Here is a 144,179-nt window from a genome sequence, read left to right as displayed (position 1 = left end):
TCTGAATTACCCCCATTATGGCAGCTGCTAGACCAGTGTCTTCGTAGTTGGTGTTGCCAAGGTATCGCCTGATCCAGCAGCTGTGGAGAGAAAAAGTAACTTAAATATTTATTGACAAACTATAAAAATTATCTTCACGGTAAATGCTGTTGCATTAGAGATAAATACATGAAAGAAAATGAATAGACCCCAATAAAACTGCAGTTAACTTTTCATTTAAAATAAACAGCATAAAAAATGTTAGCGATAGGACTAATGATGAGGGGGCATATTTATACATTTTTTCCAGAGCGTAACACATCAAGCCACATTGCTGCGCTGCGTTTAAGGGCACAAATACACTTTATTTCACATAATACAGTACATTCTTGTCCTTTCCAAGCCCTGGTGCACTTTTGGCTGCCTAGCTCCTATGCTGGCACCCTTGTGCCATGTTCCAAGGGAGTTTGCGATGTAGGCAGGATTGTTTTTGCGCGGGGAGGGGCACCTTCCTGCTCAGAAACAATATTGAGAGGCATTTTCCTACATCTATTTAGGGGTCAGGGAAGCAAGCGGAGTCTACAGCGTTTCATTACCACAATGTAATGAATCTCAGCCACTGATAGATGTAATAAATGTACAGACTAGATGTTGCCTGGCCGCTGCCGGATATGTCACAACCACGCGCTCCTGCTGGCGGACAGACAGGGCAGAATAAAAGTAAGGGGTGTGCCCACTCGGGGGCCGTCCGCACCCATACAGTAATACTGGCATGAGTCCCCATTATTGATTAGCGCACACCCTAGCAAGTGCGTGTACGCCCAACCACTGCACGGCTACACTGGCGATGACGGAGCGTTGCCGGATCCACGCTCCCACATCTCACTGAGGATCGGCAGCCAGCATGATGCAGGCCATGCAGTGGCCCTAATCGTGCAATGAGTATCACATGGTCACTGACAGCCACAGTTCAGACCCAGGCAAGAGGCAGACACACTGTCCGGGCAGAGGTCAGAGTATCCACAATGCAGCCTTCAACTGCCGGTAAGACGCGACCTCTGCCCCCGCAGCAAAGCTCACACAGTGGCTTCCACATGCCTGCACTGCCCAGGTGGCCTACAAGGAACTTCTGCGGCTGACCCCAGAGTGAGATGGCCCTTCGTGCATGGTACCTCACGTGCAAAGAAAAGGAAGAAGGAAAATAAGGAGCAGAGACAAGTTCTTCAAAGACCACTGTGGGACCACCCACACTTTTGCCTAGGAAGCATCGAGCCCCCAGGAACGCGGGCACAGTAGGAACGACTCCCCGCCAGAAGAGAGGGCGAAAACCTGGCAACGTCGCCCATAAGGAGAAGAAAACGGGGGACAATCCTGATGGCCAACCAGCACCGGTCTGCATCGACACTCAGCACGCACCTACAGGCATACTGCCCCCGTTCAGTGAGGCAGCTGACTCCACGCAAGCATTCCCATGGTGGAAAACGTGGCTGGGTTGTCTAGAAAATTAGTTCATGGCCACCAGGGAGACAGATGGGGCAGTTAAGCATTCACTTTTGCTTCACTATACTGGGGAGGAAGCCTATTGGCTATTCAAGCACCATCCAGGCACTGGGGGACCAACTGACTATGACTCAGTGGTGGCAACGCTCAATGCGCATTTCAACCCCCACCTGAACCTGGAATTTGAGAGATTCAAGTTGTGCCAAGCCAGACAATGGTAAGGGAGGTCCATTGATACCTTCCAAACAAGACTGAGGGAGCTAGCAAGCATGTACCTAGTCGATGAAAGAGCTGAGGAGGAGATTCGAGCTCAGCTCATCTAGTCCGCAGAAAGGTACTATGAGTGCTCATACTAAGGCAGCCGAACATGCCCCTAAACGACAAACTAGTAAAGGCCAGGTCACACGACCTATCAGCAGCATGATCGTATGAAATGGACCTGGCATTGACGCGCACAACCCAGAAGAGCACAGCCATTAAAAAGGAGAAGACTTACACCATCATGACACAGGACAGGAGGAACAGGGCACGGGATGGCCCGCCCCAAACTCCGAGGCCAGTACAGAGACTGTGGTCATGAGAAACATCCACCACATGCGTGCCCTGCCCAAGGAAAGACGTGCACCAACTGCAGAATTCCAAAAGATTTTATGTCCGTGTGCCAGCGAAAAGGCCCGCGTGAAGAGAAAAGAGGGGCTGGGCCCATGCGCAAACTCGTAAGACAACTGTCAAGTGTGTCCCTGAGCGGGAAGGAAGAATGAGAGAGCCACTTACCAATTTGAGGATTCGTCCACCAAGGTCCACGAAGAAGAAATGTACCTCGTGTCATTCATGCAGGCACTAAAGAAATGAAGAAGGCCACAGCCCACATGTACATTAAAGATCGCTGGGTCAGATGTAAGCGTGGTGATCAACACCGGCGCGTCAGTAAAGGTCAAGGGGATCCAACAATATAACCAGCTGAGGCCCAAACCAGAGCTCAAACCATCCAAAATGAAAATATTTGCGTATGGGAGTAATTCCCCCCTGCCACTCCGGAGCAAGATGACAGTACCAGTACGATCGAAGGACAACAAGATCGAAACCGACATTCATGTCTTCAACCAAGAGGCCGACACTCTAGTGAGCAGCCATGCAGCTGAAGATCTAGGACTAGTAATGTTTACAAGGAGTGTGCAGGCAAACCAGACCAAAGAACTACTAGACCAGTTTACAAGCCTGTTCCAAGGTCTAGGTTGGATTAGAAGAGCACCAGTCAAGCTACACATTGACCTGTCGATCACACCAACGGCACTACGACACAAGGAGTCCTTTCCCCCTCAGGCCCCTAGTGGCAGAAGAACTGCAAAAACTAGAAGACCAAGGTGTCATCAAAAAAGTCTCTGGACCCACTCCGTGGGTGTCCCCATGGAGATATCTGAGAGGCCCAGACAGCCAGGGAAAACCCGGCTGTGCATAGACGTGCACCTCCACAACAAACCATCAAGCGCGAACAAAACATTACACCAATGGTGGACGACATAGTGGCTAACGTCAATAGGTCTTGTTGGTTTTTAAAATCAGACATGAACACAGGTTATAATCAGCTGGTCCTAGACAAAGAGAGTCACTACATAACCACATTCAGTACCCACCTTGGACTAAGGAGATATAAACGCCTCAACTTTGAGATATTGTCTGCGGCAGAGGTGTTCCAGGACGCACTGAGGGAGCTCCAAACTGGCCTGCCGGGGGTGCTGAATGTGAGTGATGATATCCTCAACCACTCGGAAACCACTGACGAACACTACCACCATCTGAGGGCCACAGAGAAGCGGCTTCAAGAGCTTGGCGTCACCCTTCACAGGGAAAAGTGCTTCTTCTTTCAAAAACAAATAGAATTCTTCAGCTACTAATTTAATCAGGAAGGCATTCAAGTGGACCTGTGGAAGTCCCAAGCAATCAAGGATGCCCCTGCCCCAGTGACATTGTCTGAAGTACGAAGCTTCTTGGGGATGGCCAAATACTGTGGCCGATTGTTCCCCCAGCTGGCCACTATCGCAGAGCCACTACAAAACCTCACCTGGGCCGACGCAATGTGGAAGGGGGAAGGCTTGGATGAAACAGCATTTTAGAGGATCAAGACTGCCCTCCTTGACCGCACCACCCTAGTGTACTTTGACTCTGCCAAGCAGCCGGAAATCTCAGTTGACGCCAGCCCCATAAGCCTCATGGAAGTACTAACCCAGGAACAAGAACCCGGAAGAGGGACAGCCCTGGCATATGCCAGCAAGGCACTATCACCCACTGAGAGGCGCTACGCACAAATTGGAAGGGAAGCCCTGGCCATCCGTGGGCGTGCTGTCACTTCCACTTATACATCTGTGGGCAGCCATTCAGGGTCAATACGGACCACCAACCATTAGTGCCGTTGTTCAGAGGATCTGCATTACACCCTCCCGAAGTTTGAGCGGTAGGCCATTGGACTCCAGCAGTACGAAATTGAAGTGGCCTACTGCCCAGGTGCCAAAACCCCCCCTAACTTCCTCTCAAGGAACCCAGTACCCCAGGACAAACAAGAGGAGGAGTCGGTCATCAATGCACTGGAACATGATCTCAACGATCATGTGGCCAAAAGCCCTGACATTGGAAGAGATTGCCACTGCCGCAGAATGGGATCCAGTGCTGTCTAAAGTGCGGGTAGCCAGCAACTGGTCCAGGCCTGAGAGGGAGTGCCTCCTGAAGATGTGGAGGATCAGGAATGAGATGAACATAACTCAAGGAGAGATTCTGTTAAGAGGGTCCCTGGTAGTCAAACCGGCGTCTCTCCGCACCAGGAAACCTAGTTGGCCCACGGGGGACACCAAGGAGTCGAGAAAATGAAGGCCCAAATGTGAAAAGAAATGTGGTTTCAAGGACTTGAAACTCAAGTGGAAGAAACCTTGAGAAGATGCCCGGCCTGCCAGTTCTCCAGCGCCTCGGAGAAATCAGCACCTGTCCCGACAGAAGAGCAGGGCAAAACCCCATGGTAGAAAGTGAGCATCGATTTACGGAGTTTCCCCAATGGTCGAACGACCATGGTGATGAACGACAGCTACTCCTAGTACCCCCTGGTAGAGGTGGTCAGCTCCACTGTGTTCTCCCATGTGGCCCCAGTGCTTGAGAAGACCTTCGCAATGTTCGGGTGCCCAGCGGAGATTAAGAGTTACAACGGGCCTCCCTTTCAAGGGAATGAGTTCCATGACTTCATGAAGCAACACGGCGTACAGCATCGTCACATCACCCCACAATGGCCACAAGACAATGGGGAGGTTGAGAGGTTCATGAGGACCCTCAACAAGGCCTTGTGGACAATACAGACACTGAGCCACTCTTACAACTATTCCTCCGGGAGTATGGGGGCACCCCCCACAGCACCACCCGATGCACCCTGTGTGCGCTAATGTTCAATGGGGTCCGCCGAGATACAATCCCTGTCTGCCCAGAATGGACCCCGTCGCCATACCACGAGGGGGAAGCTCTTGATCAGAGGAAGAAGCAGAATCTTCCCGCCAGCAAGACCCGGGGGCAACGCCCAGAGAAGTACAAAGAGGGGACTCCTTGAGCAAGAAAGACAGGAGGCTTGGAGAGAAATTCCGAACCAGGTACGAACTGGGCCACTGGACGGTGGTCAATGTGAAAGGGACCATGGTTACTATGGCGAAGAGAGGAGAGAAAGTAACATGGAACATCACTTTGTTCAAAAAGGGTGCCTGAGCCCTACTCCACCTTGGAGGCTGACAGTACCCAAGACACAGGGGAAAACAATGAAATAGAGTAGGAAGAAACCCCTGTGTGTGCCGTGTTATGTTATGTTATGTTCTGTTCTGTTATGTTATGTTATGTTATGTTATGTTATGTTATTTTATTCGGAATTTGTCAAGCGCACGGTCACCCAGGGGTTTCATGGCGCTAAAATGAGACAGATGGTATGCAATACTCTAACCGTGCGCTTGCTTGAATAACCAGGTCTTCAGAGCTCCCCTGAACTCCGCCAGCTTAGTACAATTCCGGATTGACAGGGGGAAGGAGTTCCATGTTTTTGGGGCAAGGTAAGCGAATCGGGATCCACCAAGTCGTTTCTTTTTTAACGTAGGCAGCGTGAGGAGGGACACCACCAACAGCAGTGGCATGCAGCGAGGTGGACCAGGGACATGAACCACCGACCCCTGGGACCTGTGTGATGGCGACAATGAGCCCCGAGCAACCAGAATCCCATGTTGTAACTTGGGTTAGTCACCACAGGTACAGACTGAGAGAGAACCCCAGACCAAGCTCCTGCCTGAAAGGCTGTGCCTGCCAAGTGGTGGAGCGACCAACTTCCCGCAGAAGAAAAAGAGGCTGAGTTGCGATGAGATGTAATAAGTGTGCAGTCTGGATGTTGCCCGGCTGCGGCCGGATATCTCACACCCACGCGCTCCTGCCAGCAGGCAGAGCACGCAGAGTAAAAGGAAAGGGCGTGGCTGCTCGGAGTGAATCCGCACCCATAGAGTAGTACTGGTGTGTGTCCCCATTATTGATTAGCGCGCACCCTAGTCAGTGCGTGTAGGCTCAACCACGGCACGGCTACAGTATTTACTTGCTACCATTGGAATAAAATCAAGACTGATTTGCATATAGCTGGGTCCCATTGTTCAATGGTTGCATTTTTCAGCATTTTCTGCAAATATAACATTTTTGCTCGCTTAGTCACTGTCCCTCTCCAAGTGGTTTTATATGACTTGTTTCACTTGCGATTTTTCGCTTTATTCATAACCCTGGTTCTATTCAACATGCTCTCTTCCACAAACCTTCGATTTTCCTCTCATTTTATCTCTTTCTTCTCTCACTTTTTCAGCACCTTCCTCTCTTTTAACATCAAATATTTCTGTTCCTCGTTCTTTCTCTCACCCTCTCTTTGTTAGTTTCCTGCCTTCTCAGTGTGCTGTTCTCTTTCTCAGGCGTAGACCCTGCATGTTTCATTGGATAGCACGAGGGGTTTTTGAGCTTGTTTATTCTCTTACATTTTTCTATTTGTATTCAGATAGTTGTGATAAGGCAGGTCTATGTTTTAGCTTATGTATTCAGTTACGTGATTGCATCATCATAAATGTATTATAGCATGTGAAAACATTGAGGCAACCAAGCGTTGTATCAGACCCAGAGCAGACATAAATGTATCTACTTAACCAGATCTTTTTAAAGTGGCTTTCTAAATAACCCCCATCTTTGCTGCTGATGTCAGGGCTGCTAGATACCACAGGCTGTACTTTCTATATTCCATCTCATGCCTTTTTCATCCACCACTATACATTCCATACCTTTTTTATATTACTCTCTTAGTCACTATTTTCCTCTTTCTCTTCCACTTTCTTTCCCCCATTTCTGCAATCCCATATGATTGTGACATTGTTATCATCTGTCTCGAACAAGGGGATTTGTTATTTTTTTATTTTTGAGAAAAGCCAGTGAGGACCTGGGACACAATCATTTGTAGCCGATTTGAACTCAAATGACTGTGACAATTAAATCCTTTTAGGGACCTACTCTGCTTTTCCCTGTTTCCTTATAGCTACCTCAGAGAGGCCCTTATTTATGAGGCCTTGCGTCAGTTTTGCGCCGCCGGTGCGTCACTTTTTGTGGCGCACCAGCGGCGTACAAAATTGCACCTTGTTGCGCCATATTTAAAAGGTGACGCATCTAGGTAGATGCGTCACTTTTTAAACCCCTGCGCCACATTATACCTGCGTCAGGTATAATGTATGCAGAGGGGGCGTTCCCACGCAAAAAGCCACGTAATAGTGACGCAGTGAAATCTATGAGATTTCACTGCGTCACTTTTAGGATGCTGTTGCGTCAAAATCTTGCTCCTGCCTCACAGCAGGCGTAAGACTGACACCAGCCCTTTCACATGGGGCTTTCCCCATGTGAAAGGAAGCATTGCTGGAGTTGCGTCACTTTTGTGACACACTCCAGCAATGCGTCACTTTTGCGCTTACAGATGCGTCAGAAATACAGACGTATCTGCAAGTCCTTGCGATATGACGCATCATTGGTGTCGCAAGGAGTGCGCAGTGAAAAGTGACGCATCGCTGTTTTCACGCAGCGATGCGTCACTTTTCATAAATGAGGCCCATAGGGTTTGCATTCGTATATCATTGCTCAGTACAATAAGTATAGGCATTCTATGACATAGTAGTTGCCACTTTTATTCAATAAATGCGAGGTTCTAATTTAACAACACAGATGGTACATAACAGAGACATACATTTGTTCACGGCTACTGTTGGTTGCAGATCATACGTTTTTACTTTTGTAGGCAGCACAAATTGGCTTTATTTGGCATTTTACAGGGATAGATTACATTTTAGGGCTGTATAGATGTCTGCGGGGCTTGTCAGAGAGTACGTAATGGAGACAAACATGACCCTGTCTCGAGCAGAGACCCAGCAGAAAAGGAAAACAGGAGTCTCCTGGGACACTGCAGCAAGGAGATAATGGACACATCATAGAAACGATTTTAGCAGTCCGAGACCTACTTCTGCTCTCTACTGAATATAGTGCAAGTCCTGCCTTGGCCTTGACTGGCCCTTGAGGAAGTCTCTGCTGTTCACTTCCTGTTCATGTCTGAGTTTTTGAGAGGTCTTACCAAATGAATACAGATGCACTCATGCACGGATTCTATCGTATTTTATGAATACGAGTTCCTTATGTTTGATAACATTATTATTCATCATTTTGTACAAGTTTAATAAAAAAAAACAGAAGTTACAGTGATGCGATACATAATATAAGTGTAATATATATATTATTGTGATAAACCATTATATGTGTGGTGCTGCATTTATGAAACTTTAATATGGTAGATATAACACGTACGCACATAACCTTGGGGCCTCATTTACGAGAAGTGTCACACCGCTGTTTTTAAAGTACAGCGCATCATGTCGCAAGGATTAGCAGAAACCTCAGTATTGCTGGTGTATCTGTATGCGCAAAAGTGGAGCAGTACTGGGGTGTGTCTGAAAACAGAGGCAACTCCAGCAATGTGTCCCATATGAAAAGGTATGCGTCACCCTTATGCCTGTGGCAGGCATAAGGTTTTCACGCAATGGGGACCTAGAAGTGGCGCACAGAAATCTTATAGATTTCAATGAGCCACTACTACAAGGGTTTGATGCGGGGGAACACCCAACCTGCATACATTATACCTGACAAAGGTAGAATGTAGCGCAGGGGTTTACAAAGTGAAGCATCTGCCTATATGCGTCACTTTGTAAGTAGGGCGCAACATGGCACATTTTTGACTCTGCCAGTGCGCCAGAAAAAGTGATGCACCGGTGGTGCAAATAGGTTGCAAGGGCACATAAATAAGGCCCTAAGTGTGCAAAGTTACAATTACTGATTCCATGAGAGTACAGCTGTGATATCTCCGTTCTCCTGCAATGGGAAATGTACATCTCTACTACGTTGTAATAATGTCCTTCACTAGGCATGAGTCATGATTCCTGCATCCACTGTTGAACAGTGTAAAAGTAAAAGACTTAGCAAATCACTAGCGAGAGCCAATAAATCAGTCATATACTATAAGGAATCATCTAATATAGTCTATTTATTTATCCATGGTGGTATTGGATCTTGGATCTGAGAGTTCTACAGCTTTTCTAGCTCTTTGTCAAGTTTCTGGAGAAACTAGGAGTGAACATGACACATACAGATTGTTTGGCAAACAGAGCTTCACTGGCTGAAAATGTTTTTTCCTGTCAAAGGGGCTTCCCCGGTTGAGGCTCGTCTGGTGAAGAACATAAAATCTCAAAAGTTGCATTCCGTGAAATATTGAGTTGGTTAACAGGGGTGTGAACCCTGGTCAAACAACAGCCATTATCTCTTGTAGGTTGAACTACAAAAAAAGCACTAAATTAACCTGTGCTTAATCCTAGATAGCTTGACACATAAAGCAGTCAGGTTTAACTTGGAGGCAATGTTAAAAGTATTAATGTGGCACACAAACAGTAATAAAGTGAGTACAGAACACAAGAAAAGTACCACACCAATTTAGAAAAACATAATTAATTTGAATACATAATTTCACACCAAAATGATAAAAATCCAATCAGTGAACCAGAGCTATACATTTTTAAAGATGTTAGTGAAAATAGCTCCAAGAAGCACAAAGTGCCAACAATGGAATCGGGTCATGCTCGACCAGGTCAAGGTAACGAGATCAGGTCGACGGCAATTGAGAGCAGGTTGGCTTGATTCCACAGATTTGTCCTGCTGAAAGTTTACTTTATAAGATCGGTGCCAAGAGTCTTGTTCGCTTTGGAAGGGGCCAAGAGTAGCAGGGAGAGGGTTGTGGGAGGTCTGCTGGAGTAGCGCAAAGAGCAGACCAGGCATCCTGGTCCAGTGTTGTTAGAGCTTTGCCTTTGCATCCTTGTGAGTGGTTGAAGCTGTAGTGCGAAGAGGCAGTTGCCAGAGCTTTGGAATAAATTACGGCATGGGCGAAGAAATCTTGGCATGAACAGATCAGTTCACAAATGCAAAGAGCCCAAAAACCTCCAACAGCTCCCTGAGGTCACTCCAAGGGTCCATGGCCTAAGAGGCACCACTTGGGAGTCGTGATCTCGCTTCATTTGGGTCCAGGTGCTTGTGAAGGATGTTGGGGAGCCTTTTATGACCCTGAGGCTCGGATGAGGAGGACGGCAGACGGGCCCTTGGAGTCACACTGGTGGCCTTGAGTTCAAGATAAAGTTGCAGGTCCAGTTCTTATTTTCCAGGCAAGAAGGCGACAGGGCAGAAAGGCAGCAGTCCAGAAAGTCTGTAATCCAGCAAGGACAAGGCAGCAGAAGGTTAGCAATCCAGCAGAATGACAGTTCTGTAAGCAGTACTGCAATCCTCCTTTCTGGTAGAGTATCCACAGGTCGAGAAGTGTGCTCTAAAAGAAACATATAAGTACATTAAATCTGCCTAATATGTGTAAACTAATTCTACCATGTTAAAATGAGAGAGCACAAGCACTTTAGCACTGGTTAGCAGTAGTAAAGTGCAAAGTCCTAAATCCAACAAAAACAAATTCAGCAAAACGTGGAGGGCAAAAGGCAAAATGTTTTGAAGTTGCCCTCAGAGAGGGCCAGGTCCAACACCTTCAATAAATGAATGAATGGTGACTTTTGTAGGCACTGCTGTGTTCTCAAAAGGCACCCTAGCATGAGAGAAAGACTAGCTTAGAAAGAGGAACACATTAAGTTGTAATAGAGGCTGAGAACAGTAGAATCTTCAGGAGATCATTAGGTTTGGTGTGAAGAATTGGCAGTATCAATCAATCAGAAATTTATATAGCACAGCTACTCAACCGTAAGGTTCTCTAGGCATTGTCTGGTGTTCCACAGTATTTATGAGAGGAACAAAGCACACTGTCTGGATGAGACATAAAAGACTGGAGAAGTTCAAATAAAACTGGAATGTAGGAAGATAGCGACCATCCACAGGTTAGAACGCGGGCAATTGCATAGCTGTTTAAAAGTAATTCTCTAAGCCACTAATAGCAAATAGAGTTGAGGACCACCTGTCCATGAAGACGGCCAACAAAGATCCTGGCAGACACGTTTTGGATCACTTTCAGATTGGTTAGTAGCTGTTTTAGCAAACGCAGGCAAACAGAGTTAATATACTCACGAGGGAAAGTGGCGAACAGAGGTCAGATCGTACTCAGGGCTTAACAGCATAAAACATGTGAAGTTCATTTGAGGATTAAAAGACAGATTAGGCCTACAAATAATGCCAAGGTTGTGGACAGCTGAAGATGGGAATTGCAGGTTTCCAGAGAAAACCAGAAGGAGCACTCACAACAAGCACTTTAGTTTTCCCACTGTTGATATCAAAAGTGTTCAGGATCATTGATTTAGTTATTGAAGTCCACATTCACAGTAGCAGTCTTAGGTAGAAGGCAAGTCTGTGTTTAGTCAGATCATAAACTGAGAATCATCAGCTTGGCAAATAAAGGAAAACGTAAATCTTGGATAAGAGGTGTCAGAGGTGAAGAATATGTATTATTGAGAGGAGTATTTAGAGAAGATCTCTGAGGAATCTCTGAGAAAAGAGGCTTCCAGGCAGACTTATAAAGAGGAGCAAAGATGACCTACAAGCAATCCAGAAGAAAGTAGGCTAGCCAAGCTAGAGCATAGTATTTCTATCATCTTCCTATTACATGCATTGCATATAAGTGGAGTGGGAGATTGTGTTGAAAGCCATGGAAATATGAAGCTAAATAAAAGCTAAACTTCATCTTGCATCTAAAGTCATTTGCACTGTTCATGTAGTGCCATTTGTATTTATTTCATACCTGGCCCAGGCAGACTCCAACTTGATAGAAGTCTAACAATCGGGCTTGGTAAGGCAATTGCATGATCATGAATTATACAAAAGCTACAAAAAAATTATCTTTGACATGTTGCCACTCCATAACGAATTATAGTATTTACTTGAGCCCGTATAAACAAATGTTCAACCTCAAAATATCATTAAATCGAGCATTTGCCTACATTAATGGCATCGTCAAGATGAATAACTTCAAAAGAAAGACAATCAGGGTTGCTCTGACCTCTACATCAGAAAGAAAAAGTTAAATGCTTAAATACGGTGACAGAAAAAAAAGAAAGTTATATAGCTAGACTGGTGTGCAGATTTTGAGTCAGATTAACTAGAGCAATTTAATTAAATAAATGGGGGAAATGATCCACACAGGGCCATGCAAAGTGATAATCTGTCTCTTCATAAGTCCCATGTAAGGTTTGCGTTGCTCTTGCACAACATTACTTGGTGCAAGAGTGATACAAACAGGCTCATAAATAGTGTCATGCTAAGAAATACATTTGTAAAGCACATATATTTGGAAAGATCACAGGATCATATATGATGTCTGTAGGAAGCTGGCTCTTTACATAGAGGACCAAAAAGAGGTATACTGTGTAAATAGTCCAAGCAAATCCCAAAGGAATTACAGAGGCATAAATGACACCCCAAATGCTCTCTTTTGTGGAAGTCTGGGCGAGCAGGTTGTGATACCAGAGGGTAATATTAAGCATGAATTGTACACACAAAGACAGTAAATGAGACACACACTCAATAAAGAAATCTGACACCAATTTATAAAAATAACATGTACTTTTATATGAATTTACATACCAGTTTTCAAATGTCAAGAGTGCAATGTTCGGGACCAGTAATGTCTTCCTATAGGGGGCGGGGGAGTACTGCATTGGTGACTTAAGAGCTACGTACAGGGATGTTCTTCTGGACTTAAGTTGAGTATGGGGCAAGGTCCAAGGCCACCCAACAGGTCATCTTGGGAGGTTCTGGGGCATCCGGGTGTAGAGGCATGTCATGGCATTGGGTGTCTCATTTACTTTATTGGAGAACGATCCAGTTGCAAAGAGGCTGTGGGACCATTCATTCATTCAGTCCATGGGAAACCACAGGGGGGGCTCGACCCTTGAGATGCTTGGGCACACAGGGATACCTTTTGTCCACTTCTCCCCAGTCTTTGTGGCTCAGGTGCAGTGGTGTCTTTTGCCTTCTGATACTGTGCTTGTGTCTCAGTCGGTTGGAGGCAGCTTGCCGAAGGAGGCTGCAGGCGATGACTGGAAGTCCAGTCCGGGCAAGTCCAAGGGTGGGCTTACCTCTTGTGAGTCTGGGGACCTCGTAGGCACCATCACCTCCCTTGTACATGGGCTCAGAACGGCGGGTGCATAGGTGTTTTGAGTCATTGTGTGGCTGTTGTCACAGACTCTTTCTTTGTCTTTTGATCTGTTGAGGAGGGGCAAACCGGACAGCTGCGCCACTACTGATGTCGGTCTTACCATCCCTGAAGTCCCCTGATGTGCAGGTCAGTCTTCCTTGGCATTGGCATCCAGACTGGGCACAACAAGCTTTGATTACTGCAATGGATTCGGTACCCAAGGTATTGGTGTTGTTGAGCTCCAGGAGGTCCTGACATCGCCACAATTAGAGGGAGGATTGATCTGACCTCTAGCAGCACTGCTGTGTCGGTAGTCCCCAAAGACAGAAGGCCAGTGTAACAGGTCTTGCTTCTTTAGCACCTGCTACTGCAGGGGGGAAGCTCCTATACTCCAAATGAGTTCCTTTGCCAATTGGAAAAGAACTGGCAGCCATCCAGATTTCTTGAGGTCTACACAGTGGCAGGGCAAATCAGTCTCTCTACAAGGGTAGGGTGCAGCAGGCAGGCTGTCAGGTTTGGTGACAAGTCAGCCGTGATCTTCAAATCTTGGGTCAGCAGTCTTGTTCTTTTTTTTCTCTTCTTTTGGTCCATAGAAATCTACACCACTGCTATCAGGGGGTCTCCTAAAAAATACTGCATTTTGGGTGTTAAGAGGAGTGAGGGGTAGTAGCCAAAGGGCTACTTACCCATTGGGTCACTACACCCCATGGATGACCACTTCCTTTGTGGCATTGGCATCATCCTGTCCAAGAATTGCTAATTTTACCACACTCAAGATGGTGGAATTCCTGATTTTGTCTTCACCTCAAACTGGTCACCCTAGAGATGGGTGAGTTTATGAATATGAGGTGTTTGCTACCAAACACAATTGGTTTCAGTGAAGCCATTATGTAGCTGGACAACTCGTTTTGACCAGTGCCCACTACATACCTTAAGATTGCTTCCCTGTTTTTTGTACAGCCAATAATTGAACTGACAAGCACATGGGCATATCTGCTCATGCACAAATGTCCTTACATGTATTATACTGCACCCTGCCTTAGGGTTGTGAGGCCTGCTGTACGGGTGACTTATAAATATTACACGCAATGTTATGGAACATGGCAAACAAGTGTGTATGATGATGTATTTTCATTTTTCAGAGCACCTTGTCAAACAGTCTACAGTGAAGTATTGTTAGAATGGGGTCTCTACCTGGCAATAGGTGCACCTTTCTCCTAATAGGGACCATTCCTTCTAGCCTTCTAGTCAGGATAAGGAGGATACACAACTGAAATAACCCCTGCTCACCCTCTTGGTAGCTTGGCATGAGCAGTCAGGCTTATCTCAGAGGCAGTGTGTAAAGCATGTGCAGATAACCAACAGAGTAACACAGTAAGAACACTACACCAGGTTAGAAAAATATCCAATACTTTATATATTTACCCGCTTCCACGCTGATGACGGAACCGCTCCATCATCAGCCGCGGTAGCGCTGTGCTGATGACTGAGCGGTTCCGTCATGAACCACTCGACGAGCCTGCGCTGTGCTGATTTCACGCCTGCACGGCACGTTCTATTGAGCAGGCGGGGCCATGACGGAACCGCTCCGTCATGAGCACGGCTCAACCAAGGCTGGTGATGGAGCGGTTCCGTCACCAGCATGGGTGCGCCGCGCGCCCCCGACCCCTTAGCAATGTGGCGGAATAGCTGCCGCAGCGAAGGGGTTAAAACAAGAATAAACAAAACAAAAAGATCCAACATGCAGTACTTGAAAAAATGCACTTTACAAGAATACCCTTAAGAAGGCAGTTCCTTGAAGTCAGTAGCTCCATCTGGTGCTACCCCTGTGTTAGAACAATAGACTCCAACAGTTCCGTCCGACTGTATCGGTCGTGGTATCGGCAGACTCATACACAGTACCTTTTCATTGCGGCCACTCACGTTTATGCAAGCCGGTCTTGGCAACCATTGTGTTTGCTGTGTGAAGCGGAGTGGTGCAGCATGTAGTGCTCTCAAGTTGCCTTGCAGGCAGCAGCCAGTGATGGTTGTCCAGAGGCATCGGTGACACCAGGTCTGCGAAGTGAAGGTGTTGCTTGTTGCGGTAATGACAGACTACGTGAAGGCAACAGTGCCGGTTGCGGAGAGCTGGCATCCATCAGTCCGGACTGCGGTGTGGGGCAGGATGGCGCATCGTGAGACTTACAATAGTTGCCCCAAAGCCATAGTGTGGTCACTGGTGTTGTAGTCAGTGGGCAGAGACAGTGTCAGTGAGACCACGGCGGCGCAGTGAAATGAGGTGGTGTGGAATGCGTTGCCCACAGTAGCATGCAAGCAGCAGCTCAGTGGTGGAGGTCAACATCGGTGAGACCAGGGTTGCAGTGCAAGATATGGCGGTGCCCTCAGGACACAGAGCCAGGGATGGAGTCAGTGATGAAGCCGGTGACGGAGTCAGTTGCTTTTCCCCATCTATGGCAACTGAAACCGCAGTTCCAGAGGCAGTATCCAGAGCTTGGTAATGTCTTTGCAGTCCCTGAGACTTCAGAACTGGAGGCAAGCCCTTGGAGATACTCAGCAACAAGTTGGAAAGTTAAGTCCACTCCCTTCACTGCACAAGGCAGAAGCAGCACCTGCAGGACAACCCAGCAAAGCAACAACACAGAAAAGGGGCAATACTCCTCCTGGCATTTCTTCCAGCTCTTCTTCTTTGTAGGTTCCATGATTTTGGTGAGTTGTCTGATATCTTTTATCTCCCTGATACTTCCAACAGGAGGCAAGTTCTATGTCAAGCCCTTGCAGAAAGCTCTAACAGCAGGATGATGAAAGTACAATCCAGTCCTTTCCTTGCCTAAAACAGAAATAGCAAGTAGCAGTCTAACACAGCAGAGCACGAAGCAAAGTGGCAGCTTTTCCAGCTCTTTTTCTTGGCAGATTCCCTAGTTTAGCCGTAATCTCAAGTTCTGTGGTCTGGGCCCCAATATTCATACTCAGTTTCTCTTTGTTTGTTTGGGAAGAGAGTGCTCAGCCAAAACCAGTGCTGGACTCTCTGGTCAAGCTTCCCGGCAGGAGGTGGACAAAACATTATTTATATAAGTCAGATCATGCCTTTTCAGGTGCAAGGAATTCTCTGCCCCCTACTCTAAATGCAGCCAGGTCCATTCAGCCTAGCCTTGACTCATTCAGGAAAGGCAGGAAACACATCAACTCCCCAGTGGCTGTCTGTGAGAATGCACATCCACAGCCCCTGTCACTCAAAAGCCAGACAGTCAATTCACAATCCAGAAGAGGCACACAGGGTGGCTAAGCAAGAAAATAGAAATAAATATCACAAAATGTCCCTCATTGACCAACAACTCTTGTTTTAAAGATATACCAGTGACAAAAGATAATTCTCAAAAGTTTTTAATTTTTTAACATACCATCATTTTTTTGATTTATAAAAAATCCATTTTTTTCCATTTTATGGATTTATTTTTTTACATAACAAATTACATCACAAATACATATAATATTTCTTTTATAACCATGATTATTGTAAAAAATACTAAAAATGAATAAATACAAAACAGGAGGCCAAAAAGCAAAATGTCTGGGGGTAAACCGACTGAAAAAGCCAAGTCTAACACGTTTGGTGCCTAGCTCCCTTATAATGGCACAAGATATGCTACAGTTCTTAGGGACCCTCTTTACTACTTAACCCCTAGGTACCAGAGGTGCCACTTACTAGTGGCTTACAGAGGTGCTGAAGGCCTGGTCACTCAAGGATCAAGTGACCAGTTGTCTTGTTTTGGGGAAAGAGCAGTGGCACTGGGGACCTGATAAGAAGAAACCCAGTGCACTTCTGTCAATGTTGCATCAAATAGCAGGGAAACAGTGTGGGGTGGGACTACTGCAACAAAACACAGTTTCCCACAATTTCTTCCATGATTTTCTGCATTCAATGAGAGGACATTCTCTAAACTCAGTGAACTTCCGTTAACTACCACAACAAAGGTGATCAGAGAGTGGTCAGAGAAGGATTGTGGTTGAATAGCCATTTTGATGTGACAAGGTCATGGATGAAAACCAGTTAGGAATATCATCATCTCTGCATGCTACTTCTAGTTGAATTCTAAAAGGCTTAAAGGTTCTTCTTGGCTAATTAAAAAGACCATTCAATCAGAGATAAAACTCACCCATCTTCACAATCTTTTACATCATGGCTAGGTTTGATAATGTCAGACTTCTGATTTCCTTGAGGAAGTCAGAGCTTTTGACCAGTTCTGAATGGGGAGAGATTTCGGGCACATTCATTTGTTTGAATAATCACAATATTTTCTGTTAGACACAAGGGTCATATTTTTCATGGTTTTAAAATATGTCTCTCAGCGAATTATTTGTATTTTTCCTGTCATGCTACATTCAGAACCCATTGCTGGCCTTCATATAATCCTTGATCAATTAGGTCTGTGAAGAATATAAAACCACTTTAAACATAGACACTCTCTTTTGTGGCAGAATATAAAATATTTTGAGCAGCATGGTTTTTGGTTGGTTTTGCACCAACACGCTTGCACTAAAAGTACATTTTGTCTAGTTTGTCTTCTGACTCATATTGTCTCACTGAGAAGAAACTCATTTGAAATGGTAATATGAAAGCACTGTGTTTTATGACAAGTACAGCCTTGCGCGGTTTGTCACCCATTTCCTTTGAAATGTGAAAAATAAGAAAAGTTGATCGTTCAAATCATTCATTTGAAATTATTAACTCAAGGTTATGAAACCTGTGAATTCTGGGGCCAGTATCATTTTACATTTTGTTAGGAAATGACAATCTATTCCTATTGCATAATGCTTTCTAAGATATCATTTGTAGTTCATTCATAGCTTTTTTTCTGATCCGTTGATACATTTGTAGCTTTTATATGATTGGGACTTGAGCTCTGAAATGAAAAGTGAGGGTACAGTGCCATAAAAAGAGAGAAACAAACTGAGAGAAAGAGTGGCTTTCCTTTTATGAAAGGGTATTTCATGAAGGTGTACCAGCGAAAACAGAACATAAGCCACAGAATAATGGATATAAATTAAATAGAAGGGCTGCGGAAAAACAGAGTAAAATATAAAATCATTTGATTAATAATAGTCAGAAACTGCGCAAAACAAAAATTGTGGACTTTGCAAATAGAAATTACAGCAATTACCAATCCATGGTAATTAAAGGCTTTTTACCAACCTTTGCTGTGCTTAGTTGGCTAAGCCCAGCAAAGGTTGGTAAAACGCCTTTAAAAATGTCCAACATACATCTCTGTGATACCAATAGCGTACAAAAAATGTGTTGCTTATCATAGTCATCACTCAAACCTACCGTCTATGTTGTGCACATTCATAGCAGGCACAACACAGTACACCGTAGACTTCTGATCTGAATTAGTAAAAGACCTCCCACATCACTCCTTTTCTGTCTTACAATACTTTACTCCAATTGGACTATTTTGCTTTTTGGAATGTGGGACAGGCTGTCACCTCTCTTAGGGGTCGATTAGGATGGCGGTCTGAAAACCATTCCGACCGCCGTGGTAGCAGAAATTAACCGCCCGCATGTACTGCTGGAAAACCGGCACTCAGATTAGGATGAACAGCCAGAGTAATCTGACTTACGCAGGCGGATTCCACGAAAGACCAGGGGAGCCCGTGGATCAGGTGAAGATCCGTCCGCGGCAGTTGGATTTGCTGTGGAAAGACCCAAAACCGCTGCACGGCCAGCTGATTGACCGTACATCAAATTAGGATACGAATGCGGTGACAACAGAACAATCAGCTGTTTCCGATCGGCACAATCGCAACTATTGATGAATGGGAGAGCCGGGGAAAGGGCTGTTGTATTCCGACCCCCAGGGTTGCTCCGGAAGACTAATGGCGGTCAAATAAAAAACACACAACAAGGCTACCAAGTGGGGCCATTAATCTGGCTCAGCCTAAAAAAACACCTATCACACCCCAATGACACATCCCCATGAAAATTAAAAAATACAAATCCCAGATCAACTCACACAACACACCTGACAGGAATACTCCATTTTGACCCACCCACATAGTTGAGTATAAAACCAGCTCCTTCCCTGAGCAGAATCCTTTGCACCACTCCACAACTGAAGGGCCCAAACCCATAGCACACATGAGAGGCAAATCTGTACACATCACACCATCACTACCACACAGACACCACTCACATCACCACCACCACCTTCACACCTGCACCGTTAACCCATTTGCACATCACACACCATGTCACTGAAGAAAATGCCCAAATTCACTGACAATTAGTTATCAGTAATGGTAGATGAGGTAATCAGAGTAGAACCTCATATGTTTGGAAGCCTGGTCCAACAGACACCACAAGCCACTAAAAATCTAATGTGGGCAAGGAGAGTCAACCAGGTCAATGCAGTAGTGACCAACCCGGGCTTCCAGAAGGAGATCAGGAAGAGGGGGAATGACCTCATGAGAAAGGTGAAAGAGCGGAACAACAAGTACCTTAAGCTGACTCAGATGACTGGCAGTGGCCCTCCCATTCCACTACGAACATTCACCGACTGGAAGGAGAAGGTGCTTGCCACACTGCATCCAGGGAGTCTCACAGGAATGATCGGGGGAGTGGAGGCTGGTAAGTACCAACAAATGTCTCCCATTACACTGCTATGTACTGTCTTACACAACTACAAAGCGACACCTCCTAAGCCCAAATGCATTCATATGCACCACACTCTCCCGAACACATGTCTCACAGTTCCAACATGCACTCCCTCTGATTCACTCCAAAGGCAGCTAGCAATAACTCCCACCAGGTACCCTAGTCCCAAAGCTGAGCAGGATGTAACACTCCATCCCACACCCACAATCATATGTCAACCATTGCATTCCTCCCTTCAAACTCACAGGTAGGTAGCCATCTCAACAGGGAGGGGTGTTTGTGGGTGGGAAGCCAGCACTACAACTCCCACCAGGCCCACTTGTCACAAAGCCCAGCAGGATAGAGCACCGACCACACCCAGAACCATGTGGCAGCAATTCTCCTCAACTGTGTCACAGAACAGGTAGGTAGACTGTGCATGCACCCTGCCATTTCTCTCAATAGGCATGGAGCCATATGACCACATCAGCCCTCACATGTCATCCAACTAGACATAGATACAATAGCCACTTCCAATGTGCAGACACCAAAGAATATGATACTGTCACAGAAATTAACGTTTGACTCACCAAATCACATGTTGAAAAAATTCAGGGCACAATCATGCACAGCACTGAATCCTACGTGTAAGTGCCATGGTGGCAGAGCATCAAGGTCCATATGAACACAAAAGACTGCATGGTCAGTTGGAAACAGAAAGTAAAGTACATGATATGACAAAGGTATGCATAAGATTACAATAGAAAGTTCATGCTCAGATGTCATGTCCTCCATGCAGAGTAAACAAAAACAACACTTCACCTAAAGTTGTTGTGCTGCTAGTCGTCAGATGACGACATGTCCTAGTAATCACAAAATGTGTACGTGGAACATGTTATCTATTGACATGTCACACCATGGACAAGTAATGTATGTACCTTTAGATCATGTCATGATGCTCAGTACCTTGTAGCCATACAAAGTGATATCAATGTAAACTGTGTGGTATATAACATGTAACATCCAAACGTCTAACACCAAGCTTGTGGGTTGCACTTCAATCACCATTTCACCTCTGTGCAACAGGCGATCAGCAATTGATCGCTGCAAAAGACAACACAGACCTGGAGAGCCAGTGTCCCCCGAGAGCAAGGACTCTCGGATGCAGACTCCCTAAGTTTCTTGGATGCGGAGCCCGAACCTGGCCCATCAGGACAGCCAAGGTGCACCATGTCCCAGGACCCCACTGTCCCCATCACCTCAGCAACAACAACTGCACTGACCCCTGCTGCAACAACCTGTGCGGCCTCAACCACCACCAGTGCTGTCTGTAACTCTCTCCCTGCCTTAGTGGATTTCAACATCATCACACAATCAGAGGAGGGCAGGGAGAGTCTACGGGTGCCTCGAGTGGCAAAGCCTCAAGTCCGGGACAGCAAGGACGTTGAGAGGGCAACTGAGGAACAAAATTGAGAGGACGCTCTGACCGAATCCCTGGCCAACATCACCAGAGTCTTTGGGGCATACTAACAATCCCAGGGACACATTGGCCAGGTTCTGGAAGAAGTGCAAGAGCGCCACCTGCTGCTGAGGTCCATGGACACGCGTATGGGCCAAATTGTGGACCTCATGGACCAGTTTGAGGGTGCTCTGAGGGACAGTCATGCGACCCAAAGGACAGCTCAACCTCCCTCCAGTGGCCCGCAGGATGATACTCCCACCACCTCAGCTGCGGCCACAGAGAGGAGTGAGGTGCAACAGGATGACTCCTCAGACCCCGCTGTGCGCTGCAGAGGCCCTCCTGATAAACGCAAAAGGGGCATTCTGAGACACACCACTGAAGGATTACGTGGCAAAGCAAAAGCCAACAGCAAGTCAAAGAGCCAGCCATGAGAGCACCTCTGTTCACCTTGACATTGACTTTGTTGACTATCCTTACCCACACTGCCATGTTGATGGCAAGTGTCTGTTGGACTATGTCACCACATCAATGAGGTGTCTACTCTAGTGTCTTGTTTACCATCACTGTTAACTCATTTATTTAGATTGAACCATTTTTGTAAACATCACCTGTCTGTCACCAACACTATTTGTAAATAAACACACTTTACACACCTATGATTTTGTGTCAGCTTCATGTTTATCACAGGATGTACAATGTTGATTCTGATTCTAATGTACCAGAAACTCTGATTGTTTCAAGGCATTGAGAGGCTGAAGGGACCTAGAAAGACACAAGAGAACAACATTTACTTGTCAGGTGATGGCATCACAGCCAGTACACAACACTAGTCATCAAGGTACACAAACCAGCACACATTAAAGTGAGAAAAAATATCAACATAGGCCTCATGTGGCTGGTCATGACTACATTGTGCCATACACATCAGCCATCAGCACAGAGCCAACAACAGGCAGCAGTCAAAAAGCTCCTCTAGGCCTTTTCACTACCATCAAAGATAGCAGACAATAGCACTGTTGTAAAATGTCACTCACACTCAAGGGAAGTAGTGGTTGATGAGCTGTTGACTCAGGACGACACCTTCCTCCTCTCCACTCTCTTTGTCACTGGACATATGTGGGTTTGCAGGTGGAGGCATCTGCTGCTCATCATCTTCCAGGAGCAGGGGGATCTCTTTGCGCAAGGCCAGGTTGTGGAGTATGTAGCATGCAACTATGATCTGACATACCTTTTGGGGAGAGTAGTGTAGTGCATGTCCGCTCTTATCCAGACACCGGAATCTAGACTTCAGAAGACCAAAAGTATGCTCCACCAACCAACGTATCCTCCCATGGGCATCATTGTAGCAGACTTCACCCGGGGGCTTGGATTCCTCAGTGGGCTCAGCATCCAAGGCCTGTTGGGATATACAGAGTCACCTAGGTTTGTGAAACACAGACCAATTTTGTAATATAACTGTAGCTGAGGACCACATGTCACACATACAGCACACTACTTGACTCTGCGTACTCACCCACAATCCACACAGGCTCCAAATCCAGATTTGCATCAGCTGTAGTACAATGCTGTTACACACTATGTAGGAGTCATGTGCTGATCCTGGAAATCTGGCACAGACATGGGAGATTATCCAAACTGCTTGGCATACCACTTGCATATCAATGGAAGGGAAATGTTTCCTGTTCCAGTATATGTGCCCACGTGCCTGTGGTTGAGCTAGGCCAACATGTGTGCAGTCAATGGCACCCACAACATTAGGGATATGGGCAAAGTCATAAAAATCACCCTTCACAGCTGCCAATTCATGTCTCCTGGGTACATGGATGTAGCTGTCATTGAATGTCATCATAGAGGACAGGACATCACATAGCCCCATGCTGAACATTGGTTGAGACAACCCATGTGCGCTGGCCACCGTGTCCTGGAGCGAACCAGTTGCAAAGAAATGCAGGGCTGCCATCAGCTTACATGTTGGTGTCAAAGCAGTTGGATAGGTTCTGTGGGGCCTCAGATGGGGCTCCAACTGACCACATAGATCATGAAGGGTAGGTCGATACAAACAAAGTTTAGGATGATATACTCATCCTCCATGTCTGCAAGCAATGTGAATGGATGATGCACATTTGGTCGCCTCCTACAAAAGACAAAAGGGGACACATGTCAATTCAATTCCCCTATGAGATGTGTCCAACATCTTACGTTTTGACTGACACAGCGCCAACAATGGCTGGCCTGAAACAACAGCTTACAGCACAAGTCACATGCAGAGACACCTTGATCTAAAGTAGTTTTACATAGTGAGTACCCCCAAAACAGATTCAGACTATATGAATTAAAAATGGTACATTACAACATCTTGTGTGACCAGCCCTGAGAGGAGTTGGCACAGCACATGTCTGAAACAGAAACGCTGCGGGCTTCTACATAGCTGCTGTACCTGCCACACTTTCTTGGTGGAGTCGGACAGGGCACACATTATCAACACAATGAGCACAGTGTGTGCATAAAGATGTAGTATCAATATGAGTCCAGCAATCTACACAGTGAAACAGGCACAATATGTAGTCAGTCCATCATTACTGTGTGTTGCTTAGCAATCTCACATATTGACATGTTGACATATTTGAGAGTTCATCACACAACATATCTGTTTACATACACAACAACATCATAAGTGACATGTGAGGGAGTGCATGCCAATGCATGTAATCCTGTGCACTGACATGGCATGTGTAGTCATCAGTGATTTGAATGTCACACAAGCATTGACATTAACTATCTGGTGGCATGATTCATAGTAAGTGTCTACTGTTTAATGATGAGAACTGGCCATTGCCATTGCTACAGCATGATGTGTCAATAGGTGCCGTAAGCGTGCACTGCCACAGCAATCACCGCCATTGGCATCAATTGAAAAATAAATGATTGCGCTAGCAACCGCCTGGGCTCCGTGGTGTGACAGCACCAATGTCCATGCCCCTTCAGCCAATAAGAACCGCAATCGCTGTAGTGAAATACACATTTGAATCCAGCGGCAGACATGTTCCGCCACAGCAATCACAGTAATTGGCACCAATGTAAAAATGCCAATTCGCGGTAGCAACCACCAAGGCCCCGCGGTGTGGCACCGCCAACGCCCATGCCCTTTCAGCCAATGGGAACCCCAATTGCTGTATTGAAATACATATTTGAAAAACACAGTGCACGTGCTTCGCTACCACGGGGACGGTCATTGGGTACAATTGAAAAAAGATGATCTAGAACACCAATTGCAGCATCTGAGTACCACTGAAACAACCCCAGGGAGCTATATGTGTCTGGGAGAGAGGCTCACATTTCCACTGCGTTCAGACACTCCTGCCTGCCATTATTCACCAACAACTGCTGCTGTTCCTGTCTCCTGGACCCAGTATTGGCAAGAACTGAGAACATCAAGGCCCGTCCCTTCACCACAGAGGAGCTGGAGGTCCTGGTGGAAGAGGTGCTTTCACAATTTGGCAGGCTATATGGTGCTCCTGATGTAATGGTAAGTGTTTCAGTGTGAAAGTCTGGGAGTGCAAAGAGTGCTCACATGGTGTTGCTTTGCTGTAGTACATGCCTGTGAGTGCATGTTTGTGTGATACACTGCCTAACATGCTGACTTCATATCAATGGGTGTGTAGCCATATTTCCACAGATCAATGGCTGCATTTAAGGATGGGAGGGACATACAGTGTTTTTGCAGCCATACAGTAACACTGCTGGTTTGGACAGTGGAAGGCAGAACAAATATTGCCTGATAAATAGTTCATGTTGTTTTCACATGCTCATTTGTGACATTACAAATGTGTTTTGTCCAGAGGGTACTGAAAGATGTGTGTACACTTTTCATATTGCTACCATGGAAAAGTATGCATTATGTACAAGATTGAAATAACTGAGGGTGACACTCTTGGTGGAAATGTACCTATTACACATGAGATTTATGAACTTAAGAAACATCATCTTTCCATTGTTTTGATTATGTGTACTGACTGGCATGTGCAGGCACTGTTTGCCCTCTCATATTGTACATGGCTGTGAATGTTCTGATTGCCCACATTTAACCTCAGTGTGAGTCCCCCTGGCCTGCACAGATGCTGCCCAATTCGAAAAAGGACCCATCAGTAAATGGACAGAGTGAAACATATGTTTTGTCTGCATCCCTATTTCTCAATGAGCTATTTTAGACCTGAGGATTGCACAAGACAGACCTTGTGAGAAGGATGTGAGAATGTAAGATCATGTCCCAAAAAGTGACCTCCATGACACAGTGAGCCATTCACAGGCCAAGGACATTGAGGGGTGTGTAGTGTTGGACACAGTGAGTCTGCCCCGACACATCATTTCCAATGATTTGTATGTCTTCCTCACTCACATACTGCATTACAGATGAGGGCCTTCTTCACATTGCTTTCTGTGCTGGCATTCTGCTTGTGTATGAGATGGCCATGTACTGTGTCCATCCTCATACCTGTATACATTTCTATGCGATTATCTGATGCTAATGTACTAAGTGTCATGCTGTTTGGCCTTTGCTCAACATTTCTCTATTTGTGTGCTATGTTTTTGAATGCTCCTTCAAAAGCAAGGATCCATTATTGACTTAAATGAGAATGCACTGCACCGTTCAAGGTTGTGAGAGGGGTTAGGCAGGTATGTGTCCTGGCACTGTTTTTATTCACTCTTTATACCAATGGTCTTGAACAAGCACTGGTAGCAGGGTGTCAGGACCTGCCACAAATAAATAGATGCCCTATATCCGCCCTCTTGTATGCGAATGACGCAGTGCTGATGGCCCGTACTCCATTGGGACTCCAAAGGGTTCTTACTAGGTACACTGAGTACATGGAGAATCTTGCACTGCGTGTTAATATCTCCAAAAATTTTGTAATGAAGTGCGGCAAAAACAGCACCAGTTACAGGGAGATTTTTATTGGCAATAGAAAGGTTTACCATACCACAACATTTCCTTATTTAGGTATTTTAATCGACAACAAGGGGACATGATATCAGGCCATAAAAAACAGGAGTCTGTTCTATATGAAAGCTACTGTGGCCCTGGCTAACTTTGCAAAGAAGCTGTGAATAAAACCGCCAGCCGAACTCCTGGAAATGTATAAAGCAAAGTGCACCAACATAGCAAAGTACGGGGCAGGTGTATGAGGTTACTGTGATACAAAACCTATCCAACAAGTGGGAAATGATTTTCTAAAATACCTCCTGACGGTTCCCGACAGTACCTCTATTTATGTATGCCACACAAAATTAGATTTGCCTTATATTTCAGATCAATTTAAGATCCAACCGGTCCTGTTGTGGCACAGGATTTAGACCTCCACTACAACTTTTTTTAACCAAGATGATTTAAAAGATAGCCTCATGTTAGACTGGCTTCTGGAGATCCCCTGGCTGAATTATTTTAAAAAAAATCGGAGATCTGGTCACGAAGAGTATTTTAACAATCCTGATACTTTGCATACGGATACAATTCTTTAAAAATCCTGTAGGACCCTCATGGAGGCAAACATATTTGCAGGTGAGGCAGCTAAGTTGTCGGTACAATCTAATCAACTTATACTCACTACATTTGGTACACAGCCGTACCTAAACTTTGCATTAAGTGGATATGATGGATTTGTTTTTACCCGTTTTAGATTTGGATTTTTTCAGGGTGCAGTAAGCTTTCCTAAACTAAACGACTGGTCTCCAACACTAATTAGCTGCTCCTGCAATAACTAATCAGCAATCAACCATGCATGTGGTTTTATTTTGTAAATGTTATGCAACGCAAAGGAAAAGATGGATTTTACCTGTTTTAAGACTCTGGTGACTGAGACAATGCAGGCCTGTGTACCTAGCTTGGCAATTTCTGAATAACGAACGTTTCACAAAGTCGGTTGCTTCCGTCTTGAAAAGCATTATTAAACACAGGAAAGGCATGATTATATGAAAATGCATGAGATATCAAAAGGATTTTCGAAAAACATAGTGGGTACTAATCAATGTATTCCTTAGTAATCAGTTTTGTTTATAATGTATTGGGTATTCTTTTAACTATACAATCTTGGATATTTTAACAGTTTTGCTTTCATGATTTTCTGTACAAAAGTCAAATAAAGCTTGTTTGATTTGATTTGATTTGAACCACTTCAGAGAATCAATGAATGAATGCTCCTCTACTGAGACACAGTGGTACATAACACAGTGTCACTGAAACTTCCTCTTCTTGTCTCCCATGCCTGCAGCTTGAAGTCCGCCAGCGTAAGGCCTTATGGAGGTTCATTGCACGCAAGATGCGGGCTCTGGGTGTCTCCAACCAACGGCACACACACTGTCATAAGAGGCGGGATTACTTCTGCTAGCTGAGCAAAAACATGGCAGAGATGATGCTTGGGCTGCTCCCTCTGACTGGATGGTTGGAACACAGGAGCATGACACCATTAATGGCCCACATCTTGTCAGTGACACAGCCATAAAATGGCCCTTGACATTGCACTATGAGATGCGGCCTTATGACATCTGCTGCATTATGGGTGTCATAGACATCACCGGGCAGTGAACAGCAGCGTACATCATCTTAGTGTGCATTCATCGATGTGTACAGTGGCTGACTTGGAAATTGTGAGAACTACACATCTGACACCAATGTGAAATTGTTGTTGAGCTTTAAAGCACAACATGGTGGACATCAGTAGCTCATGGCCATTGTAAAGGGACATTTTAGAGTCAGTATCTGTGTTGTCCCCTTAAAGTGACTCCATATGTGGCTGAGACAACATGTTGAGATGTATATCTATCTCACCTACAGGCACATAGGTATGCTTACAGAGAACAGTATGTTAGGTTACAAGGAGGCACGGACCAGCTATTTGGCTGTGTGAAAGTCACATGGGTCATTAATGTCAACTATGCATGTTTCCATGCATCTTCTGAGTTTTGCATGAAGGTTGCACATGCAGACTGCACAGGGTGGGGTTCAACCTGGGGGTATCATATTCTAATGTAGTGCTTTGCTTGAAAATGATGTTTGTGAGTATGTCACTTTACTGAACCAATGTCTCTGTCTATTGCAGCATCTACAATGGCACCGAGGGACAGGGGACGGACACCAGTGGTGAAGCTTCTGGCAAGACTGCTACACATGAGCACACTGACCCTGATGTGACCAGCTCCTCGGAGGGGGACAGCAGTGACCTGGAAGAATCACACCCAGAAACACCAATGTCAACATCATCTGACTCCAGTGGTAACTCCTTGATGTTGGCGAGCACAGGGAGTGCGATATCTGCCTTTTCATCCACCACACATCATCCAATGCCCACATTCCCGCTACTACCAATAGTGTTGTCTGTGCCCTCAGAACTAGGGTGGGTGGAGTGGTCTTCCCCCAAGGCACCGCTGACCCTGCCCCTGTCTCTCCTGCTACCCTCAGTGTGGAGGCGGTGGACCTTTTGTGCCAGCTGTGTGTGGGTCAGACTACTCTCATGAATGCCTTCCAGGATCATGACAAGAAGCTAGCAGTGGTGAAGCTTCTGGCAAAACTGCTACACATGAGCACACTGACCCTGATGTGACCAGCTCCTCGGAGGGGGACAGGAGTGACCTGGAAGAATCACACCCAGAAACACCAATCTCAAAATCATCTGACTCCAGTGGTGACTCTTTGATGTTGGCGAGCACAGGGAGTACGATATCTGCCTTTTCATCCACCACACATCATCCAATGCCCACATTCCCGCTAATACCAATAGTGCTGTCTGTGCCCTCAGAACTAGGGTGGGTGGAGTGGTCTTCCCCCCAGGCACCGCTGACCCTGCCCCTGTCTCTCCTGCTGCCCTCAGTGTGGAGGCGGTGGACCTTTTGTGCCAGCTGTGTGTGGGTGAGACTACTCTCATGAATGCCTTCCAGGATCATGACAAGAAGCTAGCACAGCTAGTAGCCTTCATGGAGGGTATTCATTCTTATGTGGGTAGGCTACACAGAACTGTCCAGTCTTTGTCCTCCACAGTGACGGCAGCCATTCAGCTGTCACAGGCTCAAAGTCTAGCTCCAATCCCTTCACCAACCACCCTGCTAGTGGCACCACGTGACCACACACCACAGCCCTCAGGCACCAAGTACTCCACGCACAGCATACAACAGCAGCATTCCAAGTCGCCCAGAGCGCAGACATCATCCCTAAAACAAAAAAAATAAGTACAGAGGAGCTCAAAGGCAAAAGCCTTTCACGTGATAATCATGGGCATCAGGCCAAGAAGCAGGCCTCAGGCTCTCATTCATCCATGTCACCACGATACAAAGACACTCCCATGCCCACACCTACTCCCGAAGACTAACATACAGTTGCCCTGCCTGCTGTGAAGCTGGTGCCTGCAAAGAGTCAGCCCAAACAGCTCTCTAAGGCAGAGTCACCCACAATCTCAAGTCCCACCCACGCCCCGGTGAAGCTGGGACAAGAGAGCAATGCAGTGGGCTCACCTGGACAGCAGGGGATGGAGGGAAAAGGCAAGGCCACCCAAGCGTACCACAGTTCCAGCAAATCCCCACAGGGAGAGACATCTGCACCCGATACACCTTTGGTGGAGAGTGAGGCTGTTGTGCCTGCCCCACTTCCCACTCCTACCAAGATAATTCTTAGCTATTGAATCCCAAAGAAGTGGAGACTCAGCCCTCCACATTCATCAACACACACTGTGTCTCATGGCAGCATGTCTCCGTCTCCCTGTGCTTCCTTGTAACCCGGTCCAAGCAGCCCTATGGATACCACAGCCACGGATACCTCTAACTCAGCTGGTCCTCTCTCTCCCAGGTCCAGTCCTCCAGCTGGCCCAATCAATCAGCCACCTCCCTGTTCAACTGACAGCCAAGACTGAGGCAAAGTCCCCCGTCCAAACCCATCTCTCCCACAGCGGTGCCTCGACTGCCCATTTGTATCCCCGGAGCTGTGGTGATCCCCATGGCAGTAGGCAGTATTGCAAATTCCCTGTACAGGTTCTCATGCACACATGTACATACTTTGATTTTGTACTGGCCAATGGCCATGCTGTTTGTCACTTTGGATGCCCATTCCCGTACAGTTCCTCATGCACACATATACATACTTTGAACTATGGACTGGCCAATGTCCTTGCTGTTTGTCACATTGGATGCCCATTCCCTGTGCAGATTCTCATGCACAAATGTACCTACTTTGAACTATGGACAGGTCAACGGCCTTGCTGTTTGTCACTTTGGATGCCCATTCCCTGCGCAGCCATTAGTTATAATGGGGTAACCCAGTGACCCTCAGACCCTGGGTCCTAAAACTAAACAATGTAGCAATTTCTTAGTATTGATGCACTCTAAATAGATTCAGTATATACATTGAATGTACTGTACACAATGACACACAACTCCAATTATGGTTTAACTGGTATCTCTGATTGTAGATACCGTGCACGCATTAATTAATAAAGGCAATGGCTGTCCATGACAAAAAATGACATCAAAATACAAATAGGTAGTGCAAGGTTTAGTGACTGTTAGTAAAAGGTGAAGACCGTGCTGTACAAAAATAAAAGAGGTGACATATATTCAAATACAGATACAAAGAACATAAACTCTTGTGTGTCCACTTCTGAGTTAGATAGCCACAACAGACTCAAAATTGTTTCTTTTGTTGAGACTCCATATAGACGAATTGACATAAATAACGTCGATGTTTCGACCCTAAAAGGTAGTGCAGATTGATTAGCATCTGGGGCGGGTCTTCATCAGGACATGGGGATGAAAAGGACATCCTGTGAACGTAAAGGGGTAGGGGTTAGGGCCCTGTGTGTGTCAAGGATGGTCGAGTTGGAAAGGTAGTCTGATCAGGGGCATGCTCACCTGAGACAATGTGGAGAGCAAGAGTATCTTCAGTACCTCTTCTGGTCTGGGTGTCCGCCGACACCCTTGTGTTGTTTTTCTTAGACAATCTATAAAAGTAGTAGGGCAAAAGCCAGTGCCTGCCTTAGTATCAATTGACCCCTGGACTTGTTAAGGTTCCGTAACAAGTACGTGTGCGCGCGAATTTTTGCAATATAACGTCATGAGACTACAACAAACTACACGTCCCTTGATCCTTTGCGGACCCGGAAGCGGTTTCAGTCCAGACGCGGTTCTTCCAAACAAACGGTGAAAAAAAAACACGTCCTCGTCTGACGAAGGTAAGAAAATGACTAGTCCCCAACCGAAAAGAACTGAATGGCTTTTGAGATAGAGACATATACTACACAGAAAAGAAGACCAGAATACTTTATTTTAAATTCGCAGGCGAAGGCTCGGAACCCACAGTCCACACAGCCTGAACCTCCATTGAAGGTAAGTGGTTGAGTGCAGCCTTCATTTACAGTTAAACGCATGTCATTGAACACAAAACGGTCCCTGACCAGTTCCATCTGGTCATTAGAAACGGGCATTCCAGGCATCACAAACAACATACGTGGACATGGACAATCGATAGAAAGTAAGTGTAATGAGATCCAGTGACTGATTGGGCGATTGAGAGGAGTGAAATGAAGTAGGTTTCTGACCTTGTGGCACATATATATTTTTACAGTACATGTATGCTGACGACGGGGATAACTTTACGTACTCTGGTCTCTGAGTGAGAGGTAAGATAAAGGAGCTCGCAGTAGTGGTAGAGGCAGTGCATTTTTTTTTAAAAAAGGAAGGAAAATCAAGAAAACTCGTTTCTTCTTTTCCACAGACTATGGTCCTGATGAGAACTCAAGGTGGATTCAGTTCGAAACGCGTAGACTGTTAAAGCCTGAAATAAGCAAAAGATCCTAAGAAATATAAACAATTTGCTGTTGCATATAGAAAAAAAATTATGGCTTTTGTTGTGAATATTGTTTATTCCAACTAGAAAATAATTTATGTTTTCTCGCATTGTCTGTTGTATGTACATTTTTTGTGTAGTATGAAAGTGGTGTGATTGAATGTGGGATGAGATATTTTGAAATGTATATAGAATGCTGCTTGTAAATACAAAGATCACTAAAAGTTGTTTTTCTTGTATGTTGTACATAAGGTCTTAAAAACATAAACATGTAAAAAATTTAATTTTTTCAAAAAAACTGAAGATTGAATACTTGACTAAAGCAAAAATAAAAATACGATACTTATCAATCACGTTCGTACTTTAATCCTTTCTCCAGCATGCATAATCACAAACACCGCACGCTTCCAAGTGCTGCATCAGTCACGCAGACTGTAATTACACCTAGTACGGCACCTGTGGCCACCTGTGAGTCTTAGGAGAATTATCCCCCGGTGGGACGCCTGCCTAATTAACGGATCTCACAGTTCTTAGTTAATTATTACACTTTTCCCGCCCCCGTGGGTTAGACAAACACCACGGATGGCTACTAAGGGCTGTTTCGGTGCACTGTTTAAATTATTTTAACAGCTTGCGCCTAACTATGAACACGGCCAGTAGTAAGCGCTGCATGTCTACCACACCAGCACGGGCATCCTTCACCTCTTTTAGACCATAAATAGGTGGCTACCAAAAACATTTACACAGAGACTCATCATTAGATAATGGGTCTCACGGTGGTATCCTTTACCTTTTAGCCCCCTAGGTGATCGCCACAGGCAGCACTTACTCCTACTTTCTCCACTGGCTGGTGAAGAAGGTCCGCATTTCCTGCTCAAGGTATGTGCATTGGTTGGTACCTTCTCTTTGCCAGACACTAACTAGGGCAGACACTGACTTTTGCCCTACTACTGTTATAGATTGTCTAAGAAAAAAAAAACACACAAGGGTGTCGGTTGACACCCAGACCAGAAGAGCTACTGAAGATACTCAAGCTCTCCACATTGTTTCAGGTGAGCATGCCCCATATCAGACTACATTTTCAACTCGACCATCCTTGGCACACACAGGGCCCTAACCCCTACTCCTTTATATTCACAGGCTGTCCTTTTCATCCCCCTGTCCTGATGAAGACCCGCCCCAGATGCTAATCAATCTGCACTACCTTTTAGGGTCAAAACATCGACGTTGTTTATGTAAATTCGTCCATATGGAGTCTCAACAAAAGAAACAATTTTGAGTCTGTTGTGACTATCTGACTCAGAAGTGGACACACAGAGTTTATGTTCTTTGTATCTGTATTTGAATATATGTCACCTCTTTTATTTTTTTACAGCACGGTCATCACCACTCATTACCAGTCACTAAACCTTGCACTACCTATGTATATTTTGATGTCCTTTTTTGTCATGGACAGCCATTGCCTTTATTGATTAATACATGCACGGTATCTACAATCAGAGATACCAGTTAAACCATAATTGGAGTTGTGTGTCATTGTGTACAGTACATTCAGTATATATACTGAATCTATTTAGAGTGCATCAATACTAAAATTGCTACATTCCCAACAGAACCACTGTTTTTGTTTAGCATTCCCTGTGCAGGTTCTCATGCACACATGTATAAACTTTGATTTTGTACTGGTCAATGGCCTTGCTGTTTGTCACTTTGGATGCCCATCCCCTGTGCAGTTTCTCATGCACACATGTATATACTTTGAACTACGGACTGGCTAATGGCCTTGCTGTTTGTCACTATGGATGCCCTTTCCCCGTTAGTTTCTCATTCACACTTGTACATACTTTGAACTATGGCCTTGCTGTTTGTTACTTTCGATGCCTATCTGGGTATTATGTAATAAAAACTGTTACTCCTGTTGTCTGCTTTTTCAATGTCCTTGCTCAATAAATGTTTTTATGTATGGGTATGGTTTCATGTGACACATGATCTGTAAGCCAATTTAACATTGCCAATTGCTTGTTTTACTTTTTCAGCGTTTGCCAGAGGTGACAGGCACTTTGGTTCTTCTTGACTCTAAGGCTTGAGGGTACATTGGTGGGGGTTTGTGATGATATACTCTTATCCTAATCATTCTGTGGTCAGGTTTGCAAAATTGTACATGTCATGTTAGGATGCAATACCAGAACAGAGGTGAATTCTATCCACAGGATTACGTGCAGGCTGGCCAGGGTCCATCATATCTGTGTGATCTTTTTTGATGTGTGGACAGCAGTGTTGATGTCTGGTCATCTTGTGTAGGCCTGTCTTCCTAGTTGCATGGGTACATTTGCATATGTGAACTTGAGTGGTCATACAATGTTAATGGGCTGTCATTGTCAGTAGTGTTGTTGTGTGTATGCCCCTGCAATGCCAAATGCACACATGTATGATCCAGGTAATGATTGCCTGTTGTTTCAATTGTCTGCCATGTGCTTCAGATTGTGGGCACTTGTAGGAGTAGTATGTTGGGCACTGTGCAGTGTGTCAGCGAGTCATTGCACTCCTGGGGGATACCTTCTTGCTGCCAGTTTTGAGTATGCAGAGTGTGTGCCTGCCAAGACTGTGTTGTGTTTTGTTGATCAGCCATGTGTCTTGTTACTGTTTGCACTCACTGTGCAGACCTGCTCAGCCACACTGAGTTTATTTGTGAGTTTTTTCATGCATTGGCTCCAGTATGGTATATGGTATGTGGAGTCATGCCATCTCCTATAGGTGCTTCTGATGCCTACACATTGTGCGTTACTCCTCTGTAGACTGTACACTCCTCACCTGTCCGCTACTGAAGTGCACAACACTTAAATCTCATGTCTTGCACCCCATGGCTTGCCAGTGTGTGAGCCTCCCCACCACTTCATAGTGTGACACTATGCTGTGTGGTTCTGATCTGTGTACAGGACCAATGTGCCACTCAGTATAGTTTGCCAATAAATTATGTGTTATTTTCTTCTCCTATTTTACAGTCATGGTTGCTCATGTGCAGTGACTATGTTTGAGCGGCACAGTCCTCTAGTCATGTTGTTTTCATCTGGGTTTCCCTGAGTTGTGAATCTGTGGGTGATGAGTAAGCTGTATGTGTGTTTGCTGAGGTACTGCTACCCTTTCTGAGTGTGATATTCTCTGTGTGCTGTGATGATTTGTGTTGTGGGAGTACACGGCGTGCCACTCAGATATGTGTGCTACTGGTTTGGTGGGTGTCCACAACACACTGCTTGGTATGCATGCAGTGCTGTCAGTGTATGTTGTCTTGTACTTGCCTGGTGTGCATCCCCCTGATGGCCAGCTAAGTTTGAAATGGGATGTATTTTTATGTGCATCTGTTGTGTTTTTGTTGTGGATGTATGCAGTGTTTGGCCTGTGTTGGCTCTTTCTACTGCCGGATGCTATGTGTGTGTGACGTTCTATTTGCATGACATTGGGTGTGAGTAGTTTGTGCATTGTGATATATTCAGATGTGTGTTGCAAGTATAGTGTGCATTACTTGTGTGTCTGTCACATTTAGCAAGGTGGATTCTTGTTCATGAGCTTGTTTTGAGTGCACAACAGTGGCTTGTCCTCATACTTTTGACTTGTCACTTGTCAGGATTGTGCATGTGCATACTTGTGGTATACTATGACACCATGTTCACTTGATGACTGGTGTGGTGTCTCTGGCAGTGTTAGCTGATTTGTCCCATTGATCCCAGTGAGTGTTCATGATTGTTTTTTGATGATGCAATTCTTGTTTGCGTCGGGGTATTGTGTCTGTGCATTGGTCCTGAGTGACAATGTTGTGTACTCCTGTTCTGTCTAGGGTCACATTGCTTTTCCACTGTTTGGCTGCACGTCTGGGCCTGTTGGACTTCTGTGAATGTTGTTTGTGAGCTTTGTATTTGGTTATTGGTTTTTGTGTCAGCATTGGTTCAAGCATTCCTGAGTGTGAGTCTGATATTTGTGGATGCACCACAGGGAGCGTGATTGGTTGTCAGTGAACTCACAGGACGTCATTTTGACCACTATGTGTGTTTGTCACAGGTGTTGAGTGTTGCAGGTGTGAGGTGGGTAGAGGAGGCGTATGTGTGAAGGTAATACTTGTGTTTGACAGTCAGGGAGTGTAAGTTGACACAGATGTGTGGGTGGTCACTGTATGACTTCAGACACTTCCTATCATTCCTGTGCCTATGCATGGCTTGCGTTGATATATCCCTGAGTTGTTGCACAGACGTCACTTTGGTTTAATTTCACTCACTCTGCCACCCATGTCTAATTGGTGGCCTACGTGTGGTGTGATATGTTCCTTCCCTTGCATCTGATGTACACATGCCATGTGGCTTACTCCATGGTTTTCCAGCACTGTCCACTTCACTTATACTGGCTCATTTATTTTCCTCCATTGCTGCTTTCTTATGGTATGAGTATGTGGCTGTGTGTCAGTGTGGGGTGTTTCTGAGTGACTTGACAGGCAGTGGGAACAGTTTAGTGGATGTACATATGCAATGTGAGTCTTCATTTTGTAATTATTCTCAATTTGTTTCACATGAGTGGAAGGCAGGTGCGAGGAGGAGGGATGTTCAGCCCCTGGGCTTATATGCAGGATGTTCCTCTTCACCCCACCTTCCCAGTCAATCTCCCTTGTCTTTTGATGTGTGAAGTGTGAGATCTGACTACACCTGGCTGGTTAATTGTGCAAGGGGAACAGAAGGAGCACACACCATGTGCCCAAATGGGTGTGATGCATAGTGTGGGAAGGGTGAAGATGGTGCCATGTGAATGTGGGCGGACTGCCCGTGCCTGGCGCAGGCCCTACCTACTAAATTGTGTGCTGGGTTTCCCACGTCTTCACCGTAGCAATGACTTTCCTGGGACATTGCAGGGCTTTCGCTGTTGATGGGTGACCCGGAAGTGGAGGGGTGGGTTTCTAACAGGTGGGACATGTGTGAGTAAACTGGGGGATATGCTCCTGTCCCCACCAGAGCACCAGATGTGGACAGGAACCATATGTCAGCCCAGGAGTTGTGTGTTGTGGCTGTGTGCGGAGTTGTGTAGTTGTGTATTTGCATACCTGCAGCGTTGTCCGCATCGGTGTCCTATTTGCTGGTAGTGGATGAGATACAGCAGGGGAAAGGCTTGAAGAGCTGGATCCATAGCAGTTAGGACCGGGTGGAGGGGAGCGGGAGCCTGATTTTGCTCTCCGCTGTTGTTCTTCCGCTGCCTCCAGGTGGGTGGATTCTTCGCTGTCATGTGATGGGCTATTTACGGCATTGTGATTTGTACAGCGGATGAACGTCATTCTGCGCAGGTGTTTGTCTGTATTGGCTCACTCTGCCGTGGTGCCGAGAGCAAATTTCTGGCAGTTCACATAACTCTGCAGCGGATTGAAAATGGACTATGTTGCCCATCGTAAAATAGCGGGCGCGAGGACCGCCGCTGGAGTGCAGAAAAGGACATTTTCCGCCAGCATCGCGGATGTGCCTCCGTCCGCCACCATAACGAGCCCCTTAGTTTGTTGTATTGATCACAACTGAACATTCTACTCAAACAAAAGACTAGTAAAGGTAAACAACTAAGGGGAAATTACGAGTCTGCATTCTTTGACCACCAGACTCACTGTGGTGCAATGGTGGTGGTCCTGCACCCCCTTCCTTTCTGATGCAGCAATTCAGATCACCACCTATGCACCAGGGAACAACTGTTCCCTGATTGTAGCGCAGTGGACAGGAATATGCAATATGCAAAGCGGGACTGCGCAGTCCGCCGAGCATATTAGGACTTTCCATACCGCCTGCCTTTTCATGATCGTGAGCCTGCAATGAAAAGGCTGGCGGTGGGGAAACAAAGGGAGCCCTAAAAGGCTCACATGCCCCTGCCACCATTGGGATGTCTTCAGGGGGTACAACATGTGCCCCCCTGTTTGCATGCACCCCAAGTTTCAGCATGGCATGTACTTCACAGTCCATGGCGTTCTGGAACTTCTTTTGTGCTCCCATTGCAGTGCCTGTTTTCAGGGCATCAACATGAGAACGGCAAAAGAAAAGCCCGCCAGACACAAGTGGAACTCATAATCTGGCGGGCAGACCATGCACGGCTTGGTCGCTGGCCATTGGGGTACCGACGGACAGGTATGGCTCCATCTGAACCTAAGATCTGGTAACTAGGAATACTAACTTTAAGCCCTGTTTACTTAACTTTAGTTTTGTTGTTTACTTAACTTTAGTTTTGTTGTCCCACTTGCACCAATTTAGACTCCTTGGTCTCTCCTATACCATGCTCTTAAGAAACTCCTATATGTGGGTCTAGCCAGTATCTATAGCTCACCTATAGAACCATCTTTACAACCAGTATCATCCCCCAGCCTAGTCATAACCATGTTTTCTGTCTGGGTTGAGTCTCTTTTTAATCAACTAGTTTTTGTTAGTGTGTATATATATATGGATAAGTAGAGCATATTCACTCTGAACCTCAATAGAATTTTCATTAGAGGTCACCACACTTTTCCATCTCTAACAGAGCGGTGCCTCCTTCTTCCCGAGTGGGTGCCGGGTGAGGTGAGGTGTTCTCCCACAGATTGTTGGGTGAGTAGAACATAGATCAATAAACATTGTGTAACTAATTGAGTTGTAAATCAGGAGACTTATGAAGCTCCTGAAAGGCGGAGAACAGTTTTCTGCCGCCCTGCTTACTCTTGTTGTGTTGTGTTTTTAAAGTGCCATTATATCACAATTGCCTCTCACACCCCCTTTTTTCCTATTCAGGAAAATCACGACCAGTTGGATGACTACCAGGGAATACTTTGGGCTCAAAGATCTGGTAGGATTAATCCAAAATGTTAATTACACCTTATGTCTCACACAGTGCAGATGCATTACATCTTAAGGTCCTGAAGAAAGCTCGGAGTAGTTGTCCTCCCAGCTGAAACATGTCGACCACTATGCACTACGCCATGACATAGCCATTCTTTAAGACTATGAGGCGTTGTTTTTTTTCTTGACCCTGGACAATACTGAATAAACATATTTTTTGTCCCAGGAGCCAATTTTACAATCACCTTTGTTTTCTTTTTCACAAGCACTGCACTCCATTGGTCCTACCTCTGAAATACTGTGGTTAAGAATAACACCTTCCAGAACCTATCTCCGCATCATCATTAGGTGCATTGGGAGAAATTATGGTTCATGGTCTACATCCCACATGACCACACTCCGCCAATAACGGTGGGCTGATGGGAATTTTTCTAACCCAGTATTATCACTGTGAGGACATGTTGGTGTAGTGGTCTTTCGGGCATGACACAGCACGTAGGTAAGTGATCTGACCAGGTACCTCCTGTTTGTTTCTTCAGTTGATAAAGGGGTTTGAGCTACCGTGGTCATTAAACTTTCCCCTTTTGACCCCCCACCTTCTTTTTCTTGCATTCTTTGACCACCAGACTCACTGTGGTGCAATGGTGGTGGTCCTGCACCCCCTCCCTTTCTGATGCAGCAATTCAGATCACCACCTATGCACCAGGGAACAACTGTTCCCTGATTGTAGTGCAGTGGACAGGAATATGCAATATGCAAAGCGGGACTGCGCAGTCCGCCGAGCATATTGGGACTTTCCATACCGCCTGCCTTTTCATGATCGTGAGCCTGCAATGAAAAGGCTGGCGGTGGGGAAACAAAGGGAGCCCTAAAAGGCTCACATGCCTCTGCCACCATTGGGATGTCTTCAGGGGGTACAACATTTGCCCCCCTGTTTGCATGCACCCCAAGTTTCAGCATGGCATGTACTTCACAGTCCATGGCGTTCTGGAACTTCTTTTGTGCTCCCATTGCAGTGCCTGTTTTCAGGGCATCAACATGAGAACGGCAAAAGAAAAGCCCGCCAGACACAAGTGGAACTCATAATCTGGCGGGCAGACCATGCACGGCTTTGGCAGTGCTGTGCCTGCGCAAAGCCAGTGCAGCATAACCACATCTGTAATCAGAATCAACCACAATGGATCGCACACCGCTAGCCCACATTTGTAATCCGGCCTAAGCTCTTTCCATTCGAGAGGTTTTGTACCAAAGAGATACTTTTTGTGATCATTTGAAGAATTCCAGAAGTCTACAAAGACATTGTATTTCTGACACAATGGTGCACTAAGGCGTGAAAGATACTTCAGAGACCATGGGCCATATTCTCCAAGAGGCAGCTTTACTAATATTTCAACAATACAGCAAGACAGCATGCTGCACTACCTTGAGTGAAAGGAGAGAGCAGAAATGTGCCATATCTGCTAATATCTGCTCCCTCCTCGCTCTCTTGCACTTGGTTTTAAGCAAGAATGGACAATTCCTGCACAAAAACTATCCTGAAAGGCATTTCCCTCTCTGTATGTGTGAGGAAGTAACAAGAAAAACAAATCTATTTCTTCTTGTTGCACTGAGGCCAGGGATGTGCACTATTTTGGTGCAATCTCAGGTTTAGAAACCTTTGTAAATCTGGGATTGTGTCAGAAACCATGAGAGAATGTGTGTAAGTGCCTTCACTCCACCCATGGAATGCCTTGCTGCCGCAAAGTAATGCCAGGCAGTGAAATGAGCTGCCTTGACTTACTTTTGATTAATGAAACCACGCAGGGTGACTTTACATGGCTTTTTGGTGGCTTAGTAAATTCCACTAAAGAGCTTTCTTTGCCTTGAAATGACATGTGTAACACAAGGGCAATGCATGCCCTTTGTAAGTCTATCTCGAAGTATGTGCTGATGATGTGTTCCATGGGTTGGTTTGTAGGACAGCCTAATATTTGGGGAATAACCTTCCTTCATAACAGATGGTAGTGGACTTAGCAGTTTGTTTTAAGGCATTTCATTTTGACAATCTGTTAGTTGTTGGTTTGCTACATAATACAGAGATGTCTCCAGTTATGTTGAAGTGAGAGATGATACCAGCATATTATTATAGTACATGCTCTGAAAATGTATTTTTATGGCCAGAGTTCACAAGTTGTCATGAATGTGCTTCCTTGAATGCGACCATGGACTGCGGACAACTCCATACATGCATTTTGGGTTCCTTAGAATTGTCTTGTTTCTCTCATCTCTTTGTGGTTTTGCTTTTTCTCACCTGGATCTGTAGGAATAGGGATTTGGTTGTGTTCTTTCCTGTGCGCGTGGAAGACAGAATATGGATCGTCTAGATTTGAGGTGGGTTTCAATATTCAATATTTAACTGAGCAAGGAGCCGTAATGAGAGATCTGTTTCATTAAGGTGATACATGTTTGGTTTTTTTTGTAAACATTTTTTATTAGCAGCAGAGGAAAGAAATATAATCAAAAACAAACATATCAAGAAGTTAACAATGTGAAAAAGAAGAAGAAAAAAAAAGAATTTAATATCATGGGCAGGATAAACATATCATAATAAATGAATTCTCATTAGACCGTGACACATCAAGTGTAATTCATGTTGCAGGCATGTATTATAAATCAATATTCATGTGCTAGGTAGGCCTTGTATAAGTATTTGTTTCAGCAAATAACAGACCCCCAAATCTTATCAAATTTAACCAAGGCCTTATTACCTCTGATCCTAGCCAGAGTAGATTCCATACAATGAATCTCATTAAGTAATGACCACCATTCCATAAAGTGTGGGGATGTAGGGGAAATCCAGGCGCGGGCAATTATAAGTTTTGCACATGATAACATGATTGTAATTATAGACTTATGTGGAGTGTTAACATCAAGCAGAACTAAAGCAGGATCCAGGGAAAATTAACATCCTAATTTTAATTTCATTACATTCTCAATTCAGATATCTTAGGGCAAGTATACAACATATGCACCAAGTCTGCTGCAGCCAACGAGCATTTAGGGCATTTAGTTCTATCAGTATAGCTACTGTTAGAAGCCCATTTAGAAATTCTTTCAGGGGTATGATAGAGCATGCAAGTTGTCTTAAATTGTTGCAATCTTAAACTTGAGGAGAGAACGACTTTATGGATATTGCCCAAGGATCTATTGATAGCTGCTGAGCTAATATTACTCCCTAGCATCCTACTCCATTTCTCCAACAAGATACTCCAATCACTAACTCTGTATGTAATAAAGTGTTTATAACAGTGACTTATTAGGGACTTATTCTTTTGAGAATACAGACTCTCCCAGATAATAGTGGGCTCTGAGATACTCTGAAGCTGCATTTTTCGAATCAGGAAATCATATATTTGCATATACTTGTATCGCATAGTATCAGTAACATTATATAGTCTTTTAAGGCTCTCAAAGCTCAACAGCCCTTGTGCGCCATATAAGTCTCTGAGTGTTTTTATTCCGTGCGCTCGCCATATATTGGAGGCTCCATCGTTAAATATCCCGGGTAAGCCCGGATTTCCCCATAAAATTAAATTAGGGTGAAAGAAAGTCAAATTACAAAAAGCCTGTATATTGCGCCAGATTTTTACCAAATCTCTTGCGGTCTTAAACCGTACTCTTTTAAAATATTTAGGGTCATTAATCCTCCAAAGGAAAACCTTAGCATCCTTATCGAACATAAACGTTAGAAAGTAAGGTCAATTGTCTGATCCTTCCGAATTAATTAAGTATCTCATACGTCCAACATAAGTGGACCAAAAGTATAATTTAAAATCCGGAAAGTTCAGCCCTCCTGCTTCTATAGTCCCTTTTAAGAGAGTCATAGATCTGCGGGGTTTATGATATCTCCATATAAAACTACTGAAGATACCTTCCAAGTTTCTAAAGAATAAGTTACCTAAAGCCAAAGGAATAGAGCGGAATAAGTAAAGGAATTTTGGTAGTATTATCATACGTATCAGATTAATTCTGCCTATGATATTTAAGGGTAGTTTATGCCATTTTTTTAATAGAGCTTTAGTAGTTTTAACTAATTCATCATAATTTATTTTCATTATATTCTTAACTTGAGCAGTGATCCTAACCCCTAGATAGGTGGCCGTTTGACATAATCCAATAATTGCACTCCCCGGTTTGTAGTTGCCAATTATTTGGGTTTTATTTATGTTTAATTTATATCCGGATACATCCCCGAATCTGGTTGCTTCCACCTTAATGCCTTGCATAGCTTTCACGATATCAGTTGAGTAGATAGCTATGTCGTCAGCGTAAGCTGTGATTTTTAGTGTATGCGGGCCACATTTAAAAGGAATGATATCAGATTGAAGTTGTAGCGCTTGGAGAAATGGCTCTATTGATAATGCAAATAAAAGAGGTGATAAGGGACACCCTTGGCGAGTTCCACGAGTAATAAAAAGAGGAGTTGACGTCAAGCCAGCATAGTTGATTGTTGCTTCAGGTTTATCATATAAAGATTGTGCCCAAATCAAGAATTTACCCCCAAAGCCAAACCCACCCATGACTAGCCACAAGTACTCCCACCCCACTCAGTCAAATGCCTTTTCTGCGTCTAACATGATCATACCGAGTGGGGAGGTTTTCTTTTCCGCTATATCAAAGGCAGTTACCGCCATAGTGATGTGTGCTGTAGTATCCCTACCCATGACAAACCCATGTTGGTGTGGGCTGACTATTTTGTGTATAAAAGGTGCTAGTCAGATGGCCAGCACCTTTGCAAAAATGTTAGCATCTGCATTAATTAAAGAAATAGGACGATAAGAGCCGCAATCATCCGGTGGTTTCCCTTTTTTTTTTTAAACGAATTTTACCCTATTCCAAGAGTTCGGGGCTTTCCTACTATCCCCTATGAAATTAATAACTTGAAAAAAGAGTGGTATAAGTTCCTCAACACATAGCTTATATATTTCCACAGGGATAGTGTCCTCGCTGGACGCCTTCCCAGATGGCAAAGAAAAAATTGCTCGTCTAATCTCAAGCTGACTGATTTGAGCAGAGATTGACTCCATCCCGAGGGAATTAGGTCTAACGAGGAAATGATCCAAATAATTCTGGATAGATGTTGCTGTAAGGAAAATCTCAGGAGTATATAATTTTTTATAGAATGTTACAAATTCTTCTAGTATTTGCAGTGGTTGGTCGATAATAGTGTCATTAATGCCCTTCAAATTTTTCATCAAGGTATTAGCTTTCTCCTCAGCTATTTTAAAAGCTAGTAGTGTCCCGACTTTATCTCCACTTTCATATTGTGTGATTTGATTTTTATGCAGTTTTATGCTGCTTTTTTCCCAGAAGGTGGTTTTAATGGCTGACTTAAGCTGTCCTAGACGCAGTTCTAATTCAGTTGTGCTAATGGTCCGTAGGCGAAGGGCATCTGCCAATAATAACTCTGCTGATAGAATGTCATATACCAAGGTTATGTCTTTCTTGCGGTTTTCTGAGTTCTGATGAAGAAGAAATTGCTGAGTAAACCCACGTATGCTTGCCTTGCAAGAGTCCCATACCATAAGACATGTAGTAGAATCAAGATTAAACTTAATAAAATCAGAGATGTGCACCTTCAGTTGTGAAATAAATAGAGTATTAGTAAATAAATGCCAAGGGAAGGAGAAATGTCGAGGTGCTGTGTGTTTCTGTTCAATATCAAATGATAGTAATACTGGGTTGTGATCAGAATTAATTCTAGAACAGAGTTCGATGGTACTAGTACTTGCTATTCTATTAGAAGCCCAGATCATGTCGATGCGGGAACAGAGCCGATGAGGAGCCGAATAATATGTGTAGCCGGGCGCAGTTGGAAAGGCATGACGCCAAACGTCTTTTAAATTATGCAAACGCCCTAGCTCGAGAATGGCGGCCCGTGTTCTCCGCATTCGTTGAAAGGAATTACCCCTTGTAATGTCAATCTGATAATTCATTATGCAAATAAAATCCCCCATGATAAACAATTCGCCTGACCATTGCAACAGTTCTATATTCAGTTGATCAAATACGTACGCCTCATCAAGATTTGACCCGTAGACAACACGAAATACCAGTTTACTTTTTTCAATAGTTAATTGGACTGTGGCCCACCTAAGCCGTTTATCCATAAGGATGGCGACCCCCCTTATTCAAGCATTAAACTTAGAACAGGTTAGCACCTCTAAGCCCAAATGACTCAAGATTTTTTTATCTTTATAAGCTACATGTGTTTCTGATAGAAATACAAAATTGGGTTTATACAGAGCTAGTTCTTCCCGTACCAGATGCCTTTTTCTTTTTACTATTTAAGCCTGCAACATTCCAGACTAAGCAATTTTACTCGAGGGATTTAACAAAAAAAGAGAACCTCAAATACATCCTGTTGTTATGTGTAGTTAAAACAAATAATAAACTTATCTCTAGTTGTTTAAGATACTTTTCCTCCTGTGCTATTTTTTCCAAACAAAAACCCCTCCCCCAAACATTCCTGACCCCCCTCCCCTTCTACCTCTTCCCTCCTCCTGAGAAAGGGTACCCCTCCGAGATATACTAACCCAAATGTGGCTGTACTGGCAGCAAAAAAAAGACGGAGCTGCGGCCACGAGGATCCAGCTGTATAATGTTACCAACTCCATACCATGTATATTATCTAACTGTATCTTTTGTCACAATATAGTGATATATTCAAATTCAGCTGCTGATTCTCTTAATTAGTGCCCCAATCCAATCACACTGACCAATACATGACTTAATTCAGTCTAATTTTGATTAATGATCAAAGATTATTTCATTGTTTATTTTCCGATTTCGATTGATCCATTATTTGCTCTACCTCCCTTTCTTCCATACAGTAGAATGTGCGTACGTTTTTTAGAACCTTTAGCTTAGCTGGTTCTTGCAAGTAAGCCTGACCTCCCAGCTCCTTGATGGGGTCAATGTATTGTCGAAGTTTCCATCGACGATCCATCGTGAGTTTACTTAGATCCGATCGTACGAAGAACGTGACTAAGTCACTAGTAACCGGGGTGTTTGGTCTTGCTTTTGATGAGACTGCTTGGCGAAGAAGAAAATTACCAAAGAAAAATCAAGATAGGGCGCAGGTACTGACTGTTTTTATTTCTTTGGGTCAGAGGGAGTCGGTGGGCACGTTGTATCTGTGAGTCCCAGTCCCAATCTGATAACTCTGGGAAAGCTTTCTGAAACAAGTGAACAATGTATGCTCTTGGATCGGCTCCCTCGACCCCTTCCGCAATGCCGAATACATGTAGATTTAGTCTTCGTTCCCGATTTTCTAAATCTTCGAGTTTGACTTGCATTTGGCAGATCAGAGCCTCCTGCTTGTTCACTGTTATTTCAGAGCGGGTTGTGTTTTCCTCTGTTACGACGACCCTTTGTTGTAATTCTTATATTTCTTGAGATATAGCCCCTAATTTCTGAGACATTTCATGTAGTGTTGATAGAGTTTTATTACTGTCATCCCGCATCTGCTGGTAGTGGGATTGTGCTTCATGTTTCTGTTCATTGAGCAGTTGCAGGGTCATTTGAAATGACGAGGAAACGTCCCAGTGAAGACTACAATCAGTGGATACTTCATTTCGAGATATGTTTAAGGGGGGTATATCATTAGTGTAGTCTGCCCCAATTAAGCCATGACTAACGGTTGTAGCTGAAGCTAGATCAGGTATTCCGGATATTCCAGATACCAAGCTGGGGGTGGAGATCACCCCCGGTGTTAACATTTGGGAGGTAGGAAGAGGAGAAGACAGAGCGCCCATTCTTTCTGCCGTATCTGTGACACTATCAGTTTCTTTCATCGATGCCACCACAGAAGTAATCTCATCCGCAGGGCAGTTTGTCTCCCCTGAAGTAACAGCTGAACCAGAGAGACTAACCTCAGATGTCTTTGATGCCAAAGATTTAACCTGTGCCTGTGCCCATTTCCTTATAGGGCTACTCTCTGCTATTACTTTTGTTGTAGTAGTTTTAGTTTTGCATGTAATCTTTTTCGTCTTATTCTTATTTTTACCTCTTCCTTTCCTTATGCCATTCAGAAATTCCTTAGCTGAGCACGGAGGTGTGTTATTACCAAGTTCAGGGTAAACAATATAATCCTCATCCGTTTCAGCATCTTCCAAGTGTTCAGTCAGATGCTCAGACAGGAGCTCAGCCGGTCTAAGCTGTTCAGTCTCAGCTACTCTTGCCACATCTTTGATTGTCTCCTCTCCTACAGCTGACAACTGCCCTACCGGCCTTACCATCTCTTCTCCGTCAGCTGTTTCTTTATCGCCGGAGTCTTCCAATATCACTACCGCTGATATAGAAGCCGACATAGGTGGAGAAGAGTCGGCGTTTGCTTTGGCATTAGCGTTAGCGTTAATGTTAATGTCCCCAAGAGCCTCTAGACGAGCTGCTGGTTGAGCCTGTCCAGAACCTTCTAGTGATATTGTATTTGCATCGTTCAAGGTGATGTTAAGTGCACTCGCTAAGACAGTATCTGAGACAATAACCATAGCATTATTCTCGCCCTTTGTTTGATTCGCTATGGTTTTGCACTGTGTCCCAAGAGAGAAATTTGATGTTGTTGTAGAATCATTGGAGAGTACATTTGATACAACCTTATCGAGTACCGCAATGAGTTTAACAGGAGTTGGCAGAGTTTGTAAAGCTGGTAAACAGTTAAATGGCTTACCAGCGTTTGGTGCAGGTTTCTCCAGTTTACCTGGTTTCTTTCCACCATCGGGGATTTTTGCATCAAACGTCTCAATAACAGTTCCTACAGCTACTGTTGTAGATATAGGATTGCTCTCCAATCCTGTAGTCACCCCCGTCTGTTTCGTGGTACGTGTAGACCTGGTGGTCGTCGGGGGCTTAGGTGCCATAGCAGGTCCCTCTGAAGCAGTTACAGATCCAAAGCCTGAGCCCAAGCTTAACCCCCAGTGAGTCTGCAGATTAGATAAACCAAACGTTGTCCAGCCCCTTGAAGTTATAGGGGAGATTTGTCGAAGTCGGATGGTCCTAAGTATTGCCTTTACTCGGCTTTCAATCAGCCACAGACGCCACATCCAGCCCTCGCTGTTTAGAAATCCGTTTTAGTACCGCCAGATCAGTGCCTTGGCCCCCTCTTGCAGTCCCCACAGTCTCCCACAAGGGTAGTTTTATTGATTCTCCTTCATGTGCGTTTCCCACGGCTCATTCGGCTCTCAATCAGCCTCAATCAGCCTCTCTGTTCTCTGCTCAAAGCCTCCTCGTTTGCCTCAGCTGACTCAGCTGCCCTCGTCCCAGAGAACAGGTGAGCTGCCCCTGCCGTACTTCAGTTAGTTTCAGTGTTTATTTTATTTGTTAAATATTTTTGGTGTTTTAATTCTCAGGAGCTTGTCATCACACCCTTCGCCCCGTGGTACCTCCGCTAATTTCTGTGCCTCGACACAGCTCAGCTCAGCTCCCGTGGATATTAGGATCGCCCGTTCTCGCGTCACACGCCGCCACCAGAACCACCGGAACCGTCAGAGCCGTAGCCGGGACCCCCCATGCAATGCAATCACCATCAGCCGTCAGCCGGCACAAACAGCTGATACGGGCCAAACTCACTTTTGTTTCTTCTTCTTCTTTTGTTTAGTCGGACATTTCAATCAAGCTAAATCATTCCTGTTAGATGTTAGATCTTTTCGAGTCCTTAACCGTAGCCATTCGCGGTCAAACGTAGCCAGATGCAGCCAGACCCTCGCAGTAGCCGCTCTCCGCACTGGCGGCGTCCGTCAGTCCGCCATCGCTCCTCCCCAATACTGCGCGTAGATTCATGTTATGATATGTTATTGTAGCAGTTTATTAGAACACAGAATTACCAATAAGGTGCCCTGGCACTGTTAACTGCTTGAATATGATTTACCTGTACAAATATGATTTAACAGTTTCCTGAAGCCAAATTGTTATTTGTCATACTTAAATGCATTGGCAGTGCATTCCACATCTGTGATATCACAAACAAGAAGGAAAAAACACCTTTTCTCTTTATCGTTAGAAAGAGGAGCAGCATAGGACTGAATCAAGTCCTGAACAAATATTGGACACTGCTAGCATTGTGGCAGATTGTAAGAGTTTTTTTCTAGCCTTGATCCAATGTATTTGACCAATACACAAAGTTAAAAATGTTATGCAGCAGGTTCAACATTGTTCTTGCTACCAAGTATGGAAGGCGCTGTATTTGTGGAAGAGCTAGATTTTGGGAATTGCAACAATCCAGCTGTGGTCCCACTGTGGTCTGTATGACATGGACTCTATGCTCAGAAGTAAGTAGATAAATTACTTATATCAATTGAGTACATTATCATATATGAACCTAAGGTTTTGAATGGTGTTTAGTAGAGCTGGGCAAAATCCTAAGGACTTTGGCCACCACAGTCTTCTACGAGCTGATGAAGATCCTCTCATTATAGGTACCTCTGTCTCGTTGGTGTTCCATTTTAGACAATTTTCCCTCATCCAAGATACTATTGAATCCTTACAACAGGCAAATACATATTGCATTTGCTATATGTTTTCCATAAATCCAGATTAGAATCTGTGTATCATTTCCATGTGTCGTTACATCTAGTCCACAGAAACTCACGAGATGCACCAAGGGAACAACAAATCCTTTCACAGCGTGGGGATCAGAGATCACCCCTACATAATCCAACATTTATAGCGGTATTATATAGAATAGAAAATATTGTGATACAAAAATATCATGCGAGGAATATTTTCCTAAAAAGCAAGACAGAAATATAGAAAGGTGAGAATATTGTTTAGTGTTGTTATATTGTTAAGTTTTATTATGTTATAGGAGCTGTATGTTAGTTTTAAAGGGAAAGTATGAGAAATGTATGTGTATTAATATTTTTGGTAAATTAACTGTATTAGTAAAAATGGGATATATTATTGCTTTCATTTGCAATTTTATTTTAACATTTTTTGTGTGAATATATTTGTTCCAATATTCAGAATAATTTCTTTCAATAAAAAGTTTGTTTTCGTTTTCTAATATTGATAATGTCCTATCTTTTAATGTTTTCTATATAATTTTGATACGCTTGATATACAATTTGTTATCAACTATCAAAGAATAATATTTAACAATTTATGTTGACAATAGTTTTAATGAATGATTAAAAAGAAAAAAAAATATATATATATATATATTTTTTTTTTTCTCCAAAACGACCTGAAATCCCGAAGTCCGTGGCCCATTGACAGATGGCGAGCTTGAAATGGATATCATGACTAAAAAGTTTAAAGAATAAGGGTATCCCGAATTGGTATTGACAAGAGCTATAAATCGAGTTAAAAGTATAGACCGTAACTCACTGCTCAATCCCAAGGAGGATGTGAAAACTAAGGTCACCAATATAGTGAGTCGGAGGATATCACTAGGGTATTACTCACCTATCACAGTAATTCCACACAGATCTCCAAAATATTAGCGGACAAATGGAAAGTTTTAACTAGCGATCCCATTATTGGTTCTGCGATGGCACGAAGACCACAAATAACATACAGAAAGGGGAGGAGTATCAGAGATATCATTGTACACAATAACATTACTCATAAAAGACCAGACAGTGAACACCGATTGAAAGGTTTTTATCCCTGTGGGCACTGCAAAGCTTGTCGTAATAGTAGTATGGTCAAATCTGTCTCTATTACTGGCCATGGTTCACCTAAAATGATCAATCAATTTCTAACGTGCAGTTCCACTCACTGTGTGTATGTACTGATATGCCCTTGTAAAATGAGGTATGTTGGGAGTACCACATTAACAACTAAAAAAAAGAGTGCTCGAGCATATGCGGGCAATAAATAACAAGGACCCACATTATCCCATAGCCAGACATTTCAGGCTTTTCCGTCTATCCAATAGCTCACTGTTAAGCTTTTTTGCATTGGAACAAGTCCACATTGGTCCATGGGGTGGGAATAGAACTTTGGCCCTACGCAAACAAGAATCAAAGTGGATAATTGATCTCGAAACCAAATACCCCAAAGGCCATAACCTTGATAAGGAATTGGCCTCGCATCTGCAGGATTTATAATCACGTTTTCGGGTATATTGTCTGACATTTGGATTAACTGCAGCCATGTACTTTTTGCTACCTCAAATGATGTTATAATATGTTTTGCCTACTATACAGTAATAGTGCATTATATATTCATTTTATATTTACACAGTGGGTAATGTTTAATTTCTTTTTCTTTTCTCTATGTAGGAGGAACGGAAGGGTTACTTGAGTTGCGGACTGTCTCTTCCGTTCCGGATAACCTATCCCTTTCTTCCATGGGTCCATTTTCAGATAAGACTTTATGGTATTTCAATCGTATTTCACTTTATGATTATATTTTTGTGTGCACTTCGTTTTTCTTCTTTTTATGTTACAAGGAAGACTGCTTAGGTTGCTAACGATTGTATTCCGGTCTATACAACATGTATATATGTGAATGCAAATGGCTTTGTCGTGATATCATTCTCAGGCACAATGCCGTATATAAATATGTATATATATTATCATATATGGTACCCACTTCCTTTTTACCTTCCTTCTCACCTCTATAACTCTGACACTATGTCGAAAGAATATCTGAAATATAAAAACAGAAACATATATGAAAATGTGGATATGTAAATATGTAAATATCATTGTGTAGTCTACACACATTCTCTAATTTAAGAATAGAGGAATATGGGGGATTGTATCCATATAAGTATTGTTCCACTATGGTTGTTTATATAACTTATAATTTCTGTTTCACGAACAATTTAGCGTTCTTTATCATGCATATTTGTACACCGTTTTAAGATGGCCTCCATGTTAGCTAGACACCACTTAACAAACAAACAGTCCTTCGTTGATGTCTATACCTACATATAGACATCCTGTAACATTAGGCAAATGGTGTGATCAAGACAGATTGCTGTTTAAACTCATAGCCTTTGTAAAATAAATTGTGGTATATTCCGAGTGCGAGTTTTGCTTAGTAGAAAGCTGCTGTGGGATATATATATATATATATATATATATATATATATATATATATATATATATATATATATATATATATATATATATATATATATATATATATATATATATATATATATATATATATATATATATATATATATATATATATATATATATATATATATATATATATATATATATATATATATATATTCCAGCCAACGAGTTGGCTTAGTACCCCTGCCGCTTCCAGTGGCAGGCCTCGGACGGGATAGCGAATCCCCACAAATCCAACCTTTCACTCCTCTTTTTAGAAAAGATTATCCGGGCCACTTGAAGTTCATAAAGCGTGTTTAATTAGGAAAGCTTCGCTCAACAAGTTTCGCAGGTAAAACCCGCTTTCTCACGAGACCGAGTAAACTGTTTCCAGTGCATTATATAATGATCACATGGTATTCAGTGTCATACCAATGAAAATAAACAACAGACACACTGAAAATGCTGTGGGCTAGGTTCGCTTGAAACTGTGTAACTAAATTTCACATCGTAATTTACATTTCATTACATTTATGACATCATTCCAGGCTTAAATTTCAAGGCAAGAATTGCAGTTGAATTAATTCATTACATTTAAGTGTGATAACGGCTGTTTAGTACTGTTCGTTTTACAGGACCAATAAAGTTTTATCGTTATTGACAAACTGTGCAAGCCTCCTGAGCGCATTTGGACTCAATTGAATCGTACCGCATATCTACGTTCAGTTTAAGGGACGTGAAAGGAAAAGAAACAGAGCACTCAAACCAATATAGAGCCCCTCTGCAAAACTTTCAAAATATATATCACCCCGTGTGGGCGTGCTGGACATGTTTGAGCCCAATATCAAAACCAAAGGTTCATGTCAGGAAATACCATATGAGAAACTGTTTGTCTTATATTTTAATCACCATCCCTAGGTATCACCATTTTGAAATGGTTTATTTTTATTTTACAGAATCTCGTGATTATTGCTGGTGGGAATTTGTGACTGATTTATTTGTGTAACGACATCACCATATGCTTATGGACAATAAGTGTTAAGGCTGTCTGTTCCCCTCGGATTTCAAGTTGGGACACACCAACGGTTCTTGAAGGAGTTTTTGGATTTGCTTAAATTTGCCCACTGGGGCTAAACCGACAAGACTGATACCTTGGACTCAACAATATACCGTTTGCCCACTTGGGCGGTATTTCCTGACATGAACATGAATAGGGAAATGAGTGAAGTGCATTACGAACAGATCATCATGTTAGGAAGGTAAGTAACCCTACCTTGTTGCCTTCTGGGAGCAAGGCAAAGAGGAGAACAACAATATGGCCCCCAAGGAAGGGGGATCACCAGAAGCCCACACCAGGTGAGTGTAATGTCCCAAGGTGCTTCGGGAAGCGGATGGGCCACCGTGCAAGTATGCGGCGTACCAGAAAACCAACTGGCATCATGGATGCTTTCCACTAAGTCGTGGAAATGGCCACAGCTGGCCGCTATATTGTATCTCAGTGCCCCTGAAGAGGAGAGAGGGGTGCTGCAGGTTGCACCGCGGCCAGCGAAGAGGAAACAGGTAGTGCTGCGGGTCACGAGTCGTCCCGAGGCGTTACAAATAATAAGAATTGATTTCTACCTAAAAGAATGGGATAGTGAAAGACTGGGGAAAAACAGCAATGCTCTAATGTATACCTTGCAACTTACATGCAGCTCTGATGACAGTTAATAGCTCACTGTTTAATATAAGAGTTTTACTTATAAACTGAAAGTAAAAAATGGATGGTGCATTAACACAACATCGATGTCAAAAACATTGTTGTCAAAAGTATAGACTCCAAAAATATTGGCTCCCTATACTTGAACAGGTAGGTACAAAAATATTGACAAAAAAAATCAATGTAAAAAATATAGTTGTACAAAATATTGATTTGTATTTATTATATATATATATATATATATATATATATATATATATATATATATATATATATATATATATATATATATATATATATATATATATATATATATATATATATATATATATATAGTACAATAATAAATAAAAAATACTAAATAATAAAATTATGTTTAACAAAATAAATTACAATGAATATACATTTAACAAAATATAACAAATAAACTTATTTAAAAAAATTTAAACTCACAAAGATAATATTATATATATTTATATTTACTTTAAAACAAATAATTAAATATTAATTGTAATTATTTTTTATAATTAAAAATTCTACAAAAATGTAACTACTTAATTATTACTTCCACTCCAATGAGTGCAACAGTAGGGAACATGTTGGATAGCGTAAGGCTTACATTTACTATTCCAACTCCAGTCACTGCAACAGTAGGGAAAGTGTTGTATAGTGGAAGGATTAAATTTACTATTCTAACTCCAGTACTGCAACAGTAGTGAAAGTGTTAAATAGTGGAAGGGTAAAAATGTACTATTCCCACTCCAGTGAGTGCAACAGTAGAGAAAGTGTTGGATAGCGGAGGTGTAAAAATTACTATTCCCACTCCAGTGAGCGTAAAAATAGGGAAAGTCTTGGATAGCGGAGGGGTAAAAATTATTATTTCCACTCCAATAAGTGCCACAGTAGGGAAAGTGTTGGATAGTGGAGGGGTAAAAATTACTATTCCCTAAACAGTGTGTGGAACAGTAGGGAAGGTGTTGGATAGCGAATGGATAAAACGTACTGTTTCAACTTCAGGCGGAGCAACAGGCGGGAAACTGTTGGATGTCGGAGGGATAAAAATTACTTTTCCCACTCCAGTGAGTGCAAAGTAGAGAAAGAGCTGGATATCGGAGGGGTAAAAATTACCATTCCCACTTCAGTGAGTGTAACAGTAGAGAAAGTGCTGACTCCCAACCAAAGGGTGAGTGCAGCCTTTAAAGTCTTCAACCAAACCTTTTTGAAGAACTTCCTTGCCCCAAACTTGTACAAAAAACCTTTAGAGTCCCACCCCCTTACCATCTCTTCCAACAGATCACTGGAGATATGTTGCCATTTTTATTGTTGTCTGAAAACAGTTGGAGGCAAGGATTGCAGCAGGTACTTTTAAAAATCATAATGTACTTGCAAACACGGCACCCCCACCTTAAGTGGGGCTCCTGTGTGGTGGTAAGGGTCACAACGATTTAGAGCGGACCCTTTTGTATGTGTCGTACATCTGATTGATTTGTTTACTTTTTTTAAGTCTAATGTTAGTGACTGATTGTGCAATACTTAATTATTAGAAGCATTGTTCTTTTTGCAGGACTTCAATACATTTAAAAAGGATAGCTTGTGTTCTCTTTAGTGTTGCTATGAAGCCATTGTGCAGTCCTTCTATTGCAATGTTGATTTTGGCTTCTTGAGACATGGTGCTGTTGTGAATATTCCACCATGATATTTGGAATTGGGGTTGTAGTCTGTGTCCAGAGTTGTGCAATCTGCCAGCTAAGTGTCTTCAAAGGAGTCCATTAGGGGAGGAACGTAGGGACTCATTATGATTGAGGGCGGACATCAATTCCCCCGCCATCATAACAGTGAGGGGACCGCCTTTCAAACATGCGGCGGTCCCACCAGCCCAATTAGGATGTGGCTGCCATACTTGCGGCCTCATCCTGGCCTTTTAACATTGTGGACGGTGCTCCTGGCTGCAGCACCGTCTGCAATGGTAAAAGGGCATGAACAGCATTTCCCTGCACCACGTGACAGGCAACACGTGGTGCCTGCGATTTGGTGCAGGCAACTGCAGGGGTGTACCATGGCCCAGGGCACCCCCCAACCACCCCGAGGGGGCCATAGCCAATCCCTGCCAGCCTATTCATGGCGGAATTGACGCCATGGTAAGGCCCATCATTCACCCTCATTCTAATATGGCAGACGGTGCCTGCTTGGTACTGCCACCATATCAGTGGCCCATCTCCACCCGGCAGGCAATCAGAAGGATTGCCACCCAGCAGAAAAGCGGCGGATGCACTTTGCGTCTGCCGGGATACCCACGCCATCCTAATATGGCAGTGGATAATTTTCATTTCTATAAGCTTTGTGTTAGTTTTATTGGTAACATTGACTTTCTTTAAGTAGTTTGTTTTAGTTAGCAACCTCTTTTACAGGGACATATGCCACTGTATTATGAATACGGTGGTTGGACCTCTAGGAGACCCCTGCCATTGCCAGGGATCTGCAATGCCTTGCAGTCTTTCAGCAGTCTGAGGAAGCACCGGTGACAACCTGAAATGCATCCTCCTCAAAGTACGCTCTGTACACAAACACACCATGGAAATCTGGAACCTACTCAACTCTCTCTCGCCCAACATCGCCTTCTTCACAAAGACCTGGACCAACGCATCCTCCGCCCCCGACATAAACACCACCATCCCAGATGGATACAAGATCCAGAGGAAAGACCACCCCAACCACCCAGGAGGGGGCCTCCCCATCACCCACAAGAGCAACCTCTGCCTCACTACCTCCAGCGAAACCTTCCCCCCCGCCGAACACCTGCTTTTCCTGAACCAGACCACCCCCAAAGCCACACTTCGAGGAACCCTGATCTACAGACCCCCCGGCCCCCAAACACCCTTAGCCACTACCATCATAGACTTCATCGCACCCCACGCCATCCCCTCAACAAACTACATACTCATTGGAGACCTGAACTTCCACCTCAACATCTCCACTATCCTTTTCGACGACATCACCAGCATCGGACTTAAACAACTCATCAACACACTGACCCACAGAGCAGGACACACTCTTTACCCCATCCTCGTGGCAGGAAACAACGTCCAATTCAGCCACACAACACAGCACCTTGGACCGACCACCACTACGTACACTTTGCAATCAACAAGCCCAATTCACCCAAACGACCCCCCCCCAAACACCAGCCAGCCCACCATCTCCAACTGGACACCAATCTCCGGAAGAGTAAGGACGGTCGAAGTCAACCACACAACAAAGCTAACAAGTGTGGCATTAATCTGGTTCAGCCTCTAAAAGCACCTACCACACCCCAATGACACATCCCTATTGCAAGTAAAAAATACAAATCCCAGGTCAATCCACACAACACACCTGACATGAATACTCCATTTTGATCCACCCACATAGCTGAGTATAAAACCAGCCCCTTCCCTGACCAGAATCCTTTGCACAATTCCACATCTGAAGGGCCCAACCCCACAGTACAAAGGAGAGGCAAATCAGCACACATCACACCCTCACAACTACACAGACAACACACACATCACCACCAGCACCACCCTCACAACTGCATTTTTCCCTCCCACATTTGCACATCACACACCATGTCACAGAAGAATATGCCCAAATTCACTGACAATGAGTTGTCAGTGATGGTGGATGAGGTAATCAGAGTATAACCACATTTGTTTGGAGGCATGGTCCAACAGACACCAGTAGCCACAATAAATCAAATGTGGGCAAGGATGGTCAACAAAGTCAATGCAGTAGGGACCACCCCACACACCCTGCATGACATCAGGAAGAGGTGGCATGACCTCAAGACCAAGGTGAAAGAGCGTGCCAACAAGAAGTACTGGCGGTTGCCCTCCCATTCCACCACTAACATTCACAGAATGGGAGGAGAAGGTGCGTGTCATACAGAGTCTCACAGGAATAGCCGGGGGAGTTGAGGCTGGTAAGTTACAAAAAAATTCTCCTATTACACTGCTATGTACTGTCTTGCACAACTACAAAGTTACACTTCCTAGGCCCAAATGCACTTATGTGCAACACACTCTTCCCAACACATGTCTCACTGATCTAACATTTACTCCCTCTGAATCACCCCAAAGGTAGCTAGCAACATTCCCAGGGGGCATGTGTACAGGCAGCTTGCAATACAAGTCTCACCTGGCCCTCTTGTCCCACTGCCCAGCAGGATAGAGAACTCCCTCAACCATATGGCAGCCATTGCATAGCTTACCTTCACCTAACAGGTAGGTACCTGTCTTAACAGGGAGGGGTGTTTGTACGTGGGAAGCCAGTACTACAACTCCCACCAGGCTCCCTTGTCCCATAGCTAAGCTGGATGGAGCACTCCCCCACCCACAACCATGTGGCAGCCATTGCATTGCACACCTTCACCTAACAGGTAGGTAACCATTTTTCAGGGAGGGTGTTTGTGGGTGGGAAACGAACACTACAACTCCCACCAGGCCCTCTTGTCCGACAGCTGAGCAGTGTAGAACACTCCCCCCCACACCCACAACCATGTGGCAGCTATTGAATTGCTCTCTTCAAACTCACAAGTAGGTAGCCATCTCAACAGGGAGGGGTGTTTGTAGGTGGGAAGCCAGCACTACAACTCTTACCGGGCCCTCATGTCCCACAGCTCAGCAGGATGGAGCACTCCCCACACCCACAACCATGTGGCAGCTATTGGATTGCTTTCTTCAAACTCACAGGTAGGTAGCCTTCTTACCAGGAAGGGGTGTTTGTGGGTGGGAAGCCAGCACTACAACTCCCATTAGGCCCTCTTGTCACACTGCTCAGCAGGATGGAGCACTCCCCCACCAAGAACCATGTGGCAGCCATTGCATTGATCACCTTCACCTAACAGGTAGGTAGCCATCTTGACAGGGAGGTGTGTTTGTGAGTGGGAAGCCAGCAATACAACTTTCACCAGGCCCTCTTGTCCCATAGCAGTATGGAATACCCCACACCCACAACCATGTGGCAGCTATTAGATTGCCCTCTTCAAACTCACAGGCAAGTAGCCATCTTAACAGGGAGGGGTGTTTTGCGTGGGAAGTCAGCACTGCATCTCCCACCAGGCTTCCTTGTACCACAGCTCAGCAGGATGGAGCACTCTCCACACTCACAACCATGTGGCAGCTATTGCATTGCTTTCTTGAAACTCACAGGTATCAATAAATCAAGTCATTTGTGGAGTGCACTACTCACCCACAAGTGTCTCAAAGCGCTAAGGGGGGGATATTGCTACTGTTCGAACAGCCAGGTCTTGAGAAGTCTCCGGAAGGTCAGAAGGTCCTGGGTCTGTCGCAGGTAGATGGGGAGGGTGTTCCGAGTCTTGGCAGCTAGGTGGGAGAAAGATCTGCCACCAGTCGTTGCTCAGTGAATACGTGGAACGGTTCCAAGAGCAAGGTCAGCAGAGCGAAGCTGGTAGTTGTGAGCATAGAAGGTGAGTTGTTTGTTGAGGTATGTTGGTCCATTGTCGTGGAGTGTTTGTGAGCGTGGGTGAGGCGATTGAAGGTGATCCACTTGTTAACGGGTAGCCAGTGCAGGTCTCTCAGGTGGGCAGTGATGTGGCTGTGGAGGGGTATGTTGAGGACGAGTTGTGTGGAGGCGTTCTGTATGCGTTAGAGTCTTCTGGAGTTTGGCCGTGGTTCCTGCGAAGAGGGCGTTGCCGTAGTCTAGCCTGCTGGTGACGAGGGCCTGGGTGACCGAGTGAGAAGTTGGCTTGGCATATGCTGTCCACTAGTTATAGTGGCCACCTTGCACCAGTCCAAACAACCCTTATTGATGATAGGTTTAAAGACAACCTTTATTGAAAGCTATCCTAGTGGTAGGTGTGGAGAGCTGCCTTCAGGCTAAGTCTTGAAGAAGTGTAAAGCAGCTTGGTTTACCAGATTATAACCTCTTGAATGACCAAATGAAAGTAGAACCACACAAGGTATATATAAAATATATGTATTTATTACTATACACTCTCTACTAACCTCTTTATGAGATTAGAGAACAAGATACTGTTATGGCTGGATTTTCTGAGTAGGTGGGATCAGCCCCCAGGGGCCCCTCCAACCCAGCCAGAACGTACTCACCTTCCCTCCTCAGGACTCCTCTATCCAGGCACCTGGTACCTACCTGAGGATGGGGAACTCGCAATATACAAGCTCATATTATTAAGAACACCACTAAATCTATAGGGATACTAAGAATACTCACTGATTACTAGGGATATCCATACCCTACACCACACTTATTCACATCAGTTGGTCTCGCGGCCACCCTGACCCAGACCGTTCTACCCTAGGGCAGATATGACACACAATCCGGTGCGTCTACACACGGGCCTGCAGAACCCAATGCTCCCTTTTCCAAACTGTTCGCAATCCTGCGAAACTACACACTAGTTCAACCTCCTAGTGTTCTCACTTATTCAAGCCACAATCCAGTGCGTATCCACACTGGTTCGACCCCCCAGTGCTCTCACTAACGCCGCATATCAACGACGACCACATTCCTATGAACACCTATACATATATATATATATATATTGGGAAGTCTCTTCACTAAGGGTCTGCTACTACAATAATATTATGGGATGGTGTACTAACTTAGTCCCTTGGTTGCAAGTCTCCTCTCTCCCTCACTATTACTTACCTGATCAGGGGTAGCATCTGTTCAAACAGTAATACTTACCAGGAAAGATTATCCTTACTGTATGAGGACAAAGATATACACACTACGTGACTGAGTCATTTCCTGATTTAAGCGCTCCTACCCCCCTTATCCATCAGTGGCTCAACAGCAACTGGCTTGAAGCCAGGATAACTTTATCATAAAAGAACTCATGCACACTAATTCACTAATTAATGGGGTCATTTATTATTAGTACAATATAAACCTTCACACAGATATGACAAAGACTATAGGTAGAACACACCGCTTGAAAGAGAAGGATTACACATAACAGGAACACTCCGCTGAAAGGGAAAAGATTAGACATAAAGTGTAAGTGTAGCTAATGTGATGAAAACAATATCACCTGATTAGTGTGAAGTCTTGTTCTAGCTGTCATCTGGGTTCCTCTCTCGTCTGTGCCTTGGCTCATCTCAGGCTCTCTCTCTCTCCTGCACTCTTGGGTACACCTCTGCGCTGATCACTCTGTCTCTGGACTCCTCTCCCCCACACGAACTATCTCCACCTTCCGTCTTCAATCTTAATGGTTCCTGCCGCTCTGATCACCGTTCATTCCACTAGCTTATTCACTCTGTCTCTGCGCCAATGTCCAATTAACTCCATCTGCTCCCATAGGTTAGTCCACGATCTCTCCTCTATCTCTTCTAAAAGGCATTACTTCAGACTCCAGCTATTCACACCTCCTCCTGATAAGCAACTGCTTCTGACTGCTTCCTTCAGTTCCAGCTCACTATTCAACTCAGCTCTTCTCCAGCTTGAACCCTCTCTCTCTCTCTGCCAACTCCACTCCACTGCTCGACTCTCTGCTGGACTGACCCTCTGCTTGACTCTCTCCTCGACTGACTGACTCCGCCTCTGCACTTCACTGATATAGAATGCTGTTTCCTCATGGAAAGTTCCAGCCAGCAGCTTCCTCCCACCAATCCCATGCACCAGGCTCCTTGCGCTAGACGCTCCCACAGTGACCAGTCTGCTTGTTTCGTCTAGAGACCTGAGCCCGGGAACAATTCCTGATTAGATTCAGCTCTGGCCGGTTCTCTCCGGTCCGCTTAGGGCGGACAACAGTTATAACTATAAACATTGCCTTTGCCCTGAAAAAGCCTCTCTGCTTCATCAAAATGGAGTCCCTCTAGCTCTAGGCCTGTAGGCCTGAAAGGGGTGAAATGCTCCTTAGCTCTGTCAGAATACCTACATAAACCATACCAATATGTCTAATATGTCAAAGCCAATAGGCAATAGACAGGTGAAAGTCCAGAATAAAGGCATATTAAGCAGCTATCCTCTTCTAGATCTGGAAAAAGGGCTTAAAAGGGCCAACACAGGCTAAGAATACCTATACTAGATGCGAGCAAGACTAATGATCTATATCACTGCTAAATAAAGCCAAAAACTCTGCCATTACAGATACCCAATATCAACACTTTAGAACTAGGTGTAATATAGCACAATATACAATGGACCACAGGGGTAGACCAAACCATATATTAAGAAAAAGGTATAAGAACCACAACTTGACTAGACACAGTGCCTAGAGCATGTAGAATCGCTGGGACCCCAAGGAACCACCCAAGGTAGTGACACAGTGGGCCCACGGACGACTTGTGTAGTGTGAGAACACAGCTGCGAGCTCTGTTAGCAACCATAGGTAAAGTCACGGTTGAAATTTTAAAGTTTAAGGAAACTTAGGAGAGGACTTTCTGCAAACCCCTTTAGACTTAGGGGGTTCTAGGGCCAACACCCATGGGAGCACCGGAGTACTCGAGGTACCTCACCCAGGGAAGCTGGGTAGATATGTGTCAAATGTTGTAGGGTCGCATCGTCATTTTCATTGGCGACCTGCTGCAAAGTGCTGCTGCCGGGAAGAAGGAAAGTGTCCGGAGGGATCCAAGCCTGGATCGAAGATGCCCAATGATGCCGGGTGCTTTAGGTGCGATGAGGTAAAGCTTGACTCTGCAGTAAAGAGGTCCAGGAGGTGTCGACGAGAACCAGAAGTTGGATTTGATCTGTCCCATGAAGGATGTCGCATGCTGCGGTGTCGGTGTTTGGATTTAACCCAACAATCCTTGGCAACAGCAGCCCATGCAGGAAGAAAAAAGATGCTTCGATGTGGACCAGCAAGGTCCGACCGACTCCCCAAGTGGTGTAGAGTCAAGGCACATCTGGAGCAACCAGGGAAGCCCATTGAAAGTTAGAGTTGCCAACACAGGGACCCACCAGTCGATGGACCCGGGATCATGAAGGGACCTCAAGAGGAATCACACAATACCAGCCCATGGGACACTAGGTGAGTGTAGGCCAGTAATCTTTGCGATTGGACTACAAGTAGCCCAAAGCACAGCCTCAAGGATCACCAAGAAGCATATGCACTTGCAAATGTGAACGGTGTCCAGGGGTTCCAATTCCATGGTCCCCACGAGGGAAATGGGTCTCAGCTTTGCTGGGAGCTCGAGTCGGACTCTGGGAAGTCTGGGAACCCACCTCCTGTGTTGCATACTCTGACAAAAGTCTTGAAAAAGAATTAGTAGAAAAATCACCAACAGATATATCTTGGTGAATCTCTGGCTTGTGCTCAATAACCCTGTTAGTTTTGCCTGCAACAACATGAGCAGCTTTTATTGATTCAGCTTTGCTCGTCATGTTTACCTTATAATCCTCCGTGTATATACCAAGAGGAAAAATGACTGCTAAAATTAACAAAACTAAAATGATTAAAATCACACAAATGGAAAACATTTTACAACATCTCCTAAGGATAGCACACACCTTGAATTGTCAGTATTAGGCATTCTTTTTTTTTTTACTGAAACAAAAATTTAAAAATAATAGTAGTAAAACTATAAACACCTCCCCTTTTAAATTTTTTTTTTAGTAGCCCTCTAACAGCTTTTCTTCGACCTTGTGTCACCTAACACAATTTCTTCAGCCTTATGCCAAAAATAAACCTCAACTTAAAGAAAATTATTCCTAATCATTGTCACTATTTTCTTCCAGATCTTCAAGAAGCCCATAACCCAGAGGTCGATGGATCAAAACCATCCTCTGCTACCAAAGAATTGATCCAGTGGGCCAAAAGAAATTCTGTCTCATATGCACAAATCTACACCTCTATACTCACCATTTTTCACAAATTCATCACTAGGCCCATAAATACCTGAGACATTGAATTGACCAACTGAATCATGTGACCTAATTAATCAAACCTTATAAATGAACATTTAATTAAGTCAAAACCTGGGCAATGGATTAACTGATGGTAACTTAATACGAAATAATCAAGACCAGCTTGTCATTTCAAAATCTATTTTATTAACTTTATTATCAAGCAAAGAGCATTATTCAAGAAATTAATTATTTTATTTGCATGTAATAAGCATCATTTTATTTAGTAAGGCACATTAGACTGTCACTTTAAATCAAAACAGCACGAGAATTGTTTGAGCAAATTGAGTCTCATTCCCTAAACCCTATTTCCCTGTCTTAACTAAAGAAACCTAAGGGGAAAAATATAAAGTTCAAAGTTATCTTACGTGAGTCAGAAGTCTGAGAGCATCTCACGAGAACAGGAACGAGCCAACAAAGCTCCTCCCAGGGGACCAAGTTTTATACCTTTTCTCTATCTAAGACTAGCTAAAAGAATACAAATAACAGACCATCTCGCAAAATGATTGGTCGTCAAATGTCAGTCCATGAAGTCATCGCCTTCTCATTCAAAATCATATTCTTTAAAAGCGGCATTGTCCTTTGTCTATGTGTGACTCTAGCTCTTCCGAAGAGCTTGCAACATTTTATTAAATAACAGTTTGTTGCTTCCTCAGCTCAAGCTTTTCCGCCGCTATGTCCTGTCCTTGGCAATGAAAGTTATACAATGCTAGGCACATCCTGCACAGTTCTGTTTCCACGTTTTTGTTTTTCGAAGATTATGAACAAAACGCTTTTTTTTCATTCTTTGCTGTGCATGGCCCATCTCGACAGGACTTCGGACATCCATTTTAGAATAGGCCACAGGCCACTTTTACCGAAACTCTAGTATGCAAGGAAACACAAGACATCAATTAATTCGGGTAATGATAATTATTCTGTTACCCACCCCCATCACTAATGTTAACCCATTAGTCTTTGTCACCTAGCTTTCAGCACAAGGAATGAAAAAACTCTGTCACATAAAAGACACGACATAACAAGAGCACATTTAAAAATAAGCACATGCTATTATTTTGATCAGCCGCAGTTAATGTTGACAAAAACAGAAAGACAAAGTTAATATATTATTCAAACGTACTGACAAATGCAGCAAGAGCACATATTATTAATCCCATGTGTTCATGAAGGTGCACATTATTCTAGGTTGAATTAATACAAAAACATGCAACACTCGTTAATATTTTTATTAATTATGGGAGTTCAAATCTGTGAACAAAAACTCAACAAATTTTAAAAGTTTGCTTCATCACTTCAAAGCACTCTTGAAGTGCACCCACCAAGCCCCAATAGACTAAAGCTTGTCTGGGAGGTGGATACACAACCCTGTGACGAGAAACCTATTGTGCAGCCTCCCCTGCTGGAGTTTTGTCCAGCAGCAGAAGGCCAGACTCGTGTCTGTGGCTACAGCATCCATTTTGTGATGCCAGGTTTCTGTTAAGCTGGTACCGGGTGTACTGGTGTGGTCACGTTTCTCCCTGTAGGATGGTGGAATCATATCTCCGCTACCAGAACTGGTGAGGAGGTATGATTCTAAGGTGTTTGACACCAAACACAACATGTTTCCTTGCTGCAATTCCGAAGTTAGCATTTACCGCAAGGTTATGATGCACTTAAGAGTATATGGTCTGGCTGCATCACAGAACAACCACGAAGAATAGATTCCGAAGACTGCAGAGGGGCCCTGCTCATGCATGGGCACACTCTCACACAAAAAAGCAGCACCCCGCCTTCAGGATTGATAAGGCCTGCCATAGGGATGACTGATAGGTTTATATGTATAGTGATATAAGGTAGATATAGGGTCCCTATATCTAAGTATGGGGTATATACACCACCTTACACAGGCTGCTCTAGCAGACCTGTGGTGTCATTTAGAGTGGTCTCCCAGGAGTGGCATCATTCATGTTGCAGCTCCTGAGAGGCCTCTGGGGTACCTATGCCCTGGGTATATAGGATACCATATACGAGGGACTTATAAGGGTACTCCAGAATCTAATCTGTGGTGTACCTAAAGTACATGCAATCATTTTAGAGAGGAAGCAGCTAGGCTGGGGTCCTGTATAGCAGGGCCCCAGTCAGACTAAAGTAAAAAAAAACTGTGAAACATCAGCAAAAGTAGGGGTAACTATAAGAAGCAGGTCCTACTCTTCTACAGACCGTCCTTCTTCCTCTGCTGGGGATCCATCTGTTGATCTTACGGCGCATGTGGAGGGTGTTGAAGCAGGAGGAGGAGACGGTGTTGACTTGCTGGGTCATTGACAGTGATGAGTCCAGGATGAATCAGGTTGCGTGCGTGGTCGGTGGGGGTTAGAGCATCTCCCAGCGAGGCCGGCCACCAGGAGTCCTCCCAGGCAGAGGGGTGGAGCCGAGGAAGAGGATGCCATTTTGTCAGCGTACAGTTTCAGGTGGCTGTTCTTCATCCATACCGCGATGGCCTTCATTCCTTTGTGGAAGTTGGTTTTGGCAGTGGTGGGGTCCTTGGTGAGGTAGAGAATCAGCTGATTGTCGTCGGCATATGAGACGATGTTGAGGTTGTGCGACTGGAAAATGTTGGCGACCGGTGTCATGTAGATGTTGAAGAGGGTTGGGCTGAGGGAAGATTCTTGGGGTATGCCGCAGGTGATCTTGGTATCTTCGGATAGGAATGGAATGAAGGGAGGCAGACTCTCTGGGTTCTGTCTGTGAGGAAGGAGGTGATCCAGTCCAGGGCTTTGTCACATATTCCTGTGTTGTGGAGGCGTGTGCTTAGTGTTTGGTGGAAGACGGTGTCGAAGGCAGCAGAGTGGTGTAGGAGGATGAGGGATGCGGTTTCGCTGTTGTCCAGCAGTGTCCTGATGTCGTCGGTTGTGGCAATGAGGGTGGTTTCGGTGCTGTGCTTGCTGCGGAATTAGAATTCAGAGTCCAAGCTGTTGTTTTCTTCAAGGAAGTGAGTCAGTTGTTTGTTGATGATCTTCTCGATGACTTTCACCGGGAACGGGAGCAGGGAGATAGACCAGAAGTTCTTGAGGTCCTTTGCGTCTGCCTTTGGCGTCTTGAGTAGGGCATTGATTTCTGTGTGTTACAGCTCTCCTGGAAGGTGGCAGTCTCAAAGGATCTGTTGAAAATCTTCCGGAGTTGGGGTGCGATGATGGAGCTCGCTTTGTTGAAGAGGCGTGGTATTCTGATTCGCCCGGAAAAACTATATTGCCTCGCAACTAACTGAGGCAGGAAAATCTTTTAAGGTATTACATCGGATTCTACTATCCTTTACTGAACCTACAGCTTGTGAAAGTCTTGACTTATTCTCACAATTTTTATGTGAGGACATCTCTCTTTTTTTCAGTGATAAAATAGAGATGATTTATGATAAAATTATCAAGACTACAAAACCTATGGACTGCCCCCCACACCACCACACTACCACCAGGCCATCAATTCCACCTTACTCACTGCCTTCCCAGCAGTTAGTCAGGGTGATATAAAGACACTAATAGGCCAAATTAAGAGAGGATCCCCTTTAGACCTTATTCCTGCCAGAACCGTCTCTTCCTTAGGCAATTCTCTTGGTCCTATGATCCAGACCTTGGTGAATCTCTCTCTTGCTGAGGGTCAGGTACCACAGGAGAGGAAGAAGGCTCTTGTAAATCCCATCCGTAAAATCTCTACTCTGCCCTGGACTGATTTATCCAACCTCCGCCCCATATCTCTCCTCCCATACCTGAGAAAAATAACGGAAAATCATATCAATACCCATCTGTCGAATTTCATTTAGCTAACTGGGTTTAGATCTTTCTCAGCCCGGATTCAGACCCAACTTTAGCACAGAATCGGCGCTACTTTCTGTGAATGATACCATCAGAATGTCACAGGATAAGGGGAGCTCTGTGATTCTGATGCTGTTGGACCTATCCACCGCTTTCAACACAATATCGCATGAAATCTTGCTCAGTCGTTTGCAGGAGGTAGGGGTCAGGGACACAGCTCTGTCCTGGATGAAGAGCTTTCTGTCTGGCCGCTTGCAGAGTGTCAGTTTGTGTTCTTTCCACTCGGCACCTGTGGAACTCGCAAAAGGGGGGCCACAGGGCTCGTGCTTAAGTCCCACACTTTTTAAAGTGTTTGTGGCCCCCCTGGCTGACCTTATGAGATCTTATGGATTCATTCCAGTGTCGTACGCTGATGATACTCAGCTGCTCTTCCCTTTCCAGACCCTGACTGCGGCAGTTAAGCAGTCCTTCTCAATGGGTATGAGAGCTGTGTCTTGATGAATGGCCTTGAATTTCCTGCAATGTAATGTAGGGAAAACAGAGGTTATACTTTTTGGGAAGGCCCCACTACTGTGGTCCCGGACTGGTGGCCATTAGATCTGGGCCCCCTCCCCAGTCCCAAGCAGGTAGTAAAAAACCTGGGTGTTCGGTTAGACCAAGGGTTGTCTTTAAAGGAGGATGTCAATCAAACATCTGGGTCCTGCTTCCATGTAATTGGATTACTTAGAAGAGTGTTCCCATTTTTGCCAGACTCACCTAGAAAGACTCTCATTCAGGCCCTAGTGCTCAGCCGCCTGGACTACTGTAATGGGTTACTAATATCAGCAAATGACAACTTCCTAAGTAGACTAGAGTGGCTCAGAATGCCACCTCAAGGTTGGTTCTCAATGCCCCACCTAAAACCCCCACTCGCCCCCTACTGGAAAAGCATCACTGGCTTCCTACTCGACAATGATTTAAATTCAAAACCTGTCGTATCATCCATATGGGTATTTATGGCTTAGGCCCTCTGTATTTGGCTGAGAAGTTTGTTCCTTACAATCCCGCACGCACTCTCTGCTCCAGCAACCAATCCCTTTTACAAATTCCCCCTGTTAAAAGGGCGAGACTTGGCGGAAAGGCTCTTTCATTTTTGGGTCCTAGTCTTTGGAACAAATTGCCTGCTACCCTCAGGCTCTGTACTAATTATCTGGCCTTCAGGAAATTGCTGAAGACTTTTCTGTTTCAAATACAGCGCCTCCTCCTCTTTAAGTTCTTGGGCCATATGTATCATCAAACTATTTTGCATTTCCGAAATAGCGAATTTTAAGGAATCGCTATTTAGGAAATGCAAAATGGTATGTATGAACAAAATTGCATTTAATTTGCGATTCCTTAAGCTTCCTTAATTGCGAATTCGCATTTTGCGAATTCGCAATTAAGGAACATTTTCCAATGCATTCCTATGGGCCAGGAGGCCCATAGGAATGATTTCCAAATAATTCTGAAATTGCGAATTCGCAAATTGCTAATCGCAATTTGAGAGTTTTTGCAAGGGTGCAGGGGTGTCTCAAGGACACCCTGCTGCACCCCTGTAAATTACATGTGTGTGCATATGGCGCACATACATGCCCAATGGGCATGTATGTTGTCATATGCCACCTTCACAAATGCACAATTGTGCATATTTACAAGAAATCGCTAATTACCACCAACTACAAGTTGGTGGTAATTTGCGATTCCTTAACCAAAATTCGCTAGCCAAAAATGCTACATACATAGCATTTAAGGAATCGCAAAATTGCAATTCCCTAAATGCTATGGCAAAATAAGGAATCGCACAAGTTTGAAATTCCTTATTTTGGGAATGCTTCATACATCCCAAAACATGCAAAAAGGCCGTTTGCGATTCGAAAAGGCCGAAATTCTGCGAATTTCTGCCTTTGCGAATCACAAAAGGCTTGATACATATGGCCCCTGGAGAGCACTGTTCTTCTACCTGCAGGGTGAATTGAGCACAGCGATACTCCTTCGGGAGTCGAGTCTAGCGCTATACAAGCCATAAAATAAATAAATAAATACATAAATGTAGTGAGGGCAGGGGTCTGACGGTGATCCGGAGTGGATGGTGTTCATTGTTTTGATGGTGTCTTCGTCGTTGAGATGGTTCCAGGAGAGCAGGAGGCTGGTGGGACTGGGGCGCGGTGTCAGAGGTGTCGGCAGCTGATGGGATGGTGTTAGCATTGAAGCTGTTGTCGATGTCTATGATTTTGCAGTGGAAGAAGGTAGCTATAGAGTCGCAGAGGTCTTGGGACGGCGGGATGTCGGTAGAGCTGCAGCTGGCGTTGGCGAGTTCCTTCACAATGTTGAAGAGCTCTTTGCTATTGTGTGCATTGTTGTTGATGCGTTACTCGAAGGAGGTCCTTTTGGTGGTACGAATGAGTTTGTGGTACCTGCGGCTGGCGTTCTTGAGGGCTGCATGGTTGCCGGTGTCTGTTCGTGTGACCACTTCTTCTCGAGTCTTTGGCAGGTCTGCTTGGATGTCTGGAGGTTGAAGGTGAACCAGATGGCCCTTCTGTTGGTGCATCTGTTTGAGGGAATACTGATAGGGGCGAGAGTGTTTTCGCATTCGTCGATCCATTGCCTAAGGTTGCGGGCAGCTGAGTCGGTGTTGCGGTGGTTGGTTGGAGGGACTTGGGCGAGGGTGGTGATTAGCTGGTCTTGGGTGACCTTGTTCCAGCTGTGGTGGGGGATTAGTTGCTGGTGGTTATGTGCTGTGCTTTTCTCGAAAGAGAAGTGGATGCAGCGGTGGTTGATCCAGTAGAGTTCGCTGGTGTGGTTGAAGGTGACATGGCTGCTGGCGGAAAAGATGGGGTCGAGCATGTGTCCGGTGGAGTGGGTGGATGTCGTGACAAGCTGTTTGAGACCGAGGTTGGTGAGGTTGTCCAGCACTGTGGTGGAGTTGTTGTTAGTGTTCTTGAGGTGGAACTTCAGGTCTCCGAAGAGGATTTAGTCTGTGGAGGCCAAGGCAAGCGGGCTGACGATGTCTGTGATGGAGTCACTGAACTGTGGTCGGGGTCCCGGGGGGTCTGTAGACGAGGGTTCTTCTGACCGTGGTTTTGGGATCGATGTGAATCTGGAAGTGCAGGTGTTCAGCAGTGCTGAGGGTGTATTCCGTGTTGGTTGAGATTTTAAGGGTATTTCTGTGGACGAGGGCGATTCCTCCTTCCGGTCGGTTGGGTGATCTTGTAGCCATCCGGGATGGCTATGGCAATTTCGGGTGCCGATGAGGGGTTCATCCAAGTCTCCATCAGGAAAGCGATGTCCGGGGAGGATGAGTTGAGCAGGTCCCAGAGTTCGCCAGCATGCCTGTAGATGGAACGAGTTTTGAGTAGTATGCATCTGAGATGGTTGTGGCTTGCCCTGGTGGGAGGGGTAGGTCTTGTTGGTGTATGCTGGCTGGTGAAGATGCAGTTTCCGCAGGTGAAGGGTCCGTGGGTTCGCTTCGGGGTGGCCTGGAAGCAGGTAGATGAATCGGCCGTCTTTCAGTGCGTGGAGGAGGTTTACATTGTAGCAAATAACCCTGTTCGTAGTTCAAGTAATAGCGCTATGAGTAGCTACACGAATTGCACTTCGCACTACACAAGCTACGGGAACTGTGTAGTGCAGTAGGGAAAAAGCTGTTCGCACTGATTGCACAGTGCTGGTTGCTTGTCCCCAATATGCATTCATTGCAAACAGCATCTTGCACAGTGCAAGCAGTGGCTTTCTGTACTAAAGCGGGCAGCTTTAGGACTGGTAGCTTCTCATCGAGAGCGGTCACGAGAATGCGCGACCACTCGCAATGAGAAACCTGACCTCCCCGCGTTGAGAATCTCGCCTGGAGGTTTATTTTCCATGCTTGAGATCGGAAACTTGATGTTGCTGATAGTTGATGGAGCGAGATGTTGAATGAAATTTCGTTCAAACTCGCAAAGTTAAACTTCCATAATAAATGTAACAGTACTAATTGCATGTTTCGAATTTACTAACCAACCTAGTTTAAAATTGCATACATTACACGCGGGACTAATGTGCTTTTATGTTGCATTTCGAAGAGCATGAAAATAATAAACTAACCTTGTCTATTGTTATTGTCAATATTAAATGCGGCTGTTTTATTAATGGCATGTGCTATATTCGTGTGCATATGTTTTGTTGTGTCTTTTCTGTGGCAAAGGTTTGTGGAGAATCCTGGTGGCCTGAAAGAAGAAGGTTAATATACATGCTGCTTAATGTGCTTAGCTAGGTAACATAATTAATGAGTTAATATTTAGCAAAGGGGAGGGTAACAGATTGGGTCTCAATTCTCTAATTAATTACTGTCTTGTGTTTGTTTGAATACTAGTTCCCGTGAGAGACCTTTTGGGCCTACAAAAAGATGGCATTTTTAAAACCTGTCCAGAGAAGAGCCTTGCAATCACGAGAAGTGGAAAGTTTTACCACGTTGACAATTTTGTTAGAAATTACTGTTGAATAAAGACGTGCATAATGTGCTCATGAAGTTTGTCCAAGTACAGGAAGCGGCAGGATTGCCAAAGCAAGGAAGTTATGATTTGTAATTCGAAAGAACTTATTCTGATACATTTTCGATGGAGCGAAATGACAGGAACAATAGGGCTAAAGAAGAGACCGTTTCTGGTTTGAAAGCGGTGATGACATGGATGGTCTGACATAAGTCAGCCAATGGGAACTCTGATGGCAAAGAATATGAACATTTTTTAGAAGATTAGCTAGTTAGAAAGGTATAAAATCTGGCCCTACAACAGGAGGGGGCTCTTGCTTCCCGATTCCTGAATAACGTGCTGTTGGACTCTTTGGCGCACGTAAGGACAGCAGTCTTTATTGAATATTCTTAGGTAAAGAGAGTTTTAGACAGGGAAATAGAATTTAGGGAATGGAAACGTTATTTTGCTTTATTTCATGCTAAATGATTTACTTTAAAATGTCAGACTAATAAGCCTTCCTTAAATGAAACTTTCAATTTGCTGATAAAATAATGATCTCTGAATAAAAATGCTCTTTCTTTGAATAAAATAAAGTTAATAAAATTAGATTTTTGAAAAGACAAGCTTGTCTTGTTTATTCATGGTCTAGTTATCATTATTAGATCCATTCGCCTATGTGACTTAATTAATGTCAAATGTTCAAAACCATGGTAATAAATGATAAACTGCAGTTGTATATAGTTTGTAAATAGTTTATGAATAGAGTGTTTAATTAGGTCACATGATTCAGTCGCTCAAAATTGTCTCTTTAGTTCATGGGCGTTAGTAGTGACTTATGTTTAATGGTGAGTATTGTGGAGTGTTTTTGAGACAGTTTTTCTTTGGAAGCGCTGGATCAATTACTTGGTAGCAGAGTTACGGTTACTATGGTAACTGACATGCTACATAGTAGATACATAGGATGCATGTCTAAAACATTTTTTTAAGTTGTTACATGTAGTCGAAAGGTTTTTTCCAGCAGTGTGAAAATTCCTGGTTTGCAGGCAAAAGTTAAGTGTGGCAAGAGAGGTTACACAGTGCATTTGTTCTGTTTCAATATAGTGGTATTGATATATATCACTAGTGTTGTGGAGGTACAGCACAAGTCTAGGGATTTTAGGTGTGATAGGCTGAATGCATAGTGAGGATTGTCTATGAAACTGTAGCTTTTGAGTATAGGGACAACTGTCCTGTTTTAAAACTTACTGTGAAGAGTAGTAGAATTTATCCAAGCTTGAGTGAAGGGTAAGGAAGCGTTGTCTATTCTTACTGACAAGTGAGGATTTTTATTGGCGTGTTAAAGTCCTACCAAAGATTTAATGTATGAATGGTTAGGGATTCTTTCCGTATAATTGCATGTGCTAGAAGGGTAAATCAAGGCTACTTGTTTTTCTCAACAAATTTAAATATTCTGTGAAAATAGCGTTGTCTATTTCACATGAAAGAATACTTGAATGATTGTAAAAAGCTATCTCTTTATTTTAGCACAACAGACAAATGATTTGTTTATGTGAAGTTACTAACTGAATTCCAATGAGAGATTTGTAAAAATATGGCGCTGTGAAAATATTTTGTAAGGGAGGGGTCAGTTCAAGGAGTGGAAAGGAGACAGTGAAGCTGCAGCAGCAGCATACGTCACTAGGTTCGCGCTGTGATTGGCTAGCATACGTCACAGTATTCGTGCACTGATTGGCTCATGTGACTTGGCAGGCTTGTACCTGATTGGCTCATTCTGAAAAACAGTGATTCTATTGGCTGAACAGAATAGTGACGTGAATTAACCTGATTGGCTTGTAAGTTACTTTCGTGCACGGATTGGCTAGTGTAGCGGAACAACAAGGAAATATTTACGATCTTTTCTAAATAAGTGGAATTGTTTTAAAACATGGATTATTATCACAGGAAAGAGGAAAAGAAGCCTTTGTGGTTTCAGAAAATGAAAAATCTTTTTAAAAGTGACAAGAAACGCGAGTTGGAAGATTACTTCATAAGTACAAAACACCTGCAGTTTATATGTTAGGTGAATATGGTTATCATACTTGCCTTTGGGTGGAGAATTGGATGGAATATACCAAGAATGATGGTGTATTAGCTTGGCCGGAAGATGGGTCATTTAACATTAAGGTGTTGAAAAACTTGAGAGAAAAAATGATGTCTCTCGTACCAAAACCTAGACCTACCCAATTTGAGGCTTTAGTTGAATGGGAAAATGAGATGATTGAATTGGAAGGGGAAAACAGAGGTGTAAAAAGAGGCACTAGGCTACACATTAATAGAGAAACTCTTGATGACAGAATGCGTCGTTGGAGACATATGGATATGTGTAATGGTTTGTACCCAGCAAGATTTAGTGAAGAATCTGGTCAAAAGAGTTCTGCAAAGAAAAATAATATTGGTGAAGATAGTGAATTAGAAGATCAAGTTTTAGAGGAGATTTACATTACAAAATCAAAGCAACTGCCACCTTATCAACCAGTTTGTTCATTGTCTACCCCGGGAATTCCTCAAGGAATTTATCCAAGTGCTCCTCCTAGAGAAAATAATGATGAAACTCCATCTAGATTTAATCGGAATAATGCAAATTGTCCTGAAAGAGTAGAATTAAGAACTAATTCTAGCACATCTGAAGAAAGTAGAAATTATGCAGAAACTCCAGTCCAGGGAAACAGAATCACAAGAAATGTAATGGGAACAGAAGGTTGTGGGGATATATTAAATGCAGAATACATTTGATCAAAAGAAGAGTTAATACAGCAGTTAACTAAAGGCATGGAAGCAGTAACGGTACCAGTCACAATTGGACTTGTTGTTCCAGTTTTTGATCAAAAAGAAATCAGACATTCAGCTCTGACTGTCCCTTTAAATGCAGAAATTCAGAAAGTGGCTGAACACTTTTATTCAGATTTATCAGAAATTCATCGAGAGAAAAAGATGCCAGACTTAACTTTTAATCAAAGTTTTTCTAATGGTCAAACTCCATCTGTTGCAGAATCTGATTCTGGAACTCCAGAAAAGAGCATAAATAAAATTGATTTAACAAAGACTCCACAGCCCCTAGAATTTAAATTGCTTGATGTTGCAAAATTGAAAGCGGATTTGGAGGAATTGATTATTGGCACAATCAGACCTGACAGTTTAAAGTTATATGAGGATGATGAATTGTTGTTCATTTGCAAAAGCATACAATGGAAAGCAAAAACCAAATATGATCAGTTAGAAGATATGGCTGCTGAATTAGAAATAGATTTGAGTAGACAGAAAAATTTGCAGAAACATGACAGAGTGGATTTCTCTGAAAAAGATATTGAAAACATGAAAACCACCGGAAGGATAATTCATATAAAAGAATGAATAGTGTTTCTAAAAAGATTAGATGAATTAAGCAAATGGAGAGTGAAATGGACAAAGAAACGAGAGGAAGAAAAAAGAGAAAGAGGGGAAATTGCAACTGAGTTTCCTATGAGATAAATAGCTGGTGGAGGGTATGTTCATGTTCCTTGGACAAGACAGGACATTTTACTGTTTACAAATGATTTTCCACGACTGAGAGAAAAACCTGTGGAATGGTATCGTCAGGTAGAGAGATTTGTTAAGGTCTCAAAAGTTCTGTGGATTGATCTTGATGAATTCTTTGACATTGTTGTTCCTTCAGATCTTTGGACAGAATGTAAAATTTCTATAGATTGGCCCAAAGAAGAACCTATTCGAGATAAAGTAACAAGTGCACCTTCACCTGATGTTATAAAGCTGTATGATAAAGTGATTGTGTGGCTAAAAAACAAAATTCCCCCGAAAGAAGTAGATTGGGTTAAAATTGACAGAACAAATCAGGAGCCAAAAGAGTCAGTACATTCCTTCTATGAAAGATTACTCCTGGCATTTAAACAATACAGTGGTTATGAGAAACTGAGTGAGAAGGATATGAGCCATTTTATATACAGATTTGTATATGGCTTGAAACCTGAAATTGGTGAGATGATCAGATCAGGAATAGATGGTTGGCAATCACTCACAGTTGATGATATCCTGAGAAAAGCAAAATACTGCAGTGATGAGATAGACGCTAAACAAAAGAAGCTGAAAGAAAAAGCAATGTGGGCGCAGGTAAAAGTAGCTGAACAACAAATGCAACTTTAGAAAACAAAAATGTTCATCAGAATCAAGGGAAATTTAAGGGTAATTTTAATAAGCCAAAATTAACAGGTAATATTGAGGAATTAAAGCAGAAACTCTCATGTTTTAACTGCGGCGAAATTGGACACTGGAAGCGTGAGTCTAAAAATCCGCCCAGAAATTTTAAAAATACATAAGTAAATCCACAGATGCAGAATGAGGTAAATCAGCAGCAACAGCTACAGCGACAGTTAGTGAATCAGCAGAGTCAGATTCCACCACTGCCACTTCCAAATTGTGCTAATGTGCAGAGATACAATTCAGAAACAGGATTCTGCGCAGGTGAACAGGTAAACAGATTGCCAAGAGTGAATGTGTCGAATGTTTCTCAACAAAATTGGTTATAAGAGAATGATGGAAGCTAGTCTGAGGATTATTTGAGACGGTGCCTGAGAGAGGAGGAAGAGTGTATGCTTGGAGCCATTCTTGAGGTAGATCAGTCTGGTCCATTTGTAAATGGTAAAGTGAATGATGTAGAAATCACTTTCCTAGTGGACACAGGTGCTACCTGTTCTACTGTTAGATCAGTGGAAATAGAAAACCTACCTCTCTCTGGTGACACCATCCAAGTAGTTGGCGTAGCTATTCAGCAAATTAAAACAGATTTGACAGAACCAGTTAAAGTTGAAATTGGTATATTTAAAGATAAACATAGATTTGTAGTCTGTGATTGCAGTCCAATAAACTTGTTAGGGAGGGACATCCTTTGTAAAATGAATTGCAAAATATATTGCTCACCTGATGATATTGAGCTTCAAACTCCAGAAGAAGAGGATGGCCTTTATAAATTAACAATGTTAATGGTTGAAGCAGAAGAAAGTAAATTATTTCCTGCTTTTGACAAAAATGATTTACCTGAAGAATTAAAAGAGACAGTCAATATTAAAATTTGGGATTTGTCTGAAGATGAAATGGGTTTGTGAAACATGTAGACCCGGTACAAATTACAGTAAAACAAGAAGCAGATTATCCAAATATTCCTCAGTATAAAATGAAAGCTGAGACAATTGAGGGAGTAATTCTTGTAATTGAAAAATTTATAAAACAAAGTGTTTTCAAAGAAATTGAGAGTAGTCCATGTAATTCACCAATTATGGGAATCAAAAAGCCGAACAGAACTTTCAGAATTGTTCAGGACCAGAGAAAGGTTAATCAAATAGTTTTCCCATGTTGCCCAGTTGTACCAAACCCAGCGGTAATTCTTGATAAGATTCCGCATGATGCAGAATGGTATACAGTTATAGATCTTTGTAACGCATTCTTTACTGTTCCATTGCATCCAGAGAGCCAACAAATTTTTGCGTTCAGATTTCAAGAGCGTATCCCAGCATGGTGTTGTATCCCTCAGGAGTATACAGAAAGTCCAACTATTTTTAATCAGATGCTAAAGAAATCCTTGGAAAATCTAGATTTGCCTGGTAAATCGACATTGGTGCAATAAATTGATGATCCCTTGTAGCTGCAAAAACACGAGACAATTGTGTGACAGGTACCATTATTCTTTTGAATCATTTGGCAGATTAGGGACATAAAGTGTCTCCTGCAAAATTGCAATTTTGCAAATAAGAAGTAAAATATCTTGGTCACAGGATTGCAAAAGGAATTAGACAAGTGACAATTGAAAGAATACAAATGATTCAAGCAATGCAACCTCCAAAAACACAGAGACAGGTCAGAATGTTTCTAGGAATGGTAGGTTATTGTCATCAATGGATTAGTGGATTTTCGGTAATTGCGAAACCATTACAGAGACTGACAAAAGCAGGCATAAAAGACCTGATTACTTTAACAGAAACTGAGTGTGAAGCTTTTGAGCAGTTAAAAAGAAGTTTGTGTGAAGCACCAGCATTGAGAATTTTCAAACCAGAGGGGGACCCCACATCAATTAAAGGCAGGTTGACGGGGAAAGTAAGAATCAAACGAGAGAGGAGAACCTGGCCTGTAAGGTCTAATAGATGGCCTCAACGAGGTCCAATGTATTATATGACGTACCCAGAACACATGAAGGACACTTCAGAAGTACATAGGCTCTGATTTATCAAAATTATTTTTTATTTTAAAGTTCATTTTTCTTATAAATAGATTGAAACAATCCAATGAATAAATATATACATAAATATAAAAAAGAGCAGCAACACAAAATTACCAGTGGTTCTTACTCCACACAAACATACCAACTACACACATACTTAGACATTCACACATCACACAACACAATGCAAGGATGGTCTTTGATGGAGTGGAGACCGATGGTTGGGTATCCTGGTTGGTTCTGAGAGTTCCAGCGAAGGAACAGACGCCAACGCGCGTTTCTGTGTGAAGCCCCGTCCGGGGCTACACCTTCTTCAGGGCAAAGTGAGGTGGAGCAAGTAGAACCACAAAGAAGATGAATAATCTGTATAAGACAATATGTTAAACAAAAATGATTTTATAAAACATCCTTGCCAGGGTTCGGGGCACATAAGTATCAAATAATTAAAGACTACAAAGATGATGACATCCTGATTGCCCAACAATAGTAACTAGGCCAACAAACAAACATTAAACTAAAAAGACAACATACGGAAATATATATGTTTCAAGTGCACACAAATGATGGAGAACAGTAAGAAGGGTGAAGAACACAACAACACATCATACAGTTTGAGGGTAAATGCAGCTTCAAAGTCCTGTAAGTTACCTGTGACTATAGAGCTAAACTAGCTTAAAGTAGAGGAGTCTTCTTGTTCCAGGTATTTTATATCTGTAAAATCCACGTCTACAGGGGCGTCAGGGTCTAGTGACATCTGAGGGGATAGGATTATGGGAATATTTGAACAGGATAAGTACTGCTTCCTAAGGATAGTTTTATATAGAGCACAGAGGAAGAGAGAGGGCTCTTTATTATTACGGGTCACATCATACCTGAGGGAAGATTCATATATATTGCCCAGAATAGGTAAAAGGACTGGATCTGCTGTAGATACCAATGCGCTGAAAAAGATGGTTCCCTAAGGAAGGAGGAGATAGGGATAAATAATCTAGACTAACAATATAGGGGATTCAACAACATAGAGAGACGGTCCCATCATATAAAGAGGGTAATATGCACCTGATAGGACTAAAAAAGGCTCAGTGGATTGGGTTCCGTTTTTCGTAGAAAATTATGAGTGCTGGGGTGAACGCACGACGCCGACCGGCAGTCAGCTGACAAAAAGCCTGAAGAAAAGAATTCGAACTTTATTAGTTACATGTAGGTAAGATTATTTCTTGACATATCCACGGATAAACATATCCCTGGTATAAAAGAGCCGGTTCTAGATGCAGGCATGTATCCTTACCAAGAGGGGGACCTTTTTCCTCTTTTAAGGGAAACTTCAGGGGTGCGGCTATCTAATGACGGAAGGTTTCCTTTCGTGATGGATAGAGGCATATAACGCGTGATCTGTAGATAATTACAAATTTGCAGGTGTCAGATAGATGCAAATAATATCATCTACGTCCTGAGGGGATAAAAGGGGAGCGTACAGGAAAATAAAAGCAGGCATCCTTACCCGGAAGATGTCTATTCCCCTTTAAAAAAGAGAAGGACGAACAGCAATTTCGTAACCCAGGGATTCCTTACAGAATAGAAGGAGGCTGGGGGGACGTAATCTATGGACAAGGATAAAAAGACAGAGGAATCGTTTAGGCTCGGTTCACCTAAGCTCGGATTGAAGAAGGGAGCTACGGAACATAGGGGTACGAAGGATATCGTCATACCTGGGGAGATGGCATCTGAAACTCGTCTGGTCGGCGGCGGCAGCAGCACTCACAAGGGCAAAGAACCAGCAAACAAATGGAAGGGATAACTATTTTTTATAGGGATACGTAGCCTTAACTCAAATCAGTTGGGGAAATGCGAGATAGCTAATACATTGAAGACATAGATAACGGACCCGAAGAGCCGCGTCTCCCCGTGGGTAATGGAGCGGCCATATTGGTGGAGGAGTAAATAACCCGCAATTCACAGAGGGGACTTCTCGGGGCAGAGACATATATTCCGCAAAAAGGCTGTTCCTTGAGAGTGAGTGTATATATGACAACAAAGTGCCAATACATATAGGCAATAGTTACACAATGGAGCGACAAAAGGAAATAATAAGGAAAAACGATATAAGGACAAACAGACGATTTTTTTCTTCCAAACACACAGGAGAGCAGACAGAATAGATACATAGGAGCCTCATCATTGGGGCGGAGGAGAGGCATCCCACGATCGAGTTGGTGAATGCTTTTAATTTAAATATGAAAGCAAGATTGTCCAATAGCATCATAAAATATCAATCAGTTTAAGGGCATTAGGCCAGGAGAAAAAGAGAGGCACGGGGTAACAGTAGGGGTTGGCCCATGGGCAATCCTCATTGAGGCCCTTCTCCATGCTATTGAGGTAGAAGATCCAAAAGACCTCACGTTTTTTTCTTTGAGAGGTGGGGTCAACGCCATTTGGGGTCTGGATGTTTTCCACTATGGACCACTTCAAATCAGTTTCAGAATGGCCCTTGATGGTCCAGTGCTCCACCAAGGGGGCTCCCCTCTTGCTAGTGCGTATATTGGACTTGTGTTCTCCAATGCGTAGGCGGATCTCTCTCCCTGTTTCACCAACATAGGGTAATTTGCAGGGGCAAAAGATGATGTAGATGATGTTGGAGGAACGACAGTTTGTCATTTTTGTAAGGTTGATGGTGCGAGTGGGGGTGTTGATTGTATTTCCCACTATTGCATTGTGGCAAGCTTGGCATTTACCACATTTGTGGTTGCCGGTCACTGGACAGGGGCCCGTGATGGAGCTTTGGAATAGTGGTTCTGGTCCATCTACTTTACCTTTCACCTAATGGTTTTTGAGGTTTTTGTTTCGCTTAAAAGCGAAAATAGGTTTGGGATCCTGATTCAAGTTGAGCAAGGACCAGCTCGAGTTGATTGCTTGTCTTAATTTATTGTTGATGGTGGAGTGTTTGGTGATACATACAATAGACTCCTTGGTCTTAATGATCCTGAGTTCAAACATGGATTCCCGGTTGTAGTAGCGGGCTCGCTTGAAGCTGCATTGGAGTTTGCCTGAGATGCGGACACGTTAAAATCGAGGCTCTTATGTGATCAGGACGCTCTATAGTTTGGATGCAATACCCTCAGTTTTCTGAGTAGAAAATGGATTTACAAAACCTTGTGGACATAATTGTCACCTAATAGAGCTGGGACCCAATTATTGGTGGGTTTTTTCAATAAATAGAAAGTCAAGGATTATACTGATTGCAGTAATCACAGAATACTCGATTTACTCCAACATCTACCTATATAGGGATCATTATCTGAAAGATAGATAATAAATTATCTTCAGGAAACTTTGTAATCGGATTGTACCATTAGAACTCCAACAGTATTGTCAACCCTCGCTTCTCTTTACCCCCTGGATATCTGGGTTTCTTTATCGGAAGTGGTCCTGAAGAAGGTGGCCTTGAGCCGCCGAAACGCGTCGACCAAGTGCGGGGTCTCACATTGACCTTGGAGACCTACACTCATGATTTTTCTTCCGTGTTTTAATTGTTGAGGGAATGTGTGAAGTTTGAGTGAGAATGTGGAGATTGTTATGAATGTGTTCGGATGTTGTTACCTTTTTTCTTTTTTCCAGGGGCTGTTTCAAACATGTATTAGTCTTCAGTCATTTGATTTGTTATAAATGTCTGATTCATTTATACTTTATGTTATTTTCTTGTGTTCTCTTTTTCTGTATTTATAAAAATATTTTGTCTGTATAAAAATTGTAAATCTCACCATATCTGATGAATTCATGAAACAATGGCCCACATGCATCATTGTGACATTTTGCACTTCCTAATTTGCGAAAAATAAGGAATCGCAAATTAAGAAGTGCAAAATGCTATGCATCATTATTTTCGGTATTCATTTGTGATTCGGTAAAAATCGCAATTTTTACCGAATCCCAAATGAATACCGAATTCTTAAGTTAATTTTCGCAATTCCCATTGATTCCTATGGGCCCAATGGCCCATAGGAGTATCTGGGAATTGCGAGTGGCACTTTGAAAATTTCATGGGTGCAGGGGGGGGTCCAAAGGACCCCCCCATGCACCCCTGAAATGTATTTTTCGCATCATGTTTCACACACACATGTCCTAAGGACATGTGTGTGTGAAACATGAATGTTGAAAAAAAAACATTTTAAGCATTTTAAACACTTTTTCCAAATTTACCGAGTGGTTCAACCACTCGGTAAATTTGGCACCCTAATTGCGAATTTACAGTTTTAAATTTAATGATGCATTGCTTTTAAGAAATCGCACATCTGCAACTTCTTAAAAGCACCCGCAATTTTAGAACTCGCCAACATGTTACGAATTCTAAAATTGCTTCATGCATCCCAAAAAGCACTTTTGCATTCGCAAACGGCCGATTTTAAGGAATCGCAACGTTTGCGACTACAAAAATGCTTGATGCATGTGGGCCATTGTTATTTGAAGTAAATTCATGAAGCATATATTTATAAAAATGAAATAAATAATATATATTTTGTTGTAATATTGCAAGTTATGGTCCAGTTTTTGTCACCTATATCTGAGTAGTTGCATTTTTCAATTATGTGGTAGGTAAGGGATAATTGTTCTTTCTTGTCAGATCATTTCATTCCCCTCCTTCCCTGGCTTGATTAAGTCTTGAGGGGGTCCCATCATTATTGCTAATGGCTCGCTTGAAGCTATCCTTTACCAGCCGGTAAGGATAGCCCCGCTGTAACAACTTATCATTGAGGATATCACCCTCTGTAAGGAAATCCCTGATATCCGTACAATTCCTCCTGATATGGAGGAATTGACTGAAGGGGATGTTATCTCGCTGTCATCGGGGGTGGTAGCTGCTATACTGGAGGGTAGTGTTGCGGGCGGTGGGTTTAGTGAACAATGAGACCAAAATCTGCTGGTTGCGATGCATAGGTCCAAGAATTCTATTCTGTCCTGGTTGAAATGACTGGTGAACCTAAGGTTGGGGTCAGCTGCATTGAGCCATGCAATAAATTCCTTCAGGGTGGTGTCATCACCCTCCCAGATGAAGAACACGTCGTCAATAAAGCGAGACCAGGCCCGCACATTCTCGTAGAATGGGGCCATCTCATTGTACACATTGATGTGTTTGAATGCACCAACATATAGACACGCAATGCTGGGGGCGCAAGCTGCGCCCATGCTTACTCCACAAACCTGGTGGTCGAAATTGTTGTCAAACTCGAAATTGTTTTCCATCAAAACTATTTTCAGACAATCCATGATGAAGCTGGCATTATCAATGTCCAAATTGGAGGTGAGAATGTCCTGCAAGACTGCCAGGGCTCTCTCCTGGGGAATGTTGGAGTATAAAGACTCCACGTCCAGGGTAACCAAGATGGATTGGTAAGGAGTTCCCTACACCTTCGAGATGAAATGGCCAGTATCCTTGATAAAGGAATCTAACGTGCAGACCAAGGGCTTGAGGAATTGATCGATGTTTTTCGATAGGGGCTCAGTGGCCGATCCTATCGTGGATACAATAGGCCTCAAGGGTGGGTCCAATTGGTTCTTGTGGGTTTTCGGGACCCCATAAATAATGGGCATCCTGGTAAAAGTGGGGGTCAGGAACTCAGCTTCCTTGTCACAGATATGGCCATTATTGACACCTCTCTCCACCAGCCGGAGGATGCGGCGTTTAAGAGCTGGCTCAGGGTTTCTAGTTATATTTTTGTAATACTCAGTTGCGGAGAGCAAAGTGTTCATTTTCTCAATATATTTGGGAGTATCAAAGATGACAATACCTCCACCCTTATCACAGGGTTTAACGGTGAGGGTATTGTCAACCTCCAGGGACTTCAGAGTTTTTTGCTCAGTATTAGTCATATTTCCATGTTCTCTCGGGATGAATTTAAGGATTTTATTTATTTTAAGGGTGACCGTTTTTTCAAAGATCCCTACCTCATTACCGACCTCCTCCAGACTGGGAGTAAAGGTGGAGGGAGGTTTGAGACCTGACTTGTTCTCTGTATTCTCCAATGAGGGACGAGTCAAAAAAAATGTTTTAAGGCGTATTTTTCTGAAAAAAGAATTCAAATTTGTTGAAATTAGTAGTAGGCACAAAGGATTAGCCCCTGGATAGTAATGCCACAGAATCAGGGGCCATATCCTTGTTGGACAAGTTAAACACGGGGATGGTCTTCACCTTGTCCAATATTGTTGTATTCTGGTTTGGACATACATTTGAGGTGGACCCTGATGGTAATTCTCTCTGTGGGGGTTCCGATTTCGAGTCCTGTAGTTTCCCCGGCGATTCCCTAAAAAATGGTTGGGTCGGGAAGATCGATCAATGTTATCCTGTCTACCAGAATGAGGATAATTGGTGTCATAATTGGGGTCATAGTTGGAATTGTGCCCATCATCGCCATCGGAATCTGTGGTGTCCGAGAAAGTGGTTACTCGTTTGTTACCCCACTTCTGATAGCCACTTTGTTGATCAGAACTGTTTTGTGTGTTGTAAAAATTACTCGCTAAGTAGGGGTGTGCTTTCTCCTGAGTAAAAAGGCGAATATCCTTACGGAACTTGTCCGTTTTCCTTTGACCTACCAGCATTGAGAATGCCAGATTATGAAAAGTAATTTGAGCTGTATTGCAGTGAAAGGGAAGGATGTGCATTATCAGTTTTGATTCAAAGACATGGGAAACTGAGAAAGCCAATTGCTTACTTCTCAGCAGTTCTTGACCCTGTTGCAAAAGCAAAAGCATTACAAGGTTGCTTAAAAGCAGTGGCTGCAACAAGTGTGAGTCTGGAACAAAGTTAAGGGATAATAATGGGGTTTACTGTAAAAGTATATATGCCCCATTCAGTTGAGATTCTGCTCACCAGGAGCAAAAATCAGCATTTAACGAATAACAGATTGACAAAATATGAAAAAGTTATTCTGGGATCAAATAATGTTTCGATTGCAAGATGTGTGAATTTGAATCCTTCTACATTATTGCCTGATGGTACTGTGACAGAAATCAGAAAGGAGAATGACATTGACCATGAATGCCTGGATGTTTTAGAATATTGTAGCAAACCTAGGTAGAACATTAAAGATGTTCCATTGCCTGAATCTGATTTTGTTTGTTTTGTTGATGGCTCATGCTTGAGAACGGATGAAGGCGTTCTGAGTGCAGCTTACTCTGTCTGTACAGTTGCAGATGCGGTTGAAGCTTCTTGTCTCAAAGGAATTTGTTCAGCTCAAATAGCAGAATTGATTGCTTTGATTCGTGCATGTGAAAGAGCAACAGGATTGAAAATTACCATAGTGACTGATAGTCAGTATGGGTATGGCGTAGTCCATGACTATGGCCAGCTCTGGTCTCAAAGAGGTTATTTAACTTCTGCGGGAACACCTATCAGAAATGCAAAATTGATCAAAAGGCTGATCGATGGCATTCAGTTGCCAGAGAAAATTGCTGTAGTAAAATGCACAGCACATAAAAAGGGGAATGATTATATGACCAAAGGAAATGCATATGCAGATGAGATTGCTAAATTCAAAGCTAAAAGTAATATGTCCATTAATCGGGAAAAAGACAATGAACATGTTTTGAACTCACTTATGCTAATATCTGCAGTTGAGACATGGCAAGGAGTGAAAGATTTACAAGATGAGGCAGATGATGAGGAAAAAGACGCATGGCTAAAAGCAGGTTGCAGACAGCGAGAAGAAGATGAGATTTGGGTTTACAAAGATGACAGACCAGTAATGCCAAACTGCATGATTGCTGACATGGCACGAATGTATCATGGTCCAGGTCATTTAGGCAGAGATTCGAAGATTAGGTTGTTTAAGCAGACATGGTACAACCCAAAATTCAGGATTGTTGCAGAATCTTTTTGCCAAAGATGCTTGATCTGTCAACAGATCAATCCGAATAGAAAAACAGTTGTAGCCTGGGAACCATAGGACGGGAGGATGGTCCTTTTACCAGGTTACAGATGGATTTCATTGATATGCCTCCTCATAACAGATTGAGATATGTCTTAGTGATAATATGTCTGTTTTCAAGATGGGTGGAAGCTTTCCCGACTCGTCGTAATGATTCAGTTACTTTGCCAAAATTGCTTTTGAGAGAAATCATACCTAGGTATGGATTTCCAGTGACGGTTTAAACTGATCGCGGCACACATTTTGAAAACAGATTGTTGCAAATGATTTGTGAAGCACTTGGTATAAAACAAAAGCTACACTGTGCTTACAGACCAGAAGCATCAGGTGTTGTTGAGCAAGTCAATGGTACTATCAAAAATAGGCTTGCGAAAATGTGTTTGGCTACAGGAATGAAGTGGACAGATGCACTTCCACTTGTGTTAATGTCTTTGAGAAGTACTCCAGATAGAAAAACTGGTTTAAGTCCTCATGATATACTCATGGGCAGAGTAATGAGACAAGCATTTGTTCCAGTTGAAAAAGTATTTAGCATTAATGATAGTGCAGTTATGAAGTACTGTAAAAATCTTTCTGACATAGTGACTTCTGTGTTCCATCAGGTGGGAACTGAGGTACTTACAAGAGAAAAAGAACAGGCTCATGATCTATTGCCAGGAGATTGGGTGAGGACAAAGGTTCATCGAAGGAGAAATTGTCTGGTACCCAGGTGGCAGAAAGCAAGACAAGGAGTTCTTGTCACAACAAATGCAGTAAAGTGTAGAGTTCTGAAAAGGTGCATACATTCTAGTCCTACTATTTGAGTACCACTACCTGAGAATTCTGACGAAGAAGGTGATACAACAACTGATTCAGATTCTGAAGAGGAACCTGATAATCCAGATACTGAAGATCGACAAGAAAGTCGAGATCTGGAAGATGCGGATGTGAATCAGGCGTCGAATGAAAAAGATTTAGAAATTGTGATAGTAGACTCTGAAAATGATGAAGATCTGCTAGACAAAGAAGGAGAAATGGAGTCTGATCAAGAAGTGATTCAAGATCAGGAGAGTATTGAAAAGCAGATTGGAAGCGCTGGAAGAAGGAACAAAAATTCTCAAACTGGAGGATTAGAAGTAATTCAAGAAGAAGAAGAAGACAAATTACCAAGTACCAGCTATAAGGATGATGTTCCTAACAGAGTGAAGCTGCCGAGTAAAGAAGTACCTGAATCTAAAGCTGATATCACAGAGAGTGAAACTGATGAGAGTGATGATGAATCCAAAGTGAAAAGATCAAGAAAAAGAGCCTGGAGAGTTGAGTGCAATCAAACTGAGCCAAAGAAGAAACTGTCAAGAAAAAGAGATAATTGGCCGAATGAGAATGAGGGTCTGAAATTCATACTAGTGAATAAATCAAAAGAACAAATTAATGAAATTTCGAGTCAGAAAGGTGAATTGGATAAGAAAAATCAAGCAGGAAAGAAAATAGAAGTGATTAGCAGAAGAGAAAAAAGAGTGTTAAAACCTAATCAGAAGTATAAGTCTCCTGAGTGGACATACATTATTATTCCACCAGTGGTGGAAGTGAGCAGTAGTAGCCAAGAAGAGATAGATGACACAAGTGACATTGATTGAGTTTGTTTTCACATTAAGTTAAAATTGTAGGTGACATAAGGTCGAAGAAAATGTGTTAGGTGACATAAGGTCGAAGAAATGGTGTTAGCTGGAAAAACAAATTGTAAGACGTAAGGTCGAAGAAAAGCTGTTAGTGGATTCTTAAAAAAAAAATTAAAAAGGGGGGTGTATATTTAGTGTTTAGTGATTTTTAAATTTTCAATTTAAATTTTTGTTTTTTCTGAAAGGCTTTTGTCTCAAGTAAAAGATGCCTAATTCTAACAATAATTCGAGATGCTCTATTTTAAGAAGATGTTGCAAAATATCTTCTATTTGTGTGATTTTAATCATTTTGGTTTGGTTAATTTTAGCTGTCATTTGACAAAGAAATGTACAAAGCTAATATGACTAGTAAAGTTGAGACTAAACAAGTTATTCATGATGTAGTGGGTAAGACTAATAGAGTTATTAAGCACAAACCAGAGATCCACCAAGATTGATCTGTTGGTGATTTTTCTAGTAATACCTTTTCTAAACTCCTATCTGAATATGTTAAAGTGATGAATGTAAAGGATTGTTACATCTGTGTGAAATTACCTGCTTCTGTTTCGGAAGGGGTTACTTATAATATGCTTTCCCTTACTTATGGCATTACTTGTAGTGTATTAACTAGTTTGTTTTATGAAACTGGTCAGATGGAATATTATTATTCTGACTTTGATGACATTTTTGCAAATCTAAAAGTTGTAAATAGCTTAAACAAAGTGAGACCTGCGAAACAGATGAGGGAATTTGTCTTAGTGACTGGTGAACTCAATTATGAGTATGCCTTTAAAAATAATTTAACATGTAAGTTGAGAACGGAAGAAAAAACATTGTTAAATATGGTGGAAGAGAGAAGGGCAATTTATAAGAGAAATATGATAACAAAACATGTCAAGTCTAAGTTTTGGCAGTTGGAGGACGAGAAACTTAATGGAAGAAATGAAAATGTTGCTATTAACATAGATAAACCTGATAGAGGAAAGCTTTGCATTAGGAGAGATAATACACTTTATGATAATTTCTTTGTGGGTGCAAGTCAATGTGAAGATACCTATTGTATTATAGGGGGTTGGGGATTTAAAGGGGGCAAAGATCCAATTTTTCCTGGAATGTATTTCATTTGTGGGAATAAAGCTTATTACAGTCTCCCTGACCATTGGTATGGGACCTGTTTTGTTGGTTTAGTTTTTCCAAAGATATTTCATGTAGATAGAAATTCAAAGGGTTCATTTGAAATTGGTAATCACCAGAGTAGATTGAGAAGAGAAAGCTTTTAAGAAATTATAGGTGATATATTTGGTGCAATAATACTTATGGTGGGAATTGCCCTGAATGCAAATACAATTAGTATCTACAATTGTTGATAGATTATCAACAGACACTGCAAGTGGATTTAAATTATTTGATACTGAACTTGTTGCCATGAGATCCATGGTAATGCAGAACCGTCTTGCTCTAGACATTCTGCTAGCAAAAGAGGGAGGAGATTGTGGGATATTACATGTCTAACACTGCTGTACTTTTATTCCAGATAAGAGTAGGGATATAGAAATGTATATAAAGAATTTAACAGAATTACATGCTGAAATTGAACCTGCTGAAGATGAGAGTGTTACAGACCACTTGGCTAAAAGATTCGCAACAATTAAACACTGGTTCCAAGAGATTGGTAGTTCAATCATTGGGAAAATACTTTATCCTGTAATAGTTATAGTCATAGTGATACTTTTGTTAAAAATTAGTTGCATGATTCACAAGAGAAAGAAATTTGTGAGGGAAAAGAAAATAATTTATAAGCTCAGAAAAGAACAGGAGAAGGAAATAGAACTAGAAGTGTTTCGTAGAGCTCACAATGAGAGTAGTAGACAAACTGCTGAATCTCAGCTTTAGAAAAACTAATACAGTGAAAGTTCAAAACATTTTCATAAGATTAAAATTTTGCTGAAATTTTTGGGTGTTGTTAGGTGATTTAGAAATTACCAGATGAGGGAGTTGATGGAGCGAGATGTTGAATGAAATTTCGTTCAAACTCGCAAAGTTAAACTTCCATAATAAATGTAACAGTACTAATTGCATGTGTTGGATTTACTAACCAACCTAGTTTAAAATTGCATACATTACACGCAGGACTAATGTGCTTTTATGTTGCATTTGCAAGAGCGTGAAAATAATAAACTAACCTTGTCTATTATTATGTCTATTATTATTGTCAGTATTAAACGCAGCTGTTTTATTAATGGCATGTGCTATATTCGTGTGCATATGTTTTGTCGTGTCTTTTCTGTGGCAAAGGTTCGTGGAGAATCCTGGTGGCCTGAAAGAAGAAGGTTAATATACATGCTGCTTTATGTGCTTAGCTAGGTAACATAATTATTGAGTTAATATTTAGCAAAGGGGAGGGTAAGAGATTGGGTCTCAATTCTCTAATTAATTACTGTCTTGTGTTTGTTTGAATACTAGTTCCCATGAGAGGTCTTTTGGGCCTACAAAAAGATGGCGTTTTTTAAACCTGTCCAGAGAAGAGCCTTGCACACACAAGAAGTGGAAAGTTTTACCACGTTGGCAATTTTGTCAGAAATTACTGTTGAATAAAGACGTGTATAATGTGCTCATGAAGTTTGTCCAATGACAGGAAGCGGCAGGATTGCCAAAGCAAGGAAGTTATGATTTGTAACTCGAAAGAACTTATTCTGATACATTTTCGAGGAAGCGAAATGACACGAACAATAGGGCTAAAGAAGAGCCTGTTTCTGGTTTGAAAGTGGTGATGACATGGATGGTCTGACATAAGTCAGCCAATGGGAACTCTGATGGCAAGGAATATCAACATTTTTGAGAAGATTAGCTAGTTACAAAGGTATAAAATCTGGCCCTACAGGCAGGAGAGGGCTCTTGCTACCCGATTCCTGAATGACGTCCTGTTTGACTTTTTGGCGCACGTAAGGAAAGCAGTCTTTATTAAATATTCTTAGGTAAAGAGAGTTTTAGACAGGGAAATAGAATTTAGGGAATGGAAACTTTATTTTGCTTTAATTCATGCTAAATGATTTACTTTAAAATATCAGACTAATAATCCTTCCTTGAATTAAACTTTCAATTTGCTAATAAAATAATGATGTCTGAATAAAAATGCTCTTTCTTTGAATAAAATAAAGTTAATAAAATTAGATTTTTGAAATGACAAGCTGGTCTTGTGTATTCATGGTCTAGTTATCATTATTAGATCCATTCGCCTATGTGACCTAATTAATGCTGTATGTTCAAAACCATGGTAAGAAATGATAAACTGCAGCTGCATATATTTTGTAAATAGTTTATGAATAGAGTGTTTAATTAGGTCACATGATTCAGTCGCTCAAAATTGTCTCTTTAGTTTATGGGCCTTAGTAGTGATTTATGTTTAATGGTGAGTATTGTGGAGAGTTTGTGAGACAGTTTTTCTTTAGGAGTGCTGGATCATCGCAAATGAGGAAAAAGTCTCGCCGGGATGTTATTTTGCTTGCTCGCTGTCACTATCTTGCATTGAGGACTGCGAACAAGCAAAAAATGCCTGCTACGTGTTTTTGCACTGAGCTACGTGCAGTTCGCGTAGCGCATAGCTGCACAAACTCTCTGGAAGTTTAGTTTTGCGGTGGTGGGGTCTTTGGTGAGGGAGAGGATGAGATGGGTGTTGTCGGCGTAGGATACGATGTTGAGGCTGTGTTGTTGGACGATGTCTGCGCGGGTTGCCATGTAGATGTTAAAGAGGGTTGGGATCAGCGATGACCCCTGTGGTACTCCACTGGTGATGGTGGTGGGGCGGATAGGAAGGGCAGCAGTCTGGTCCTTTGGCTTCTTCCGGTGAGGAACAAGTGGATCCACTCTAGGGCAGTTCCTTGTATGCCGGCCTTGCATAGGCTAGAGATTAGTGTGCAATGAGAGACGGGTTCGAAGACTGCAAACAGGTTGAGGAGGATGAGGGCCGCGGAGTGGCCCTGGTCCAGGAGGGGGCGGATATCACCTGTGGCGGCAAGTAGGACTGGTTTGTGTGCTGTGGTTGGCTCGGAGTCCGGATTATGGAAGGTCGTGGATGGTGTGTTCTTCAATGAACCCTATCAGTTCCCTGCTGACTGCTTTTTCTACCACTTTGGCTGTGAAGGAGATGAGAAAGATGGGCTGGTAGTTTTTGAGGTCGGTAGGGGGGCCTCTGTGTGGATGCTTATCATGGCAGCGGCGGTGTCCGTGGTATTGCTTGGCATCCAGTTGGAGATGGTGGGTTGGCTGGTGTCTTGTGGAGGCAAGGTGCTGACTGAGGTGTTTTTAGGGAGGTCAGTGAAGTTGTCGTAGAGTGTTCTGATCTTGAGGTGGAAGAAGGTTCTAAGCTTGTTGCAGAGGTCCTTGGATGGAGTGATAACTGTGGCTTCACTGCGTGGGTTGGTGAATTCCTGGATGACGGTGAAGAGTTTCTTGGAGTTGGTGGAGTTTGTGAGGATTTTGTTGTGGATGAAATTCTTTTTGGTTGTTCTGCATTGGTTGTGGTAGTCTGTCATGGCATACTTGTAGATGGAATGGCAGTAGGTTGTCTTTGTACTCCTCCACTCCTTTTCCAGGCATCTGCAGGTGTGTCTGGCTTCTTTGATTTCAGTGGTGAATCAGGTGGCTTTTCAGAGTCAATTCAATTCATGAAGCTTTATTCGGCACATATAAAATGACCATAAAAGCACAAGGTTAAAAAACATAATAATGACAGATACATCAATATCTAAAAAAGATTTACAAACAGAGTTACAGACAAAGGGCCAGATGCATCAAGCGAAATGCGCTCGCAAAAGGGCCAGATTCTGAGAATCTGGCCCTTTGCGAGTGCAATTTTTGCATTTGGGATGCATCATCCCAAATGCAAAAATCGCAAATAGAGATTTCGCTAAATTGCGATTGTTTGCATTTAAGGAATCTCAAATTGAGATTCCTTAAATGCAATGCATGAAAGTATCAAAAATAGCGAATTCTCTAATAGGGCACGCAAATTACCACAAAGTACAACTTCATGGTAATTTGCAAAAACTTAGAAAAAAGCACTTTTGTGCATTTTTCAAAGTTTCATGTTGCGCACACACATGCCTTAAGGGCATGTGTGTGCGCAACATATGTGCACAGATCACATTCAGGGGTGTAACAGGGTGTCCTTTGGACACCCCTGTACCCTTGAACTCGCAATCTCAATTTGAGAATCGCTAATTGCGATTCGCAAATTGCGATTGTCTTCCCATTCATTCCTATGGGCCTCTACGCCCATAGGAATGAATGGGGAGGTATTCATTAATTGCGACTCGCAATTTGCGAGTCGCAATTAGGGAATTCTAAGGAATCTCTATTTTTGTAGTGATTGCTTGATGCATTCCATTTTGCCATTCCTTATTAGCGATTCCTTATTTTCGCTAATAAGGAATCGCAAAATGGATGCTTGATGCATCTGGCCCATAGTTCATTTAAAAACACATGCTTTTCCTGGCATTAACACACTGATTTAAAAACGTGGCTGTATAAAAACAGATATCAGCCAATTCCGGATTAAAGATTAAAATCATTGCCTGATTAACTGTACGGACACCATATTTAATAAACATCGGTTTCAGAAATGCAGTACGTAAATTTGAGTTCAGTTTACAAAACATTAGAAAGTGCAAAGTGCTCTGGGTAGAACCGCCATCACATAAACATGGCCCGACGGATGTTTCTTAATGGACGGAAGCGCCACCAAATGGTGTGCCATACCAAATCTAAGTCTGGTAAGTACAAACTTGTGAGATGTCCTGGTCACCATGGTTAAATACAAAGGAAAACCTTCTACCATCTAGTGTAGGACACAACAGTTGTTAAGGTACCGTAGGTTAAGGCCCACTTCCTTACCCTAAAGGCCAAAAATTTAGTTTTCAGCTCAGCTTTGGGTATCCTAGATGCTGCACTTGGATCAAGCAAGATATTCAGGTTAAATATCTCAGAAACATAACCAACAACATATTTTACCCAAGATATCTTAAGATATTTATCCAGAGTCAAGCAATCCTCTATTATGGACCTATTAAAAGATTTTTCCTCCTTATGCCAAATTGAACGCCAGATCATAAGTGGCCTTAGGGATAACAGGTCTTTCAAATAGTTTATGTCTAGTTCCCGGTGGATTAACTCGGTTGGGGCCGAAGGTGGTAAACACAGGGGGCCTTATTTATGAAGGCCTTGCGCCACCGGTGCGTCACTTTTAAAATGGGAAAAAGTGACGCACCGGCGGTGCAAGGCCTTCATAAATAAGGCCCAGGAGCTTTTTTAGGAAGGGATTTTCCTCTACTTGCAAATTATTATTATCGCAACTATGGCCCCATACACCCGCCCCACATAATGCAATGGATACACATCTTGCTTGATAAATCTTAAGCATATCCCTGGTTCGTCGGTCCCCAACCTTGGCAGCAAATCTAAAAACACCAAAGCAATTTTTGACCATTTTGTTCCGAATAATATTAAATTCTTTTATCCCTTTCATATTTTGATACCAAGATAGCAGATTTTTTCTACCTTCTGCACCTTTTTGCTAACAATAAAAAAGGCATTTGAGGATTTGCTTTTAGCCCCACAGATCATTGTGTATGTTTTCCCCTTGTTGATTAGCAGTTTCCTATCCTTAATAAAGGTAGAAAAACTATCAATCAAATGCTGTAGTCCCAGGGGAGTTCTAGATAATAGAACGGCATCGTCAGCGTATAGTAACACTGGAACAGGGACGCCGTTGATCTGGGTGGCGTCTGCATTAGTCTTTTTCAGAATGGCATCGATTCCATTAATAAATAATATAAAAGTAGGGGGGCAAATACACAGCCCTGCCTAATACCTCTTTTACCACTAACATTTGGGGTGCACTCACCTTTGGTGCCAAAGCGCACACAAGTTTGTAGGTTCCCGTATAACCTGGCGAGAAAGAAAATTATGCCCTCTGGAGCCCCCATCTGTAACAGGGTTGACCATAAAATAGAATGGTCTACCATGTCAAAGGCGCTGCTCAGGTCAGCAAAGCATAAATAAAGTGAGCCAGGTTTTGCTTCGGTATATTTCCCGATCAGCAAGTCAAGATTGATGCACTGATCGAGTGTACCCCTGCCCTTCCTAAAGCCATATTGGCTATCAGCCAGTATGCCCTCTCGCTCGACCCATTCCTCTAACCTGACAAGCATGACTCTACTCATGATCTTAACTGAGGAGTCAAGAAGAGAAATGGGGCGATAATTCTTCGCATCAGACCTGCTGCCCTTTTTATAAATCGGGACAAAAATTGATTCTGCCCAGGTTTTAGGGGCCTCAGAACACACAGCTGCATTAAAAACAGAGAGGTCCCCACATCTCTGGTGCTGCCTTGTACACATCAATTGGTACCCCGTCAGGGCCTTGGGCTTTTCCCCCCTTGCTTGCACGTATGCCAAGTTCAACCTCATCAGCTGTTATATAGCCCGTGTAAAACAAGCCACCTGCTAAGGTCGGTGTCTACACTTCCATTGGAATCAAAGATGTTGGAAAAGTGAGAATCCCACCCTTCGCTCAGGACTTTAGAGGTCAGCTCCGATGTTTTTTAAGAAAAGGAGAGTTGACCGTTGCTCAAAACAGAGTACTATTGGATAGTTCCGCTGCTTGGTTAAGAGAATCCCAGGCTTTTCTGAGTCATTGTTTGATGGGTTTATGTAGCGGGGGAGTTCACTGTACAGTTGGAGATCCATGTGTGGAGTTCTCTGTTTGCATCAGATGCCCAAGTGTGGTTGTCTCGGGAGAGGGTGGAGTTCAGTTGCTCGCCTGTGATCTTGCCCAAGTCCCTGCGAGGGGGTGCGGGGCTGGTTTAGGAGTTTGGGTTTTCTCTATGGTGAAGTGGTGGTTAGTCCATGGTGGCTGTGTTGAGCGGCTGAAGCGGACGCTGTTTACTACGGCAAAGATGGGCTCAAGGGTGTGCTCTGACCTGTGTGTCAGTGCATGGACGAGTTGGTTGAGTCCAATGCTGGCAAGGTTATCACAGTGGAGGGTGGAGTTGGGGTCGCAGGGGATGTCTAGGTAAAAGTTGAGGTCTCCGATGAGTATGTGGTTCGTTGATGCAATAGCATGGAGTGCGATGAATTCAGTGATGGTGGTGGCGAAGGGTGTCCCGGGGCCGGAGCGTCTGTAGTATTGTGTTCCATGGAGTGTGATCTTGGGGCTGGTTTTGATCTGGAAGTGCAGGTGTTCGGCAGAGGGGAGGGTCTCACTGGAGGTGGTGAGGTGGAGGGTGCTTTTGTGGACTATGGCAATGCCTCCTCCTTGGTGGTTGGGGCAGTCCTTCCTCTGAATCTTGTAGCCATCCAGGATGGCGGTGTTGACGTCGGGGTCCAAGTCTCTGTGAAAAAGGTGATGTTGGGTGAAAGAGAATCAAGTATGTTCCAGATTTCCATGGTGTGCTAGTATATGGAGCGCATGTTAAAGAGGATGAAGCTGAGGGTGTTGTCGGTGTTGGTGCTGGTGGTCAGGGTGGTGGTAAAGGTCCCGCGGCATCAGAGTCAGGGGAACTGACCATGGGTCGTGTTTGGTGAGGTCAGGTTGCAGTCTCTATGTCTTCCGGGGTTGAGTGTGAGGAGGGTGGTGGTGTCATAGCAGTGGATGGTTGTAGGTCCAGGGTACCTGGCGCTGGCCGTGGTCAGGTCGCAGATGTGCGCATATGGGCTTGCCTTAGGTGCACCTTTGGCGCACCAGAGGAGCAACCGCGCACCAGCCGCCAATATGCAGGTGAGGGGGGCAGGAACATGCAGCTGGGAGGCGGGAGTAGGGGCGGTAACTGTGGGAAAAAAACAAGCAAAAATCCAGTAGGGCAGAGTGAAGCAGAGGGTGACAGTGGAATGGGCAAGATCACAGATATCATAAAATACAACACGCACAAAAGTAGCAAGAAGGAGAAAAATACAACAATGGCAAAAGTTACACTGGGATAATTACCTGATGGACACAAGGGGACAACTACCTGATGGACAGGAGGGGTCAATTACCTGGTGGTACAGAGAGGGCTCAAACCCTGCCTGGGTAGGGCCAAGGGGATCTGCATCGGAACATAGCACCACAGAGCTGCTGGGGATAGAACAGACCTCAGAGGTTTTGCTCGCGCTACCCCGCAGTGGCTGCCTTTATGCAGGGGGGCGAGAATGTGCAGCTGGAAGGTGGGAGCAAGGGCGGTAACGGCAATTAAAAAACCAAGCGAAAAAAAAGGAGGGCAGAGTGAAGCAGAGGGTAACAGTGGAATGGGCAAACTCACAGTTATCACAAAATACAACAGGCAGAAAAGTAGCAAGAAGAAGAAAGATACAACGATGGCAAAAGTTAAACAGGGATAATTACCTGATGGACACAAGAGGACAATTACCTGATGGACTCAAGGGGTCAATTAGGTGGCACAGAGCGGAATCGACTGCGCCTGGGTAGGGCCAAGGGGATCTGCTTCGGAACAGAGCACCGCAGAGATGCTGGGGATAGAGCAGGTCTCAGACTGGATCAGAGCTCTTGCTCGCGCTACCCTGCAGCAGCTGCCATTATGCAGGGGCCGGGAATGTGCAGCTGAAAGGTGGGAGCAAGGGCGGTAACAGTGGGAAAAAAAACCAAGCAAAAAAACAGGAGGGCAGAGTGAAGCAGAAGCTAACAGTGCAAGGGAGCAAGATCACAGTTATCACAAAATACAACAGGCAGAAAAGTAGCAAGAAGGAGAAAAACATATTGATTACAAGAGTTACAAGGGGGGACAATTAACTGATGGGCACGAGGGGACAATTACCTGATGGAAACGAGGGGAAAATTACCTGGTGGAACAGTATGGGCTCAAACCATGCCTGGGTAGAGCCAAGGGGATCTACGTCGTAGCAGAGCACCGAGGAGCTGCTGCTCCCTTGTCTCACCCCTGAGCAGGATGGAACACTCCCCCCATCCAAGAGCCATGTTTAACCTATTCCCTTCCTCTGCCCCACTTCACAGGGAGGAAGCCACCTTAACAGGGAGAGAGGTGTGTGTTTGTGAAGGCAGCACTCTAACTCCCACCAGGCACCCTTGTCCCACAGCCCAGCAGGAAGGTACACCCCTCCCACTCATAACCATGTGGCAGCAATATCCCTCCACTGGTTCCCAGAACAGGTAGGTAAACAGTGCATGCACCCTGCCATCCTTCTCAAAAAGCATGGAGCCATATGATCCCAACAGCCCTCACATGTTATCCAACTTGGCATAGATCCAAAAGCCACATCCAGTGTGACAGTTAAGCATACATAACTGCCACTGAAATGAAACTTTGCCTCACCAAGTCACATGTTGAAGAAATTCAGGGCCCAATAATAAACAGCACTGAATGCTATGTGTAAGGGCCATGGTGTCACAGCATGAAGGCCCGTATGAACACAAAATATGCATGGTCTATCGGAAAAACAAAGTAAAGTACATGATATGAAAAAGGTATGCATAACATCACAATGACTAGTTCTTGCTCAGATGAAACGTCTTCCCTGCAGACCAAACCAAAAAGACGCATCACATAAAGTTAATGTGCTGCAAGTCGTTAGATGACGACATGTCCTTGTAATCACACAATCTGTACATGGCACATGGTTTCTTTTTACATGTCATACCATGGACAAGTAATGTATGTACCTCCACATCATGTCATGATGCTCAGTTGCTTGCAGCCATATAAAGTGATTTCACTGTAAACTGTGTGATGTATCACATGTAACATCCAAACGTCTAACACCAAGCTTGTGGAGTGCATTACAAAGCGGATTTCATCTCTGTTCAACAGGATATCCACAAGCAACAGCTGCAGAACACAACACCAACCCGCAGAGCCAGTCTCCCCCCAGACTCCCTACATTTCTCAGATGAGGAGCAACAACCTGGCCCATCCGGACTGCCAGAGCACAACACGTCCCAGGCCCCCATTGTCCCCATGAGCGCCACCACCACAGCAAAAACAAGAGCTCTGACTCCTGCTGCAATGACCTGTGTGGCCTCAACCACCATCATCACCACCACAGCGGCCTGCAACACTCTCCCTGCCTCAGTGGTTACCAACACCACTACACAATCAGAGGAGGGCAGGGAAAGTCTGCGGGTGCATCGAGTGCCAATGTCACAGGTCTGGGACAGCAGGGCAGGTGGGAGGGCAACTGGGGGACAAATTCCAGAGAACACTGGGACCGATGCCCTGGCCAACATCGCCAGAGTCCTTGGGGCATATGAGCAGACTCAGGGACACATGCACCAGTTTGCGGAAGAAGTGCGTGAGCTCCGCCTGCGGCTGAGGTCCATGGACATACATATGGGCCAAATTGTTGACCTCATGGGCCAGCTAGTGGGTTTTCTGAGGGACACACATGCGGCTAAAAGGACAGCTCAACCCCCTCCAGTGGCCCGCAGGATGACACTCCTGCCACCTAAGCTGCGGCTACAGAGAGGAGTGAGATGCAACAAATTGACTCCTCTGACACTGCTGAGCCTGCAGCAGTGGCCCCCCTGCCAAACGCACAAGGGACCATCCAAGAAACATCAGGGGAGGATCACGTGGCAATGCACCATCCAAACGCTAGTCGCCGAGTCAGCCATGATGGCACCTCTGTTCCCCTTGACATTGACTTTGTTGACTATCCTTACCCACACTGCCATGTTGATGGCAGGTGTCTGTTGGACTGTGTGACTACATCAATGTGGTGATTACTCTATTGTCTCATTTACCATCACTCACAACTCATAAAGTCACTTAGCACCATTTTTATAAATAATCACTTTTCTGTCACAAATACTCATTGTAAATAAACACTCTTTACACAGCTATGTGTTTGTGGCAGCTCCATGTTTATCACAGTATGTACAATGTCTACTAAGATTCCCAATGTACCACAATCTCTGATTGTGACGAGGCAATGAAAGGGTGAAGGGACCTATAAAGACACAAGAGAATTACATTTACCTGTCAGGTGATGCCATCACAGTTAGAACACACCACTAGTCATCAAGGTACACAAACAAGCACAGATTACAATGAGCAAAAATATCAAAATCAACATTATATAGATGTTCATAATGACCCTGTGCCACACACATCAGCCATTAGCACAGAGCCAACAACAGCCAGCAGTCATAAAGCTCTTCTAGGCCTTGTCACTATCATCAAAGACATGAGACAATATCATAGATGTACAATGTCACACTCAAGGGAAGTAGTTGTTGATGAGCTGTTGACACAGGTCGACACCTTCCTCCTTTCCACTATCGTCATCACTGGACATGTGTGGTTTTGGTAGGGGCTTCTGCTTCTCATCATCGTCCAGGAGCAGGGGGATCTCCTTGCGCAAGGCCAGGTTGAGGAGCATGCAGCATGCAACTATGATCTGACACACCTTATGAGGAGAGTAGAGAAGTGCACCCCTGCTCTTGTCTAGACAATGGACTTCAGAAGCCCAAAAGTACACTCCACCACACAATGTGTCTTCCCATGTGCATCATTGTTGCAGACTTCACCCGGGGTCCTGGGATTCCTCAGTGAGCTCAGCAACCAAGGCCAGTTGGGAGACGCAGAGTCACCTAGGTGTGAGTTACAAAGACCAATTTTGTATTATAAACAATAGCTAAGGACAGCATGCCACACAAACAGCACACTACTTGACTCTGTGTACTCACCAACAAGCCACTCATGCTCCGGATGCAGATTTGACATCAGCTGTGGTGTGTTGCTATTACACAGTATGTAAGAGTAATGTGCTGATCTTGGAAATCTGGCACTGCCATGGGAGATAATCATATCCGCTGAGTCCTGTGCAGTCCTAGAGGGACTCAGTGTAAATGTGGTCTTATGTCTCTGACGCCTCCGCAGTCATTTCCCCATGGGTTGCTGGTTCGGGTCTGCGCTCCGTACCCGGCTTAGGATTACCTTTAGTTCTATAGGCCTCAACCCATTCCCAGGCCATCTTGGCATCTTCACAGAAATTAGTTTTTCCATCCAGCATTATCGAGTCTAGTCAGGAACATCAGGGCATACTGGATCCCCTCATCTTGTTTCGCTCGTTTCACTTCCAAAAAGGAGATATGGTGCCTCTGGACTTCCATGGTGTAATCAGGGAACAGGGATACTTTGTTATTATCCACCATATAGGGCCCGCTGTTCGTGCTCTCTGTAACAGCAGGTCCCTATCCCAGAAGTGAAGCAATCTGGCCACCACAGTGTGCAGTGGTTTCCCAGGAGCCGGTGGCCTGGCCTGTACCTGGTGTGCACGTTCCAGGGTATAGATTTGGGAAAACCCCTCCGGTGTTACCACTTCTCGGAACCACCTCTCCAGGTATTGGACCATGTCCGCCCCTTCCACTCCCACCGGAAGCCCAAGGACCCTCACATTGTTCCTCCTATTGAGACCTTCTGCGTCTTCTGTCTGTCTCTCTAAGTTCGTGACTCTGGTGGTCAAGTCCCTGACCTGAGCAGCGAGGGTCTGATGCGCAGGAGTAAGCGTTCCCAAAGAGTGTTCGGTTTGTTTCACCCTCTCTGAAAGCTTAGCATGTTCAGCTCTAAAAAAACCCAGGCCCACCGCCACTGTACTGATGTCTTGGTGTCAGCGAAAGCTTCCAGAATCTTAGCGAATTGCTGGTGTACAATCTTGTCTAAAGACTATATCATTTCTTAACATAGATTTGCACAGTAACAGAGATGCTAGGCCCCGAATACCTCTAGAAAATACTCTGAAGATCACCTGATACTGAACCTTCGGACTATTCTCATGGGGGAAGGGGGAATGGATAAAATAATAAACAAGAAGAGACTGGTCCTGGACTGGTTCCTCTATTCTCTAGCCCGACCTGCAGACTTCTGTTCTTCTATGGAACCTGAGGAAATGAGTTACACCGTTTGTACCTATTCTATTCTATCCTTTCCTAATCTTTCCTTCAACTATTTTCACCTACCATCTTCTTCCAAGATCTGTGCTTCTTTTCTGCCTTTTTCTGTTATGTTCTTAGCTAACAGTCTATGCCCAAATATTGCTGTATCTAGAAACTCAAGATTATCCTATTTATTTTATGCCCTTTTACTAATCTTCTAATTTCTAAATCTTTGGTGTTTACTTACTTCTCTATTTAGGCGTGCTTGCTATCTTTTCCTGTCCTGTTCTTTGTATTCCTTATTTATTTTCTTGTTAACAATGCTTCAAATTCTAAAACACAAATATGTCTATAAATTCTTGCCTACCTTAACCTGGGTGCTTATCTACTCTTATGTATCTCACTTACTTCTTGCATTGACTGGTCGTATCTTGTCTTGTTATCTCTTCCTTATAGTATCTATTTCTTCTCTTGTTCTATCTGTACATTTACAACTTTCTTTCTATCCCAGTTTTTCCTTTGTTTTCATCTTTTCTAGTTATTTTAAGTTCTGAAGATGACTTATATAACTTTACTACTATCGGTAAGTATTTACAGTCTATTATTCTTAACTAGTCAACTTAACAGAGTTTTCTCATATCCTTAAATATGCAACATCACTTAGCTTCTCTCTTCTCTTCTGTTTTTTCTCCTCAAGTCTGTGTCACCGTATTTGTAATTCCGCCGTCTACTGTCGCTCTGGAAGTTCCAAGAGGAACCGGATGCAACGGTAATCTTCTGATGACGCTTCTTCTCCGAAATTGCTCCAAAAATGAAACCTTTGCGTTCTTGCCGATTGTTTAATTTACTGTGGTCAGAAACAAGCCCTATTCTACACTCCTACAGAATTTAGCTTATTTTCCTGACTAAAACTATGAGGACACTACGAAGGCTGCTTGCGGGGTCAATCTTCTGGTGAAGTGTGCTTTTCCCTTCGTGCTCGCGCTTCACCTAACTCTCTGTGCAGCTGTGGTCTAAAGACTAGACTGTCAACCAAGATTTTCGGAATCAACAGCCTTCTTGAAATGCCGATTCCGAACAAGCTTAGTCCAATAATTGTTTTCTGGCGATTTTGGACTTCTTGGGCCCAACCCAGTGTAAGTTATCGCCACAACTCGGTCTGGGTGCCTGACAGTACCCCCCCAACAAGAGAGGCTCTCTCAACCTTGGCTTCGCAGGGAATCGTTAATGAAAAGACCTTACCAACCTTGGAGCATGAACATCAGTGTCCATTTTCCAAGATCGTTCCTCAGGTCCATATCCTTTCCAGTCTACTAAATATTATAGTTTTCCCTTCAATCTTTTTGAATCTAAAATCTCTTTGACTTCAAATTCTGTTCCAGTCCCCAAGTGGATCGGTTTCGGGGGTGAATTTCTTCGCAACTCAGTAGATGCCTTCTTTAGCAATGAAACATGGAAAACGGGATGAATTCTCAGTTTGGTTGGTAGCTTCAATCGATAAGTAACTTGAGTTATTTTTTCCTCAATTTGGTATGGTCCAATAAACCTGGGCTGGAATTTCCTATTTCCCTTCAACCTAAGGTTCTTAACCAAACATGATCTCCTTTTTCCAAAGGAGCGCCTTCGCGTCTCTTTTTATCTGCATAGCCTTTATACCTTTTTTTTGCTAGTTCTAGATTTTTAATCGCACTTTGATGGACTTTTTCTAGATGAGGGACTACATCTTTGACTGCTGGGACTGTAAGATCAGTTTGTTTAATTGTCGAATTCGGATGTCTACGATAGTTCAGATAAAATATAGAATAACCTGTAGAGACATGTTTTGCATTGTTGTGAGCAAATTCTGCTGCCCACAGATAATCTGACCAGTTCCCATCTTGCTTCAGGAGAAATAACCTTAAATACTGTTCTAACTCCTGGTTGACCCTCTCTGTCTGCCCATCTGTTTCTGGATGACAACTGGTGGAGAATCTGACTTCTACTCCTAACCCTTCCATAAAGGCCTTCCAGAAATGGGATATGAATTGTGGTCCTCGGTCTGAAATATCTATCTCAGGGATTCCATGTATCTTCACTATTTGTCTACTGAAATGAGTAGCTAGATGCTTAGCGGGGGGAACCCCTTTTAAGGCCTTGAAATGTGCCATCTTTGAAAATGTGTCCACAACCACTACAATGGTGTTAAAACCCTGACTAAATGGTACATCTACTATGAGATCTAGGGTGACTGTGCCATGGATAGGGTGGTGTAGGCAATGGCTGAAGCAACCCTTTTAGAGCATGCCGTTCTGATTTTCCCTGAGCGCAGATCCCACAGGTCTTAACGTACTTCTCAATATCCTTGGTCATGTGTGGCCACCCATAATGTCTTTTGATTATTTCTTCTGTTTTTTCTTCTCCCTTGTGCCCAGCGAACACAACAGCATGGCACTCGTGTATTACTTGCTGTTGTAATTCCTTAGTGGGTAGATATAAGGCTTCCTTATAATAAGGTAGTTGATGTAGGATTTTCCTTCCTGCTTCTTCCTTGACCCAATCTTGCATAGCCTCTAGACTCATGGCTTCAGAAATGTGTTCTTCTAGATCAATGATCTTCGTACTTAGAATAATAGTTTGATTTTCCGCGTGGCTCTTCTGATTTTCTGTTCCTATTTATTTATTTATTTATTTATTTATGTATTTGATTTATATAGCGCACTATAACTCAGAGGTCTCTAAGCGCTTTGTCAGGGTCCGCTAGGCAATACATAGGATACATCTGGTTGCAATTTAAAGGCCACCCCACGCTTGCTGGAAAAGCACAGTTTTTAATTTCTTACGGAAGGACATTAAATTAGTCTCATTCCGAAGTTCCAGCGGCAATTTGTTCCACATAGCTCGCAGTGTGTATGAAAAAGCACGCCCACCCACTGTGGGCAATCTACAGCGTGGCTGAACAAGAAAGATGGATTCAGAAGATCTGAGCAGATCTATTCTAGATAGAGCATCAGCCTTCCCATTTTGCGCCCCTGGCCGATAAGTGATCACAAAGTCATAATCAGCAAAGTATAACAACCACCGCAATTGCCTTCGTGTCAGCGTTCTAGCTGAGTTTAAGAATTTTAAATTGCGATGATTCGTAAACACTGTTACTTGGTGTTGTGCTCCCATACGATGGTGTCGCCACTCCTTAAATGCGTCCTTACTGGCCAGCAGTTCTTTTTCTGTGATTGTGTAATTTACTTCAGTGGGAGTCAGTTTCATTGATCGGTAAGCAACTGGATGTAACTGACCGGTTACCTTATGTCGTTGGGATAATACACCTCCGACAGCTTGATCAGAAGCATCAGTCTCCAAAAAAAATGGTTCCGTAGGGTCTGCATGTTGAAGTATTGGTGCTGTGGGGAAATCTCTCTTCAAGTATTTGAAGGCCTCTTCAGATTCTTCTGACCATTCAAACCAAATTCATTTTTTTAGCAGTTGTGTAAGAGGAAGGATCTTCCATGAGAATTTACTGATAAATCTTCAATAGAAATTTGCGAATCCAATGAAGCTTTGGACTTCCTTCACACTTGCTGTGGATTTCCAGTCTACTACTGCTTTGATTTTCCGCTCATCCATGAGTAATCCCGTTGGGGAAAGTACAAACCCCAAAAACTCCACTTGGAAAAGATTGAATGCTCACTTTTACAGTTTCACAAATAGCCTGTTTTCTCTTAATTTCTGTAAGACTCCTCTAACCTGCCCTTGATGTTCACTCTTGTCAGAGGAATAAATTACGATATCATCTATGTACCCTATTGCACACTGATCTATGAATTCTTTTAGAATGTCATTTATAAAGTGCTGGAAGGCAGCTGGGGCATTTCACAGTCCATAAGGCATGACTTGATATTCGAACAACCCAAACCTCGTTCTGAAGGCTGTTTTCCATTTGTCTCCTTCACGCATCAAAACTAGGTGATATGCCCCTCTCAAATCTAGCTTTTTGTAAACTTGTGCCCCTTTTACTTGATCTAAAAGGACAGAAATGAGAGCTAACGGATACCGATTCTTCTTGGTGATCTTGTTTATTGCTCGATAATAGATGCAAGTCCTCAATTCCCCTTCCTTCTTGGGCACGAAGAACAGAGACAAAGATACTGGGGACTGTGAGGGTCAAATGAACCCATTGGCCAAGTATTTATCTAAATACTCTTTCAAATGATGATGCTCTTTTTCCGTTAGGGCATATACTCGACTGCACTGTAAATTTGCACCAGGTTCTATATTGATCTTACAATCATATACTCTATGAGGAGGGAGTAGTTCAGCTTCCACCTCGTTGAATACATCTTCAAAATCTCTGTAATCTTCGGGTATTTCTTGGGCCTTGATGATACACTCTGAAACTTCAGATGAACACAGGGAGTGAGATGGATTACACTTTTGAGTTTTTTCCTTTACCCCGAAACAGTTCCCTTGACAGTAGTTGGAATCCATCACTATCGTTCTGGAGCTCCAATTCATAATTGGATTGTGCTCTGTGAGCCATGGAATACCCATTATCAGCTGAAACTGGGGAGCATCAATTAGGTTGAATTGAATTTTTTCTTCATGCCCTTCGTTAGAAATTAATTGTACTTGTTCTGTATGACTCAGGATAGGCCCAAAAGAAAGATTTGTCCCATCTATGGGCCGGACCGGCTGACTTTTGGATTTTTTTATTGATTGTATTCCCACCTTATCCGCAAACTTCAAATCACAAAATTTCCTGTGGCTCCTGAATCTATCATTACTGAAACCTCTGTCAGCGTTGTTTGTCGAAACCTAACTATCATGGACAGAATTAAATGTGGGGCCGAGGACTGCAAGGTGTTGGCTACTTGATGTTCTTTTGGAGTTGTCTTTTGATTTGCAACCACCTGTTCAGCTCCTTCTACAGGTGGTGCAACTAGTTTTCCTTCGGCTTGAAAATGGTCTTCGGCTTCTTCTGATAATTCCTAACAAAATGTCCTCCTGAACCGCAGTACATGCACAAATTGCTTGTTCTCCTCTTCTCTTTTTCTTCTTTTGTCATAGGACCTTTTATTGTCCCTATCTGCATGGGCTCTGCACCTTGTTGTCCTTCTGTGCTTCCACTACTGTCTGGTCGAACTCTATCGAATCTTGGAACTACTGGTTTAAATTCCTTTCTCTAGTACTAAATCCACCAATGCTGAAATTTCAGTGGGTCTATTTGGTAAATGAGCTAGCACATCCTTGAGTTCATCTCTTAAACCACGATAAAAAACTGCTGCTCTTTTATTCTCGGGCCAGTCCGTCTCCACCACCAATTCATTAAACTGTGCCAATAGGCCACTAGATCTTGCTTTCCCTGCTGTAACTCAAGTAGTTTGTTATCAACGGCTTGAGAAATTCTTCGTCGATCAAATATCCCAAAAAAAATCCAGTTTAAACTCTTCATAATTTCGCAACAAAGGATCATCCCTGCTAACCAGGGGCATAGACCACGACGCGGCGTCCCCACTTAGCTATGACAACACAAAGGCCACTCTAGACTGCGCATCTGGGAAAATCAAAGGGCGGCACATGAAATGTAAGGAACATTGTGTGATGGATAGTTGCGCCTTTGTGGGTCTCCACTAAAACATTCTGGGGGAGCTAACAGAATAACTGGCAACAATGAATGGATTACTTGTGTGGTCATTCTATTTGTACCCTCCAACGAAGGATCTAGGGCATCTCGACCTGAACTAAATGGTTGTCTCAACCTCTGAGCTAGCTCTGTGGTTTCGTTTCTAGAGTTCACTACTTCTTGTCTAAGACTCTGGTTCTCCTCTCTAACTGCGACCAACTCTTTCTGAACAGTATCTAAAACTGTTCCTAAGGTCTGTAAATGTATTCCCTCCGCCATCTCTGTCTGGGTGCAAGTATGCAACGTGGGCACTTCACTCTGTCAGACTCTACAATCTTGTCTAAACACTATATCATTTCTTACCATAAACTTGCGCAGGAACAGAGATGCTAGGTCCCGAATCCCTCTAGAAAATACTCCGAAGATCAACTGATACTGAACCTTCAGACTATTCTCACGGGGGAAGGGGAAATGGATAAAATAATAAACAAGAAAAGACTGGTCCTGGACTGGTACCTCTATTTTCTAACCTGACCTGCAGACTTCTATTCTTCTATGGAACCTGAGGAAAGGAGTTACACCGTTAGTACCTATTCTATTCTATCCTTTCCTAATCTTTTCTTCAACTATTTTCACCCACCCACTTCTTCCAAGATCTGTGCTTCTCTTCTGCCTTTTACTGTTATGTTCTTAGCTAACAGTCAACGCCCAAATATTGCTGTATCTGGAAACACAAGATTATCCTATTTATTTTATGCCCTTTTACTAATCTTCTAATTTCTAAATCTTTGGGGTTTACTTATTTCTCTATTTAGGTGTGTTGCTATCTTTTCCTGTCCTGTTGATTGTAGTCCTTATTTATGTTCTTGTTAACAATGCTTCAAATTATAAAACACAAATATGTCTATTAATTCTTGCCTACCTTAACCTGTGTGCTTGTCTACTCTTATGTATCTCACTTACTTCTTGCATTGACTGGTCGTATCTTGTCTTGTTATCTCTTCCTTATAGTATCTATTTCTTCTCTTGTTCTATCTGTACATTTACAACAGTTTTTCCTTTGTTTTTATCTTTTCTAGTTATTACAAGTTCTGAAGATGACTTATATAACTTTACTACTATCAGTAAGTATTTACAGTCTATTATTCTTAACTAGTCAACTTAACAGAGTTTTCTCATATCCTTAAATATGCAACGTCATTTAGCTTCTCTCTTCTCTTCTGTTTTTTCTCCTCAGGTCTGTGTCACCGTATTTGTATTTCCGCCGTCTACTGTCGCTCTGGAAGTTCCTAGAGGAACCGGATGCGACGGTAATCTTCCGACGACGCTTCTTCTCCAAAATTGCTCCAAAAATGAGACCTTTGCGTTCTTGCCGATTGTATCATTTACTTTGGTCAGAAACAAGCCCTATTCTACACTCCTACAGATTTTTAGCTTATTTCCCTGACTAAAACGATGAGGACACTACGAAGGCTGCTTGCCGGGTCAATCTTCAGGTGAAGTGTGCATTTCCCTTCGCGCTCGCGCTTCACCTAACTCTCCTTGCAGCTGTGGTCGAAAGACTAGACCGCCAACCCAGATTTTCGGAATCGGCAGCCATCAGTCCAATAATTGTTTTCCGGCGATTTTGGACTTGTTGGGCCCAACCCAGTGTAAGTTATCGCCACGACTCGGTCTGGGGGCCTGACTCCTGTTGTCAACCACAACAGTGTCAGTTGCATTCTCTTCTAGGACTGGGGGAGTTCCCTCCCATTTCCCTCTAGGTTTCCCCATTTGCAGCGTTACTTGGGCTCTTGTGGAGGAACGCATGCGCTGCTCTCCAGGAGGGTTCGCCGCAAAAGCCATTGTCCCCAGGCTCCACTTCTCAGTTATCTGACCAGGGTCACCAGGGCTCTGTGTATGGCAACCAGGCACCTTGCCAGACACCTCAATCAATAGGACAGTCAACCAGGCGCAAAAGGGTCAACCCCAGACCGGTTCCCGACTGGCAACACCTCGACCCAGGCCCCTGCAATCAGGCATAGGTGCCCCAAAACCATCACCCCACCGCAGCAGGCAGAAACTTACGTGGTTACCCCAGCCAATCCCCAAATCTCAGTCACAGCCCTTGGAAGGTCATCCAGCCTCAAATTCTACCTGGGGTCAAAGAAGGGGGGGTCCATGCAAAGTTATTGACCGCAAGAGATTTACACCAAACAGCAGCCAGACAGGATACTCAGTAGCTGCCCGTTGGGTCCAGGCATCACCACTCCTCATCGGCTGCCCCCACTTACTGCAGTAATCACATCACAACAGGCGTGGGGGTCACGCAGGCCCCACCTCAGTGTATCAAAGCAGCACCTTGAAACATCCTTGAAACATCCTGACGAGCACTCCCGCGTCCTTTTTTCCCGCGTCAGGGGGACAACTACAGGCTGAACACACTTGGCCCATCGCCTTGAAAGGCCTGACCGCACAGCTGGCACCCTACCACCCTGTGGGCGCTATCTCAAGTTCTTGCTCAGGCAGCACTCCGGCCATCATGGGGGGCAGTTCATTGAGCAGCTTCCCGGCGGCGTAGATCACCTCCACTGGTGACCGCCTCCCACTGGGGAGCCAAGCTGATCACCAGGCTTGGCAGCCGATGATCGCAGACCTCGGCTCCTCACACCCCACAGTCTCCCTATGGCATCTGCCATATCCGTGCAGTCTCCCGCTCCTCTAGGTGCATCAGTGGCGTGTCTGTAGGGAGACAGGATGGCCGTCTCTCACTGTTACGCTGGCCATCTCTCCTCTTCAGGCCGCCATTGCTGCAAAAGCACTTCTGAGCCACCCCAGCGCTTCTGCACCTCCCGGCTGTTATTCAGGGTCTAAGGGCACCGATAATTATCGCACAGGGTCCCGCTGGTTCAGCCCCAAGAAGAGCGCCTTGGGCGATTCACAGGATTATTTATTAGGCTGCTGCGGAGCTCTCGGATCACATGTCTGCCATCTTCGGCTGCGAAGCCATGCCTCCCTGTTATCTTTTTACACTTCTCCCTAGTTTGCCATATGTTTTTCTAAGGTTCTGATGTAGTCTCTTACCCTTTGTGACAGCTGCTTAAGGACGGACCTCCACTTCCGGATCCAGCCGACCTTACAACCATTTTTGATGTCTGCCCATCTTCCTTGTTGGACAAATATGAATCCATTCGGGCTGGTTCCTTACCTTTGGCTGTAGTCGGGATTGAGGTACCAATCAGCCCAGAACATGACTTTTATAAAGTTTATTAAATGCAATAAACTAGTTCTGGGGATCCTTATTTGGTAAGGAATGTGAACCTCTGTCTTTGGAGCCATAAACTAATGTATTGGATGAGGAATCTAGGTGGGCCTCGACCTTGCATGAACACGATGCGGCCATTGGGTAATGTTCCCAGATTTCTGGCATGGGGAACGTTTGATCACAGTGTGTACAGTGTGTGCTGTGTCTTCATTTACTATGTGTTCCTAACTTCACGTGGCATCTAACTTATAATGTTTTGGGGACATGCACACTTCCCTGGCCTTGTGTGCTTTATTGGGGGCTATCTCTCTGCACCGTTGTGGTGTTGCTGCAACTATCTGTGGGATTGATCTGGGATTTCCTGTTCCTGCTTGTCTGCCGCTATTATGCCACCCCACCTGCGATTGTCAATCAGTGACCTCAGACCTGGGTCTCAGGGCCTGCCTAACTACGTATTTCTGAGTTGGGGTTGATATGGAGTTCACAACGGGGAATTCATCAACGAAGATGCAATTTTGTTTTTATACATGAATGTATTGTTTTTTCATATTGACATCAAATTTTTCAACATTAACACTGAGATTTTAATTTAAAGTAATTCTGGCTCCAGCACCTTGGTAGCAGGAGGACAGTTTATGCTACGAGAAGAGGAGCTTTGAATATTTTCCCTAAGCTAGAGTAATGCTTTAGTCTCATAGCAATCAGTTGAAGACTGATGAGGTGTGGTTTTGATGGTAGTTGCTGCATTGAAGGCATGAGTATCAATATAGTTATGTATTGTGAATTGTTTAATTGATCCATTTTATTTGTGAGTTGTTAGAGTATGTATGTTTATGTGCATATTGGGAAGAAGTGGAAGAGGATATTGGACTCAAAGTATTCTAAGATCCTGGGATAATTCAGAGTTGATTTATGGTTTTCTGTCTGCTAAAGATCTGTCGTGCATGTCATGTGGTACCGTTGACTGCACAATTTAGGTAGGAAGTATAACATATTGTTGTGAATGTACCAGTATCGATTGTCCTGGAAAAAAAACCTATTGCGCAGAAGTGAAGCTACATTGATAAGATTGATTTCCCACTGGCCAAGATTTCATTCACGTCTGTGAAAGATCTTTCTGTGTGGAAAAGTCGGAGGCTGTCAAGACCTTCATATTTTGATTGTTGAATTGGTTTTGTTTTCTTTAGAGGAGCAGACAAAGATTACTTATTTTTATGTTGGCTTAGAGTTATAGAATTGTGTGTATGAGAAAAACTGTGAAGGAAGGTGAACCGCTGCGAGAAACAAGATTATACATCATAGTGTCCTGTGAGGACAGTGGTTGGTTGGTGTATTTTTGTGTTACTATTGTTTGATGACAACAGAGTGTGCCACACTGGCATAGATCAATTGCTGTGCAAGTGCTGCATTGAGATTTGTTAAAGAGTCAGGGCAAGATGGCCGCTAGTGGGCTGTAGAGCACAGTCGCACTTTACTCCCTCTCCCAACTAGGAGAATGAAGAAGCTGCCCTGATACGGATTCTGAGTCGGATATGCGGGTGATTTTGTGGATTGCAGGAAGACATCCGCCTCCAGTATCGAGTTCTGACAGCGATTAAAACTGTTAGAGAGCACTGGAAAATTCTGTATAGCAGTCTGACTAAAATGTCCCAGCGAGGAAGAAATGAAAAGGACAAGGATAAAGCGGTACCGACAGCAATTAGCGCGTTTAAGGCGCAAGGAACCGGGACTATCCCCAAAATCCTACCAACAAGTAAACGGGCAATCCCTGCAGTGAGCACGGCTCAAAAGGCACAGCAAAAGAAAGCTGAGAAAGAAAGAAAACTCGAAATGAAATCGACACAACCCACGGCAGTCCGAAATGAATTGCCGCTCGCAACACAGGGGCAAAACAAAGATATATCAATATCCATACGGAATAACAGATAGACAGCAGTCAAAGACGCTAAGGATTCCAATTTTAGACAGCCTACCTTGACGGAGTCGTTCAGTACAAAGTCAGCGGCAGGAACAGCAGTCAGGACCCCGGCAAGGCACTCTCCTGTGGGAAACGCCGCTGATGACGCCTACAGAGACACGGGAGCAGAGAATTTCAGAGTAATAGCTGGATATCTGATTAACAAAGGGAAGACTCAGATAGTGCAGAATAGGCACACAACATATCCGGATATTAGAGTGGTCCCCGAAGCAACATACCTCGGGATAAAAGTGACTACCGACTTAGACAATATTGTGGGGCTTAATATGGAACCGCTATTAGATAAAGTAAAAAGAAATACAGAAAGGATCCATAATCTACATCTGACACTAATGGGCCGGATAAACGTGATTAAAATGATAACGTTCCCGAAATTCTTGTATATTTTTAGAGCGATACCACTCTTTTTTGACCAGGCATGGTTCAGAAAATTGAAGTAATACTTAATAGGCTGATATGGGCTCAAGGGAAGACCAGAAGAGCTTATCGGTATATGGTACTTCCTAGGGAGAAGGGGGCAGGGGGGCCCAAGATTTCAGACTTTATTACTGGGCAGCGGCCCTGCAGTACTCTCAAGGGCTCCTGGGTGGAGGGGGAACTGAGCAACAGGCCGGTAGATCAGGTTTCACAAATGTATATAGAGCACTGGTGGGGGGAGATGCCGAGAACGGCCTGCTGAATACGGTTGAATATAGCTATTTTAAACATACCAGGTTTAAGACTCTACGAGCGGTATATAATGTTTGGAAGGGGGTGGCAAAAAAGCTTGGAATAGGCAGATACAACTGCTATAACCCGACTGTACACACATCATTCACTTCCAGGGGATATTTTCAGGGATGCAGTCATGAAGGATTGGGATAATAAGGGGATTAAGAAGGTAGTGGATTTACTGGATATGGAGGGGGGATTTTGCAATTTCAGGAAATACAAAGGAAATATGAGATAACTGGCAACAGTTTTTTTAAGTATCTGCAGATAAGAAGTTACTTCGCAAATAAAAGAGAAGGAATGATAGAGTTTAATCATTGCAGAATAATGGACTATATTGAAAGGAGTAACCACTGTACAATTCGGCAGTTGTATGCAGAACTGTATGTGTTAAAAAATGATGATAGGGAAAAATACGCTAGCAAATGGGTGGAGAAAGTGGGATGTTCCTTGGAGGGATTTCAGACATCTTTAGACTTAGGGCGAACAGTTTTATGTTCTGCGACATTACAAGCGCAGCATTACAAAACACTGTACTCTCTTTATTATACTCCGGCCAGAATTGCACAGTGGGGGGATGGCATGGGAATCACTTGCCCGCGGTGTGATTCAAGAGAGGCGGATATTGTTCATATGTTCGTGCAATGTCCGCAACTGCATACATTAAAAGGGGCAATTGAGGAATTTTTTAAGAGTTCACTGGGGATTAAGACTAAAATGACAGATGAACTATTAATGCTAGGAGTATTGCCAGGGACAGTGGGCCTCCCTATAGAATTCTTGTTCATGGTAGCGGCGGTATATCGGATTGGAATTGCAAGGGCGTAGCTTGACAAGGCGCCCACGACATTTCAAACATGGTTAGCAAGGCTACTTTCCACGTATAATTTGGAGAAAGCTATATACGAAAGGAAGGGTAGAAGGGCGAGAGCACTGGGAGGAAGGATCTGACAACCAGTAGACCAGTGGAAAAATAGGGTAGAATAGTGGCGGGATCTCCACTGACGGGGTGGGAGAAGAAATTTATAAAAATTATATGTATTACATGCATTACATCAAAATATGTCTTTATTGTTGGAAAAGTATTTGTGTTAGTATGTTTCTTCTTTTGTACTTTTTGTGCTGTAATATGTATTGGAAAATGTGGAAAAAGGGTTAAGAACTTTAATAAAAAGAATTTTTTAAAAAAAAGAGATTTGTTAACATGGTTGGAGAAAAAAAGATCTGACATATATATGGAATAGAATCAAAACATTGGTGACCTAAATTATGTTCTTTGCTATTTGTTGAATAATCCCAAATCATTAAATGTTTTATAATTCCTAAGGGATTTATGAGAAAGGATGTAACAATTCCAGAATGGGAAGGTGAAAAGGGTGTCTCCAAGGAGACATCACCACATTATATGACAACACACATTGGGTTGCATACATGTTTGTCATGTCACAAAATGGTGCAAGATCAATGAAAATGAGAGTTCTTTGAGTTGTTCAAGATATTATACAGTTGAATTGAGAATCATTGAAATATTGAAAGAAAAGTTCCATGAGATGATGTGACAAGCTGCACCCACACACTATGAAGAATTGAGTTTTTTTGATAAAGCAACATATGTTAAGGAGAGAGAGAGAAGTATCACAATAAAACAGAAAGAGTTGTGCGTAACTATGCAGATGCTCGATTGGTCGAGGAAAAACAGAAGTGGAGGAAAGCCATAGTGTAGGGGGCTAAACTATACCCAGCCATTACTACTGACAAGTCTGCAAAGTTGAAGAAGAATAAAACACATGGGAATGAAGATGAAAAGGATAGAAAGATATCAGATACTGATCGAGGTTTCAGGTGATGAAATTTTGGATGCATTGTTGGTCTAGTATCCACCAGCTTATGTGGCCCCCGTAACAAACGCTGAGGGTACTTAGACATCTGATGTGACAATGGCTATGGGCCCTGTTGACCCAAATGTGATTAGGATTGAAATACTATTAGTGATGAGAAAGCCTATTGTACAACCTCTCTAATGTAATGCTGTGCTTGCCTGATTTGAACATTTTCCTACAGTGATACCCAGAAATGTTACTTCTTCTATTGTCACAGTATATCACCTGTTGCTAGGGTTATAACAGCACAGCCATTAGAGATTCGTACAACAACTGCATTGGTTAATATTATTCCAAATGCGGTAGTTCAAGGAACTGTTGGTGAAACACATGTGACAGGATTTATCCTAACCTCGCAGATTTTAAAAAAGTGTTGCTTGGAAACCACTGCATACAGTTCAAACCTTGAGAGAAGGAAGAAGTATTGTCTTTACAACACCAATAGCACAGGGTGAGACTAACCTTTTTTGATGATGGGATTTTTCCCACATGATTTTAAGCAACTGCAAAGAATAAAAAAGCAGGAAACGCAGGAAATAAGGTTCACAATACACAAGAGACAGAAAAAGATAGACAGCAGAATGTCCCTAAGTTATAAATAGAGCTAGAAAAACTAATCAGAGGATGTGTAGCTCCTGAGCATGTGAATTAGTAACAAGAAAAATTGCTGATATAGTTAAGCAAATACATTTCTAAACATGCAAAGACATCTCATAATAAACTAACTGAATAAACCCGAAAATATGAAGTCAATCTTTCAAAAAGTGTCCCATTGCAGAAAAGTTTCAGGGTACAATTGGATGATGACGCTATTGAGCCAATGCTTTCTTTTGGAATGCAATTATAAATTACTGAATTGGTCAAATACATTCGTAAAGGGAGTGAATTTGAGAAATTAGAAAGTAAATAGGCAAAGAAGCATGTGAAGAAAAATAAACCGTTAGCAGCAGTTAATGTAAATATTAAGCCACTTTCATGTTCCCCAGATGAAGGTGAAGCCTTTGCTTTTCCATTGAGACAAATACCAGGTGGAGGCAAGGAGCATGTACCATGGAGCAGAAGCTATCTTGCAGCATTTACAAATAATTTTGCAAAATTGAGAGAGGAGCTTGTACGGTGCTATACACAAGTTGACAGATTTGTAAAGATTTCAAAAGTTCTCTGAACTGATTTGAAACTGTTCTCTGGTATTTTAGTGCCAAGCGATTTTGTGTACTGAGTAAAAAATTGCTGTACAATGGCCACGTGCAGAACCAATGACAGAGGCCCATACTAATACACCATCTCCTTTGGTAATAAATAAATATGGTGAGGTGATTACATTTCTGAAAGGCAAAATTCCTCCAAAAGGTAAGGATTGGGTGAAGGTAAATAGAACCACACAGGAGCCAGAAGAATCAGTGCATGATTACTAAGAGTGATTGCTTCAAGTGTTGCAACAACACAGTGGACAGGAACATCCTAACAAGAGCGATATGTTTTTTGTTTTGTGTCGCAAATACAACAGAGTGTGATTTGCTGGCAGACAAAAACATTAGATGAAGTTCTAAGGTTTCCAAAATATTGTAGCAATGATCAAGACATGAAACTGATAAATCTAAAAGAAAAATTGATGCTTGTCCAGATAAGGTTGGCTCAGATTTTTTTTTAATCTGCTGTTTGCTGTGATCCAGAGTAGGATGCAAGATGTTGGTTTGTAAATTCAAGGAGTTCAATAGGAGTTGATGTTTCACAGGGTAGAGACAGAGGTGTTCCAATTGGTCCAAATCCTTGTGCAGGGGTTGCAATGCTGAATAAAATTACCCCTTGTCAGTTATGTAATAACATTGGACATTGGAAGAGGGAGTGTAGGCTAAATCCAGATAGAATGAGTGGAAATGGTAATATGCAAGGAGAAAATAAAGTGCAAATGCAGAATGTACCTGTTCAGCAAATGCAAGTGACAATTCAGAGACAATTTCCAATAAAAAAAGTTCAACAAGCCCCAATAGTCTCACTGTATAACAAAATCCTACATTTAATGTTAATCAGATGCCCATAGTAAATCTAAACCCCTTTCAGAACCAGAACCCATTTCAACAGTACCCAATGTTAGACAATGACAGTTTCAACTCTGATAATTACCATTGCTGGTGCTAGAGGGCGAGGAATATTGCGTACTTGGCACAGTCCTAGAGGTAGACCAGAGGAGACCATTGGTAGAAGGAGTTGTTAATGGCCACAAAGTGTCACTTTTGATCGACATCGGTGCTACCCATTACACTGCTAGAACAGCAGAAGTCCCAGCCCTGCTCCTGTCCACAAAGAAGAGCCAAATTGTAGGAGTTGTAAATAAACAGATTACAACTCCAATTTCGGAAATGGTCCCAGTAAAAATTGGATCATTTGAGGAAAACCATCAATTTGTTGTCTTCAATTCCTGAAAGGACATTAGTAGACCCCCTTGTGGACATCTCCTAAGTAAGTAATTCCTATCCGGTTCCATTTGGTAAAGCCCTCTAAGGTGGAGAACTGCTGAAGCCATATCCCCTGCCAGAGGGGGGTCTATCCCACAGAATAAAATGCAACGTTGCTCTCCAACAACATACCACCACTTAGGTGCAAGATGGGGTCAATGGGGGCAGTCGGCCCCCATAAAGCAGGTCAAGGAGTCCTTCAAAGCCCATTAGGTAAAGTTCCAAACGATAAACATGGTCATCCATCCTCTTATAAACCAATCATTGATGGGTATCAGCTGTGCCTCTAGATAGTACCATAAATGTCTGACACACCAAGACCTCCATCACAGGGCAGTTTCTGCACTGAGTTAAAAGCAACCCAGGGGCATTCATCAGCCATCATAAAGGATGTGAGTCTGGAGGTCAGGAAGCGAAACCATCCAGGTAGGATTGGATACGGAAAATTTGCTAAGATGTATAAATAATAGGGAGACGCATCATCTTAAAGTGTAAACCATAGGGGTCGAGGTGCAAGTTGCCCCAGCGACACAGGTCTTGGTCAAGGGTTTTGGTCAAGGGATGAGGCCAATTGTTGAAAATTTAGGCCCCAGGACAGGGAGTTGTAATATGTGAACCCCACGGTACTTAATGGAGTTCTGCAGCATAGGCAAATCAAGGCACAAGCATTGCCTTGCCACGTCCCTGTCACCTCCCCAATAGGAATTAACACATGTTAACCCATAGACCTGAGGCCTCTCCATAGAGATGGGGAATCTCTCGACTTTGGGGACCAGAGGCTGTTGGTTGCCAAGGAAAAGGAGAATGTCATCAGTGTACAGTGCTATCCGGTCCTCAAACCCATTCCCTCATCTCCAACCCAATATCCGCACATCACAGCCATTCAGGTGCACCAACGATTCAATAGTTAGGGCAAACAGTAATGAGAAGAGGGGACAGCCCTGAAGAGTGCTTCTGTGGATCAGGAAGAAGGTGGATAAAATGTAATTCACATGGACCCGAGCCGTGGGTTTGGTATACAAGAGACAGACCATCCTGTAGAGTAGTGTTTCCAGGCCCGATCGCAGGAGGACTGCATCCAGGTAGTCCCAAGAGACTCCGTCAAAAGCCTTACAAAAGTCTAACAGGAGGAGGGCCGGGGTACCGTCTAGACCCTGTGCCTGGGAAAGTACCACATGCGCTCGTCAAATACAGTGATGGGTACTTCTGCCTTGCATGAACCCACATTGGTCCAGATGAATGAGATACAACAGGGTTTGGGTCAGCCGAGTCACCAGGAGTTTGGCAAAGATATTAATGTCTGCATTAATAAGTGAGATCAAGCAGTAAGAGGAGATGGTTTGTAGGAACGCCACCCTCAGGGATAACAACAATAGTGGCATAATCCAGGTCAGGAAGGAACCATCCCCATTGTAATGCCTCTGCATAGAAGGTCAGCAAGTGGGTTGTCAGAATGGTATGTTATCTTTCATAGTATTCAATGTGGTAGCCATCCAGGTCTGAGGTTTTCCTGGATTGGAGTCCGGATATGGCTTGGTCAACCTCTTCCTCCGTTAAAGGATGGTGCAACTCATGGGCTAGCGAGCGTGGGACTGAGGACATTGAATTGTCCCAGAGAATGGGGCTCTCAGTCTCCGATGGGGGCAATGGACATCAAGCATAGAGTTCTTGCTAGAATGTCGCAAAGACCTGAGTGATAGTTGGGGGATCTTCCGGGAGATTTCCTGCTGAATCTCTGATGTAGGGAAACAAATTGAACCGAATTCCTGTAGAGAGAAAATGAAATAATCTCTATCATTAGGTAACTCAGTCACCACCTTTATCTATTAACACAATTGACCATAACTGTATCGCCATTACACGCTTTTAGATGTGACTTTCCAGACACGGATGCATTGGAGCTTTTTTCTGTGACTGGATTTGTTTCAGTGTTTCCCCCACTTTGAGCAGTTGCCTGCAGTGAGGATTCAGCTTCCAGCACTCTCCAGGGACAATTGTTGAAGGTGGGGTGATTTACAACATGACTGGTTATGAGTCATTCCCTAGAGGTAGACGTGCGGCACCTATCATTTTTCTTGTGTGCTGTGCATTTAAGAACTACTGCGTGTTGCATTTTACCAATGTGACTCAGTGCTGCCATTTCTTTTACCCTTGTCCTTATGAAGCCCAAACCATTGGGCCAAAATGCGTCGACCTTACAGAACGGAAAAGTCTGACTGATTATTTTTGCACACATTAGAACTGCCTACACACACTTTGACTGTGTCTAGAGTCGAAGTGTTCCCTCCAGTGAGTATCGGATTACCTCTAATGAGGCTTGCTTACGAACTGTTACCCTAGTTACGCAACCGATTTAGATAATGAACAGGTAGGACCTTACAGAACAGAGGAGTCTGACTGATTATTATTGCACATTTTAGAGCTGGATACAGTCGCTTTGACTTTGTCGTGGGCCGAATTGTTCCCTCCAGTGTGTATTGGACTACCTCTAATGCGGATTGCTTACAAACTGTTATCCTTGTTATACTACCGATTTGGATAATGAACGGTTTGAAAGGAATATTAGATTTGTTTTTATTTTTTTCAGTGAATGTTCTGATGTTTAACCTCTTTGCTGTAGCGGCTATTCTGTCGCAGCGCTAGTGGGGAGGGGGGCCGCTCGGCGCTCCCGTACTCGTGACAGAACCGCTCTGTCACAACCCTCAAGCGCGCTGTGACGGAGCGGTTCCGTCACGGCCACGCCCGCTCAATGGAACGCGCCGTGCAGGCGTGCCGAGCGGGCCATGACAGAACCGTTCCGTCACCAGCACAGTGTGACCGAGGCTGGTGACGGAGCGGTTCCGTCACCAGCGTCGAAGGAGTTAAGATGCATTTCTAAGATAAATATTTATTGAATACCCTGGTTCATAGTTGGTCCATGAAATCTCAATTGTGTTATGTGGGGACTAAGTTACCTAATGATAGAGATTAATTCATTTTCTGGCATATGCATCAAGCTATTTTGCCATTGCAAACGTTGCGAATCGCAAAAAAAGGCCGTTTGCGATCACAAAATAGCCCTTTGCAATGCATGAACACAATTCTGCGAAATGTCAGAAAAATCGCAAAAATAAGGAATTGCAATTTTGTGAGTACCCAAATTGCCATTCCTTAATTGCAACTCACAATTAAAGAATCACAAAGCTATGCAAGAAAAATCCCCAATACCGATTTTCATATGAATTGCAATTTTGCAATCGCAATTTACCAAATTTTACAGGTAGGTGGTAAACAGGTGGAAACAATCCCAGCAGGTGCAGAACATTAGCAAAGTATTTAAACAGGCCCAGGAGGCCTCAGAATATTTCACACTGGCAGCGCTCTACTTCATGGCGAGGAGGTTGAGGCTACGAGCAGCAGCACAGAGAAGGAGATTACCGGAGTGCATTTTTTGAGTGTGCATTGCATTGTGGGGCCGACTAAATAGGAGATATATGACAAGTACAGGTTAAATGCTGCCATGATCCTTGATCTGATTGCAGAATTGGATCCCCTGCTGAAGTGCTAGACTCACAGGACACATGCCATCCCTTCTCATGTGCAGGTCCTATGTTCCCTGCATCTACTAGCGTCAGGCAGCTTCCAGGGTGTAGTAGCTGTAGCCGGAAAGGTATCACAAAGTTCCTTGTCAACGTTGTTTTAATGCATTCCTTTCGGCCATGTTGACAAGGATACACAAACACATTAGCTTCCCTACAAACCCACAAGATTTGCTTAAGACTAAACTAGACTTCTATCAGGTAGCTCGGTTACCCCATGAAATAGGATGCACAGATGGGACTCATGTTGCCATTTGTCCACCATCAGTGAATGAGTACATCTTTAGGAACTGCACATCCTATCATTCACTGCATATCCAAGTACTCTGCAATGCAAATAATATCATCAACTGACATTGCGGCACAATACCCTGGCACCACACATGACTCATACATATTTAGATACAGTTGCATACATACTCATCTCCTTGGGAGGGAATTTTGAGAAGGACATCTGCTTGGTAAACATGTTACATTTTCTCTGACATTATGGCCTAATGGAAATGCATATCTGTTGCTAACGGTTTGCTTACTGCCCTGTAGGTGACAGCGCATATGCTGTGCACAACTACATCCTGACATCATACCGCAACCCAACTACCCCAAGTGAGCTGCGATATAATGCAGCGCACATTGCAACACTAAACGTCATAGAGCGCACTATTGGCCAGCTTAGAAAGTAGGTTTTGCGGCCTCCACAAGACAGGCCGGGTGTTGCAATACCGACCAGACACATGCTGCAGAATTGTGGCCACATGTGCCATGTTGCACAACATTGCAACTAGGAGAGGCATACCCCTGGAACGGCCAGACAGCGAGCCTGAGGAGGACAACCAGCCAGGGCTTCCACTATGAGCAGCAGCTGGGCCAAGCTTAGCAGAAGGGAGAAGGAGATGTGCTGAAATGACCCAACATTTTTTTTGAGGTAAATAATGATGAGACACAACACTACATTTTTGAACTGTAAAGCATGTATTTTCACGTAGCAATGTGGTTGTGTTAATGCACACAAACCAGGTGTTAAATAGCACAATGAGTGTAAACAACATAAATCAACAACACATCAACATCAGACTTGTATGTCAGTCACTACTATAGCATTGTCAATGGTTACATCACCATATGGCAGTTAGTCTGCCAAGGCCACCCTATTTTCTCCAACCACGCACTCACAAACACCTTTCGGTGGCCTCATTCACATCCCTCATGGAGGATTCTGGAGGTGCGGTACTCCAAGTTGTGCGCCTTCTGCATGTTGTCACTGGCACCAACAGACTCCTAAGGCTGGACGCCTCCTCAATCCCCCTTCCCCATTGCATTGCTGCCCCCATCAGTAGCAGTCTGTATTTGCTCTACATCACTTGTGACCTGGACCAGTGCCCTGGCCACATCCCCACAACAATGGCTCATTTCGAGCTGTATGGCCACAGACCGACGGGGCAGCAAAACTGCGTTTTTGCCCAGGCGGTTGTTGGATCTTGTGTAGCCATCTATGTGCAATATTATTTATGATGCCTTTTTCTTTGGGACACCTGGTTCTCCTGCATCACCCTGAATAGCTCCTGCAGGGCCTCATTGGACTGCCTATTACCTTCCCCCACTGCTGTAGTCAGCTCTTAGACAAAGTCCCTCATTTCTGCCATTTCGCTGAGTTGTGCCTGCATCAATCTCATGTTTTTTGACTGCAGGTGCTGCACCCTCAACATTTGTCTCTCCAGCGAACCCAAGAGATTTGGACTGTCGTCCTCTTGTGGTGTCCTCTGTGCCTTTGACCTGCGTCTCCGGCTCTGATTAGTACCTGTAACTAGGGTCTTGTCATGGCTGTACCTCCAGGTTGGGATGTATGGGGATCATGATTGCTCTCTTCTTCAAGTTCTATGGCAGGAAGTGGTGGGACAGGGGACCTGCGTGTAGTGGGTGCAGGGTCCTTGGTTTGTGGGCCACAGGTGTTTTCTCATCTGCCTCAGCCAGAGTCTCATGTGTGTCTCCTCCTTCACTTGCCTCCAACTCCTCTGCTGCTGCATCTGTGATGTTAAGCAGAGCAATTTTTTTGTAATTCTTCCATGAATGTAGTGTCACAATCAACATTTGTATGTCTCATTAAAAGACTATCTGACACACAGTGTTCACCTGTTTTACTCCCTAGTTGTAATTGCCTACCAACTTGCCTTCCCTGCCTGTTACTCCCATAATTCATTTGGGTGTTGCAAGTAAAATGTGGACTGGAGTTTGATTCTGAACACTAGAGCTGAACTGACCTGATGTTTCACAATTTATATTTGTCACTCCGACTACAGCTTCAGGCTGGAGTGTGGACTCAACTAGGTCCTCCAAGGGTGTGTTCCCAGGCAGTGTTGCAGCTCCCGCCACCTTGAGCCTCTCCACAATCCTCTCCTTAACACGGCTGCGCAGGTCATACCGCCTTTTTTTAAAAGTTGGTCAGTATTGAGTTGAGTGACCCCCACAGTGGTACCTTTTGATTGTATCCTGAGCCAAATTCTTCTCTTTTCTGACTCAGGGACCTGGAGCGATAGTTTGCCAAACACCTTATCATGGATCCTCCAACCTCCTCAATGAAGATTTCTATCTCCTTCTCACTAAATGTGATTTTTCTTTTTCTTACAACAGCTTTCTACACTGCTGCTCCTCATTCCATCTTTTTGCAACAGTACAATATTTGCAAGGCACTAATATGTAACTCCAGCTCTGCTCCTGCACTCTGCCTCCTCCTCTGACTCTCTCAGTGCACTAAAATCAGCATGGAATGCATCACTTCCTGATTGTGATGTCATCAACGTGCACCAAAACCGACACACAATTTGTGATTTCGCTATTAGCAATTTCGCTATTTGCAATTTCATTAATAGATATAACGCAGATTGCGATTTCTTTATTACCGATTTGGTACCATGTAATTGCTATTTGCGATTGCGAATAACACCGATTCCCAAATTATTTTTGCGAAAATTTCCTGCATTGGATTTTGCAATTCCATATTAGCGAGTCCTTATAAATCGATATCAAGGATTCACTAAATCCAACTTTGATGCATGTGCACCTAAATCTCTACAGGAATTCTGTTATATTTGTTCTCCTACATCAATTCATTGTTTCTCAATGTTCATTGGCCAGATGTGGTAGGATTATTAGGGCAAACGCCTATACATTTTTGAGTATGTCGGAAGGCAGGCACTATTCTAGCGGCGATATCACGGTTTGGCAGCCAAAACAATAGCTAACATCAACAAAGGAGGCTCACTCAGGGGCCTTTAGATGCCCTACACTAAATCTCCATTTTGGGCACTAAGCCTGGTGCTGGGCACCCCACTCAGCAAGGAGGCGGGTGTGATAAGATACGCCATGCAGGAGAATCCAGATAGACTGCAGTGATAGGAGATCAGTCACTGGCAGACACAGCAAGTCAATCCGAGACTCGGTACGATGAGCCGCGGGCTGATGAAAATATGACCTCATCAACGGTTGCCATGAACACCATGCGTTACCGAGACACATGGAGTCAGCCAAGGCCAATAAGCATGCCGATTATACCTGTTGGTCTAAGGCAAGGGGTTCCTGAGATGTCCTGCTTGGGATCCGGAACTGTATTAAAGTCCCCTCCCTCCAGGGTGGTTCCAGGGGAAAGTGTCACTATTATGGATTGGATTGCCTGTTAGGTAGGTTGCAGCAGCTGCAGGAAAGCATAACAAGAAAAAAAAATTATAACGTCTGGCAGTCAGATGCCCTTCAACCCCACATACCTACCCTGGGTATCTTTATGTACTTTGGTCACTGTCAGTAGAAGGAATTTATGCAATAGAAGAGCATTTAACATTGAGCCTCTGGTGAAACCTGAGTAAAAAACTCTGTTGTAACCATCTGAGGAAGGGCAGTAGGTGCCCAGCAGGTGTGTTTTTCTGCAGCAGGACTACATCTGGTTTGTAACTCTTGATATAGAACCACACAGTAAGTCCCTTGATATTGTCTAAGAGAAAGTTAACATTCTAAGAGAGAAGTGTAACCACAAAGGGTATATGATATGATAAAATCAGGACACTTGGGGACCCGTCTAAGACAGGGACAGTCTGCTTGCAGCAGCCCAGACCACAGTTAAGGGATTAGAGATGATGCATTGGAGAGTTCACTGAACGAATACCTGAAAGGTAAAAACAAGTTTATAACAAAAGAACAAACCCACAAGGACTAAAATAAGTCCCTCCACTACTCCTCCACTCCATACTTCCTCAACTGAAACATATGTTGCCCATAACCAAAACCTATTTTACAACAGAGAAAGCAAGATTAAAGGAAGAACACTCAAGGGGATTCCGATTGCAGTTTAGGAACCCACAAAACAAATGTTGTCCCTGACAGCATCTAAGTTATCAATTAGAAGTGAATTACCCGGTGAAGATGATCCACACACAGTCGTGAAGTTTAACATATATTCAAAACATTGTAGTATACCACACATGGTCCCTCCCCTCATACAGTCACTCGTAAGGCCAGAGATATACAATACCACTTCAAAAGTCCTCAATAAACCATATTTCATCGCAGGACCCCGCCATCTCCAGGCACAACAAAGAGAGAGGGGAAGGTCATGCTGAAGAACCTGGGACATCATCCATGGACTTAAATATCTCTGGGTTGTCTGTTAGGGTCTCGTCAGGTTCCACTGTAGCCAGAGTCCCCTCTCTCAGCGGCAGGCATGCTGATGTGTCTATCTTTGTTGACCGGACCTGATTTAGAGATTTGGAGAGCTTCCTTCCAGGCTACTATGCCATGAGTGGCAGGGGGTGTCCCTGCGGCTCAAGGTGCGGCAGACCTTCTGCTTTGGTGAGCCGTAGCCATTGTCTCTCGATGTTCTATTCCCAGGCCTGTTCCAGAGTATCGAAGAAATTGGTGGAGGATTGAAGGATAACCTTGTGGGAGGCCGGAAAAACAAGAATATAGCAAAGGATGAGAGCACAAGTTTTCTGTTTCACCTACTCAAAGGAGCATCTTCACTGTTGGATTTCAGGGTATAATTGCCTGAGATATGGCTGGTTCTGAGCTTTGCTTAGTATTATATCATGAAAGTTGAGGAGCTGTGATATCACCAGTCGAGGTGGGGCTCTAGGTGGTGATTTTCTAGTCAGGGCCCTGTGTGCTCTCTGAATACCAAAAAGGTTAGAGAGTTTATCCGCTGGGACCCAGGAACTGAACCAGGTTTTGAGAAGTTCACTCAGCTACGTGATCACAAATTGTTCTACTATGAACAGTTTTCTGCATCCTCCCCATCCCTCTAGGGTCAAAACAGATGCCATTAGTCTGGATACTTGGATGCTTGGCGCTTAAGTGCAGTTGCTTTATCTTCAGTCATTGAGATCTGTGCCTCTATATTGGTCACTCTGTCAGCTACCCTGTGCAGGTCCTGGTGCATCAACGAGAGGTCTATTTGGAGGCTGTCAACCTTGGTCTCTAACCCCATCCTCTGATTCCTGAATTGCCTTGAGGATCATGCCTAGTCCACTGTAGATTGAGGCATGTCTGTGGGTCGGGGGCCTTGGTAGGTTCTCTACTGTCCAGTGGCGGGACCGTATATTGTTCCATTTAGATTTGGGCTGATGTAGGTGGAGAAGGTTTGCCACAACCTCTCATCAAGGAATTTGCAGACTGGAGCAGAAGAGGGTGGGGTTGGCGGGGTCAGGCCCACTTGCTTCTAGGCAGCATAAGTAGCTCTTCCTGCCTCAGTGGTTGGTCTGAGCGTTAGGGAGTATGTCTGTTCCAAACAACGAGTGTGTCCAGGTGCACCAACCCGCTATCCTGAGGGCTGCATGTGCAGGCGATGGTGATTAAGTCAGAGCACAAGGGTGGAGCCATGACACCCCACAGAGAGGGTGCACCCTTGTTGACTCGGGGGGGGCGCTTAGTTAGCAATCTTCTGAACACTCTGAGTTGAGATTGAGCAGCTGCATTGCAGGTGCGCAGCAACACTTTCCTGCTACTGAAGGGCCTAGTTCACGCAGGTACTGGTTTGATTATCCAGTGTGCAATTTGTGGGGTGAAAGGAGCAAACATATCTCAAAAGTCAGTGGTACCTCACCTTTGAGGGGAGGAAGCCAGGTGGACCAAGGAGCCAATGCTGCAGCACACAGGCACTGTAAAACAAGCCACAGTCCAAGGGCAGGCAGAAGTCTATGTTCATGTGAGTGATTCTTTATGTGGTTCCCACTACTCTTGCAGGACAGGTATGGAAGCCCGTAGGAGCAATTTGGCACTGCTTCTACATTCAGGGCTCCTCAGCTCATCACTAGCAGGGCCTCAATGTCAGCCGCAGCTATAGTCGGGGAGGGGCTGCAACCTCCACACTCCCTCCCCAGCTGGGTGCGAATGTGGGACATGGTTTCAATGAGTCTCAAGGCATGTAGCTCACCCTTCCTACATCAGAGGATCAGGTGCCTCATGACTCCATCCACAGTTTGCTTCAGGACAGAACAATATCTGCCTCAGTCACACCTCACATGTAGGGCCAGAGCCTTCAGCAGTGACTGCATGGCCATATCTACAGTGGGGGTTACTGGCTCCCCGTCAACAGGAGAATCTCCTTAAAACTCCTGATCCACACACACAAGGCACTCCAAATCGGACCAGCCTATCCCAACAGTTGACTCTCCTTCTACGTACCCAACAGGAAACTCCGCTCTGCTGACCATGCCCAGGCCAATGTCCCGCGCATCCGCAGAACCACTTCCGGAGGCAGGTCCTTCTCCCACCGCGCCACCAAGACCTGGAACACCCTCTCCCTCTACCTACGACAAACCGAAGCCCTGCTGACTTTCAGGAGACAACTCAAGACCTGGCTCTTCGACCAGTAGCAGCAGCACCCCCCCCCCCTCCCCAGCGCGCTTTACAAATTAAATGATTGATTGATTAAAAATTGTTCAGCCAAAAATCAAAAGTGACTTTAATGTGGTTCAATTGGCCATTTTACCATAGCTTGTAGGTGTTACAAGGGTAAGAGGAAGAAAGTTACTCTGATTACAGAGGACAACGATAACTCATGTTCAGACTCATCCCATGGTGGGGATTCTGTTAAGAATGTTGACTGTGTCTTACGTGTGTCTGACAGTGGTAATCTTCTAAGTTTATAGTGTAAGTCTAAACCTGTTTGCTGCATACTTCTTGATGGAGTAGATATGCTAATTGGAGCCGACTCACGGTCTCCTTACACCATCATTGAAAAGGAGCAATGGGAAAAGTATTTTGTTAATGTCCTTGGTCCATCCTTATTGCCTCCTGATGTGACTCCAGAAAGTTTTACTGCAGAGAACATTTCTCTAGTTTGAGTTTAAAGGGAGATTGTCTTTAGGGAAGTTGTACTTTGCCGATAATGGTCCTTCAGGCTTGGTGTTAGATCAGAGTGAATATTATCATCCTAAATTCATTGAAGAATTTCCTGAAGTTTTTTCTAAAAAGGTTGGAAATTGAATGGTTATGTACACAAAATTGTCCTTAAAGATGATGCTAAACCTAAGGTCCATAAGTCCAGAAACATTTCATGGGTGGTCAGCGATGACGTCATCAAAGAATTAAAAATCCTATTGGATGGGGACATTATAGAGGAAGTTGAGGCTTGTGATTGGTTTGCACCTTTGGTCGTAGCATGTAAGGTCAATGGAAAAATTTGTCTTTGTTTTGACTTGAGGTCTCTCAATCAGAATGTTGGCATCATCAATGGTCAGTTTGTGAGCTGACATTTGCTGTGTGGACGTGTTGGCCTCCTATACCGGACACTTCAGTAAAGGACCATCGAATAACTTCATGTTTCCTGGATTCCTTTCAACTTAACAAAGGGTCATATGTCCTTTCCTAGTTTTACATCTAAAACTTGCCCACTGGACAGGATATAGTATGGAGGGCAGTGGTGTCTTCCCACCGTAGAGACTTACCCATCATGTTTGAGTTCTGCAATTGTTTTCATAGTTCCCAGTACCTTAAGTGAGCATGTTTTAAGCAGTCTTAAAGTTTGCAGAGGGCGGTGTCTGTTTGCATATGGCTATTTTCCATCAATGTCTTAAGCCCTAAGATACTATTACATTCCAATTCAATAACGAAGAAGGCATCTTCATGTTATAGCTGTAATCCACAAAAAATAAACACCAAAAATTGAAACCCCTAATTATGGCCTATGCACTTGCAGCACAGCTGACATTATATTGACTGAGTTTTGATGGAGTATACCATCTGCAAAACTCTATTTAAGGCTGTCTGATTTGCAACTGTTTAAGCAGAGCCCACTATGTTTTCTGTGAACAACACGTGTGCTTCTTTGTCAGAGGAAGGAAAGTGGGCATAGGAAAGGTAGTCAACATCCACAATCTCACATTTTTGCTAGTTACAAACTTACCCCGTGACTATTCACACCAAATGGGCACAGTACATGGACTTCATTTAGAGTCACCAGAGGTTGCAGCTGTCAAGAAACTCCAATCGGTGCAAAACAGCGCAGCCAGACTTCTGATTAGAACCACCAATAAGCTATCAGCAAAACACGCTCTCCGTTCCCTCCACTGGCTCCCGGTCCAAGAATGTATTAGATTCAAGGCTTTGTGTCTAGAGCATAAGTCAATGCAGGGACTCAGCCCACCCATTAACTCCACCATGGTACGTCCTTATAAAGCCAATAGGAATCTTTGATCAGTCGATCTGCATCTGGCAGAGATCCCTAGGATCAAGAGGTCCAGAAGCGGCGGTCAGCTATTTTTCTACAACGCCTCCAAACTCTGGAACTCTCTACCTCCACACCTTCGCACAGTCTCCAAACACCAGGCTTTCCAGAAGCAATTAAAGGCCATGCTGTTTCCTTAGTCCTCTGTCTCCCCCGTGTCAGTTACTAGTGCTGGGATCCTTCCAGGTAGCCATGTGCTTTACAGATGCCCTTCCATTCCATTCCATCACTAATGACACACTTGGGTTGTCATTGAAGGATCTTTTTGTGGCTGGAATGGAGTATTTTAAGTACCCTGCAATCATTAGTCTGTTTCAGCCCATTATTCCTGCAGCATTATTATTTGAAAAGAGAGTAAGTAATTCAATGTCTACTTGATGTCTAACTTATCAAGTAGACTGTTGATTTTCCAAGAACATGCATGATGCTTCCTTGTTGGCCCTGAGGCCGCTGGTTTCAGTTTGCTTCTTCATAATTGTCTTGTTGTTGGATTCAAAGTACCTGGGAGCCAGTTTCATTCATAAGAATGGGGCAGGCTATGGTTCCTTGCAGCAGTAGTAAAACGCCTGTTTGGGCAAAGAGCAGTGGTGATTAGCTCTGTGCATTTCTTAGAATTGAAATAGGGACATTGCTTCAAGACTTGAGTGCCCAATTAACTGTTTGCGTGAGTAGGAAATGGGGGTATGCAGGTTCAGTGATAAGTAACCTGAATGCCCCAGTTCTTGAAAACACCTGCTGCTCCTAAAACCTGCTTAACGACTCTACTGGACGTCCAGGTCACCCTGGAGGTTTCATTTCCATGAGTTGAGCAAAGTGGGGGAAACTTAACCAAGGCTAAGTCAGCAGTGGATAGATTTGCAGTGTCAGGTATTTGGCTAAGAAGATAAAGAAATTTGCCATGGTTAAGTAGGTCAAATGATCCTCTTGACTTATATTCTGGGTACATTAGGATTGCTCTTGGGGGGGGGGGGGGGGTGCTCAGACAGGTTTGAAAGGCTACTTTGTGCGTGGCTCAACTAGGGCTGCAAGCCCACTAGTAGCATTTCGGGTACAGGCCCTCGATATATAGCATACATCTTTACAAGTTACTTACAGGTTAACTAAATATGCTAATTGTGTATACACCACTGTTTCCCTGTGTAGGGGAGAAGCACATGCACTTTACCACTGGTCAGCGGTGGTAAAGTGCTCAGAGTCGTAAAGCCAACAAAAAGAAGGACAGAAAGAGGAAGTGGAATGCAAAAATGTTTGGGGTGACCCTTCTGAGAGGGCCATTTTTCAACACTAAGGCACTGTTGCTTTCAGTCCTGTAGAAATTAGGAGTTATGTATTATTTGACTCTTTCTACTGCCTATGCTGCTGCTGGTTCATAAGCAACTGTTATATAAATTGTAACACAAATAGAAAGCACAGTTTTGCCATTGCTAAACAACATTTGTTGAAAGGCATTGCTGCACAGCTCAGACTCACTATTTACCCATCGACTGGATTTTAGCTCTGATGTCCAAGCTGTAGAGCGCCATCTGAGGGCGTGATTGTCAAAGGTAAACTTACACTTTTGTGTACGTTTACGATTGTTTGGTATTCACAAAGGGAATTGCGAGTAGTAATGCTAAGAGTGTGTAGTCTCCGCACATTCCATGCAGACAATCGTAAACTTACACGGAAGTGTAAGTATTTACTTTTGTGAATCAAGCCCCATGTCTGTCCAAGGGCAATGGAAACTTGTTCTCTTTCTCTGTTTTGTGTTCCTAATAATTACCAGACAATATAACTCTGTGAGTTCAATGCATCAATTCAACCATGCAGTAATCAGGAAGCCACAAGTTTGAAAAGTTTGAAACTTAGCAATATTGACTAAGGCTTTCACCCCCTGGGTGTCAATAAATAGATTACTATTAAGGTTGAAAAAATTAGGATTAGCTGTTTACGTTGCTTTGAAAATGCAGAACTGCTCAACGAAGTGCCAAATAAAAACAAGGTCACACTAACATTGACAGTCGTTACAAGGGTCATTACTGAACAAGTTCAGTGTTTGCTCACTTGTCTCATTTAATGACCTTTTCACACTTAATGATATGTTAAAAACGACATGCATTTTCAGATAATACGCGGTTACACCTCTCTTTGAAGGGCTATGAGTGTAATTGTGAGACATTTTATCAAGTTTTTGATCTGCACGAAGCATTAGGAGCCATTGTTTTTCGGAGGCCCGCTATCTGTGGATACTGCCTCACACTGGCAAGGCATGTAAGAATGCTTTTTGAATGATTTATGACTTCTTTTAATTTATTCGGGGTTTTACAATTTTATATGATTCAATAAGTGTTTGTATTAATTTGTTATCCTCCTCCTTGATGTAACTTGCTGTGATTTTGTCCTTGGCTAAAGGCTACACAGTGTCACTTCCGGGGGTCATCCAGGTAAAGGTCATATGATGTCACTTCCTTTGGTGTAATTCAGGGCTAAAAGTCACATGGTGTCACTTCCATTATCTCTGGCATGTCGGTAAGTCAACGTTGATGTGTCCACACGTGGTAAAAAAAAAAAAAAACAGGAGTGAGAGTGCAAATTAGACGAGAGTGACACGAAACACCCCTTAAAATGTCCAGCACCATGGGTGAGCATATTTCTTCATCTGGTAACATGATCCCATCATGAGAAGAAAAGGGAACCGCTGAATGTTCCAATACACATTTATGTCACATTTACTCCTGCATATTGCCCTATGGCCAACATTAGAAGTGAAAATACGTATTTGAATAGATTGGCATGGAATTGTCAATAAACTACTTGTGCATTCTATGAATCCCCCAACAGTTAGCAATCCAAGAAAATTGTGGGCAGACACAAATGGTCGTAGTTCACAAAGATTTTCCTATGTGTAAGTGTGACACTTTTTTTCTTTGCTACTAAACTCCAGCACTCCTGGCTTAATTCAGGAGTAATGCAGGAGTCCTACAAGAGTAATATTTGTGTGAATTTGGCCCATGATCTTCAACTGTACAACCTGTTCATAATTCCTGATGAATTAGCCCATTGACTATTAATCAATATTTAAAAAAATACATATTTGTGCGGCGATGGTCATTTTGGTGTCTTCCTTAAATAATGATTTTCACACGAAATGTGTTGAAATTATGTCACTGTCAATATATGATTGCAGTTTCGATGGAATTCGTTTACAAACACCTCTTTATCATCATGCCTCATCTTTCAGACGGCTTCACAAAGTTGAAACAAAGTCGGTCCTGCACTTTTGTACACATATTCTTTAAATAAATATGTTCATATTGATTATCCAACTTTCAAACACTAGAAAAGAATACACTCTATGTACTACACAAAGATAATAAATGTTATGAGTTATGATTTCATGATTCAGATTCTGAATACTAAATGAGTGTGCGCTGATTTAGAGCCCTCCAGGTACCCGCAAGTGAGATTTGTATGCGTTTCAATCATTGGATGTGTCAAGAGCAATAAGTCAGACTGATAAATGGCTACACTGGTAAATCAAAGTGGGAGATTCACTGCCTTTGCATTCAGTGGTTTTCTTTACAGATATTTATGCATGGCAGGCATATTTGTGCACAATGAAAAATATATAAGCAATGCAAGTTGCAAGAAAAATATTACACAACAACAATGCCACTGCTCAAAAGTTTTTTAGTTTTAATTTAGCATGGGCTTCATGGGTCACGGTTAGTAGTTCTACCTTGGCCATTGTATTAAATGGCGTACACACTGTAAAAATACTTGGTCTGACTTAATGTGTCTATTCTAACAAGAATCCCATGACATATTGTTGTGGGGCCATGTAAAATCATGTTTTTTTCTGTAAGATAATAATGTATTAGATTTAAGATTCGTAATAGGAAAGATGGCGCTCACCATTCCACTTTTTGGGGTCGGAAAGAAGAATGTTTCCTTTGATGTGAAATTTAGTAAAGAAAAAATGTGTCATGAATACAGGGACGAGCACAGGTACACTGAGCGTTAAAATTGTACTTAAAGCAAAGGAACAAGGATGGGGCTATGAGAAATGGTGCTACTGCCACATTTAGAATAAGCCAGCAGTGCTGAAACGATTTGTAGAGTGGAGGTTCTGGCCAATAACGTCACCTCAAGAAAGGCATGAGGGATATTTGCCAGTGGCTCTTTAAAAATTCTGCCGAAGAAAGACATTTAACTACTCCCTTTACTGATCATTTTCATTCAAACCACTTACCTCTGGGTTGCTGGCACAAATTACTGGTATTCGAATTTTAATTAGCATTTTGACTCTTCCAAACATGATGCTTAAAATATAAATATCTTGTATTATATGCTTGTGTCATAGTCTCTGAGACCTTGTTATTGTACATCTTGTAGCCCTGAAGAAGTCGTGGGTTTGCACCCTGACGAAACACATGTTGACTGGGCAATCGATTTCCAATAAACACAAAGGACTCCAGATACCCAGAGTGGGATGTATGACGTTATGATGCGGTCTTCACACCGCACTACCATTACAACGTTGGTTTTACAAAGCAAGTCGTTACCACGACTTGAGCTGTATGGTGCTGGACTTAGGAATAGTATAATTTACGATTCCAACTACAGCCTACGTACAGTGGGGAAGGTGTTGGAATAGTAAATCTACTATTCCTTAGCCTAGAGCGCCCTCCAGCGCAAGTCGTAAAAGCAGCGTTGTAATGGTAGTGCGGTGTAAAGACCGTGTCATAATGGATGTTCCCCCCCAGAGTGTTCTGCTATTTTGTCACTTATTTGTGTGTTCATAGTAGTATTTTGCTTGAGTTTTCTTGAATCTAAGCTGCACAGTACTGGTTCTGCAGTTTACAATAACGTGTGCACAGGCATTTGTTAAAGGGTTTATAATTGTTTGTACCAAGAAGTATTTTAAGGGATTGTAAAAGATAAATATGGTGGCAAAAGATTTTCTTGAAAGGAGAAGATAAAGAGGTAGCTATGAAATGTTACAGCCTGTGCTCGGTATGGATCACTGCAAACAGAAGGAGATGATGAATGGAGCGCTGAAACTTTTCAGACACTCACCCTCAGTCATAGATCTGGGTTGAATCAATCATTGTTCTTTAGCTCACTTCGCCACCTAAATGCAAATCAGTCTTGACCCTGTGCCTTATGAGAACAGTCCAGCCCGAACTGCCAAGCCAGGTCTTCCCAGAAATGGAAACAAGCATCCTGGGACAATTTTGAGGAAACACCCCTCTTCAGCCAGGCTAGCTTGAATCCAGTGGGAAAGAGAACAAGGTACCCATGTCTGGGCATACCCTGCCAACTTAGGGCAAACAAAGAAAACGCACAGAGATGATGGACGAAGCGCTGAACGTTTTAAGACACTCCCCCTTAGTCACAGATCTGGGTTGAATCCAATATCGTTATTTAGCTCACTTCACCACCTCAGTTCAGACCCAGCTATATACAAATCAGTCTTGACCTTTTGCCTCGTGGGAACAATCCAGCCGGAACTGACGAGCCAGGTCTTCCCTGAACCTGAAACAAGCATCCTGGGAACGGTTTCTGAGTAACACCCTTCATCAGCCAGGCTAGCTTGAATCCAGTGGCAAAGTGAGCAAGGGACCCACGTCTTACTTAAACATTTATTCTTCCATCGACCTTTACATATACATATATAAAACATATTTATTTTTCAGAAAGACACACATTCACTGGATGGTGTCATCAGTGATGTCATGAGTGATGTCACTGACCATGTCATGATTGATGTAAATATGTGACGTCATCAGCAGTGCATTGCAGGCGCGCAAGTTATAGTGAGTCCAACTAACTATAACGTGGGAATTTCAATTTTTTATGTCAGCTAACTATAACTGGCCTGAAACCTATGTTTTTTTCCGTGAATTTAATAGGTTTTTTATATGCTAATTCCTAACTATAACTGGTGTGAAACCTATGGTTTTTTCAGTGAATTTCATAGGTTTTTTAAATGCTAATTCCTAACTATATATAGGGCCTCAAACCTATGTTTTTTCAGTGAATTTCAAAGGTTTTTTAATAGCAAATTTCTTTAGCTATTAAAATTTATTATTTTTTATAATGAATCTTATGTTGTATATTTATGTAATACTATTTTTTATGTATATTGTTCATGTTTTTTTTTTTTTTGCCCTGGAGTGCTCCCCGTGTCCCGGTGAGCGCACCGGTAAGCGCAGTCTTGCGGCGCGCCCCAGGGCGCGTAGCCGGTGAGCGTCCCGTTAGCACTTTTGCCGCGAACGAAAACATCATCGTGACGTATCGCGTAGCCGCGTCCGCGTGATACGCACGGCGTAAACGCACCCGGAAGCGCTCGAGCGCATGAAGGGGGCCATACATTGGATGGTATTTTTTCTAATTTGGGGGGCTTGCAAGTCACCCAAATCCTTCCCCTTATCTGGTCAGATCATCATGTTATCCTGGCATCATTGTCCTTTCATGACTCTGCTGCCGCCAAGTCACGCCCCAATCCCCGCCAACCGTACTTGGCGTGGGGTGATATCGATAGCTCCAGTTTGGAAATTCTTCTAACTGATTCCACCCCCCTGCTTTCAACTGATCCTAATACCGCTACTATCCAATTCTACAAGTGGGTGGGCTCTGCGACCACCGAATTGGTCCAGGTCAAACAACGATCTCGCAACAAATCTGTCCCGTCGGCCCCTTGGTACTCAGAGGTGTTACGTACCCACAAACAACAGAGTAGGAACAAAGAGAGGCATTGGCGGAAAGATTATGCAGAAGAAGCTAAATATAAAACTTTAATTAGTGAGGCAAAGAAAAAGTACTACTCTGAGAGAATTGAATCAGCAAAAAACTCTAATAAAGCATTATATGAAACCACCAAACAGTTAGCTGGATATTCCCCCAACCTGACACCTCCCCCCTCCCAATCACTCTGCAACGATCTGTCTACTTTCTTCTTTAGTAAAGTTGAAGACATTTATCGGGTCTTCGCAAACAACACCAATACCTCCATTAAACCACCCGCCTCCTACACTGGTTCTCGCAGTTCGCAGATGCCTCCAGCTCCCAGATTCGGAACATCATATCATCTATCAAATCGGGCTCTGCTCTATATCCAATGTCCCCTGAAAGTTTTGCTCCCGATCATTGAAGTGGTTCTCCCGGCTATGACTGCAATCTGTAATTCCATGTTTAGTACAGGCATTTATCCAGAGGTTCTAACAAAGACCCTTATAAAACCTCTTCTCAAAAAACCAAACCTCGACAAAGAAGAACTAAAAAGTTATCGTCCAATCGCTAGTCTCCCAGTCTTGGCGAAAATAGTTGAAAAAGCTGTGAATCTTCAACTATCAACCTTCATCGAGGAAAATAAGCTACTGGATGAATCTCAGTTCGGCTTTCGCCAATACCACGGAATGGAGACGGCCTTGGTTAAAGCGGTGGACAACATAAGATCCATCCGTGATGTTGGAGGAACAGCAGTCCTGATACTGCTTGACCTATCGGCGGCCTTCGACACGGTCGACCATGCTACTTTGGTCAACCGTGTCAAAAGCATGGGTATCCAACATAACGCCAAGAAACTTCTTGCATCTTTTCTGGCGGACAGGTCCCAGGTGGTCACTATTGGATCCTTTCAATCACCCTCCTTGTCACTGCCATGTGGAGTCCCTCAAGGCTCATCCCTTAGTCCGACACTATTTAACATTTATGTGTCGGACCTTGCCAACGTCATTCGTGCACATGGGATGAGCCTTACATCCCACGCAGATGACACCCAGCTGGTCCTCGCCATCAGGAATGATGGGCACAAAATAGCCAATAAATTTAATCAGGGCATGCTGGCAATAGGGAATTGGATGGCCTCCAATTGTCTGAAACTAAATTCCGACAAGTCGGAAGTGGTCATTTTCGGAAACTTGACCCCGGAATGGTCCTCCCTTTGGTGGCTGCTATCATTGGGACATCAACCGGCTCCGGTCAGCAAGCTGAGGAATCTGGGAGTCATGTTCGACAATCGCCTCACTTTCCTTCCTTCCTCTTCGGCCTTCCACAAACTATAGCTGATCAAAAAAATCTTGCCATTTCTTCCCGAGAAAGCTGGAAATAACCCTGGTGAGCTCCTTGGTATTGTCTACATTAGATTACTGTAATGCACTGTTTCTAAGTGCCCAAGAAAGAGTGCTACACAAAATGCAAATTATTCAAAACGCAGCCGCCAGGCTCCTTGGAAGAATCCCTAAACATCAATCTGCGTCAGAAACTATTAGAAAGTTGCACTGGCTTCCTGTAAGAAATAAAATCAAGTTCAAGACCCTCTGCATAGTGTATAAGGCTCTACACAACGTCGGACCAGCCTTTTTTACTCAAAATCTCATCCCCTACAGTCCCTCCAGAACACTACGCTCCTCCAGTTCACACGAATTGGTGGTACCCCGTACCAAATCTGTCTCATGGGGAGACAGAAGATTTCTTGTAGCCGCACCTAAGCTATGGAACACCTTGCCACACTCGATTAAAACAAGTACCTCACTCTGGTCTTTTCGTAAGCAACTCAAGATCTGGCTTTTTAATCTGTAGACTCTAGCTCCCCTTGTTGGTTAAACACTGCAGAGATTCTTTTAGCGCCGAGATGCCCACAGGCCTTCGTTCGCACTCTATAAATGTTTTTAATAATAATAATAATAATAATACGATCGCGCAACGTAAGCATCCGACACGCTTAAGCGACGTGCCCTGGGCGCGCCCCAGGGCGCGCCCGGGGGCGCGTAGCGTAAGCGCGTTGGGTCATGTGACCTAAAAATAACACTTTTTATTGGTTCAGGACAGTTTTGGTTTCAAAATGATGAAAGCCCTGGTCATGTGACCTGAAAATAACACTTTTCGTTGGTTCAGGACAGTTTTGTTTTCCTAATGATGAAAGCCCCCACCTTTTTTCCTCATTCTCACTTTGTACTTTGAGTGAAGAAGACCTGTTTCCAGAGCTATTACTAACTATTTGTACTCAGAAATGGCTACAGTAGCAGCAGCAGCAGGTGCATCTCAGCCACCACCACCACCACCACCACCAAGAGGACCACCACAACACCATAGTGGTGGAGATGAAGAAGAGGAGGAGGAGGAGGAGGAGGAGGAGGAGGAGGAGGAGGAGGAGGAGGAGGAGGAGGAGGAGGAGAGGAGGAGGTTCCTGCCTGAAGATACTACCCCATATAAGCCAAAGGAGCACATTATCTGGGAGTTTTTTTCAATCCCAAAGGACCTCAAAAGAGTAAATGCGCCAAAGGTTACTTGTTTAATCTGTGGCACTGTACTTTCCAGGGGAAACCCTAACATAAAGTACTCTTTTGGCAATAACACCATGATTCGCCACATGCAACGCCTGCACCCTAACAACTATGCTGCGGCAGAGGTCCGAGAAATAACCAGAAACCCTCCCCAATCTTCTCCCAGCACCTCCAAAAGAAAGCAACCCACTCCATCGGGTCAAGAGACAAGGGAGATGGTCCCAAACATATAAACACAGTTTGGACAATACAAAATCGTTTGTATTTTTTGTGGTAAAACAATTACCTATGGTGAGCAAAGCATTAAGCTCATCAACCGTGCTGGTGACAACCACATTTGTCCAAAAAAACCTTAATTTTTTCCTGATTTATTTTGCTCCAGTTGAGCCGTTTACAATTCCCTGTTTTTTGTTTGTCCCCATAAAAATAACAAAGAAATATAAAATTGTTCATAAAAGCCCAAAAAAGTACAAAATGTTCAAAAAAACAATAAAAAAATATAAAACAACAAAAAGAAGAAAAAAAACTGTTCTTTTTAGAACTACCTCCAATTTATAAAAAAAGGCTACATTTTTTAAAAACTGTCATTCTTTTTTCCCCACGGTACGCTCCCCGGAACGCTCCCCGCTGCGCGTACCAGACGCTCCCCTCACGCATATCGAAAAAAAAAAAATGTTTTTGCCCCGCGGGGCCCTTTTATGGCCCCCACATCAAACCTAGGGGGTCAGGGGGGTCTACTCTGCCCCCTTTTGGTCATTTCCCCCGTTGTTTTTGCCACCTAATGTGTCTCGATCAAACTGAGACACAAGATGGCGGCCTCTCTGGACTGTTTGGAATGTTGACAGACACCCGAGAGCCAATCAGCTTTCCATGCGCGAACTCGCGTAGCAGCTTGGTACGCGCCCCGGTGCGCGTACCGGGGCGCGCTTATAGATATATATATTTTTTTTAACCTAAAATACTCAAAATCCACTGGAGCACATATCTTAAGGCATAGCAAAGGCACATCGGGCTACCAGTCCCTACAATTTTGCCAAGTTTGGTGGAAATCCATTCAGCCGTTCGGGCTAAAAGTGAGTTCAACCGCCCTATGGAAATTAACATTGGGAAACACGTTTTGGGACCCCCCATTTATCTCAGCCCCTGCTTGACGAATCCCCCCCAAACTTTCAGAGAAGGAGCGGAGCACCGCGAGGCAAATTTGAGGAAAATCTCAGGCAGATTCCTCAACCGGCGCCAACGTTATTCCCAATAGATTGTTGCAAATTCCCTATACAAAATAATCCTAACTATAACTACCTACTGGCGACCGCCGGTAGGTAATATATATATATATATCAATCAACCACTCCGTTTGTGTCCGTGCTCGCGAATAACAGAGAAAGGGACACTTGCTTGTTTCCTCATCACCACCCCCTTTTTGTAAATCGTTTTTGGCCACTATAGGTGTGGCAGGGTATACTCAGACATGAGTCCCTTTCTCACTGCTCCATCAGGATTCAAGCAAGCCGGGCCGAAGAAGGCTGAAATGCCAGAAACCGGTCCCCGGTATCTTGTCTCCTTTCTGGTGAAGAATTGGCTTGGTAGTTTAGTCTGCCCTCTTCCCATGATGCACTGGGCCAGGGACAGACTGATTTGCATATAGCCAGGTTCTGAGCTGGGATGGGGCAGTGAGATAAATAACGGTGATGGATCAAGCCCTGATCTTTGGACTGGGTAAGAGTGGTCTGTTTAACTCAGACACTCTGTTCATCACCACCCCCTTTTTGTAAATCGTTTTTGGCCACTATAGGTGTGGCAGGGTATACTCAGACATGAGTCCCTTTCTCACTGCTCCATCAGGATTCAAGCAAGCCGGGCCGAAGAAGGCTGAAATGCCAGAAACCGGTCCCCGGTAGCTTGTCTCCTTTCTGGTGAAGAATTGGCTTGGTAGTTTAGTCTGCCCTGTTCCCATGATGCACTGGGCCAGGGACAGACTGATTTGCATATAGCCAGGTTCTGAGCTGGGATGGGGCAGTGAGATAAATAATGGTGATGGATCAAGCCCTGATCTTTGGACTGGGTAAGAGTGGTCTGTTTAACTCAGACACTCTGTTCATCACCACCCCCTTTTTGTAAATCGTTTTTGGCCACTATAGGTGTGGCAGGGTATACTCAGACATGAGTCCCTTTCTCACTGCTCCATCAGGATTCAAGCAAGCCGGGCCGAAGAAGGCTGAAATGCCAGAAACCGGTCCCCGGTAGCTTGTCTCCTTTCTGGTGAAGAATTGGCTTGGTAGTTTAGTCTGCCCTGTTCCCATGATGCACTGGGCCAGGGACAGACTGATTTGCATATAGCCAGGTTCTGAGCTGGGATGGGGCAGTGAGATAAATAACGGTGATGGATCAAGCCCTGATCTTTGGACTGGGTAAGAGTGGTCTGTTTAACTCAGACACTCTGTTCATCACCACCCCCTTTTTGTAAATCGTTTTTGGCCACTATAGGTGTGGCAGGGTATACTCAGACATGAGTCCCTTTCTCACTGCTCCATCAGGATTCAAGCAAGCCGGGCCGAAGAAGGCTGAAATGCCAGAAACCGGTCCCCGGTAGCTTGTCTCCTTTCTGGTGAAGAATTGGCTTGGTAATTTAGTCTGCCCTGTTCCCATGATGCACTGGGCCAGGGACAGACTGATTTGCATATAGCCAGGTTCTGAGCTGGGATGGGGCAGTGAGATAAATAACGGTGATGGATCAAGCCCTGATCTTTGGACTGGGTAAGAGTGGTCTGTTTAACTCAGACACTCTGTTCATCACCACCCCCTTTTTGTAAATCGTTTTTGGCCACTATAGGTGTGGCAGGGTATACTCAGACATGAGTCCCTTTCTCACTGCTCCATCAGGATTCAAGCAAGCCGGGCCGAAGAAGGCTGAAATGCCAGAAACCGGTCCCCGGTAGCTTGTCTCCTTTCTGGTGAAGAATTGGCTTGGTAGTTTAGTCTGCCCTGTTCCCATGATGCACTGGGCCAGGGACAGACTGATTTGCATATAGCCAGGTTCTGAGCTGGGATGGGGCAGTGAGATAAATAACGGTGATGGATCAAGCCCTGATCTTTGGACTGGGTAAGAGTAGTCTGTTTAACTCAGACACTCTGTTCATCACCACCCCCTTTTTGTAAATCGTTTTTGGCCACTATAGGTGTGGCAGGGTATACTCAGACATGAGTCCCTTTCTCACTGCTCCATCAGGATTCAAGCAAGCCGGGCCGAAGAAGGCTGAAATGCCAGAAACCGGTCCCCGGTAGCTTGTCTCCTTTCTGGTGAAGAATTGGCTTGGTAGTTTAGTCTGCCCTGTTCCCATGATGCACTGGGCCAGGGACAGACTGATTTGCATATAGCCAGGTTCTGAGCTGGGATGGGGCAGTGAGATAAATAACGGTGATGGATCAAGCCCTGATCTTTGGACTGGGTAAGAGTGGTCTGTTTAACTCAGACACTCTGTTCATCACCACCCCCTTTTTGTAAATCGTTTTTGGCCACTATAGGTGTGGCAGGGTATACTCAGACATGAGTCCCTTTCTCACTGCTCCATCAGGATTCAAGCAAGCCGGGCCGAAGAAGGCTGAAATGCCAGAAACCGGTCCCCGGTAGCTTGTCTCCTTTCTGGTGAAGAATTGGCTTGGTAATTTAGTCTGCCCTGTTCCCATGATGCACTGGGCCAGGGACAGACTGATTTGCATATAGCCAGGTTCTGAGCTGGGATGGGGCAGTGAGATAAATAACGGTGATGGATCAAGCCCTGATCTTTGGACTGGGTAAGAGTGGTCTGTTTAACTCAGACACTCTGTTCATCACCACCCCCTTTTTGTAAATCGTTTTTGGCCACTATAGGTGTGGCAGGGTATACTCAGACATGAGTCCCTTTCTCACTGCTCCATCAGGATTCAAGCAAGCCGGGCCGAAGAAGGCTGAAATGCCAGAAACCGGTCCCCGGTAGCTTGTCTCCTTTCTGGTGAAGAATTGGCTTGGTAGTTTAGTCTGCCCTGTTCCCATGATGCACTGGGCCAGGGACAGACTGATTTGCATATAGCCAGGTTCTGAGCTGGGATGGGGCAGTGAGATAAATAACGGTGATGGATCAAGCGCTGATCTTTGGACTGGGTAAGAGTAGTCTGTTTAACTCAGACACTCTGTTCATCACCACCCCCTTTTTGTAAATCGTTTTTGGCCACTATAGGTGTGGCAGGGTATACTCAGACATGAGTCCCTTTCTCACTGCTCCATCAGGATTCAAGCAAGCCGGGCCGAAGAAGGATGAAATGCCAGAAACCGGTCCCCGGTAGCTTGTCTCCTTTCTGGTGAAGAATTGGCTTGGTAGTTTAGTCTGCCCTGTTCCCATGATGCACTGGGCCAGGGACAGACTGATTTGCATATAGCCAGGTTCTGAGCTGGGATGGGGCAGTGAGATAAATAACGGTGATGGATCAAGCCCTGATCTTTGGACTGGGTAGGAGTGGTCTGTTTAACTCAGACACTCTGTTCATCACCACCCCCTTTTTGTAAATCGTTTTTGGCCACTATAGGTGTGGCAGGGTACACTCAGACATGAGTCCCTTTCTCACTGCTCCATCAGGATTCAAGCAAGCCGGGCCGAAGAAGGCTGAAATGCCAGAAACCGGTCCCCGGTAGCTTGTCTCCTTTCTGGTGAAGAATTGGCTTGGTAGTTTAGTCTGCCCTGTTCCCATGATGCACTGGGCCAGGGACAGACTGATTTGCATATAGCCAGGTTCTGAGCTGGGATGGAGCAGTGAGATAAATAACGGTGATGGATCAAGCCCTGATCTTTGGACTGGGTAAGAGTGGTCTGTTTAACTCAGACACTCTGTTCATCACCACCCCCCTTTTTGTAAATTGTTTCCTCTTAGAAGCAGGCATTTGTTTATTTAATTAATTTTCAAAGAACTGCCATGTGTATCCAGACGCGCTTCGGCGAACGCAGTCACCTTGCTCACTGGAAATAAAGTGCTCAGTGACCTAACATTTTTTTATGTATACAATTTGGACACGCAAACCACCAATCCTGTGCAAAGAAGGTCACATGGTTCAAACAATGTAATGGAAGAAAGACTTTCACAACCATATACGTATTAAAATAAACACTGGTAGGGGCCACATGTATATTTTCAAAACGTGATGGAAATAATATCTGTGCAAATACAAATGCATTAGAACCCAAGATTTTGTCTATTGTGCATATCATTTTGTTCACCAAAATGATCATTATTTT

Source organism: Lissotriton vulgaris, chromosome 4_1 (assembly GCF_964263255.1).
Source record: "Lissotriton vulgaris chromosome 4_1, aLisVul1.2, whole genome shotgun sequence".
NCBI lineage: Eukaryota > Metazoa > Chordata > Amphibia > Caudata > Salamandridae > Lissotriton > Lissotriton vulgaris.
This window is presented reverse-complemented; position numbering follows the sequence as displayed.